General features: G+C 32.1%; 6 protein-coding genes across 8 annotated transcripts in view; all 6 read right to left on the minus strand.

The window, feature by feature from the left end:
• Positions 1–5,895: 5,895 nt before the first annotated feature.
• LOC145326172 (aldehyde dehydrogenase 1A1-like) lies at positions 5,896–37,148 on the minus strand. The gene is made up of 16 exons (XM_080169319.1): positions 37,007–37,148; positions 36,641–36,759; positions 35,871–35,998; positions 35,208–35,281; positions 21,777–21,858; positions 21,435–21,524; positions 20,971–21,086; positions 20,302–20,420; positions 19,907–19,961; positions 19,219–19,314; positions 18,910–18,963; positions 9,552–9,597; positions 8,835–8,929; positions 7,122–7,235; positions 6,439–6,522; positions 5,896–6,060 (listed from the first exon to the last, which is right to left on the minus strand). Exons 1-16 carry the CDS (start codon positions 37,121–37,123, stop codon positions 5,983–5,985), a joined length of 1,467 nt encoding a protein of 488 aa, XP_080025445.1. The 5' UTR covers positions 37,124–37,148; the 3' UTR covers positions 5,896–5,982.
• Positions 13,916–17,014, minus strand: LOC145326173 (ral GTPase-activating protein subunit alpha-1-like). Of its 2 annotated transcripts, XM_080169321.1 has the most exons (5): positions 16,748–17,014; positions 16,086–16,203; positions 15,385–15,471; positions 14,413–14,469; positions 13,916–14,075 (listed from the first exon to the last, which is right to left on the minus strand). In XM_080169321.1, the coding sequence occupies exons 1-4, from the start codon at positions 16,849–16,851 to the stop codon at positions 14,428–14,430; spliced, it is 351 nt and encodes a 116-aa protein (XP_080025447.1). In that variant the 5' UTR covers positions 16,852–17,014; the 3' UTR covers positions 13,916–14,075; positions 14,413–14,427. The 2 variants fall into 2 exon arrangements, with proteins under 2 accessions (XP_080025447.1, XP_080025446.1); XM_080169320.1 differs by lacking the exons at positions 13,916–14,075; positions 14,413–14,469 and having other exon boundaries at positions 14,943–15,471.
• Positions 37,149–40,376: 3,228 nt separating the features above from the next.
• LOC145325445 (glutamate-gated chloride channel alpha-like) lies at positions 40,377–55,588 on the minus strand. Its single transcript, XM_080168426.1, has 25 exons — positions 55,548–55,588; positions 54,300–54,366; positions 53,009–53,123; positions 51,524–51,602; positions 51,207–51,330; positions 50,807–50,913; positions 50,658–50,730; positions 50,552–50,595; positions 50,087–50,185; positions 49,889–49,994; positions 49,665–49,816; positions 49,487–49,578; positions 49,281–49,369; positions 49,046–49,096; positions 48,622–48,669; positions 48,045–48,084; positions 47,917–47,962; positions 47,324–47,417; positions 46,982–47,045; positions 43,117–43,193; positions 42,707–42,753; positions 41,920–41,989; positions 41,790–41,828; positions 41,182–41,299; positions 40,377–40,712 (listed from the first exon to the last, which is right to left on the minus strand). Exons 3-25 carry the CDS (start codon positions 53,103–53,105, stop codon positions 40,633–40,635), a joined length of 1,836 nt encoding a protein of 611 aa, XP_080024552.1. The 5' UTR covers positions 53,106–53,123; positions 54,300–54,366; positions 55,548–55,588; the 3' UTR covers positions 40,377–40,632.
• A 1,976-nt stretch (positions 55,589–57,564) lies between these two features.
• LOC145326509 (uncharacterized) lies at positions 57,565–65,430 on the minus strand. Its single transcript, XM_080169881.1, has 12 exons — positions 65,362–65,430; positions 64,205–64,270; positions 63,627–63,719; positions 63,205–63,298; positions 62,159–62,214; positions 61,907–62,012; positions 61,553–61,635; positions 59,960–60,032; positions 59,632–59,692; positions 58,805–58,899; positions 58,068–58,168; positions 57,565–57,685 (listed from the first exon to the last, which is right to left on the minus strand). The coding sequence occupies exons 1-12, from the start codon at positions 65,424–65,426 to the stop codon at positions 57,565–57,567; spliced, it is 1,014 nt and encodes a 337-aa protein (XP_080026007.1). The 5' UTR covers positions 65,427–65,430.
• Positions 65,431–67,211: 1,781 nt separating this feature from the next.
• Gad1 (glutamate decarboxylase) lies at positions 67,212–118,022 on the minus strand. 2 transcript variants are annotated; one of them, XM_080169322.1, is made up of 20 exons: positions 117,872–118,022; positions 113,632–113,752; positions 107,565–107,634; positions 103,050–103,122; positions 102,536–102,644; positions 100,326–100,471; positions 98,756–98,847; positions 98,090–98,168; positions 97,247–97,326; positions 96,894–96,982; positions 96,294–96,338; positions 94,701–94,806; positions 80,408–80,486; positions 77,677–77,766; positions 75,729–75,845; positions 74,930–75,021; positions 72,783–72,849; positions 72,369–72,468; positions 71,613–71,681; positions 67,212–69,264 (listed from the first exon to the last, which is right to left on the minus strand). In XM_080169322.1, the coding sequence occupies exons 1-19, from the start codon at positions 117,884–117,886 to the stop codon at positions 71,626–71,628; spliced, it is 1,626 nt and encodes a 541-aa protein (XP_080025448.1). In that variant the 5' UTR covers positions 117,887–118,022; the 3' UTR covers positions 67,212–69,264; positions 71,613–71,625. The 2 variants fall into 2 exon arrangements, 1 of the variants encoding a protein (XP_080025448.1); XR_013881786.1 differs by having other exon boundaries at positions 68,074–69,264; positions 72,369–72,548; positions 117,872–118,013.
• An 18,017-nt stretch (positions 118,023–136,039) lies between these two features.
• The window catches only part of LOC145326175 (uncharacterized), a 75,265-nt gene continuing 67,125 nt past the window's right edge, over positions 136,040–144,179 (minus strand). The window contains exons 4-5 of the mRNA XM_080169324.1: positions 136,909–136,989; positions 136,040–136,497 (exon numbers count right to left, since the gene is read on the minus strand). Of these exons, the coding sequence (XP_080025450.1) occupies positions 136,417–136,497; positions 136,909–136,989 (162 nt within the window). The 3' untranslated portion in view covers positions 136,040–136,416. The remainder of the gene's footprint in view (positions 136,498–136,908; positions 136,990–144,179) is intronic.

A 144,179-nucleotide genomic window follows, 5' to 3' on the forward strand; every position in this document is an offset into this window, starting at 1 on the left:
AATGAAAGAGAATTATGTAATTAGCCACCACACATTTTTAATATATTTTCTAAAACTAATATCTAAGATGATGGGTATTATCTTTTTAGGGTTTGTGCACATTTTAAGAGGGAGTTTGTACATATCATTAAGGACTTTTAGGTATTTCAGTGTTTCTTTAAAATATATTTATGTCTAATATTAAGACAAAAAAAAGTTAGAGAGAAATTCTATTTTTTTAACACATAATTCTTTCTTTTTGCTTATTATTTAGTCTATTAAAAGGATTCAAAATGCAAAGACATACATTTTTTAGCTTGTATTTTATACATCTTAATTGGAACTGATCTATTTAATAGTGAAACAACTGTATTCCATCAATAAAATGTTAAAAAAATAACCTCTGTGTTATTATAATATTTTTAAAAGATTCTGTTTCCTTGGTACTAATGGGAAGTACATACTACTATACCTAATAATAGTAACATCAGCTAGAGGCGTGCAAATGTAAGAGTTTATCTAGGGTTAACCTACACTTAGGAAAATATAATAGGTGGCGAGGGAGGAATAATTTTTTGGCATCATCATAAACCATTTTACTAGAATTGTTTATTGATTTACACAGTCCCCTCCACATATATTTTTAGGAGTTGGGTGTGAGGAAAAAGTACACTACCCCTACCCACCCAAAATCATGTGCACGCCCTTGTCAGCCACTCCAAAAACACCCTAGTACTATACACGGTTATATAAGCGTCCATAGTCCACACACACACGTTTACTAAACCGAGACTGTTACGACAAACTCTGCGTTGTATAACGTGTTCACAACTCCAGACTGTAACTGGCGCCGCTATACAAAGAGTATAAACTAAAGAGTGGCAAAATTATGATTTTGATACACAATAAAACGTGCTAGTTTTTAGTTTCGGGGGTAAAAAAGAGAAAACACTAATGTATTTCACAATGTTATACTAAATATCTGTCTATACTTTTAGACTGTGTTTACATACATTTGATTTACCTTCGGAGAGTCGAATAGAAGCCTTGGTACAGTCGTTAACGAGATCTTAACGGACAAACAGACAAAAACCTTCTCTATTTATAACTAGTAACTTTGCCCCTAGCGTCTTAAGGTGATAAATTTTTGAATTTTTTATGCGAGATTGTCCATCTTTTCAGGAAAATAGCCTAAAACCCTTATATAGTAGGTATATTAGCTGAAACATACAGAACAGCCAATCGAAATCGCGGTTACCAAGATCTTAAGCTTTAGACTGACGGATAGACAGACTTACAGTAAATAGCAAACACAACAGTTTGAAATTGTATAATTGTTATCAATTAAAAATATCCAATACTTTTTTAAATAGCCATTTTATCAATTCTTAAACCTTAAGTTTGAAACCTTGTAAGGAATTGTAGTAAATATTTACGCTCGTCCCACCGTAATAAATTTAACACTTTTTTGCCTTAGAATTTAATTGCTTTATCTTTTGCCAATTTTGCGTTTCAAGATATAAATATTTTTGGCAAGAAAGGCTGTAAAAATGTTATGGTATATAAACCCTGATAAATATATTTGATCTTAGGCCCAGGGCGGATATAAAAAGAGGTGTATAACCGAAAGTTAATTAACCAGAAATTTTTGCCTCTAGAGAAATTGTATTATTTTCCATCTTTTTTTTTGTTGTGGCTTTTCCTAAAGACAGCTTTTTATGAAAGAAAATTTACTTCTAAAAAAGAAAAGTTTTATCCATGAGTATAAAAGAACATAGGACGATAATGAAGTCGTCCAAAAATATAAAGTAGTAAGGTTTATTTTTGTTTGAAGCTAAGGATCTCGGATATTACTGGTCTAATTTTTTTTGTACTTTTTAAGTAATATTTATAGATATCTATGGTTGGTATCAAACTATTTTTTTGACCTTTCCCGACTTCCCCTAGAAGCCATGGGCGAAGCACAAAAACCTTTTTAAAAATCTTTGGGTAAATTTGGTAAATAACAAATACATTGATTTCATCCGAAATTTAGCTTTTATTGACTTTACAAATTAAATTTTTTTTAAATGTGTAAGACTCTTAATTTTTTTAATCATATGGATAAACAGATGGGAATTAGTTGTAACGTAGCTCCGATGCACTGTTAAAAGGACATCTAAATATATGAATAAATTCAAGACACTTTGACATTCTCAAAGTGGTTGATTTCAATGTAAGTTTGAATGTCAATTGTTTTCCAACAAGAGATTATGTTGTTGTACGGTTATTTTTTAAATGCGAAGCTTTTCTACTATTAAAGACTGTACGTCAGTACGGCTTAAAAAACGTAACACTACAATTTTTACCTCGAAAGTCCTTACGTCTATTTTAACCCTACTTTATATTTATGATAATTATAAAATTCATATGATTATTGGAACAATGATTCCTAGGATAACAAGCAAAGCATTTCTATAATCAAGGCTAAACATTTCAGTATGTTTTTATCAGTATCCTATAATATTTACACAATTTCACAACAAATATATAAAAATTTAGTTTAGACTTACAAAAAAAGATTCAGCTTATTAAGTTCTGAAACTCTAAAATTGTTACTATTCGTTTGTTCAACGTCTGATTTTAGAGATTCGCTTTTAAGAATGTTTCAATATTTTCTTTTAAATGATGAAATAAAATTCTAAAATATATTGTCCTTATCAGAAGCTGACTCTAAAAGAAAAGAAACAAAAAAAATACATAGCTAGCGCCTAGATTACCACTTTTTAATAACAAATTGCTTGAGGAAAATAAAGAGTATACAAATATATAAGCATCACGTTTTAGATAACATTATAATTTGTAATAGAAAACAATAATTAGATTGGTTAAAACATATAAAGTGACAAAGCCCAAATTGTGTCAAAAATCATACATGTGACGTCATAAAATTGAGGGATAATCAAGCTCTTTTTTAGGAGTTTACTTCCCACTTCTCCTCTCATCTACCTCATTTTTATGACGTCACATGGATAATTTTTGACACAATTCAGGCTTTGTCCATGAAGTATTTCTGCATAAAAATTCTAAATTCAAAGCCTTGAAATTTTCGCTATATTTCACTGTTTCTGTCAATAATTCTTTTTTGCCAATGATAAACTTCGCAATTCTTAGGGATATTGTCACTCTTTGTTAAAAAATCTGCAATAAAAATAATTTTTGAATTACACGTATTTTATCACTCTATGTACTTATTTGTGCTTCTATTATGTACCTAATGATATTTTTGGTACTGTGCTGCTAAAAGATAATTATTAATAGTAGAAAATAAACATGCAGGTTTTAAGGTGTGTTAAATTTTTTATGGGAGTTGTCAAATTTTTGATGCACTTCGCGCCGAAAAAAGTTATATATTCACGCTTGTGTTGGCACTACTTTGCAAGACAAGTTAATCCTTATAATAAAGTAAAAGGATCTCCGTGTCTGTCTGTGTGTGAGTGTGTGCCGAAGGATAACGCTAACCACTGACCCGATATGGTTCATCTATTTTTTCTTTCTATTTAAATCTACATTTAACTTGTTTGATCGACCTCTTCTCTTTACTCTTAAAGTGCCCTTACATACCCCTTGGGGCGAAGCCGCTAGTTGAAAGTCTATTAATAGAAACTCTAAATTACGTCTGTATTGAAAGCTATAAATAATTGATTATAGTTGTTCCGGCGTTAAATATTATCTCAGTATTTACAATAGATTAGCAGACTTATAGCAGGGACAAACTTTCTTGTGATTTTAATTAATATTAAAATTATGGATCCAGCTATTATTGCTCTAGGTGTAAAAGGATGCCAGTCTATTCAGAGGATAAGGAACTCAATAAATAGTTCTAGATTCAATTAAATTTGTCAATTTTACAGTCCAATATCTACCTTGTAGAGCCTTCTATATTTATGTTTTCTTAGAAGAATAAGGACTAGAAAAACAGTCATGAAATATGGTCATGTGTTTGAACTGCGTTGAAGTGCAGTGGGCATTTGTACTTTTTAAAAGTCTAATATTTTATTTTCTAATTGTATGGTTATATATTTTACACTAATTTGCTAGCAACACTAACAAATATAATAACATAAATGAAACACGTAGCGCATCCATTATGGAATGTTACTTCATTATCTAAATAGTCTTAGTTGTAAGAGTTTCGCATTCCATTATAAGCGGATGATGCTCCGGCTTCCCTAGATGATCACTTAAAATCGAAGAAAATTTAAACAAAAAGATTGCTTAATATATTGTCTAGTAATATGTAAACCAACTAAATCCATTTCTACAATTGTACTGTAATACAAAATTTAATTATTAAACCCGAAACATCTAATATATAAGTTTTCCTAATGTGTCAATTAACAAATTAAAGTTTAGGCTTAAAAAGATTATATTTGTCCATCAAATTAAATTTAAGAAGACAAAGTGAAAATTGCACAGCTAAGAATTTCTAAAATTTATTTTTTATACTTGCAAATATGTGAATTATTTTTCAGAATTCAAAGAACAACATTTCAATATTGCTTATAGGGAATTAAATCAGGAATCTAAAGTGATAAGACAACCAATAAATTGATAAAAGGGAGCAAGGGAGGGGACAATGGGCAATTAATTCAATTTAAGAGTTTTTGTTAAAAGGCCATGAAAATTTGAAGACAATTGTAAAGGGTGTAATAATAAAATAAAATGACATAACAATTATGTAATTACTAGAAAAATCTCACTGGAACTCGTTCAACCCATATTCCTAAAGTTTAAATGTCACTACAAATTTGACGGTTCTTAGATTGTTTATTATACAAATATCACAATAAAGTTTTTATCTATGAAATGATATTTTTTGAGTAAAAAAAATTTAAAACAAGCCATCTCATAACAAATATATCCGTCTGCTATATTCAAAACTAACGCAGCGAGTTAGCAGCATTTGATGCGCTAGTACCCAAAGTCAGTCAGAACATGCTAAATTCCCTTTAAGCCAGTACCCAAAGTCTGAGACTCCTAAAAATTGAATATTCGATCAATTGTCCCCTCCCTTACTCCCTAAATTGATATACATCTTCAATGATAATAATAACTACCCCTTCTGTAGATTAAAATGAGTGGTTTAAATGTTTGGACACTGAACTATATGAACCAAACAATTAAAGTTAACCCTTAACGGTCGGAGGGAGAGGGGAAGGCCGTTGAACGCCTCCACCTGCCTCTGTATTTTCTCATTTTCTGTGTGTTAAAGATAGTGAGCCATAACGGTGCGACTTTTTAAATATGGGTATGACACATAACTGAGGGTTGGAATAATTTGAATATCTCCATCCTGGCGGGCAGGGGATGCAACAAACCTGGCAGGGTCATCCAGGTAAATAGCAAAAAAAATTGTTTTTACATAGACAAAACATTTTATGTTACCAAAATACTAAACTATCCTCTAGTAATACATCCTTATATGAAATATAATGTACAAGTCAATTTCAGGTTCCAGGTATGACGTCCTGAGGTGGGTTTTTATAAACTTTTTTACGTTTCTTAACATCTATAAAGAAAACTGTTTATTGTCGAGGCTTGGCTTCTTTTATAGACGTAAAGAAACATAAAAAGTTTATAAAGACCCACCTCTGATCCTCCAAGTCTCAAGAAATCTTTAAAAGGCTTCTGTGACCGCAATTTTTGACTTGGAGACTTCAAATTTAAAACTTAAGTTTTTCTAACATGTCTATAGTCTACACAACATACTAAAAGTCCACCCCCGATTACAGTGCGATGAAGGGCCCATTATAAAAGAAGTAAATCGAAAAATTCTAATTTGCCTAAATCAACGAAAAGAGCTAGCTATCAGTTACTTACAGACGAATGGACCAATACTAATAATAGAAAAGCTTTGTTTTTAATAGAGCAAAGTAAAATCGTTTATTTATTATTATATCATCATTTTACATATCACAGATAGTTGAAACTAAAAGTATCATAATTTTCAATATCTATTTTTTAGGAATTCTTCTGAGGCACAGCAATAGTAATGGTTTTGTTCTCCACATATTCCAGTGCTCCTTCAGGGCCAAGTTCCCTAATTTCAACAATCATATGCACTTACATTTATTAAAGCATTGTAATGTCTTTCTTTCTACGTGTGTTACTCTATATCCTACTCTGTGTTTCTCTATACTCTAATACCAAGTTTTTTTTCTGAAGCTTAAGATTCTAATAACTGCTGATCGTATTGAGTTTTCCCTTTTTCGTGAAGCTTCGCTATACATCTGGCCCCTCCTTACCAATTCCCATATATTGAATATTGATATGTTTATTTACAATTTGTAGAGGGATATCAACACCCATCTTACTGATACTGAAATTTGTTAAGACTGCCTTCCACCTTTTCTTCCCCCTTCAAATGTTTACCCTGCAAAACCCTGTGCACTTTACTGATTAAGTGTATAATCCTTTCCTGCCATATCCAGATTGTTTGTAGCCCCCAAATGGAGTTTGTGGCATGTTGGCCAGGTAACAGTTCACCCACACTGAACCAGCCTACACATAAAAACAAGGATGACAACATTCATAAGCAGCGAGGCACCAAAAAATAAGGATTATAATTCGGACAAATAGATTTTAAAAGCATACTCGATGCTCAGAAAAACGGGAAATATGGATTTAATACTATTATCCACAAAAACCTATAAAATGGGACCAAAAAACAAAAGATATGAGGACAGACGGACAGACATCTTGAATTATAGAGTAGCTTCGCTTCTAAAAAGCAAAGAATAGTATATATAATATTAGCTTATCTGTTTTAAATAGTGTTAAAATATGGAATGATTTGATAAAATTAAGGAAATGGTTAAGGAAGTTGAAGAGAAGGGTATTGGAAGAGTAAGCAAAAAGAAGTGAAGGTTTTCGCGGCGGAAGAGAAAAGGAAAGTGATTTATCTGTATTTCTGAGAATAAAAATAGTTAACCACCTAACATTTCAGAAAGACAAGAACACTAGTAGAGTAGTTTCCCTACTAATAAATAGTATAACTTTTTTCAGTAAAAGTTCGCAAGATTTGTTATTAATATAATAAAGCATTTTATAGTAACTAACAATTTAGGATATTTTTTGTTTCCTGTGAAAAAAAGCTTTACCTCAACAGCAGTGGCGAACGTAAGAGCATTATCAATATTCTTAGTCAATACTCCAGCAGCTAGACCATAAGTGGTATTGTTCACTCTTTCTATCACGTCCTCCATGGTCTCAAACTAAAATGGTAAAATAGATATGTCAATTTCTTAAGAGAGGATTGAATAATTAATTAGAATGTATTGTTTGAAGATCAAATAGGAAAATATTGTCCAAAAGAAATACAGAATGAATCATAATACTAATTGAAAAGTAACAAGATATTGCTATACATTTGAGTAAGCCTGTGAGAATAAAGGTACTAAGAAAGAGAGGGAATGTCTGATTGAGCCAATAGGAGAATCGCATCGGTACATACATTTAATTTCATTTAATCAGAATTAAATGCCCAAAAATTTTGTTTAAATTTGAAAGCTTAGTAACGAGGTAGAATCTTAAAAAAAAGTTTGGCTGGCTACTCGCTGGTGAGGAAAAATTATTTTTGTGAAAAATCCTCCAAAATCGAATAAAAAAATTTACAAAAATTAAATAAAATCTTAAAAGGGTTATTAACATATGATTTTGTTTAATTTTTGTAGATTATTAATGTGCTTTTGGATGATTTTTCCCAAAAATAATTTTGCCTCACTATCGAGTAGCGAGTCTATAATTTCTTAAGAATCCACATCAGCTTGAGTTGAAAGTAAACAATACTTTTGTCTGCTAGAAATGTTCCTTCTTACGAAAAAAGGGTTCAAAATATGCTTCTATTCTTCTATTTCTATTTCTGTGAGTCTGTGTGTAACAAAAGATCTCTGGACCGATATTATTCTCCTTTACAGTAAACTTGTTCAAGGTCCAGGGAAGGTTTATAACTATTTTAAAGAGAGGGGGGGGGGATTACCTTCATCTTCCCAAGATAAATGTCTTAACCTCTTTTCGAGGAAGCTTTGTGTTTATCAAGATCGAAATTAATTCCTTATTCATTATCCCAAATTAGGCGCAAATGTCGTCTTTGTTTGACTTTCCTTTTCTAAAGAGATGCGGCATGGATTGTTTATGTTTTGATGCGTCCACGTTCTTTACTTTTGAATGATATGTGAGTGTGTGAAGATTTCGGAGAACAAAGTTGGGCCTATCATTGGTCTCATAGTGCGTGGACCTAGTATACCAGGGGCTTTAAACCATAAGAACTTCAGGTAGAATTTGTTCATTTTATTTAAATTGAATGGCGTATAGGACGATTTTATTTAGTTTAAAAGGCTTTAGCCAGCTAAACATGAAACTTTATTATGATTTAATTATTATGTTTTAGTAATTTTTTAAGTGCTTTTATTTTTGCATTTAACAAAGATTTATTAAACCAAATAATTTTCCTTTAAAGCCAAAGTACCCAAAGATTCTTTAACCAAAAGAAAAAAAAAGATTTTTTTTAGTGCTCAAAGTTTTAAGTTAACGTATAATATTTATTCTGTTTATTAATTGATCTTGTAATTTCAGGACTTTGAAATAGTTTGCCTCAATAAATCTATAATCAAACCTGCTGTTCAAACTTGATGGTTCCTGGTATTGGGGGTTTGTGTGTACGTCAAACAAGATCTCTAGAACTTCCCGCTAATTCGGAAGTCACACTCAACCAAAGTGTCATGGTTGAGACAATAAATCTCCCTTGAAAAGAAAATCTCCTCATTTTTATATTCCTATTTTTGAAACTAAAATCATATCAAGTCTATTTTTACCTTAAAAATACTCTGAACAGGACCAAATATTTCCTCCTTAGCAATTCTCATATCATCCTTGACCCCAGAGAACACAGTGGGCTGGATAAAGTATCCTATGTACAAGAATAAAGATGAGGTAAATCATTCAAAGGAGTAGTTGCACGAAATGCACTTAAACTTGAATGTAGTGAACTGAATATTTTTTCCTGTTTAATGGTTTAGACTACATCTACAGGAAAAATATTTGAAAGAATTTCATTTTTCTACCACGTAGTTCTAAAAATATCAAGACCTGAAAATCATATTCTCATGATATATGCAACCTATATTGCTGTCTTGCTTCCACAAAAAACAGCAGGACGACAATTTTAGTAGCTTATCAAAAAAAACTTTGAAATGTTGCATTTTACTTTATGATTGATCTGGTATAGATTTTTAATTTAAGAATTAAATTTTATAGGGTAATTTCCTTTAAAGTGCATTATTGAGCATAGACTTCCCCCCCACTTTTAGGATATATTGAAAAAAAGGTTCGTAATCAGTTTTTTATTTATTTTCTTCTTATTTCAGGTTAAAGTGTAAGACTTTCTTAAAAAGCATAGAAAAAAATAATCCCCCCTTATTTTCGATTTTTTTATTTAAAATAAAGGGGTTGAGGTTCAGTGGTAGATAGGCTTTTTATCGAAGTAAAGCATACTTTTTGCAAGGATTGTTTTGTAAAACTTTCATTCATACCTTTATCTCCATGTCTTGCTCCTCCACACTCCAGTTTAGCTCCTTCCTGTACATAATTAGGTAAAAGAATAGAGAGGAAGAGATTAAATAACAATGTTCTTGGGGTGGGGACCCTTTAGGGACTTTCAATTGGGAATATTAATCTATTGCGTCGGAAATATTAACACAGCCAATACGCAAAGTAAGACCAGAAATCAATTTGCTTGCAGAGAAAAAAAGGCTCCGACCACTGAAAACAGATTGTTTGTATGGGTTATACATCTATACTTTATTTTGTACATTATAACATGTTCAAAGGTGAAGTTATTCTCCATAAAACCTCAGAATAGACATACCGGTGATGATCATTATTGAGAATTTATGTATTTTTTACTTTTCACTGTTTTTTTCTGCATTAATCGGTGCCCCTAAAGTGCCTATCGTGCACTAACTCCCCCCCAGGTTCTAATTAATACCATAAAAACACCTAGTTTTTACCACTTTTATGGTAAAATTTTACCAGCCTATACGATTTAAAAGGTGGTAAAATTTTACCGTAACCGTGGTAAAAACACTTTTTGTGGTATTTTCTCACGCTTTTTACCAGCGATTTTTACCACAATTATCGGTAAAATTTTACCAGATTTCCGGTAAAATATTACCATTTTAGGACGCAAATTTATACCAGATTTTGACCAATTTTTACCACTTTTTTGGTAAAATCTTACCGCAAATTTCTGTAAGATTTTACCGAAAAAGTGGTAAAACTGTTCAACACCTGGTAATATTTTTGCCCTAAATTGGTAAAATTTTACCAGAAATAGGGTAAATATGGTAAAAATTTACCAAAAATTGTGGTAAAAACGGGTGGTAAAAATCACGAGAAAGTGGTAAAAAACGACTGACCTTAATTATAGAAAAACATCGCTTGTAGGTATAAATCGCAAAAATAAAAAAAAATTGTTTTCATTTTTATCTTTATTGATTGAAACAACACTTAAACATATTTTTCTTGATTCTACTGCTCTGGCCGCGAAAACTGTTGCGCAACCTCCTGGATTTGCTGGGCACCGGCCCCATTCGACCTCGTATCACTGATATTCAACCTGGAATAAAATTGCTCATTAGTTAATTAGATAATTACAGGGATATAAAGGGATAAGACAATGGCTGATAAATTGATGTTCATCTCTAATGATGATACACATCGTTACCCCTTCTGTAGATTACAATAAGTGATTGAAATGTTAGGACACTCAACTTAATGAACCAACCAATAAAAAATCAATAAAAGTACCCAAGGTTGTTAGGCCAAAGAATAAGAAAATGGGATCTACTGCAGTTCACGGAAAAATATTGCTGGTAACGAATATTGCCCAAAATCTATAAATTTTAAAGGCTGCTAGCTGCCAAACGGCAGAACGTACAGATCATACCCGCACACCATTTTAAGCGGTATAAGAAGGCCCTCAAATAATTTGGAATAGCCAAGATCCAATGATGCACAGGGAAAGCTTCACTGAAGAAAAAACGCGTAAATTAGGCCTTTTTCGCGCATTTCTCTGCACTGCGAGATATTTATGCATTATTGATTTATGGCTATTCCAGATTATTTGTAGGCCTTCCTATGCTGCTTAAAACAGTGTGCAAGCATGATCTGTACGTTCAGCCGTTTGGCAGCTATCAGCCTTTAAAATTCATAGATTTTGGGCAATATTCGTTACCAGCAATATTTTACCGTGAACTGCAGTAGATCCAGAAAATGTTATTTGAAAACTTTGGGGGCTAGTGTAATTTACAGCCCAATGTCCCATCCCTCCCTACTAAATATCTAATCTATAATACAAAGTAGAACGATGTCTGTCCGTCCGTCCGTCCGTCCCAAAGATAAAGCCTATACTCGCTGTTTACGCAAATGTGTCAGAACTTCCCCCCCCTTACTCTCACACCTAAATTTTTTCTTTTGAAAGCAAAAATAAAAGTGTGTAGGTTCGACTCCCCCTCTCCCCCCTCATTCATTTCCTACAGGCATCTTGACACGTGGCAAAAAAATCAGCAAACTTATCTAACTAAACATCTTTGAAAACGCAGAACGAGAAAAAATAAAGGGAAAGCTTACCTGGAAAACATAAGCAGTAACAACATCCCTGGCTAACAAGAACATGCTGTGTCCATACTACTCGGCATTACTGATTATATGCTTCACGTGGCGTATGGAGTCGTGGAACGCGGGGTCCTAAGTTATGGAGGATTAAATGAAGGAAGGAAGTGGACTGTTTATTACACTAGTCCCCAAAGCTTTATTTTCTTCTTCGTTGCTTTAACAACTCTAGGGACTTTTATTGAATTTTGAATGGTTGATTAATCAAGTTAAGTGTCTAAAGGTTTTAACAACTAATTATACTCCACAGAAGGGGTAATTTTGTGTATCATCATTGCTGATGTACATCAATTTATCCGCCATTGTCTTGTCCCTTTAGATCCCTGTCCCAAACAAGTACTAATATTAGATAAATTTAGACCTAAACCCCAGGCAGGGAGGGTAAAATATGGTGTAAATATCATAATGGTATCCAAAGTTTCAGAAACAAGTTTACTTATTCGTCAACTCAAAAACTTTGAGTACCTAATTTTTATTAGGTAAATCTTGATTTAATTTCAATACTTCGTCTTTTGTCCTATCCCATAAGAACCATGTTTCCCGTTGTGTCTACAGAAACGTAAATTATTTTAGTACAATCTTTTTTTAAACTTAAACAATATTTTACTTCGTCTTAAATCATTTAATAACCCATTCCTGAATAGCCTTGGTCCCTGGTCCACGTCTACCCGGGGAGGGTGGAGGTCCCCTGCGTCCTGGAGAATAGTCACCTGGTGGCCCTTTGGATGGGGGTGGTGACATGTACCTTGAATATTCAGATTAGTTTATAATAAGTAAATGTTATGTCGTTATCTATTAAAAATAACATATATCATCAAAATTCTAAAAAATACCTATTAAAAATCAAATTAGGTAAAAAAACTAGGTACTTTATGTCATTATTGAGAGGAGACAATGAACTGTTAATTTCATCAGTCCCAAAAGTTTTATTATAACGTTTTCTTATTCATTGGCTTAGGTAACTACTTTGGGGAGTTAATTAAATTTTGATTTATTGTTTCAATAAGTTGAGTGTTCAAACGTTTTTTAACCACTAATTTTATGTATCATCGATGTTGATGTTCATCAGTTTATCGGCCATTGACTTATCCCTTTACATCCCTGATATAAATTTGATTTTACCTTGGGGGTGGCCGACCTCTTGGTTCAGGTGAGTAATCCCTGGGTGGTGGGCCCCTACCGGGAGGTCCCCTCCTGGGTGACGGGGAATATTCTCTGTGGTGGGGGGGAGGAGGTCCGCGGGGGGGGTCCTCGTGGCGACATATCCCTCATTGGCGGTGGGGGGCCTCTGTAACGTTGTTGTGGAGGGGAGTAGTCGCCCCTGGGGTGTGCCTCCCTTGTGAAGTAATGTGAGGGGGGTCCGTAGCCATCTATCCTCTCATACCTGAAAAAATAAAAATAATTTACTTAAAAAGTTAAAATTCATTAAAAAAAAGGTTTTTAAAATTTTTTGATTGGTAGAAAAGGGAAGAACTAATAAAAAAGAGCATATCTAGGTAGGAAAGTTATTGTAATTTTAGAAAATCTTTAATAAAGCAATAAAAGAGATGGTAGGCATTTAAAGTTAGCAAATTTGGAAATTACACTAATATATTTTGTTTATATACTAAATTGTTTAAAGTAAAAAGGTTCTTTGTCTTTAGCTTAAGATTTCGATAACTACTAAACCGATTGAGTTCTCCTTTATAGGTAGGAAAGCTTCTCATATGACACGGAATGGTTTTAGACTATATTTCTGTCCCCTATCTATCCTTTTTAATACAGAGCCCCTAAATGCTAGGGCCGCAGCCGCTAGCAATATCTAAACTAATCTTAAAATTTAAAATTTTACCTTGGTGGAGGGGATCTACCACCCCCTCTGCCACCACGTCCTCTGAAACCACCCCTGTCCCCTCCACGGCCTCTGCCTCTAAAGCCACCCTTATCACCTCCCCTTCCTCTAGAGCCACCTCTGTTATTTTTAAATGTTTTCATTTTGAAAAAAAAAAATTCGATGATTTTTAGTAAGTATTTTGGAAGATTAATTTTAAATTTTTTTATCTTAGGTACTGCTGTTTTATTAGCGCAGCAACTTTATAACAAAACTGTACGTCAGTCCATGGCGAAATTACAAAAAATGCATTGCTTTTAAACGTTACATTTAATAAATAAGCCTACCTAAAGATTTTCTAACTTTTACTTTTTAAAACAAAAACTTTCCTAGAGTAATGTGGGGGGCTGCGTCTTTCATACCTATCCCCGCCCCCACCCCGGCCTCTACCTCTGTAAGAACTGCGCCCCCTATCACCTCCGCGTCCTCTATCACCGCCTCCACGTCCCCTGCCTCGTCCCCGGGATATTTCCACTCTCAGCCGTTCACCGGCATATAATGTACCGTTCATTTCCTTAAAAAATAAAGTGAAGTAAAAATAACTTCAAGACCTGAAGTTTGTTTAATAACAATAAGGTAAAAATAAATCAAAACAATTCCCTATAACTTAAAAATACCTCCTACCCTTGTGGAATATTCTAAACCCTTCTTGATCTCCCTAAACCTAACTAAAAGCAGTAGTGAAAGTTTCAAACAAAAAATTCAAGTAATGAAAAGGTGAAGGCAAGCCTTGACTTTTAAGGGGGTGGCAACACCCAGCCATTTTGTTGTAAAGAAACCAAAATATTGTTTGTATTATTATACAGATCTACAAAGATAAATATAAGCTGCGAAACTTTTCTGTAACTTACTTCTTCAACTGCCCCCTATGTTTCAAATGCTGATCTGAGGTCTTGTTTCTTTACAATCTAAATAAAAGAATTTGTTATAATCAAAAACTATAGGTATGAAACTAAAAAAATACGACAAAAGTAGAAACCTTATACTTTTTAGCTAGACCAAAATAATCAGTAGGTAACAAGTTTGAAATAGATAGGACAATTCCTACATGCTTGAATTAATGATAATAGCTATGAGTTTCGTCCATACAGACCGGCCATTTAACACTAATTATAGAAAAGCTTCGCGTTTACAAAAAACATAATTCCCTTCCACAAAATAACAATGATAACGTTTATGAGAGTAAAGCTCTCAAATAAGACAGTGGGACAAACGGAATTTTGTTGGTAAAACTTCAAGGATTTAAAGGGATAAGGCAATCCCCGATAAATTGATCCACATCATTAATGATTATTAACAAAATTACATCTTTATAATTATAATTTTTTTTTCAATTTTTTTCAATTTTGTACCACCCCCCCCCCCCCCCCCCCCCGACTACCGACGAACAACTATTTTAGGTTAGGTTAGGTTTTAGGCTAGGGAGCCGAGCGCTGCGGCTAGGCAGGCAAGTGGGCCGAGCGCTGCGGCTAGGCAGGCAAGGGGGCCGAGCGCTGCGGCTAGGCAGGCTAGGGAGCCGAGCGCTACATTTCTAAAAGGATAATACCACCTACTCTAATGAATGTAGAATATACGTGGATATTACGACAGGGGGAAAAAATTGTCGTTATTTTAGCTTGCTAACATGAAATTCGTTTATTGGTCAGTTTGTTCAACCAGTAGTAGGGTAAGGATTGGGTTTAAAGAAGGGGGGTATCTTTATTTTAGCCAGCTGTGAGCATCTCCTTATCAGAGTAAATGAAAATGTGGTACAACATCCCAGTAATAATATATCGATTATTTTTATAAACTTTAATGGAAAAAACATTAAAAAAATAATATACCTGTCTAGCTAACACTCTGGTAAGGGTTTCCATAGTCTTAAACCACTCCCGGATTAATTCTTCCCATAAAGTTAGTCCACTCAAAACCTAAAACAAACGAACTTATTTTGACAAGTAGAAAAGTTGGTGGAAAAATAATTCATCTAAATTAATGAAGCAAAAATTCGTCCCCAAACTTCATTTTTAATTCTTGATACAGATTTTAAAGGGTGGGGCTTAAAGGGTGTTAACTCCACTCAACCCGTAAAACCCCTTATTTGTTTCCCTTCAAAATTAAAAAAAATATATATTAGATTACCAACCTCAAACCTTTGAAATCCCTCATTTTATCCCTCTTAAAATTAAAAGCTTGACGTACAATCAACCATTGGTTGTCTTTAGGACGATTGGCAAATAGATCTGATTCCTGTACTGTAGAACAAATAAAACATTATGGAATGGATATAGAATATACGTGGATATTGATGACAGTGGAAAAATTGAAGTCAATTTAGGTTGCTAACATGAAACTCATTCAATGGTCAGTTTGTTTATCCAGTAGGACGGGACGGAATGGAGTAAAGGGGGCGAATTAGGGTTATCGTCATTTTAGCCCACTGGGAGTTTTACTTTATTAGGGAAAATAAAAATCTAGTGTAACATCCAAGTAATAAAATATCTATTTCTGCAGGTTATCTTAATTATAGTATAGCTAACATTACCTCTAGAAACTGATCCCAAAGTTCACAGGACACAACAACATAGAGATTAGCCTTGATCCATGTGACAATGAGGGTCTGGAAGATGGCCTGGGTCAACCTTCCTCCAAGGGTGTCCTCCCTGATAAGCATAGATAACTATTAACTAAAGATCCAAGAACAAATTAAATATAAATAGGCTATTTTTATTTAAGTGTGTAGGTAGGTATAAAGTATACTTTTTATCTAAAAATGGTATTTTTGTCTCTGATTTTATTTATCGCGTCGTATTATAGACAGCTTTCCGCGACTGGTAAAATGAGAAATTTTCAGATCAATAGCAATTTTGTTAGCCCCGAGGGGCCAAAGGACTGGCCTAACAAAGCTGGTATTGATAATATAATTTCTAGACTATTGTTCATAGAAAATTGTCTGTAATACGTAATTTTTCAGTATGGCCCAGAACCATTTTTAATCCAGGGGATATTTATCGGTTTCAAAGCCATACTGGAAACTCTTTGTTTAGGTCAAAACTACATTAATATCAATTTTTCTTTATTTTAGATTTAGTGTGCTGACTAAACAAACTAATTTCATTACTTCTTCTTTACAAGCAAAATGCTAGTGAATTTGTTCTTAAATACTTAAAGAAAATCGTAACTTCTCTATAATAATTATCTATGTGCCTGCGTCTTGGTGGTGTTTCTGTGAGGGTGAGTTGAGTTATCTGCAGCAAGATAAAGAGTAACTGCTCCCATGTTCGCCCGTCCATCTTTACATTCATTACCATAAACCTGACCAAAATAAAATTATTGTTAGATTAGGAATATCTATTTCTTAAATAAAATTAACAGGATGTCTTTCTGTACCATGTGAAAAAGTTTAATTTTAGCTATAATGGGAGAAAAAATCGGCGTTATCCTCTTAGAAATTTTTTTTTCAATTTTTTTCAATTTTGTACCCTATTCTATTTCCGGCCGGGTTCTTAAAAGATATTGCCGCGTTTTTTCGACATTTTTTACGCTATGAATAACAAGCGCGACATTCGCGAAATCTAAAAGAGTATACAATGATTTATTTAATTATTTCGCTTTTGATGGTACGGCCTTCATAGAAAAAAAAAGATTATCTTCAATCCATTTTTGCTGCATATTAATTAATGCATCTTTTTAGAGCTGTGTTAGACATTAGAAAAATTGCTAAAAAAATAATTTAAAATTCAGTATTTTTATGTTATATACTCTGTTAGAAATTCTATCGTCAACGTTCAATCAATCAATGTCTAAAAAACGCCGAAAAAATGTGGCATTCATCTTTTAAAAACCCATCTCGGTGGTATTTCCGGTTGGCAAAGACAACATAAATATAGAAATCATGAAACATTGTTGTTCCACAATTTTGCCACATTTTTAAACATCTTGCTTAAAAAAAATCTTCCTTGTAAATTCTACAAATTTAAATATTTAGAGAAAATTGAGTAGTAATTTACTTCTTGATTCAAAATATTTGATTAAATTGAATCAAAACTAATAATTATTTTTGGCACTCTATATTCAAATAATCATAAGCTTATCAATAGTGCGCATGCGCGCACAGAGGTGCCATAAATTTCAAAACTTAAAAATATAAGTTTTGTAGCGAAATTACTCTATAATTCGAAATCTCTGTCTTTCTTTTAGAAACATTCAGGGGAATATACGAAAGCTTATATTTATATTAAAGATGAAAAATCGATAAATTCAAATGCACACGGCACATCTGCGTAAACACACCCTGGATTTTTTTTCTTTTAATTTTAATTCGTATGAAGCTAGCTCAAATAAGTAAATATTAAATTTGATATATTTTTGACGATGCGGGAGGATGTTTTAAAAGAAATGATGAAATAATTTTCAAGGTTTTAAAAAAAAGTTAGCTTCTTTTATGCGAAAAAATTCAATAAAAAGTAAAAATTTTTACCAAAAAGTTGGTCAAATTTTACCAAGTTTTTTTTTTTGTTAAAGTCCAAAAATCTGGACTTAGCCTAAAAATTTACCTTGTCAATTTTTACCAAAAAGTTGGTCAAATTTTACCAAGTTTTTTTTTTTGTTAAAGTCCAAAAATCTGGACTTAGCCTAAAAATTTACCTTGTCAATTTTTACCAAAAAGTTGGTCAAATTTTACCAAGTTTTTTTTTTTGTCAAAGTCCAAAAATCTGGACTTAGCCTAAAAATTTACCTTGTCAATTTTTACCAAAAAGTTGGTCAAATTTTACCAAGTTCATTTTTTTTGTCAGAGTCCAAAAATCTGGACTTAGCCTAAAAAAATACCTTGTCAAATTTTACCAACTTTTTGGTAAAAATTGACCAAATTGCGTTTTTTGTCTAAGTCCGAAAATTCGGACTTAACCTGAAAAATAGAGTTGTAAAATTGACCACATTTTTGGTAAAACTTCCAAAAGTGGTAAAATTTAAAAAAAAAAAAAAAATTTTAAATTTAGGCTTCATTGTATAGAAGTCATTATTTTAAAGTACTACAACTGATTATGAAGAGCTGTTTTTAATTTAAAACACAAAAAACGGGGTTTTTTGTTTCGTCAAATTTTACAAAAAAAATGGTAAAAATTTACTACTTTTTTGGCTAAAATTTTTGCTGGTAAAATTTACCACGAAACTGGTAAATTTTACCAGGTTGACCAGCTTTACCACTTTTCTGGTAAAAGAATTTTTTTTTCTGGTATTTCGTAGAACCTGGGCCCCCCCCCCATATTTCAGGGATCATATATACACGTCAACTTATTTTGTTATGGGGTGCGACACATTAACACCTCTAAAACTTAAGATTGTAGTAAACTAATTTTAACATTTACCTCAATGCCACTTTGAATCATGCCAAGAACTTTCTCGTGCGATTTCTTGTCAACCTTAAGAATAATTAATAGTATTACACCTTATAGTATTACTTTATTCAATTCATGAGAAAATTTAAGTTCTAAAAAAACTATAAAATACATAATTGCTCGTAAAATTTAGTGCCGATTTTCTTTCATAACACCTATTGAATGTACATTTAAATCAACTTAAGGCCAGACTTAAAGTAGATCCTAAGGCAAAAACATTCAAATCAGTACAGACAACCAGACAAAAAGACGTACCATAGGAATATCAAAAAGTCAAACCTGAGGTCCTTGGTCGACGTCCTCCCAAGGGCTGCCAACCTTCCTCTGACGGGCCAGCTCCACTGCTTTGGATACAAACTCATCATAGATGCCAGCCTGGGATAATATATTGTTGTTAGTCTGCCATTAAGTTAACAAATAAGGTCTTCATAATCACAATAAAGATTGATAGTAGAAATTGTATACAAAAAATATGTAGACTTCTTCCTCATTTTGTTTACCAAAATAAAATCACAGAAGCTAGAAAAAGTTTGTTTTAAATATGGATTGATAAAGAATTTACACAATAATTAAAGGGGTACATTTGTTTAATCTTGACTTCTACATATTAAAACCAAATAAATACATGCTAGACAAAAAGTCTGAAAATATCTTCTTCTATATTTCCTAAATTAAAACCCTAGAAAATATAGCTATGGAAAATTAGTCTATAAAGATAAAACGCTATATTTGTTGAATCAACACCCAAGAAATATTTGCCTTTATTATATAGTCAGGAAAATTTCCCTTCTGAGCTGGATCTTTAAATCATTTCAATCGTGCGCCAAATCGGGGTGAGCCAACTTTCCGCCAATGAGAGCACAGAATTTTACGAAATGCCGCGCTGTGATTGGCTGAAATTCGACGACCCCCATTTTGGCGCACCATTGAAATGGTTTAAAGATCCAGCTCTGTATTTCCAACTAACCTGAACGAAAGTTCTAGTAGCAGCACAACAACATTGTCCCATATTCTCAAAAACACTTAACAAAAATTTGTCAATTTCTTTGGAATATATTTTCCTGTATGGCTTCAAGACTAATTAAAATCCGGTGGATTAGAACCGGTTCTTAGCCATACTAAAAATCATGTATTGCATTGTAAAACAGACACTTATCTATATAAAAAAATTTAAAATCAGTATCAGTTTTGTTAGCCTGGGCCATTGGCCCCTCGGAAATAACAAAGCTGTCTATAATCACACAATCATTTTTAAAAAAATATTTGATACAAGGATCTTAGTGTCCATTAGAAGCAAAGTAAAATGACAAAAATGACAAAACCAAGACTTGCAAAGAACTAATACTATCAGATTCAGCATACCTGTCATGACAAATCTTGACAGCGGCATCAAGGTCCCCACAATCATCAAATACAACAAGAGGACTCTTTCCTCCCAGCTCTAGGGTGCATCTCTTCAGATTGGATTTAGCACAGGCAGCCTAATCAAACCAAATTGATAGAAAAAAAGTTAATATGAAATTATGGTTACTGATTTATTTATTGTTACAGAATTAATAAATATTGTTGTGTTCTGAATGAAAATATTGTAAACCACTTTTTGCTATGTTGCTTGTTGAAATATTTCATACTAGCGGTTACGCCCCTAGAGGCCTCTAGGAGAACTTGAGAGGAGGGAAGTTGAATTCCAACGGCCAATTTTAAAAGAAAAGTTTTTAAAAATAGTGCGATTTCTATGTTGTGTCCAAGGCTCTACGAATATTTTTATTTTAAATTTCTTTTTTTTTGTGATTTCTCTTGAGAGGATGGTGGTACTCTCCCCCAAAATAGTTATAAACCTTCCCATGACCTATGAGAAGCTACCCTGTTAAGGAGAACGCAATCGATTCAGCGGTTAGCGAGATCTTTTGGTACAGACAGGCAGACAGACAAACAAACAGACAAATAGACAAGCACATCCTGGTACTTTATTATAAGGATTGCTTAGATTTTCAGCAGTTAAAAAGATGTTCTGCAATGATAAAGTTATACCTGGATAAGTTTACCAACAACAGTAGATCCAGTGAAGGCAATCTTATCAACATCCATGTGTTCAGCAAGAGCTGCTCCTGCAATACTTCCATAACCAGGAACAACATTGACAACACCTTAAATATCAGTATCATCAATTACCTCACTAAGAGTAGCTCCTGCTTTACTTGAATAACCAGAAACAAAATTTAAAACTGCTTGATTTTCACTGTCATCATTTTCCTCTATAAGAGCAGCTCTTGCAATATATTCAGGAACAGAATTGACTAAATATTAGTATTATCAAGTCAAGAGAATAGTATATAATAGTAGCATCTACAATACTGCCATAATCAGTAACAACACTGAACACTATGACTAATGTTATCTACATCAGAAATAGCATTTACCATATAATATTTCATCTCTTAACAATATCGAATAATCTTTAAACTTAAAGTCTTCTAAGTTATTTTAGTTTTTACCTGGGGGAAATCCTGCCTCCTTAGCTAGAGATGCAATGTACAAAGCAGTCAAGGAGGTGAGCTCAGAAGGTTTCAGAACTACAGTACAGCCTAAAATATGATTAGGCATTAATAGAAGAAACCTAACCTAATGGGTAGCAATAAATATAATATTTCCTATCCTTTTTATAGTTTTAGTATGAACAATCATAGTCTATTAATATACCTTAAAGGAAATGGGCAATACACTGAGGAAAACTCCTTCCTACCCCAAAATAAGAAGCTTAAAAAGACACTATTCCAAAAAATTACACAATATAGAAGGATTATTTTATCATCTTTTATCCATTAATTCCTGTGTACCTGCACAGAGGGCAGTCGCCCATTTCCAACAAAGCATAACAATAGGATAATTCCAGGGAACAATCTGTCCACATACACCAACCTATTAATAAAATTAAATATTAATCAACAAGAAGCTACGCACCTAGAGAACTCTAGTGCATTTGAAGGAAGTGGGGAAGTCGACACCCATATTCAATTGTATTTTCCAAAAGAAAGTTAAAGAAACTTTTCTTTGTAGGGGGGGGGGGGGAGGCTTTTTTTAAAATTGGCAATTTACTTGATAAATCTAAAAATTACATAATTCCACACACCAAGTTTTGCTTAAATTTTTTTTATAATTATCTATTCCCTTTTACAGCACTAAATTATTAAAATGAGGGGAGGGTTTGTTTTTCGTGTTTTTGCCGTACTTAGGTTAGGTTACGCTTTAATGGGTACAGGGTAGCCCTGTAGGATTAGGGTTCCGAAGAATTAGTCTCAGCAAGTTTTGGGCCCTCTGCAGCGGTTAGGTATCAAGAATAAAATAACCCTCCCTTATTTTTAATTTATTTCAATACTATGGGAGGGGTGGGGGTTCTGTGCTAAACACTTTGAGGGAAAACATTAAAAAAGTGGGGTATACTCCTTTTCACGACATCCCTCCATATGGAGCGATAATTTTCTATAGCTCCTTCAAGGAGCTATAGCATAGCCTCTCATCATATGGAGCGATGTGAAAGCCCCTTTTAAGGAGCGTTCATATCGCCCCTTATGATAAGAGGCTATGCTATAGCTCCTTCATGGCCTCTTAATAGCTCCTTTAAAGGGGCGTTCATATCGCCTCTTATGATAAGAGGCTATGCTTTACCCCCATGATGGCTCCTTTATAGCCTCTCCATCGCCCCTCCGTAGTCCCTTACCTTAATTTATATAACAACCCACTTGATGGCCCCTACATCGCTCCTCCATCGCCCCTTCTTCAAATTTATATTACATTGTACTTTGATGGCCCCTACATCGCTCCTACATCGCCCCTTCATCGCCCTACATCGCTCCTTCATCGCTCCTTCTCCAAATTTATACTAAATTGTACTGTGATGGCCCCTACATCGCTCCTACATCGCTCCTTCATCGCTCCTACATCGCCCCTCCATCGCTCCTACATCGCTCCTTCATCGCTCCTTCTCCAAATTTATATTAAATTGTACTGTGATGGCCCCTACATCGCTCCTACATCGCTCCTTCATCGCTCCTACATCGCCCCTTCATCGCTCCTTCTCCAAATTTATATTACATTGCAACTTGATGGCCCCTACATCGCTGCTACATCGCTCCTTCATCGCTCCTACATCGCCCCTCCATCGCTCCTACATCGCTCCTTCTCCAAATTTATATTAAATTGTAATGTGATGGCCCCTACATCGCTCCTACATCGCTCCTTCATCGCTCCTTCTCCAAATTTATATTACATTGCAACTTGATGGCCCCTACATCGCTGCTACATTGCTCCTTCATCGCTCCTACATCACCCCTCCATCGCTCCTACATCGCTCCTTCTCCAAATTTATATTAAATTGTACTGTGATGGCCCCTACATCGCTCCTACATTGCTCCTTCATCGCTCCTACATCGCCCCTTCATCGCTCCTTCTCTAAATTTATATTACATCGTACTTTGATGGCCCCTACATCGCCCCTCCATCGCTCCTACATCGCCCCTCCATCGCTCCTTCATCGCTCCTTCTCCAAATTTATATTACATTGTACTTTAATGGCCCCTACATTGCCCCTCCATCGCTCCTACATCGCCCCTCCATCGCTCCTACATCGCTCCTCCATCGCTCCTTCTCCAAATTTATATTAAATTGTACTGTGATGGCCCCTACATCGCTCCTACATCGCCCCTTCATCGCTCCTTCTCCAAATTTATATTACAGTGCAACTTGATGGCACCTACATTGCTGCTACATCGCTCCTTCATCGCTCCTACATCGCCCCTTCATTGCTCCTTCTCCAAATTTATATTAAATTGTACTGTGATGGCCCCTACATCGCTCCTACATCGCTCCTTCATTGATCCTACATCGCCCCTTCATCGCTCCTTCTCCAAATTTATATTACATTGCAACTTGATGGCCCCTACATCGCTCCTCCATCGCCCCTTAATAGCCCCTTACCTTAATTTATATAAAAAAGCTCCTATATGGCCTCTCTATCGCCCCTTAATAGCCACTTAATTTAATTATATAACATTGCCCCTACATAGCCTCTCCATCGCCCCTTAATAGCCACTTACCTAAATTTATATAACAAAGCTCCTATATAGCCTCTCCATCGCCCCTTAATAGCCCCTTACCTTAATTTATATAACATAGCCCCTACATAGCCTCTCAATCGCCCCTTAATAGCCTCTTACCTTAATTTATATAACATAGCCCCTATATAGCCTCTCCATCGCCCCTTAATAGCCCCTTACCCTAATCTATATAACATAGCCCCTACAAAGCCTCTCCATTGTCCCTTAATAGCCCCTTACCTTAATCTATATAACAAAGCTACTACATAGCCTCTCCATCGCCCCATAATAGTCTCTTACCTTAATTATGTAACATAGCCCCTACATAGCCTCTCCATCGCCCCTTAATATCCCCTTACCTTAATTATATAACATAGCTTCTACATAGCCTCCCCATCGCCCCTTAATAGCCCCTTACCCGAATTTATATAACATAGCCCCTAAATAGCCTCTCCATCGCCCCTTAATAGCCCCTTATCTTAATTTATATAAAATAGCCCCTACATAGCCTCTCCATCGCCCCTTAATAGTCCTTTACCTTAAAGGACGCCTGCAAGAAATAACACGCTTTAACTGCTGAAAGACTGCCACAAGAAGACCCAATACCCCAAATTTAAAGCCTTCAGCTTCAATAACAAAAAAGTTCTGGGCATTTCAAAATAGCATTTTATGTACAATGAAATTGTTGAAAGATTTCCAATGCTCATAAAAGAAAAAAACAATATTAAATTACGTCGCCTAGACACAAAATTATAACCTTATCTTTGTCAGAAACTTAGATTGCATGTAACTAATTATATTTTAACAATAAAAACACCACATTTCATAGTCAAAATCTATGAAAAAAATTCGATTTAAATTGCATTTTTAAACGAAAATCATAGCGGAAACAAAGGGGTAAACTAATACAAGCTTAGCTGTAATTGGTTGTTAAGCTGATTCAGCCTTCTGATTGGCTACAGTACATTCGGTACAACGCAAGTAAAACTTAATTTTTTTTTAATGATTTTGACTATAAAAATGGGTATTTTTATTGTAAAAATATAATTAGTTACTGGAAACCTAAATTTTTGACAAAAATAAGCTTATAATTTTGTTTCTAGGCCACGTAGTTTAATTTCAAAGTTTTCAACATGAGCATTGCAATTCTTTCAAAATTTTTATTGTACATAAAATGTCATTTTAAAATGCCTAGAACTTTTTTGTTATAGAAGCTGAAGGCTTCAAATTTGGGGTATTTGGTCTACTTGTGGCAGTCTTTCAGCAGTTAAAGCGTGGTATTTCTTGCAGGCTTCCTTTAATTTATATAAAATAGCCCCTATATAGCCTCTCCATCGCCCCTTAATAGCCAATTTATATAACATAGCCGCTACATAGCCTCTCCATCGCCCCTTAATAGCTCCTTACCTTAATTTATATAACATAGCCTCTCCATCGCCCCTTAATAGCCCTCCATCGCCACTTAAAAGCCCCTTACCTTAATTTATATAACATAGCCTCTACATAGCCTCTCCATCGCCCCTTAATAGCCCCTTATATCCTCCTTCAAAACAGTTATACACCTTCCCAGGATCTATTGGGAGCTACCCTATAAAGGAGAACCATATCGGTTCTGCAGTTAGCGATCTTCTTTGATACATACAGACAATGATCCTGTTACTTTTTATAAGGATTAAAAATTATAAGGATTAAAAATAAAATGGCCTAAAGCCATCTCATTACCCATAGGAAGCTTCACTGTAAAGGGGAACCATGTCGGTTTAGTGGTTAGCAAGGTACAGACAGACATACATACAGACAAAGATCCTGTTACTTTATTATAAGGATTAAAATAAAATAGTTATTAACCTCCCCAGGACCTATGAGAAGCTACCCTATTAAGGAGAACGATCTCAGGACCTATAGGAATCTTCACTGTAAAGGAGAACCATATTGGTTCAGCGGTTAGCAAGATCCTTCGGTACAGACAGACATTCATACATACAGACAAAGATTCTGTTAATTTATTTTAAGAAATACAGATAAAATTGTTATAAACCTTTCCAGGCCTAAAACCATCTCAGGACCTAATTTCTGCCGTTGACAACTCGAGTTAAGTTACTATATTATTTTTACAATGTTTAACTTATCTGTTATTATTGGCTGACGAAAAGTTTGGGCAAAAAAAAAAGATTTATTCTTCAATGAAATATCTCTCCAGTATAATTTTGGCAAGTGCTAATTTATTAAGAATAAAGTTTGCCACAAATTTACCAAAAAATCTCATTGTCATTTCGCCAGGGAGGATTGGGATAGTTCCCAAAGTGTTATAAGTTGGCTTATTCAAGAGTGCTGTCTAGTCTCCAAAGTTTTATAATACCGTTTTCTTATTCGTTAGATTAACAACCTTGGGGACTTTTTATTGTTTTGTGATTGTTTAGTTCATTAAGTTGAGTGTCTAAATGTTTCAACCACTAATTCTAAACTAAAGAAGGGGTAATTTTGTGAATCATCAATGGGAATAATTAATATATAAACATACATATATATACAGTGTTTTTTTTATGAGAACATTTTTGAAAGCAATTTTACCCTACTTATAGTTATCAGAATTTAATGAGTAATGGCTTATTCTCTTCGTTTTTTATAACCATTAACAGAAAAGCAAAAAAATATTTCAGTTTTTATTTAAAAAGTACAGTAAATTCAAAATTTCAAAACATGGGTGTCAACATCTAAAATAGTTATTTCTCGCATCGTATTATAAACGGCTTTCCGCGGATATAGAAAGTACAATTATGAGATTAAAACTAGTTTTTTTAGCCCCGAGGTGCCGAAGGCACCGGCTAAAAAAACTGGGTTTAATCTTATGATTGTACATATCTATATTCGTAGAAAGCTGGATATAATACGATGCTAGACATAGTTTTTTCGTATGGATGAGAACCGGTTCCTATCCACTGGATTCAAATGAATACGAGAAATGGTTTTAGCGCATTTTTCTTATGCTCAAATCTTCTACCCTTTCCAAGAATGGAGGGAGTACATTGGGGGGCCAGTATTCCCTCCCTGGTTGAGATATGGCCTTCAAATTTCAAAATGTTCTAGTACATGTCACAAATAGTATCTATATAAATTTTTAGCTCTATATCTCAACTTTGAAGCGTTTTGCAGCCATTCTTGCAAAGGTAGATTATAAGAAAAATGCACTAAAACCATTTTTAGATGTTGACACCTAAGTTTTAAATTTTTTAATTTACTGTACTTTTTGAATAAAAACTGAAATATTTTTTGCTTTTCTATTAAAGGTTATAAAAAAGAAGAGAATAAGCCATTAATCATTAAATTCTAATAACTATAAGTAAGGTAAAATTGCTTTAAAAAAAGTTCTCATAAAAAAACACACTGTATATATGTATATATATCATTTTATCGACAATCGTCTTATCCCTGTAGATCTCTGATTATCAGAGCATTTTTGAAATATTTGCTGCTTATTTTTTGGCTGCCTTTGGCAAAATAATTTTTTTTCATAAAAAATGTATACAAAATTATCGTATTAATTTGGTAAATATATCATTGCACTTGAATTATTTTTAAGTCACTAACGGCTAATCCCATAGATGACCCTAGGAGTACTTTAATGAATAGATGTGGTGGAGAGGGGGGGGAGGGGGAAGGTTAAGAATTTAAGGGAAGTGATACCTTCCGGGGGCTGAAAGTGTTAGTCCCCTCCCCAAAATGAAAACTTTTCCTGCGAGTAAAATAAGCTTCAATGTAAAGGAGAAGCATATCGGTTCAGTTGATACTGATAAACATCCTGTTACTTTAATGTAAATATTAGTTTAAGGATAGTCTGTATAATCTCAGGGATAAAGGAAACATTAGGCAATTTTTACAATAGTCTCCAAAGTTTTATAATGAAGTTTTCTTATTCGTTGGCTCAAAACTTTGGGGACTTTTGTCATATTTTGGTTGTAGTGTTGCAATTTTGTGTATCGTTATTAGGGATGGATAAAAATTTATCGGCCATTGTCTTATTCCTTTAGATCCTTGGTATAATCAACTGAATAACAGTTCCAACAACAAAAATTAAGATATTGCTTCGCTTTTTATGGACAAATATCCTGTTATTTTATTATAAGGAAAAAAAATAAACTATCTTAAAATCATCTCAGGACTCAGCAGTTAGCAAGATCCTACGGTATAGACAGACAGACATACATCATATCGGTTTAGCAGCAAACAAGATCCTTTGCTACAGACAAAAAAAAACTTTGTATATTGACTAGCGGCTACGCCCCCAGCATCTATTGGCTCTGTATTCAAAGGGGAATGAATAAAAGCCTAAAACCTTCCCAGGACTTAAAATAGAATAGCCTAAAACCATCCCTCGACTTAAAATAAAATAGCCTAAAGCCATTACAAGACAAATATTAAGCTTACCTAAAATAGAAAGCCCAATCTGTTTAGTAGTTATTGAGATCTTAAGTTTCAGAACAGAAAGCCTTACTAACGTGGACAAACGCAGGATATTTCGGACAAATGTCGGAGTGGACATTATATAAGTAAAACGCAGAAGTGTCTATAATATCTTAAAAATTAGGTTTCAACAACATTTGTTTAGTTATTTCTACACAGGTTAGGTTAGGTTAAGATATAAATATACAAATAAGCCCCCTGCAGGGGTTAGGCATATAAAAAAACATATTTGACAGTTGTAAACAATGTGAGAAAAGAATATGTTTTAGTTTAATGAAATGTTCTATCTGTTTCAAACCTTTGCCTTTCGATAGAACTTACCTACTTTGGAAAACTGTCAGACTGATTTTAAAATTTCATTCTGTGAGAAAAGATATTCAAGATTTATTTTTTTGTTTTGAAAGATTTTTATCTTATAAATAAAATAAAAGACACTCCTGCGTTTTACATAAGCAATGTCCACTCCGACGATTGTCCCATTCCTAGGTTTGTCCACTCCAACGTTTGTTTATGTTTTACTACTTTATATAATAGGATAATATGTATTCTTCTTTTATATTTCTCTTTTCTTATTCACTTGCAGCTGCGCCCTTTTTAATGTAAGGAGGCAGAAAAATAGCCTAAACCAATTAGGGGCTTAAATCTGAAAATGAAAAAGCAAAAAACCATCCCATGACCTATGTGAAGCTTCCCTTAAATGGAGAATTTAGTCAGTTTATGAAATTTTTAAGCTTCAGACCAAAAAAATACTTTTTTTGTTAAAAGAGAAACTTTTCTACAATTAGGGTTAGTCCTTTCGTCATTGCTCTTCTCATTAAGTTAAGCATGTGGTTTTCTCTGCTATTGTTAAAGATAGACTGTTGAGATTTTTAGTGAATATTCCCATGACATATGTATATCCAGTCTATAAATTATTTTGTCTGTCTCTCAATTATGCTTCAAAAGACTTAGGTTTCGTGATAATCTTTGAGTAATAGCATATTCTCTTAAAGTCTGCTCTATAACTTACTTTGTCTGTTTGTTCATTATATGATCCTTATTCAATATTCTATTTAACTAAAAAATTTCATTCTCTTAGTTTATTTTTTTTTCTTTATTTCATTATGTTATTATATTATTTATATTTATTTTATTAATTCATTATAATTTTCCTTTTTAAATGCGAAACTTTTCTATAGTAAGGATTGGTTTGTCCGTACGTCCAAACGGTTAGACGACATTTTCTTTAATTTAGACATGTTATAAATATCCTATCGATTTCAAACTTTGCAGAATGATTTCTATAACAGTTGGGTACAATACTATATTCATTACTAGAAAGTATGTACGTCCATTTTTTTGTATAATACCATTGTCCCATTCATCTGGGTTTTGGAGTAATGTTTCTTAGGACAACAAGGTTTAGTATTATAATCAAATACTAAAAATAAAATTATGCCCTTTTACTATATTCTATACTAGCAGATTCGCCCCTAGCCTCTAGGGGCTTTGCCCCAAGAGGTGATAAAAAATTTTTTTGGCGAAATTCGTAATAGGACCAAGAAAATCTTGAGCAAAAAAAAAATGGGGGGGGATTTTTTTGTTTTTGGGGGGGTTGGGGGTATCCCACCCCCCAAGAAAATAGCCTAAAACCACCACAGGACCAGTAGGTATATTCCCTGAATAGTAGAATATAATCGGTTCAGTGGTTACCGAGATCTTAAGGGACTGACAGACGGACAGACAGACGGACAGACAGACAGACGGATGGACAGACATCATTCTACTTTGTATTATAGATTTACGCTAATTTTAACAAAATTTATGTTTGACCTCCTGATTTTAGAGCTTTGCTTTTGTGAATGTTGTTATCCTTGTTATCTTGCTTTTTTTTCCTTTTTCATAACCTATTATATAAAGTAGTAATCTTTTTTTGTCTGTAGAAAAGCTAACTGCTGAACCTATATGGTTCTCCTTTACAGTGAAGCTTCTTTTAAGTTCATAGAGGGTTTATAATTATTTCGAGGGAGGGTATCTCCTCCCTCCCAGAAAATTCACCCCAAGAAAAATATTACCCCATCCCCTCAAAAAATCTTTTTAACTTTTTAAAAGCAAAGCTTTTCTATATTAAGGATCAGTCCGTACGTCCGTAACGGTTAGCTATTTTCGTTAATTTAGGCATGTGATTCCTGTAGTAGAAAAGTACGATTTAGAAAGTCTATAATCATTATCAGAATATCCGTACGTCCATTTTAAGCATACTAATTATTAACTTACAACAAATTTTTATGTATCAAAATTATCCGATTAATCTGATTTCTGGGATACTGATTCCTAGGACAACAAAATAGAATGTTATAAGCGAATCATATCTATAATCAAGTCCAAAAAATGTGAGTACGTCCTTAAGCATTTTCCTGCATGTAAGCAATTTCTCAATAAATTTACTTACAATTTTGTTTCGAATTTTAAATTTATGTTCTGACTATTCAGTTCTGACACTCTACATTATTAATGTTCATTAAACTTTTTTCTACCGTTTCAGAGCTTTGCTTTTATAAATGTTGTCATCCTTGTCATCCTTTTAAAACTTAAATTTAAAACTGTAGAGGGTCACATTCCTTCCTTACCTTAATGCCCTACCTTCTATAATGAAGGGGCAATACAATTACAGAGGCTGCACAGGAGCCATAAAGGGCCTATGTTATATAAATTAAGGTAAGGGGCGATGAAGAGGCTATGAAGGGGCTATGTTATATAAATTAAGGTAAGAGGCTATTAAGGGGCGATGGAGAGGCTATGTAGGGGCTATGTTATATATATTAAGGTAAGGATTATATAAATTAAGGTAAGAGGCTATTTAGGGGCGATGGAGAGGCTATGTAGGGGCTATGTTATATATATTAAGGTAAGGATTATATAAATTAAGGTAAGAGGCTATTAAGGGGCGATGGAGAGGCTATGTAGGGGCTATGCTATATAAATTAAGGTAAGGGGCTATTAAGGGGCGATGGAGAGGCTATGTAGGGCTATGTTATATAAATTAAGGTCAGGGGCTATTAAGGGGCGATGGAGAGGCTATGTAGAGGCTATGTTATATAAATCAAGGTAAGGGGCTATTAAGGGGCGATGGAGAGGCTATGTAGGGGCTATGTTATATAAATTAAGGTAATGGGCTTTTAAGGGGCGATGGAGAGGCTATGTAGGGGCTATGTTATATAAATTAAGGTAAGGGACTATTAAGGGGCGATGGAGACGCTATGTAGGAGCTTTGTTATATAAATAAAGGTAAGGGGCTATTAGGGGCGATGGAGAGGCTATGTAGGGGCTTTGTTATATAAATTAAGGTAAGGGGCTATTAAGGGGCGATGGAGAGGCTATGTAGGGGCTATGTTATATAAATTAAGGTAAGGAGCTATTAAGGGGCGATGGAGAGGCTATGTAGGGGCTTTTTTATATAAATTAAGGTAAGGGGCTATTAAGGGGCGATGGGGCGATGGAGGAGAGATGTAGGGGCCATCAAAGTACAATGTAATATAAATTTGTGGAAGGAGCGATGAAGGGGCGATGTAGGAGCGATGGAGGAGCGATGTAGCAGCGATGTAGGGGCCATCAAGTTGCAATGTAATATAAATTTGGAGAAGGAGCGATGAAGGGGCGATGGAGGAGCGATGTAGGAGCGATGTAGGAGCGATGTAGGGGCCATCAAGTTGCAATGTAATATAAATTTGGAGAAAGAGCGATGAAGGGCCGATGTAGGAGCGATGAAGGAGCGATGTAGGAGCGATGTAGGGGCCATCACAGTACAATTTAATATAAATTTGGAGAAGGAGCGATGAAGGGGCGATGTAGGAGCGATGAAGGAGCGATGTAGCAGCGATGTAGGGGCCATCAAGTTGCAATGTAATATAAATTTGGAGAAGGAGCGATGAAGGGGCGATGGAGGAGCGATGAAGGAGCGATGTAGGAGCAATGTAGGGGCCATCACAGTAAAATTTGATATAAATTTGGAGAAGGAGCGATGAAGGGGCGATGTAGGAGCGATGAAGGAGCGATGTAGCAGCGATGTAGGGGCCATCAAATTGCAATGTAATATAAATTTGGAGAAGGAGCGATGAAGGGGCGATGGAGGAGCGATGTAGGAGCGATGTAGGGGCCATCAAGTTGCAATGTAATATAAATTTGGAGAAGGAGCGATGAAGGAGCGATGTAGCAGCGATGTAGGGGCCATCAAGTTGCAATGTAATATAAATTTGTAGAAGGAGCGATGAAGGGGCGATGTAGGAGCGATGTAGGGGCGATGTAGGAGCGATGTAGGGGCCATCACAGTACAATTTAATATAAATTTGGAGAAGGAGCGATGAAGGAGCGATGTAGGAGCGATGTAGGAGCGATGTAGCAGCGATGTAGGGGCCATCAAGTTGCAATGTAATATAAATTTGGAGAAGGAGTGATGAAGGGGCGATGTAGGAGCGATGAAGGAGCGATGTAGGAGCGATGTAGGGGCCATCAAAGTACAATGTAATATAAATTTGAAGAAGGAACGATGAAGGGGCGATGTAGGAGCGATGGAGGGGCGATGTAGGAGCGATGGAGGGGCGATGTAGGGGCCATCAAAGTACAATGTAATATAAATTTGGAGAAGGAGCGATGGAGGAGCGATGAAGGGGCGATGTAGGAGCGATGTAGGGGCCATCAAGGGACTAAGATATATATAATAGTGAAGGGGCCATGAAGAGGCGATATTTAATTAAATAGCCCCTTGGGATAAGAGGACATATCATCTCCTTTTTAGAAGGGGCGATAAAGGAGCGATAAAGGATCATTTAATCGCCTCTTAGGGCAAGGGGCTATTAAATCGCTCCTTTCAAGGAGTCATAACATCGCCTCTTGTTATATGGGGTTGTTAAATCGCCCCTTTCAAGGAGCCATTACATCGCCCCATGTCATAAGAGGCGATCAATTAAAATCATCGCTCCATATGGAGGGATGTCGTGAAAAGGAGTATACCCAAAAAGTGCATATATATTATAAATTGCAGAATATCTACACTTCTAGCAAACACGTGATTGAGAGACAATCTATTATGGAAACGAATTTGCTCAGGCATATATGAATAAGAAAAGGGTTTGAAATTCAATATTTTGATTATCATGGATTTATATATATAAGGGAAAAATCAAATGCAACACGTCTTAATATAATATAATTAAGATAAAATGTGATGATAAAAATGAAATGATAATCTATCTATGCTTACAATAAAACATGAAAAAAGGTTATTATAAAATAATTTTGAAATAAAAAGCAATAAAATTTTAGCAGAGAGAAATTTAGCAAAGATTCAATTTAATCCTAACAAATTTTCCAAATGATGCTTACATAGTTCGACCAACCAAATTATATAATCCCAATACCCTATCCTTATGTCCCTGCATATTGCTAAATGAAAACAACTGTAGACAAACAAATTGATTTCTCGTTCCTGTCATGCAATTTTTATCAATGAATGCTTTACAGGACACTCATAAACACTATGATTTATTTAATTTGTAAATACGCCCCTATAGGCATCAATCGATGGAAGCAGCAGGGCTACGAAGCACCACTTTTTGTTAAGAACAAAAAAGGGGATTTTTATTCTAAGGGCAAAATAGATATAAATTTTCCCGGGACCTATAAGAAGCTTCAATGTAAAGAAGAAACATATCGGTCCAGAGCGGTCTTAAGGTACAAATACAGATACAGGCAGACATCCTGTTACTGCTATATAAAATACAAGGAGAATCTACATAGAGATTTTAAATAAATACATCCCATAAAAGTTTCATTTTCATCAGGAAACAAAAAAAATAATATACGTAGTTTAGCAAATTTACAGACAAACCTAAATTTTTTTTCTCGTGATATGAAATACTAAAATCATCTAGATTTTTGCAGTTTTTCAAATTATAAAAAAAATTAATTAAATCCAGTTAAGCTTGGATAGGCATTGATTGTATTTCAGTTGTTTTCAATTAAATTGGGTAGATTCGCACATCCATACGACGTCTTTAGAATCAATCTTTCGATAATTTTTAAAATTTCAAATAAGTTACAGATTATCACATTTTGAGTGGATTCTTTTTAGGTTGCTTTGGTTCTGGTTATTCTCTCAAGTAATAATTCATTTAAAGAGAAAGATTAAAACAAAATAGGAGGTTTCCTTAAAAGTTTCTAGTCGAACACAGTGTCACAAACCTTATTTTTTAAAGTTAAAAAAATGGGATTGTTACAAAACGTGTTTAGCTTATGGCTTATATTTGGTACGAGGTAGCACCGTATGAACAGATCTATAGAATAAATGTATGTACAGATAATTACCTCAATCCCTTTTTTAATGGCCTTTTCTGTCTGCTATAAAATTATTTTCTCCTATTTGGCTGTGTTAATATAATCGACACCATTTCAATTTCAATGAGGCAATTAAGAGACGGCACAAGGACACTGCAATACAGTTATATAACCCCATTCCCCTCTAGTGTTTTACTCTAATGGGTACGGGGTAGCCCCGTATGATTTAGGAATCGAGAAAAAAAACTATCACCAACCCCTTTATTTACATACTATCTAATTCAAAGATAAGGGGGTTAAGTCTGTGTCCGCTGAACAGTTACAGGGAAAATATCAATTAAAACTAACTATGATTCAACTAAAACAAACCTTTTATAAAGTATATGTATATTAAAAACTTACTGGTTCCTTTCTGGTTAGAGAGAAAAAGTTTCCATCAATAGGAAGAGTATTGCCGTGTATCTTATCTGCAACTCCTAAATGTACATTGTGCTTATTTAATTTATTTTTGACATTATGGACATTATGGTTCCTGCTGCTCCTATGAAAGATGCTCGGTATATATATTTAGATTTGGCGGATTTCCTTGACCTAAAAGGCAAAACACTGTTTTATACTATTAGGATTCCAAAGTAATCATAGTTGTGTGTACATTAATTTCCCGCGATTAAATGCACTTTATTAGCAAGATTTGGTTCAGATATACACCAAAAATAGGATCTATAGTATTTAATTATATACCTAATTATTCAAAATTCAAAAAATTAGATAATTATTAAAATAAAGTAAACCGTGTTGTTAAAGCTACTTTACATCACTTTTATTAGATATGGATCTAGAATATACGTGGATATTATGACAGGAGAAAAATTTTTCGTCAAATTAGTTTGCTAATATGGAACTCATTTATTATTCAGTTCGTTCATTCAGTAGGAGGGGAGGGATGGAGTAAAGAGGCTGGAAGGAAGGAATAGTTTTTTCTAGCCCGCTGCGTACTTACTTCATTATAGATATGCAAATCTGGTGTAAGATCCAATTAATAATATATCCATTATTGTAACCCACCTGCAAAGTATCTGACACACTTGATGCTGAACTCGATGTCCCCCTTGGAGTTGACAACAGGCTTGCCATTGTCCAGAGTTTCCAACTGGGACAAGTACTCTATATCTCGCTCTATCAGGTCTGCAAACCTGACAAATAAATAAGGACGATTATAGCACTTCAATAAATGTACAAGTATTGATGTATAACTACCTGGCCAAAGTGATGTGGACCTTTGTTGTCAGCTAGCGATTTGAATTCTGCTCTTTTGAAGCGACTAGTCTGTGTTAATATTCCAGACGCTATTGGCGGATATTTACCCAATTGAAAGTCAGCACAGGACACAAGGAATAGATCCCCACCCCGTTGGGAGTGTTACATATAGCAAATGCCCCCTCTATTATTTTACTTTAATGTCACATGCAATTGTACCGAAGCTATTAAAATTATGAGTATTATAGATAAATATACAGCCAACCACAGAGAATTTAGAAAGATCGCTCCATTTGATAAGAAGAGGCTATGATATAGCTCCTTGAAGGGGCTATAGAAAATCATCGCCCCTTATGGAGCGATGTCATGAAAGGGACTATACCCAGTTTGTTTACTATTAGGTATATGTATTTGTTTAAGGGTTAGTAATAAAATTCGAACAAATCTAATGTTATAGACGGACAGAAGGACAGAAATACACACTAATAAACCAGCCTACCCCTTCCTAATATAAATTCTATAAATGGTAGCTTTCAAAATGATACAAAATGACGGAAAATATAAAAAATAAATCTTACTTATTAAGAAGACGACCTCTGTGTGATGCATCCATAGTTCTCCATACAGATCCTCTCTTAAAAGCTTGCCTAGCTGCGGCAACAGCAAGGTCTATGTCAGCTTTATCTCCCTCAGATATCTAAACATTAAAAGATAGAATCAATAAAGAACATATTCTAATCTAGCGGATATACATAACTCACTTTTGATTTTTGATTTTCTATTTTTAGAATGCCTTTACAAATCTTTCTCCCTCAATTTTTTTAATGTGACCACTAAACATCTGCTCTATGACTATCTTAGTTTGTTTATCGAAAAAGTATTTATTGTGCTTCGATACTAAGGAATGATGTCATACTTGTTAATATATTAATTGAAAAGCATACCTCACAAATAACTTCTTCAGTACATGGGTTGATGGTAGGAAATGTTTTACCACTCACAGAATCAACAAATTCGTTGTTGATAAACAACTTGGTGAACTTGATCTCAGGCTGACTCATTTCTGGAAAGATTTTGTTTCTGTAATTAAAAAAATGATCATAGTTATTTCTCGTATCGTATTATAAACGGCTTTCCGCGGATATAGAATGTACAGTTATAAGATTAAAACTAGTTTTTTTAGCCGGTGCCTTCGGGGCTAATTGTACATTCTATATCCGCGGAAAGCTATTATAATACGATGCGAGAAATAACTATTAATTGCTGTGAAAGAATTAAAAACAAATACAATATTTTCACCAAGCAACAAACTAAAGTGTGTTACCTTTTTTTATGTTTTATTATTATTTGGCCACAACTTGGTCAAAAATGCTCACAAATCAGACCTTTTTCGACCAAAGATGCTGAAATGGTTCCTTTACAAGCCGAATCAATCAGTTTTAAGATATCTTTATATTTCAAGAAAAATTTATGAAAATACTAAAAAACAGCAAATTTGGGTGTTACCTTTTATATGCACAGATACCATAAAATCAACAGAAAAAATACTTATTTTTACTTTTCTGTCATTTTTAAAGTTTGATTCTGTTAAATTGGCTATTCTTGAAGGGATTTATGCATTGAAATATACTGAAACATAATATTGGACAGAAATTAATGCATTTCAAAGGAAGAAATTTTGGAAAATAAAAAAATTCGACCTCTATCACTTCAGAGGACAGCTGCCAACCTCCAGTTGACAGGATGTAGTTAAATACTTGTTAGCAATAATAATTAGCCCAAAAAGTAAAACAAAATTTTTTTTAATATGGTAAAAAAATGATAATCTAAATCTTAATTTTGGGGATGATGATCTTAAAGACGCTCTTGCTGTTGGTGATGATGACCCAGATGGTATCCAAATACATGAGCATTATGACAACGTATCTATTAAACTATGGTCTGATTTTTGTATTTGTAGCATTCTCCAATCAAGAGAAATCCCAAAGCATACAATTATGGTTTTTAAATTCTCCAATTCATAAGGTAAATATAGTAGTTTTTAAAAGATGGTTATATTTCTTGTTACAACTTTTAATTGGAGGCTGCTACAAATACTAAAATTGGACCATAGTTTAATAGATGAGTTATCATAATGCTCATGTACTTGGATACGATCTGGGTCATAATCACAACCAGTAAGAGCATCCTTCAGATCATCATCCCCAAAATTAAGATTTTTTTTAATATGGTAAAAAAATGATAATCTAAATCTTAATTTTGGGGATGATGATCTTAAAGACGCTCTTGCTGTTGGTGATGATGACCCAGATGGTATCCAAATACATGAGCATTATGACAACGTATCTATTAAACTATGGTCTGATTTTTGTATTTGTAGCATTCTCCAATCAAGAGGAATCCCAAAGCATACAATTATGGTTTTTAAATTCTCCAATTCATAAGGTAAATATAGTAGTTTTTAAAAGATGGTTATATTTCTTGTTACAACTTTTAATTGGAGGCTGCTACAAATACTAAAATTGGACCATAGTTTAATAGATGAGTTATCATAATGCTCATGTACTTGGATACGATCTGGGTCATAATCACCACCAGTAAGAGCATCCTTCAGATCATCATCCCCAAAATTAAGATTTAGATTATCATTTTTTACCATATTAAAAACTTTTTGTTTTACTTTTTGGGCTAATTATTATTGCTAACAAGTATTAAACTATATCCTGTCAACTGGAGGTTGGCAGCTATCCTCTGAAGTGATAGAGGTCGAATTTCTTATTTTTAAAATTTTCTTTCTTTGAAATACATTAATTTCTGACCAATATTATGTTTCAGTATATTTCAATGCATAAATCCCTTCAAGAATAGCCAATTTAACAGAATCAAACTTTAAAAATGACAGAAAAGTAAAAATAAGTATTTTTTCTGTTGATTTTATGGTATCTGTGCATATAAAAGGTAACACCCAAATTTGCTGTTTTTTAGTATTTTCATAAATTTTTTTTGAAATAAAAAGATATCTTAAAACTGATTGATTGGGCTTGTAAAGGAACCATTTGAGTATCTTTGGTCGAAAAAGGTCTGATTTGTGAGCATTTTTGTCCAAGTTGTGGCTAAATAATAATAAAATATAAAATAAAGTAACACACTTTACATACTACTACACAATTATATTATTTCAGGTTTGCATTAAAAAGAAAATATATTTATGTTTTGAAATTAATTAGAATTGTGATAACTCCTTCTTAACAACTAATGTTATTTTATCAATAAACCACAAAATTGAATCTTCAAATGCGACAAAACACAACAAACAAAAATAATGTTAATTCTAACATTACACATTACATGTTATAACTTGAAATTCTGATTTTTTTTTTTAAGTAAGAGAATTAAGAACATTTGGTTTGGCAATTAAATCTGAAATTAACTAAAATTTCACGAAATACATCTTGTTACTATAAAAACTTGTAATCAACTGATTCCAAATTCTTGAGAAAAAAAACAAGTTTTAATATCTGTGTACGATCTGTACAATCCAGTGCAGGGAGGAAGGGGATATTGGGCTGTTCATAACACTAATCCCAAAAGTTTTGTAATAACATTTTCTTTATCGTTGACATAACAACTTTGGGGACTTTTATTGAATTTTAATTGGTTAGTTCATTAAGTGTACAAACGTTTCAACAGCCAATTTCAATCTATAGAAGGGGTAATTGTGTGACCAACATCGGAATATACATAAATTTATCCCTTTAGATCCTTGGTAAAACCAAAACAAAATATAGCTAGAATCAGTTTTTATATTAATTTAAGACATTATTTTTTGAATAAGTTAATTATATGATTTTTCTAAGTTTCTTATTAAATCTAATTGATGGCTTCGTCTTAGCATCCAAAGGACTATATTTATGTTTTTGTGGTGTGTTTATTATTCTGGTTCCAATTAACCTTAATTTAAAACTATCCTTCACTAAAAATTATTGGTTGTTTTTTCTAGCCGTTTGCGAATTTATCTATAATACAAAGTAGAACGATGTCTGTCTGCCCGTCCGTCTGTCTGTCTGTCCGTCCGTCCCTTAAGATCTCGGTAACTACTGAACCGATCGGATTCTACTCTTCAGGGAATATACCTACTGGTCCTGTGGTGGTTTTAGGCTATTTTCTTGGTGGGTGGGACACCCCCAACCCCTCAAAAAAACAAAAAACAAAAACATTTTTTTGAGGGAATTTCCTTGGTCCTTTTATGTATTCCGTCAAATTTTTTTCATCACCTCTTGGGGCAAAGCCCCTAGAGGCTGGGGGCGAAGCCGCTAGTATTATATAACGAACATAAAATTACAGTAAGTCAATGCGCATACATCCAGATACTATAAAACTCTTGAAGTTTTTTTTTGTTGGTACTGCATTTTGACGTCACGAGAACAAATAACTTGTATTAGTCTTGTTGCTTGTTACACACTAATTTTATTGAATTCATCTCATGGTTTAATTGTTGTTATACATTATAAAAATTGAATTTAAGATAAATTTCTTTTACTGTTTTATTTATTGTTTTACATATATATTTTTATGCCAGATAATATGAAAGTCCGACACTCCAATATATTGCTGAAAATATCATTACTGCCAGGGGTATGAAGTATTTACCTAAAATAAAAATTTATATATATATAAAAAGAGAAATTCATACAGAGAAAAAGCTTAAAAAGTCTGATCTAAAATAGGTATAATACAGCATAACAAATTAATTCAGACAGTTTTATAGAGAGAAAGGATAAAACAATGTAACATATAAAAAGACTTTATGTGCAAGAATTTTAGACAATAATAATAAAAAAAGAAGTTAATTATATACAGATCTTTTTAAACATTACAATTCAAAATATATTATAGCTTTACAGAAAAACAGAGCAATTCTAAAACGGATAGAGACAGATAAAAAAAAACGAACAATTAGATTGTTTTTACACAGCTCGGCAGCCGCTTATCAACCACGACCAAGCATAAAAGTTAAACCCGTTTGGATGCTTTGAAAAAACGTTTTGATAAGAAGGATTGTCATAGGTTTAAATTTGCAGCTGATGCGCGGCTGCCGAGCCCTGGTTTTTACACTCACCAATATTTTCTCCAATGGTAACAGCATTAACATTTAGAATTTTTGCATTTTCATACCATTTTCTTCGGTTATCTACCAGTGTTTCCTCGTTTATGTGGGCTAGGCCACTGTACATTGCCTGGATAATCAAACAAAGGGATGAAAGATCTGTTTCAAGAAATTAAAAAGATATTTTCAAATTAAAACTATAGTTAAATAAATGAATTATCGTGTACATTTTAGACTTTCGAAAGACATATGAGAAGTTACACTGTAAAGGAGAACCATATCGGCTCAGTGGTTACAGAGATCCGTCGGTACAGACAGGCACAGATCCTATAACTTTTTAATAAAGATCAAAGGAACTCCAATGCATCACTTCACAGTACACTGGACAGAGTAACGGACAAAGTTAAATATAGAGTATTTGCTCATTGTACATATAAATCTATTTCGGTAATTTATCCTATAAACTAAAGTTACAGGATCATTGTCTATCTATCTGTCTCTATGTGTGTCTGCTAAAATCTCACAAACGACCGACCGATCGGTCCACAATTTTCTGGAAAGATTTAGAGACCAACCAGAGAGAAAAAACACCCTAATAAACATTTTATAAAAAAATTTACCTTTTCATTTTCCACATTAATTACGTGAACTTTGTTTTTCTAGTAAAATTTTATCATATTAAATATTATATAACTTTTGTTTCTGGAATTTATAAATTCTTCTTAATTATTTTTAACTTAATTGATATACCTTAAAATTTCCATTTGTATTTTCGATATCATCAATTTTAACACTTGTGCCATGATGGTTTACCTCGCCCCTCAAATAATTTTTTTTTAAAGCGACGCTTTTCTTTAATTAGGGTCGGTCCGTATGTCCGTCCAGAACGGATAGCTTTTATTCGTTAATTTAGGTATGTTAGAATTGTCCTATCGATTTCAAACTTTGTATGGTGATTCCTGTAGTAGTTAGGTACGATTTAGAAAGCGTAGCAACTATATAATAATTACAGATTGTCCGTACGTCCATTTTAAACATGTTGATTTAACAAAAAAAATTTATGTCATCTAATTATCCGATTGATCTGATTTTTGGTATACTGATTTGTGGGACAACAAAGTACAAGTAGGTCGTAGTAAAAATAGTACCGAATGCAGAATATTGAGTAAGGGAGGGGAAATTGGATTGTAAATTATACTGGTACCCAATGTTTTACAACCAGTTAGCTTACTCGTTAGCCCAAAACTTTGGTTACTTTTATTAAATTTTGTTTACTAGTATCAAAAGTTTTCAATCAATAATCAAAATCAATTTACGAGGATTTTGTTAAAATCAATTTATCGTCTATTGTCTTATTTCTTAACCCACCTTTTTTTAACAGAATAATGTATGAAACCTATTTTGTATTACATGGCATTCAAAATTACAGTACAGTACAAAAAAAAGCATTGAATACAGACAAAAACATAATAAAAATAGTTTGATATTTTGAAGGTTTGAATAAAAATATTATTTTCTATGAAAAATATTGTTTAACCTTTCAGCAGCAGAACGTAGAGTATCAATAACTGTATGCAGTATTACCTGAAATTAAGTTTAAATAAAATTGTATAAACAAATTTAAAGTAATTTGTTGAAAAAAGAGGCGTATAGAAGGGGGACATAAAGGGGGAGGGGGTTGAATCCACCCTCCAAACTAAATTAAAGTTGGTGGATACACCCACCAAGGTGTCTCTAAAGCCCTTGACAGGTGTCTACACCCCCTTCCCTAAATACAGGCAAGGTGGTTGTCACAAAAAAAGTCACACCCCTTAAACTTTGGAGGGGTTTTAAACAAATTTATTCGTTAAATTAACAATTCAAAGAAGCTTCTTTGACTTTTGAGTTATTCATTTACTCCCAGAATACCTTTATAAAAATCTCATTACTAAAATGTTTAATATTTACCTCACAGAATGGAATACTAATGGCAAAAATCAGCCATATATCAATCATCTTAACATATGCAGTAGCGGGAAGGGAATCTAAAAACATTTAAGCAATTTTTATTTAGGTTTATTTAGGTTAGGTTTATTAAAGGATGAAAAAAATGTTACTCAGATATATTCATTTCCCTAACCCCTAGTGTTTACAATGATCATTGATTATTATAATTGGATTAAAAATTTATTTATCGTAATGGATGTAGAATACCTAGATATTCTAAAGCTCTCTGATTTAAAGATTCCCCCCTCCCCATCCCCCCTTATGACTTTACCCAATAAACTCCACTGACAATGGAAGAACGTATTGACCAATATCTTTGGACTATATTAGCAATATAAAATATCTCTCTTTCACAATATCCAAGTATTCTCGATAATATAGTTTTTATAGTTATATTAGGGCAGGAGGTACTTCTTGAAGTACTGGGGGATATTGACGTCCCTCCCCTTACCAGTCACCCTTCCTTCCAGGGATATGGAAGGTTTGTGTAGGACTAACTATCCTACCTGTAAAAATCCCAACAGTTAGCGAAAACACCCACAGAACCTCAAACACTTATGGCTTTCACACAGCCAGAGGTGTACATGAAACAAGAACTGTTGGAACTGATGCTCAGTTTACTGAGAATATGAAAGATGATGGTCAAATCCGAAAGGAAGCTATCAACTTGATGACAGGACCAATAAGTTCTAAGCAAAGCTGTAAGATAGGAACCTGGAATGTTAGAACAATGTATGAGTCAACTAAAACAGCCCAAGTAGTTAAAGAAATGACAAGTTACAATATTGGAATACTTGGAATTGCGGAATGTAGATGGACAGGACAAGGACAAACTACAACCAAAGATGGCCACCTAATACTTTATTCTGGTCATGAAAGCCAACATATGTATGGTGTTGCTATAATTATTCAAAAACGACATGTCAATTCACTAATAGACTGGAAACCTATATCAGACAGAATAATTAAGGCTAGATTCCAATCAAGGCATTGCAAGTTGACTATTATCCAATGCTACGCCCCAACAAATGACAAAGATGGAGAAGTAAAACAAGAGTTTTATGATCAACTGCAATCAATCAGAAACTCAGTACCCAAACATGACATGTGCCTAGTTCTTGGAGATATGAATGCTAAAGTAGGAACTGACAGGACTGGAGTGGAGAACGCAATGGGACACTTTGGTATAGGTACAAGAAATGAAAATGGAGAACTTTTAATTGAATTCTGTTTAAATAATGATATGGTTGTAGGAGGTACACTATTCCAACACAAAAACATTCACAAATATACCTGGACAACGCCTGATGGACAAACAAGAAACATGATTGACCACATTATGATCAATAGAAAATGGGTCAAGTCAATGCAAGACTGTAGGAGTTACAGAGGAGCCGACATATTTAGTGACCATGAACTAGTTGTCATTAAGATTAAATTAAAGCTGAAGCGTACTGGCCATGATAAAAAGAGTGAGATTGGTAGACAATATGATTCTTCAAGATTAAAGGACCCTGTGATAAAGAATGAATTTGTCTTAAAACTCAGAAATAGATTTCAAGTCTTAGAGGACCTAAATGACGAGACTGAGATCACATGGACTTCAATTAAAGAAAACTTTCAATCTACTGCTAAGGAAATCCTAGGACACAAGAAACCAGAGAAAAAGGACTGGATCTCTGAAGAAACATGGATCAAAATAGAAGAGAGAAAGAAGCTCAAAAACAAAATCCATAATGCTCAACATTTGGCTGACATGAGCAATTTAAAAGCTGAATATACTGCTAAAGACAAAGAAGTCAAAAAGTGCACAAGGAAAGACAAGAGAGATTACATTGACAATCTGGCTGAAAAGGCCCAAAGAGCAGCTGACTTTGGTAACATGAAAACAGTATACAACATAACCAAGCAATTAAGTGGCAAATATAGCAAAAAGAGTGGTGAAACTATCAGGGCTAAAGATGGTAAATTACTCACTACAGAAAAAGAAGTTGCTGAAAGGTGGAAATCACATTTTGAAGAAGTGTTGAACAGACCTGAACCAGAAATTACTGCTGAACCAGAACCAGGACATGAAATAGACATAGACACACGACCACCAACTATTCAAGAAGTTAAAGCTGCTATACATAGTCTAAAGAATGACAAAGCACCAGGACCTGACTTGATAACTGCCGAAATGCTTAAGGCAGACATAGATCTTTCTGCTAGGACTCTAACTGATCTCTTTGGTAAAATTTGGAGGCAAGAAAAGATACCAACAGACTGGTCTAAAGGTATAATCATAAAACTACCTAAGAAGGGAGATTTGAACAATTGTGATAATTGGAGAGGAATTATGCTGCTTTCTATCCCAAGCAAGGTCCTATGTAAAGTTATTTTAAACAGAATTGATGAGAAAATTGACAATAAACTAAGAGAAGAACAAGCTGGATTCCGTGCTGGAAAGGGCTGTGTTGACCAAATTTTCACCCTTAGGACGGTTATTGAACAATGTGTTGAATTTAACAAGCCACTCCATGTAAATTTTGTTGATTTCTCTAAGGCCTTTGACTCCATACACAGACAAACACTTTGGAAAATACTAAGAAGTTATGGTATACCTGAAAAGATGATAATTATGATAACTAAATTCTATGACAACTTCCAAGCCTGTGTTTCAGTTGGAAACAATAAGACATCTGATTTCTTTAGAATAAGCACTGGAGTTAGACAGGGATGCATTTTATCACCTATTCTATTTATATTGGTCATTGACTGGGTGATGAAGAAAACCACAGAGGACAAAAAACGTGGTCTCCAGCTGGGCATACTAGGACACCTAGAGGATCTGGACTTTGCTGATGACCTGGCACTGATTTCAGAAACAATCAAACATCTACAAGCTAAAACAGATAGACTAGTCAAATATGCAGGACAAGTCGGGCTCTTTGTCAATGTCAAGAAGACCGAAATTATGAATATACCTACAAACCCTGATCAAAATATAACAATAAATGGTGAACAATTGACACAAAGCAACAAATTCACCTATCTGGGGAGTGTTATCAGCAACGAAAATGGCTCAAAAGCTGATATTAAGACCAGGATTGATAAGGCTAGGGTTGCTTTCAACAGTCTACACAACGTTTGGAATTCAAAGAAACTTGCTCTGAAAACAAAAATCAGACTTTACAACAGTAATGTGAAATCAGTTCTTCTTTATGGAGCTGAATGCTGGAGAACTGTGAAAACTGAAACAAATCAACTTAATGCATTTCACAATAGCTGCCTAAGAAGAATTTGCAAAATATTCTGGCCAAACAAAATATCAAACATTGAGCTGCATGCTAAGACGAAGTGCAATAGTATTGAAGCAGAAGTGAAATATAAAAGACTAAGGTGGCTAGGACATGTGCTCAAAATGGAACAAAATAGGTTTCCAAAAAAGTGCTTAAAATGGAACCCCACCACTGGTAAACGTAAACAGGGACAACCAAAAATGACCTGGAGGCGGAGCACTGAAAAGGACCTCTTTGATTTGGAATTAACATGGGGAGAAGCTGAAGCACTTGCCAAAAAAAAGAAATTCATGGAGGAACAAGGTGTCCGTATTCTCTGGACTCAACAGTCAAAAAGAGAGATGCGCCTGATGATGATGATAGTTTTTATTCATATGTAATATCTCATAAAACTGGTATTAATTCTATGATTTTTATTCAATATTCATGGGAGATTGTCTGTTATACAATGCTATACTTTTTTCAGCAAGACTGAGACCAGGGTTCTAATCCACTAAATCTAAATCGGTTTCGAAGCCATATTGAAAAAAAAACAATAAAATTACCAGAAACACTAATGAATAGAGTTGTAAGCACAAGCAAAGCAGTTAAATTTACTGTCACAATAGCCTAAACAAAAAATTTTGTGTCAAACCATACTTTTATATTAAAAGGAGAAAGTATTCAAAAAAATGGACAGAAAGACAATTTTTCTAGTGAGATTTTTCTTTGGAGGTTGAATGTACCTAGAACACTACCACCCAACTAGATTGTAGTCTTTCCAGGACAAACATGGGAAGCCATATAGATCTAACTCGCGACTATTGAGATCCAAACATCCAAACAAGTAAACTTAAACGTCCGATTGATAAATATGATCATTAAATTTGAAGTTAGATAAATTTTACCTCAAAGAAGAAAGGTTTGAAGAAATTAGTGGCATACACAGTAAACAATATCAGGGAAGTTGGAAGGTAAGTTTTCAATAAGGTACTCATTATTCTTCATAGAAAAATCATTAAAATTAATATTAATCTTAGCAGTGCTAGGCAACCGTTCATAAACCTCAAATTCAAACCCCAAAGTGTATACGTTTTTTCGGATATAGTCCTTTTCGTGGCAACGTCGTATTTTAAAAATGGCTTTTTATAGGTTATTTTAGGTTAGGTTAGGTTATGTCGGGCTAGGTGATTGCCCCGCATGGTTAGAGCCCCCCGCAGGGGCTAAAAATAAGAGAAAAGCTAATGTGAAAATGCGAAGAAACGCTCCTTAAGAGGCGTTGCCACGAAAGGGACTATACCCTTTTTTTCTCTCGAAAATATGGATTGTCTGTTATGAAACTGTTGAGTCCTGAATCTATGTCCACATCGTATCGGTTGATTTAACAAAACAAAATGTAATATGCTAGCTATATCAACTTTTATAGATTTTATATAAAAATTTATATTGTATGTAAATGAATTTGTATTTTTTAAAAGTAAAAAGTTTAGATTCAATTAACCTTCGTTTCATAACAATTTCCATGTAGATTCCAAGCTCATGTTTACCTTGATTATAATTAATTTATTTACGAGTTTCAACTGTTATCAAAAAAATATACTTATTTACAAAAAAAAATTAATTTCTTACTTTCATTGGAATATGTTAAGCTCCAATCAGTTATTATATACTAAAATAAAAAGTTTTAACAAATTTTCATTTTAAAAGGGAAGCTTTTCTATAATTAGGGTCGGTTCGGGACAGTTTGTTCTTTTCGTTAATTTAAGCAAGTTAGAAATATCCTATCAATTGATTACTGTAATATTTAGGTACGATATAGGAAGCGTAGCAATTTTATAATTGTTATCAAATAGTTCATAAGAACATTTAAAACATGCTGATTTTTTACAACTAATTTCTTTATGTTATAATTATCCTATTTGTCTAATTTTTACAATAGTGATTCCTAGGACATTAAAGTACGATATTATAAGCTAAAAATCTCTATAATCAATCAATCTCTAAAAGTGTAAGTATGTTCTTGTAAATTATCTTGCAGTTTTTCAACAAATTTACTTACATAATTTACCTTTGTTTCGACTTTTATACATTTATTCAGTTCTGATACTCTAAAAGTGTTAATGTTCATTTGTCGTACATTTACAGAGCTTTGCTTTTATGGATAATGCCATCTTTAATATTTGTCTTATCTTTGTTATTTAGCCACCTGTGTGAGTATAGTATCCATTTCCATGATAATATTCTTAGGAATCAACTAATATCAAAACACAATTCATACAATAAATAAATCCCATTATGCAAAGTAGTAAGATTTTAGTCTGTAGCTTAAGATTTCGATAAGTACAAACCGATTCAGTTATCCATTATGGTTGGTTTTAGGCTATTTGATTTTGCTTAATTATCATAAGTTTGGTTTTAGTTTATTTTTCTACTGTCCTAACTCATTTGAATAAAGAACTATTAGATTAGATCTGTTAGTGGATAATAAACCAGAAGGATTTACCAGAGGGGTATACACATTTGAACCCTATATCTGCAAAAAAGTTTAAAATCAATGTGTTTTCTCCTCCTAATAGACTTACAGACAACCGTACTTTATGTAATGATATGAATGCTCAAATTGTGTTTTCCTCAATTAAAGATCTTTCAAACTGCCTTGCTTCGAGCTCCACCCTACAAATCTAATTGCAAATAAATATTATCCACTGAAATGAATAAAAAAATATTTGATTTTTGAATCAGATTTATATTTCATTTTCCTCTTTGTCATATATGAGTTCAAAGCTGGCTGTAACTTCATTTAGTAACTTGCATTTTACATTAAATCATAGATAAAAATTGAAATACATGGGGAAACTTTAAAACCTGAGTATCAAAAGGAAACATAGCCAGCTGATATTCACATTTAAACTTCTTTGTATAAACTTCTTCAAATGTTATAGGATTATCAGAACCTGAATTTTATTTGGTGTTTAAGGTTTCAGATGTTTAAAAATCTTTGCTTCAACATTAAATTTTTATAAAATTGTAATTTTCTCAGTTCATTAAAAAATGCTATGCTAATACAATACCTTCAAAAATGTAAATTTCATCAACCTCACTTTTGCTGCTGATGGTATAATTTCCTTCCCTTGAAATTTTTACTTCTGACTTTGGACCTGATCTAAATGATAAAATCATTTACTTGCTTTGAACAATAAAGATAATATTTGTATCTTTTAACAATTAGAGTTATAAAGAAAAACTTACACTGTAGCTTCATTACTTTCAGTATTTCTAAAAATGAGAAAAGGTATCCAAATTTTATCAACATCTGATGAAGAAAGAAAATTTGAAGAGGTGACTCTTTTCAAATCATAAAATTTCAATCTATGGTCATACCACCTCATCACAATGGCAAACTAAAATATATAATTATTGTAAGATAAAGAATCTCTTAGATTTAGAAACAGTTCAAAACAATCTGAAGATACCTTTAAAATGTAGGAATGTTTGATCTCATCAATGCTTATCATACTTTTGGTAATAATTGAGAGATCAACATAAACAGGAAGAACTGTTGAATTCGTCTTTTCATATCTAAATTAGATATTGTATACTTTAAATAATGGTTCAGTGTGTAAATTGTTTAGAAATAATTTGTTATTAAAGACTTCTCTAGAGCTTAAAACCTGAATGGTGCCACAGTTTTCTTATAGTTTTCTTTTTGAAATATCATTCTACAGCCATCCTCATCTGATTGGTCAGAACAATGAGCTATCTGGTCACATCTAATTATGATTGGTGAGAACAATGAGCTATCTGGTCTCACTGAGTTGTGATTGGTCAAAACAATTGGCAATCCGGACACACATAATTATGATTGGTCAGAACAATAACCTATCTGGTCACATCTTATTATGATTGGTCCTAAAAATGTACAATCTGGTCACCCCTAATTATGATTGGTCAAATCAATGAGCAATCTGATCAAGCCTAATTATGATTGGTAAAAATATTAAGCTATCTTGCCACATCTAATTATGATTGGTCAGAACAATTGGCTCTCTGATCACATTCTTAAATATAATTGGTCTAATAATCAGCTGCCTATATGTCATTTGTCTATTTATCAACATAAAACATATAATTATTACCTATTTTCCATGCTTATGCATTGTCCATCATTGCAAGTAAACTCCTAAATTATTATAAAAGGTAAAATTTTATTTAATGATTTTGTTAAAATTTCCTACTTCTTACCTGTGATGTACAAGTTGTAAATTTCAATTTGATCCTATCTCCACCATTTTTGCATAATCCTTTGTTTACCTTACTAAATACAAAATTGAATATCATGAAAAGTGTATCTAAAGTTTCTAAAAGATCAATGTTTTATTTGTATATGTTACCTAAAATCAAAGAAATGAGCTCCTAGTAGCAAGGATGTTTGTGTAGCTTTGGATGTTGCTATACTTGTATTATCTCTGTCAGAATACCAAAACCAGCTGTTGGCCTCCTTGATTATATAATCATAGTCAATATCTGGAGCTAAAGATATGTGAAGAATTTTTTAAGGATTGCTTCGAAACCACTTAATATCCACTGAATTTTAACCATTTCTAAGCTATACTGAAAAATCATGTATAGCATCATATTATAGATATTTTCCAATAATGTTAAAATAAAAATCTTAATATCAATACCGGTTTTGTTAGCTAACAAAACTGGTTTTAATCTTGTAATTTTTCAATTTAATATCCGCGGAAAGCTATCAATAAATATTTGAATATACTAAATATTTTATCCAACCTCATTATAAACAATGAAAGAAGTCATAATGCCCATATAGAATTGATCCCCATCATCATTCATGTTGTAAATATATTCACTGTCATAGATAGATTCTCCACAAAGGCCTCGGACAAATACTTTTCTAAAATAAAAGGAAAACTATCTTATCTTATTTTTATAGGAAAAGATCTAAGTAAAAAAAGAATACAGTTTTTATGATTAGGTGATGGAAAGATTAGAATTTAAAGGAATGAAACAGAAAAGCTCCAAGATTAGAAAAATAACTTTATGTAACACCATCTGCTCAGTACATGACAAAATTTAAATAGATTCACCTAATTTTAGTATCAATTTCACAAAGTCCACAAAATAACTGATCACAAATTTGATCTCCAATTGTTCTATCAATTATATCTAGAAAGATCATATTTAACAGCAAAGATTTAAAAACAAAGGGATAGTTCTATGAAGTGTATTTAAAGAGTTAAGGTACTTAGAGTAGTGAACTTTTATATGTCTTAGTAGAATATATTAGGCATTGGATAGATATGATTATATGTTAAAGAATTTTTAACATTGACCAGACCAAACTTTTTTTATTTGACAATATCGAAAAAAGTTAAAGAGATTTGCCACATAAATTACATGAGAATAGTCTATTTTTTTCCAAATATGTATAGCCAAAACACCAATTTTAGATTATCATTTTCCACATATTTCACAAGAGTTATAAAAAAATTGAACAGGGGTTCCCCTTGGGACAAGTTACTTAAAAAACATAAAAAATAACGTCCGGTTCACTATAGGACAGGTTTTCTATAGATTCTTTTTAAAAAAACAAAGAAAACCATCCGGTTTACTTACAATATACACATTATCTCACGCGGAAATACCAACTAACCATACAACATATATATATATATATAAAGACCATTCTCATGTAATTTATGTTGCAAATCACTATCTCTTTTAGATATTGTCAAATAAAAAAAGTTTGGACAGGTCAATGTTAAAATTCTTTATCACAATCATATCTATCAAATGCTTAATATATTCTACTAAGACATATAAAAAGATCACTACTCTAAGTACCATACTGAATATATTTTATTGGTCATTCTTTGTTGTTATGTGTATTTTGTTGTATAAAAAGTTTAAAGTTCTATTAACTAGTAAAAGCTATCTAAAGTTGTATTTATGACAAAAAAGTTTTTGCCATATATAACACGCAACAAAGTTGAAAATAAAAATGAAAAACTCATTTTTTAAGGAAAATCCCTGGTAAAATCTCTTAATTTTAATCAATAACTTTATATTATGCACTACTACGTTATTTAAAATAGAAAAAACTTAAAGTTCACTATTTTTTTTTAAATGCACTTCGTGAAACTATCCCTTTAACTTTATTTATAAATAATCAAAAAACTAAATTTTTGGAGGGTAAGTGATTTGACAAGGAGATATTTGTTAGTGATCAAATTCTGAATGGCAAAATTTAGCGGTTTATTCTTAAGATAAAGCAATAAAAGTGCATTTCATAAAGAAAGTTAATTTGAGATGGATTGACGACCAAGAAAGTTGCTCAAAGATCAGAAAGAATCAGCTGTCCATCTCCATGTATATTACATTTTATTTTATAATTTCAATGTGTCTTAGCGTTTAACCAATAGACTGAGTGAGCTTTTGTAAGGGGAATCTTCACTAAAACAAAATTCAGGAGCCTAGTAAATCACATTAACTCACACAGCGTTCAAAACTGACGGACAAAGAAACAAAGTGAGTAATAGAGTAGCTACAATACTGATAAACTAAACAAATACCTCCAGTAATGGATGTTGAGTCATTAGTAAAGATTACGTCTGTCTGAGCAGTCAAACAATTATACTCAGTTCCTCCAGGGAATGGTCTTCCCTCCATCCAGGGCAGATAATCTACCTGAAAATAGAAATTATTTAAATATTTTACTATAGATAATATCCAAAACCTTTTATGGTACAAAATAATAGAATGTTTGCCTGTCCTTCTTAAGGTAAGGCATAAGTTACAGCTGTATTTAGGAGGTTCTGTGCTTTCAGGGAAGTTTCTTTTACTGATTTTTTGTAGCTATGAGATCTTTTACAAAGGGGTGGGAAAGTACAAGACAATATCACTTAAATAATTACCTTTATTCCCTCAATAATCATCCTTAAATCCTCATAATAAAGAAACAGGATCTGTGTGTTGTTGTCTATGTATGTACTGAAGGATCTTACTAACCACTGAACCAATATGGTTCTTCTTTACAATGTAGCTTCTTATAGGTTCTTGGCAGGATCATAACTATTTTAGGAGAGGGAACCACTGCCCTCCTAAGATAAATCGCACTAAGAAAAATAACCCCCCCCCCAAAAAAATAAAAATATTTTCATTTTTAAAATAAAATAAAAAAATTGGGTTGTCAACCCATTCCCCCCTTTCATAGGCGTCCAAGGGGAGGGGTAATGGGGCGATTCCCCCCCCCCCCAACGGTTTTGGGGGTGCCGTAGGCACCCCCAAAATTTTTTTCATTTTACCCCCCCCATTTAAAATTTACCCTTACCCTGGGGGTGCGGTAGGCACCCCCAACCATTTAGGAGGGGGTATTTACCCCCCCAAATAATTTTGGGGGGGTAAATACACCCCCCAAAATAAAAAATCTCTAATAAAAAAAAAAATTTTGCGCGCTTCGAGCGCATTTTTAATACTATATATTTAATAAAATTTAAATTACCCCCCCCCAAAAATTTTACCCCGGGGGTAAATTTTGGGGGGGTAAACTAATTTTACCCCTGCCAACAGGTTTCAGGGGGGGTAATTACCCCCCCCCCCCCCCCCAAGCAAATTTTACCCCGGGGGTAAAATTTTTGGGGGGAGTAAAAAAAATTTGCGAAGCGCTTCGCGCGCCATTTTACCCCCCCCCCCCCCCCCCAAAATAAAAAGCTTGGACGCCCCTGCCCCCTTTAGAAGTTTAGCCGCAAGAAAAATTATTTAAAAAGAAGTTCAAAACATTCTGATTTTAGAAAGATTACCGTATCATATATTGCCTTATCCCTGTATTCCATAATTATAAGAATACAATAAAATGTAACTTACTTTGATATCATTATGATTATGTCTCCAAATTCCTTCAACGTCATCATCATTTAAAGCTACCCACGCACTAAATAATAATAACAAGGACAATGAATTCCACAAGTAGCTCAACAACAAGAAGTTACAATACATGATGAAAAAACAAAGGTAAAAAAGTAAAATAAAAGTAATGCTTTATAGATATACTAGCGGCTTCGCCCCTAGCCTCTAGGGGCTTTGACCCAAGAGGTGATCAAAAATTTTTTAGCGAAATTCGTAAAAGGATCAAGGAAATCTTCAAAAAAAAAAAAAAAAAAATGGGGGGGGGATTTTTTGTTTTTTGGGGGGTTGGGAGTGTCCCACCCCCCAAGAAAATAGCCTAAAACCACCACAGGACCAGTAGGTATATTCCCTCAAGAGTAGAATCCAATCGGTTCAGTGGTTACCGAGATCTTAAGGGACGGACAGACAGACAGACAGACAGACAGACGGACGGACAGACATCATTCTACTTTGTATTATAGATTAGCGGATACGCCCCTAGATGCCTCTAGTAGCACTTTAAATGTTGTTTTTTTTATGAAATTAATACGCTACCTTTTATGTTGCTTTCAAGTTTCTACGTTACCTTGCAAAGTTGCGTAGGAGTCTCTATAAAGTTTCTACGATACCTTGCAATGTTATGTAGGAGTCTCTATTCGAGAAAAAAAATCAACTTATTTTGATTTCTCTTGGGAGGGTGGTGGTACCCTTCCCCAAATAGTTATAAACCTTCCCGGGACCTATGAGAAGCTAGAGATCAGTTCAGCGGTTAGCGAGATCCTTTGGTACAAACAAACAGACATACAGACAAACTCACATCCTGTTACTTTATCATAAGGATAAATTCACAATTTCTAGATTACGAAATTTAAAAATTCAGAATGTGTGTAAATGTTTTCATGTTAGAAAATGTTAGTCTTTGTTGGTCTTTCTTTTCAGGGAAGCTTTTAAATGTCATTGAGAAGTTTTAGCCTATTATTCTGACCTCCTTCACATTCCATAAAAGCTATGGGCGAAGGAACTAGTCTTTTTACTATATTAGAGTCTGTATGTTTTTCTGTCTAATATATACCTAAATAAATCGCTAACTGATATGGGTTCCCTTAAAATGTTAGATCTCATATGTTTTTGAAGCCTTTTTAAAATTATTTTTGGTATTGGTACCTTTGGAGAAAACTGAATTTATGTTAAGGATTTGTATTTTGCTTTTTAATTGAAAACGATTACCTAACTCTAATTTCACTGCCCAACTTGACCCCACATTTTGTGTTCCTGTTTTGAAAGTCTTGTGTGTTTATTTTGTTGGTTAATATTGAATTGATGGTACTCAGATAACAACAACAATAATGAAAAAAATACAGAGCTGGATCTTTATATCATTTTAGTGGTGAGCCAGATCGGGGTGCGCCAAAGGTGATCCGGAGGTGGGCCGAAGGTGAGCCATAGCCACTGCTAAAAAACATTGATCTTTAATAGATTTTTGGCTTGGTGTTGCCAGATTGCTAGCGACACTCAATAAAATATCGATCTTTAAATACTTTTTATTGGCCCACCCCCAAAAAACCAAAAACCTAATCATATTTCAATCTTGTTAACCCCTTACAGTCGGGCCCCTTACCGCACCTTAATCAGTCGGGGGGGGGGGGGCGTTCAAAGCCCCCCCCCCCCTATTATCTCAGTTCCTATTAGAGCTAGAGGGCTAAAAAGTCCCCTGTGTTATGATGAATTTCCGACCTCAAGTAAGTCAAGGTCAATTTTCGCTTCCTTCACCCTTTTATTTAACAACCTTTGTTTTTAGGTTCTTTTTTACTTATAAATTTCAAACGGCTGTAATTTTTTTTATTTTTGAAGCTAGAATAAAAATTTTTTTGCAGAAAATGTTTATCTTTATGTAAATTTTATATTTGAAATATCAAAATATAATTTCAGCGGTCGCAGCTGTACTTGGCAGCGGATCTTTATGAAATTTTAATACATTATGTAGACATGTAAGATAAGCTTAAGTTTGAAATTTGAAGTCTCTAAGTCAAAAATTGCGGCCCCAGGAGCCTTTTAAAGATTTCTGGAGACCTGGAGGATCAGGACATGCAGGATCATACCTGGAAATTAAAATTGACTTGAACACCTGTATTTAATATGAGGATGTACTACCAGAGGATATTTTAGTATTTTGGTAAGATAAAATGCTTTGTTTAAGTCAAAAAAAATATTTTTGCTCTTCACCTGGATGACCCTGCCAGGTTTGCTGGCATCCTGAGCCTGCCAGGATGGAGATATTCAAAAAATTTCAACTCTCAGTTATGTCTCATACCCACACTTAAAAAGTCAAGCAGTTTGGGCTCTTTATCTTTCACACACAGAAAATGAGATAGAAAAAAACGGATGGGGGGGCGTTGAACCGTTAAGGGTTAATAATATTGCTGTCATAAATCCCCAAAATAATACATCTTAATGATATTTATCGCTCAAATGTTTAAATTTCCTTAAATTGTCACCTATATGTTTTGCAGGCAACATATCCATACTTGCCGGTACAATTTTATAGCTTTTGGCCGTGTCAGTACGGTGCATTTCATATAAAACAATATATAATTCATTTAAAAAATAATTATAAAAATGTTTTCACAATAGTTTTGCAATAAAATATTAAAACTAATTGAAAAAAATATTAATCTATTTAATACTGCTCACCCCGATCCGGCTCGGTGGCTATACCAAACGAGTGTAGCCGGTGCGCCAAAGGTGATCCACTTGGTGAGTTGGATCGCCAATGCCATTTTGATTTAAAGATCGATATGAAGGTGCGCCAATCTGGATCACCTCTGGCGCACCCCGATCCGGCTCACCACTAAATGATTTAAAGATCCAGCTCAGGACTAAAAGACAGATTAGATGATCAATAGCCTAAATAATTATTACTTACATTGTTACAATTATAAACGGTCAGACTGACTGACAAAGTTAGTTGACCAATCATCTATGAATTCAGCTGTTATCTGAATAAATTATCACGCACCTACTCCTGAATATACTAATACTTATTACGGTGTAAAGCGTCTATTCGCCCTACAGACAACCAACCAATTGATTGCACGACCTTTGTCTTAGAAGTCCTTACTGTTCACTAATGAGTTGTGCCTATTTTCTTGGAAACATTTTTAACATCTTTAGTTATGACACTGTGTTAGGCCGAGATTCGAACCTATCACCTACCCAACAACAAGCGGATGCGCTGCGTGTTGAGTCACGGTCGCAGGTTGAATAAATATACAAGATTTTTCCTCAGATTATTGCTGGAGAGAAAGTTGGTGATTTCAGTAAACTCTTGTTCATTGGAATATGCCGCGGTCTTACCAGACAATTTACTAAAATATAAACATATTTTTAATTAATTATGTAAAGTAATCTTATTTATCCCCATGTCGAGCCATGACCTTTACTTATTAGTATTAACCAAGTTTTAATACAAGTAACAAACATTTGCTTGTTTGATATGTTTCTCCATGTTTTTTTGACTACTACTTTTTATAACATAGATTCAGTTGTTTTAATCAATTCTTTTGACAAAACTTTTTTGTTTAAAACTTTCTGAACACAACTCCTTTATCTTTATGTAATTTTATCTATATGATATTATAGAATTTTTTTTAAAACTAGCGTATATAAAATAGTGTACTGTACAAATCCAATGAAATATGAAGTATGTTTGAAGTTCTATGAAAAATATCAAATATAGAGAAATGTTACTTGCAAGAATCCACAGTATTTGGTAGAAATGGCATTTGATGAGGTACCAATAACAAGGTTTTATCTCTTTTATAACATATCTCCTCTTCCATATTTAAATTCTAAAATTTATAAATTTAAGTATCATTTGATGTTATATGAAGCGAAGCTTTTCTATAGTTAGGGTCGATTAATTTAAACAGGTTAGAATTGTCCTATCGATTCCAAACTTTGCATGATGATTCCTGTAGTATAGTTAGGTACAATTTAGGAAGTGCAGCAACTCTATAATTAATACAAGAATGTTCGTACGTTCATTTTAAACATGTCGATTTTTAACTTTTTTGACAACAAATTTTTGTATGTTAAAATTATCCAATTTTTCAGATTTTTGAAAACTGATTCCTATTATAACAAGGTACAATATTATAAGCGAAGCATCTCTATGAACAAGTCCCAAAAATGTAAGTATAATCTATTAATGCAGTTTTGCAACAAATTTACTTACAATATTGTTTGTACTGATGCATTAATATTCTTCTAATTTAGTTCTGACAATCTACAAGTGTTAATGTTCGTTTGTCCTTCCAATTCAAAACTTCGCTTTTATGGATGTTGTCATCCTTGTTTATACAAACTTATGTCATATATACAAAACCTTTAAAGAAATTTTTTCGATTTAGCTCAGTTGTTGGTTGCAGCTGATAACATTTTACTTTTATGGATATAGATGTCCCTGTAATTGTTTTTTTTTATACCTGAATTGTAGTTGTATTAGAGGCTCCATAGATATCCCAGGTAGTCCTGGACCAACTCAACAAATCTCCCTCTCTCATTCGTAGGTCATTGCAACCTTGATTCAATGATTATATTTATACAGTATGGCCTCGAAACCGATTAATATACGCTGGATTGGAACCGTTTCCCAGTCATATTAATCTTGTATTGACCAAAAACAAATTCATTTCAATATCCACAAAAAGCTGTCTATAATATAATGCGATAAATAACTATTATTCCAACAATCTGTACCATTCAAGCAACTAACCGTCTCTGGTTTTTAACCTAACTTGGAGACTAAACGTTGCAGAAGTGAAATTAACTAGCAAATTACATTTTAACCTAAATCTAACCCAATGGATGATTGCAATACATGGATCTTTAGGGATAGCACAATGGATAATACATTGATATTTACCATTACCTCATAAGGCCGGGATTCTTCTTTGATTTAAATGATCATCTAGAGAATGCAGAGCATCATCCTTGTGTAATGGGATGCGATACTCTAACACCAAAGGATATTAGGTTAAGTAACATCCATCAGACAACCAACCCCTACTCTTACTATTTATGTCGCGCACCTGACATAGCAGCAGTAGGAACCATTTTTAACGTCTAAGTTATGACGCAGTTTCGTCTCGAGATTCGAACCTATCAACTCCCCGGCGCAAGCGGATGCGCTATGTGTTACATTGATATACGTCTCCAATTATAATAAACAAAATTATTCCTTCATAAATCTGTTCCATATACAGTGTAAACAACAAAGAAAATACTATATTATTTTAGAATAGTTGTTTACCAGTAAAATCTTTCATTTCTTGGTCAGTGAGAGCTCCAGAATAAATATTAAAGTCCACTATCTGAACACCATATGAAAAAAATCAAATATTTTAATGAATTCTTATTCTAGCAAAGAATATAATATTCTTAAACGATTAGGGAAGGATTGCAGTAAATGGAGATACGGAAAGTGTCATGTGTGACGTCATAAAAATACGTCTAAAAACAAAGGATGAGAGGAAAAGTAGGAAAAAAACCCGAACAAGAGATGGATAGACGTATTTTTACATGACTTTCCTTATCTCCCAGCAAATTTTTTTTTTAGTTTAAATCTTAATTTGTTTTACCTTTCCAAACATAGACATAACATTATATTGGTATGTATATATGTTGCCCCAAGCACAACCTGGTGCTACAATTCTGAAAATTAGATAAAGTATAATTTGTAAAGAACAAATAATTAAAATGGTGTTAGAACTAGGGTTGGGCCGGATATCCGGCCATTTTCAATATCCGGCCGGATACCGGATATTGAAACTATCCGGCCGGATATCCGGCAATATAATCTTTTATATTTTACAACAAAAATCTCTGTTTTTTTAATCTTAAATGGCTGTAATTTTCTTATTATTGAAGCTAGAAGAACAATTTTTTCTGAATATGTTTATCTTTATGTAAATTTTATATTAGAAATCTCAAAACATAAATTTGGGCGGTGGCAGCAGTACTTGGCAGCTGACCGCAAACCGATGGTTGGCAGGTAACCGGCAACGAATTTTATGAAATTGTAATATGTCATGAAGATATATAAAAACGCATAAGTTTATTTGAAATCTTCAAGTAAAAATTTTCGGTCACAGGAACCGTTTAAAGATTTCTGGAGACCTGGAGGTTCAGGACTTGCAGGATTATACCTGAAACTGAAATCAACTTGAACACATATATTACATATAAGGATGTACGACTATAGGATATTTTAGTATTAGATAACATGAAATGCTTTGTTTAAGTAAAAAAATATTTTTACTTTTACCTGAATGACCTTACCAGATTTGCTGGCATCCTGTGCCTGCCAGGAAGGAGGTATTAAAAAAATTTCAACTTTCAGTTATGTGTCATACCCATATTTCGAAAGCCACTCAGTTATAGCCCTCTATCTTTTATACACAGAAAATAGGATAGGAAAAAAACAATGGGGGGGGGGGGGCAGGCATTCAACGCCACCTCCCCGCCCATCCTTCAACTATTAGGGGTTGGTATTACAGATTGAGGGTATTAATAGTTAATTAGATTTATTTGCTAGGAAGAAAGCTCATTTAAAAGTTACTTAATTTTTAAGTTTTAACCTTAATTTTATCCTATTATATAAAGTAGTAAGCTAGTATAATATAAAACACCAGTTTATGAAGAAATTTTTTTTGCTGGTATAGTCCCTTTCGTGGTAATGCCCCTTAAGGAGCGAATATTCGTATTCGTAGCTTTCCTCCTATTTTAAGACCCTCGCGGGGTACTCTAACTATAAGGGGCCAATTGCCTAACCCTGCGGGGCAATCACCTAACCAAATATAATCTAACCTAACCAAAAATAACCTATAAAAAGCAATTTTAAAAAGTCAACGAATCGCCCCTTAAGGTGCGTTGCCACGAAAGGGACTATATCCTTTTTTGTTACTTTAATATGTAGTAATTTGGCCGGTTATCCGGCCGGATATCCGGTAATTTGGCCGGATAACCGGATATTTGCCAGATATCCGGCGTTGGCCGGATATCTGGCCGGATACCGGATATCCGGTATTTGAAATCAGCCGGATATCCGGTATCCGGTATCCAGCCAAAAAAATATCCGGCCCAACCCTAGTTAGAACATGACATAATAGATGTAAACTAAATTCAATACTTTAACATTCCAAAAGACATTTTAAAAATGATTTTGAAAGTACCTTATATTTCCAGTCATATTTCTACCAAAAGCAGCCAAGTTAATTGAAGTCACTTCCCCTGTCTTTTCTCCGTTTTCATAGAGCTAAAATGTATTATAAATTAGAATAAAAATTTATAAATCAATATATTTAAGATAATTCTCTTTCCTTAGAAGCAGCTCATAAAGCCTAACAAAAATTGACGTCATATAATACAATTGACCAATGATAGGTTAGGATATTTTTTACCATTGTAAATATAATGTATAGTATATTTGCCTATCATAGGTCATTTGTATTGTATGACGTAATTTTTTGGGTACTATAGCTTCTTCTTTTCTTAACTCATTCTTATCAGTGTTCATTTTATTTTACCTTTGCAGTACCGCTGCTCAGATCAACTGCCAGGCAGGTATGGTGCCAGGTCTGCAGGTCAAGCTGCTGTGTGCCAAGACCTTCCCAATTGTATACTGTATCGTTCCTGAGAAAATTTCTTGATTTATTTTTTTAATTTTTGAGGAAGGTTTATCATAAAAGGCTATTTTTGCACTAATCTAATTGAAAGAAGTGTTTTTTTCTGTTTTTCTTCTACAAAATGCTGACAATATAACCATAATTAAAACTTACCATGCTTTAAAGGCAATCCAAGGACCAGTATACCAACGTCCATACAGAAAAGCTTCCTAAAGTTTTAGTTTTGATATTTCTTAAAAGAACTAGACAATGGGCTGAAATGGTGTATGATCAAACTATGATAAAAGTTTAATCCTTTGCATTATATTTTTTTTATTTATATTTAACCTAGCTCGTTTTGTAGAACCCAATAAAGATTTTTTTTAATCCAAGTTTTAAAGCCAACAAATAAAAGAACATGTTCTAAAAAAATTAGGACCTATATAATATACACTTCAATATACACTGAACACAGAACACATGTTTAAAATCGAGGCTTTTCTATAATTAGGGTCGGTCCGTCCGTAACGGATAGCTTTTTTCGTTAATTTAGGCATATTAGAATTGTCCTATCGATTTCAAACTTTGCATGGTGATTCCTTTAGTAGTTATGCACGATTTAGAAAGCGTAGCAACTCTATAATCATTACCAGAATGTCCGTACGTCCATGTTGATTTATTTACTTTTTTAACAACGAATTTTTATGTGATCTAATTATCCGATTGATCTGATTTTTGATATATTGATTCTTGGGACAACAAAGTATAATGTTACAAGCGAAGCAACTCCATAATAAAGTCCTAAAAATGTAAGTATGTCCATAAACATTATCCTGTATCAAGCAGTTTTTCAACAAATTTACTTACAACTTTGCTTCGACTCTTATACATCTATATTCTGATTATTCAGTTCTGACACTATACAAATGGTAATGTCCGTTTGCCCTACCGTTTCAGTGCTTCGCTTATATGGATGATGCCATCCTTGTTTATTAGTTTTTTACATACATTTAAATCCAGCCAAACACAATAAAGTAATAAAATAGTTGTTAAACACGATAGGACGTCAATTTGGGTTGGTTAAGGTTAGGTTAGGTAAGGTTAGGTTTGATTCAGGTAGTGATTTAGGGCTAAGTCTTGTGATGTGGCCGCCTAGAAAATTAGTTTTATTTGTAAATGTGAATAACTTTCATATTCAGCAGTTTTCTAATGTATTTAACCTGATATTCAGAAAAGTCGTCTTTAATTGTCCCCATAGTAACAACAGTTGCCCATGGATCATATTCAGGGTTCTGGATTCTCATTGGGAAAAATCTACAAAAAAGGTTTAGTTTACAAATTATAGCTTACAAATTAAATTTATATTAATTAAATAAAGCACACAAGACCCCAAAAACACAGAAAAAAGGTTTAGATGTCCTTGTCTGAACCACTAGAAAATCAGGGAAAGGCCACTATATTTATTGACCTATTGCTTTGCCCCTGTACTATACAGGTGGACGGGTAGGTCATAAAAATACACAACAAATTCGGACAAGCATTTTCCGAGATCTTCAGCTTCAGGCAAAAAAGAACTTACTCTTTTATATGAGAGGATAACAATAAGATTTTTTTTCTTGAACAAAAAAGTTGAGAAAAATACCTTGAACAGATGGTGAACTGATCAGAAAGTTGAATATTCTGATCTTGTTGTATGATACATTCATATTCCTTACAGTCGGAACAATAGGTCGTCCTAAAAAGAATAGTTTTACGAACATTAATCTGAAACAATAAAGTAAAAGTTGTGAATTTCAAAATGGCTCAATTTCTTTTCATAAAGCAGAGTACGGTAACTCCAATGAAATTATTTGAATAAGAAAATTATATCAAAAGTGAAATCAAATGCGATGTTAAAGTCTAATTGCACAAAATTGTACATAGCATTCGTTAGGGAAGAGGGGACATTTGGCTGTTTATTACACTAGTACCCAAAGTTGTACAATAACGTTTTCTTATTCGTTTGCTTAACTTTTTTGGGACTCCTATTGAACTTTTATTGATTAGAACATTCAGTGAAGTGTTAAAAAGTTTCAAGCACTAATTGTAATCTACTTGAAATTTTGTGTATCATCATTGGGGATTTACAAATAAGAAATAACTCAAATTAAAGTTTATTGGGGGTTTTTACTTTCCTAAAATATATTTCACATATGTAAAAAAAATTCGCATGCTTTATACCTGAGATCAAAATCTTTGTTAAGAAAATATGTTTTCGTTGCTGCTTGTCCGTTTACAACTACAATCCTAAAATAAATAAAATTCAAAATACTCCGGGGTCTGCCATTCTGTCATATGTCATTGACGACGGATCAAAATTTACAACAACAAAAAATCCTATAATATAAAATAGTAGGTTTTTTTCTCTGTAGAGAAGGATCTCACTAACCGCTGAACCGATATGGTTCTTCTTTTTATTGAAGCTTCTTATAGGTGCAGGATAGGTTTTTAAAAACTATTTTATGATAGAGTTTCTTCACTCTCTCCAAATAAAAGATTACCCCCTTCCCCTTAAAAAAAATAATGTTTTTTTCACTTTATCTTCCTCCACACCCGAAGTGCACCTAGAGGCTTTTTGGGATGTAGACTCTTATTTTATTATAATTGGGTATAAACTAATTGATATTAAAATGAAGCTTTTTAAAGTCCATATAAAAAGTGACGTCTTACTGGCCTATTATTGGTCAATTAAAATCATGTATTCTTACCTACCATGCAGGGGCGTCCAAGCTTTTTATTTTTTGGGGGGGGGTAAATTTTTTTAAGGGGGGGGTAATTCGGTTTTGGGGGGGGTAAAAGTGCGCGCGAAGCGCGCCGCAAATTTTTTTTACCCCCCCCAAAATTTTTACCCCGGGGGTAAAATTTGCTTGGGGGGGGGTAATTACCCCCCCTGAAATCTGTTGGCAGGGGTAAAATTTGTTTACCCCCCCCAAAATTTACCCCCGGGGTAAAATTTTTGGAGGTAATTTAAATTTTATCAAAAATTTAGTATTAGAAATGCAAAAATTTTTTTTGTTAGAGATTTTCTATTTTGGGGGGAGTATTTACACCCCCCCCAAATTGTTTGGGGGGGTAAATACCCCCTCCTAAATGGTTGGGGGTGCCTACGGCACCCCCAGGGTAACGGTAAATTTTAAATTGGGGGGGGGGGGGGGGGGGGGGTAAAATGAAAAAAATTCGTTGGGGGGGGGGGGGGTAATCGCCTCATTACCCCCCCCCCTTGGACGTCTATGCTACCATGGGTAATTAAGTCTGTGTATTGGCCTATGATTGGTCTTTTGCATTGTATTTTTATAGGCACTATACTTAACTTCTATTAAAATGTGTAAGATACATACCAGTCTGTAAAACATATAAAGCACATGAGTAAAACCTTCCAATCTGTTACTCTAGCCATCCTCATATCAAATATGAAGAATAAACTAAATAAAATTCACAATATGTCAATTCTTTTATACAAAACGTATTACATACAAAACTACCCTTTCATAAATTTTATATCATGATTTATGCATAGTTTCAATTTTAAAATATTATTTGCTTAACTTTTTATGTCAGATTATGCATATTTTAGAAGATTCGAATAACTATCAACCACTAAATAAGAAATAACCACTGAACCGATTGGGTTCTCTATTTAATGTAGGCATCACCTAGGTCCTATGATGGTTTTAGACCATTTTACTCTCAGATTTAAGTTGTAAGATTGTTTAAGCTACATGTATACCCTCTATGCCCCTTTAATACAGAGTCCATAGATGCTAGGCGTGAAGCCGCAAGTTATCAAAATTATAAAGTAATAGCTCTTTTGATACTTAATAAACTAAATATTATTTAAAAGTATAAAAAATCTCTAAAAATGTCAAAAAGTTGCTGTAGTACATTATAAAATAAACCTTACTATTAAAAAAATGATTTATGAAAAGTTTGAAATTCATATAAAGTATTCAAATTGCATGATTAGAGGACTGCCCGTAGGTGAAGAAAAGCTCCGCTATTAAAATGCTTATAACTTATGGCTGTAATGCTAACATTCTTGCAATGTGTAAATATCAATTACTACAGCAAATAGAAAACATTCATTATTGAAATTCCAAAACTCGATGCCTTTTTGAAAAATTTGTACTTTATTCTTGAATATGTTGGTTTAATGACAAATTACACAATTGCGTATATTTCAATATAGGAAATAAAGTGTTTGTTGGTCTGTAACTTCGTATTATTAATTTAAGTTAGTGTAAAGTTAATCCTTGTTTACAAATACAATAAAGGTAACCTAATATATTATTTTACTGTTGTATTTAGGTTATTATAGATCTTTTTCTTTAATTTAGACATGTTAGAATATTCTTAACAATAAAACTGCATGATGATTCCTGAAACTTTTAGGTACAATCTAGAAAACGTACAAGATTGGACAAAGTAATAAGTAAACTCAATAATAAAAAAAATAAAAAAATAAGTTTCGTTTCTCTACAGTAAAAATTAGAGAGAAAAAAATATCTATCAAAATAATCAAATGCCACTGTAAAGTCAAACTGTTTATTAATAGGAAATAAGTTAAATAATCACCAAACCTCTATCTCAAATTCAGTTACATTAGTGTAAACGGCAACTTGGTTGCTTACCAAGAAGGTGAGGTGAAAGTTCGATTATTTCATAAGATATCTCAGAAATGGTCCCTACTGATGCTATGTCTAATAAGTGAAATTAATGGTATGGGAAATGCCTTTGATCAAAATATCTGAACAACTCGTTACCATGCAAGGACCACCACACAAGGAACGAAAAATGAAAATGTTGGTTGGCTGCTAGGTCTTTGATAACCTTTTACCTACAGTGTTAGAGTGCTTTGTTTATCCTTCCTTAAGTCCATTAAATAGTCAGAACAGGGACAATAAAATTTTAATCCAAAGGAATGATTAATTTAATTTTACGCCATTTATCCCACTCAAAATTACAAATTCTTAACTAATACTAAATTTATTGTTTGTTGGCATATTGTAGTACAATAATTATTGTGTAATTTCTATAAAGAAAATAATGCAATATTTACAAGAAAACTATATAATTTGACGTGTGCAAATGGATGTATTATAGTTGTGATTTGAATTAACTATCCTTTTTCCCTGAGTTGAAGACGAAAGAACAACCTGAATATCATTTACCTAGATTATAAAAACAGAAAATTTATTATGACATTTATTTTTAATGCAAATTAAAACATTTTATTTTTTCAAATTAAAATAAACATCTACATGGTTTCACAATTTTTAAAACTACTTTTCAATGTCAATTAGAATAAGAATTATGTATTTTTTTTAATTGATTTTTCTTATAAAAAAAGACAAGTTATATGGGTTTATTTAAAAGGGTGAAAACTATTGCAAAAATATTAATTCAGTTTTTTACTTTCTTTCTTCTCATGTAATTTAAATTGAGATTTTTTATACATTACTTTGATTTACACTTGTTTTTATTTCTACAAATAAAGGAGGAAAATTTTATTAATTTCGAAAATATTAATTATTGCTATTATTAGTTTTTTTTAAATTATCCTACTCCTTTAAATTAAAATAAAATTAACAACACATTTCATGTAATTTTTTTTATCAAAGATTACTTATTAATTCTACTTTTTTGTATTTTCTATGAAAACAATAAACATATTTGACAATTTAATAAATATATATATATATAAGTTCACATTGACTACAAGCATAGATAGATAGATATGCATAGATATGGTGTGAGGTTGTGGCAGGAAGAAGGATCAATATTCAACTTCGTGCGCACAATTTTGGAAGACTTGCGTGACTTGCAGTGTCGCTGCCGTGATTTTGTTCATCTCTACGTGAAAGCAAAAATCACAACCGTATTATTTTCTTGTAATTACAAAACAACCTTTAAAGGCATTACATTTGGATACAATTACACAACTACAGACGTTATTCACAAAACATGCGTAAAATTAATTTTGGCTTCTTTGGTAAATGCATTTTAATACTAAAAGGGTATTATTTTCATGTTGGTTTTTTTTTGCCGAGAATTGTAACAAAAAGTGATTGATTTTAAAATTATATAAATGATATTTGAATGTTGTGAACAAAAAGTTATTTAAACCAAATACCTTTGCAAATATCAAATTTCTAGATTTATGAATTTTATATTGAAAGCCAAATTGAATAAATATTTGAAAGCTTGAGAAGTACAGGTTGAAAAGATTGAAAGCTTTTTTACTTTTTTGAAAGCAAACAAAGTACAAGGATCACAAGACCAAAATTCTGCCTTTTGCAATTTAAAACCATAAAGTATCATAGAAATGGTGTTGATAGTTTAGTGCATTATTAAACAAAACTTTGGCTTTATAGCAAAAGACATTTATATTTAAAATAATTTTTTGAAAGCCAAGAAAGGACTTGTCCTTTGATTTTTACATATGATTAAATTTCATTGCATCTTTTGGGATACAGATATATATAACTCTTTTATAACATATACATTATACATCTTTTTTTATATATTATATATATTTTAAAACTCTATAATATCTTTATATATATCAATAACATAGAAGATAAAACAATATAATTTTCAATTTTTCATCCCTGAATCACCAGACTGTTAAAATCTAATAATGATCAATAATAATTAATAATAATATCTAATATGTATAACATATAATTATGATTTATTTCAACAGAAACCGGTCTCAATTTAAACCATTATTCAACAAAGATAAATAAATTTTCTATATTGAAACTCCATTGGTTACATATATTTCTTATTATAACATTTTCCATTTTCAAATACCCTATTCGGGAAATTTGTGTTTCAGTTTCATAATGATTTTTAATTTGACAATAAAATTTCTACTATAAAGACAATAGCCTAAAATCTTTAATATCTTCAAAGATTAGAAGCCTGCCTTTCTATCACTACAGTCTAGTTCATTCAAATTATCTTCCATGCATAGTTTGGTGCCTTTTCTGTATTTAATCTCAACATCTAACATTGAAAGCTATTTGATATCTAATTGGATAGCTTTTGGACCCGCTAGTAATTATGCATAAGTAGACAACACTTCATTAAATGGTATAATATTTGTCCACAAAAGCATAATTAAACTTATGTGTACATACATAGTTACATATATGTTATATTTACATTGAATAAATTTCTAGATCTTTACATAAGAGATCGACTAACACTTGATTGACTGTCTTGAGACCACAGGATACCTGAAAAAAAGATTGATTTATAAATCAAAATTCAATAAATATCAAGGGGAATGATCAAGGTCTTATTGTGATCTACTTATTCATGATTTAGTGTAAAGCATTGAAATCCTTTTGTCTCAGAAACCTAACTGCGAAATGTGAATGGTGTCAAATTGCACCTGTTTTGCATCTAGGCATTTTCTGGATACATTAAAGTGATTGATTATGCTTAATGAATTTAGAAAAAATATTGACAAATTAGATCAATCAAACACCATTGTTTGAGAGCAATTAAAGAATAATTATGAGGAAAGGGGAATGAAAACTAAAGTTTGTAATTAGCTGTATTATACAATTAAGTGATTAATTCCAGCCCACTGAATTTAAATATGCTGGCTGCTAAAATCTCTTGCCAAGGGGAAATCTGGTATTGGTAGATTTGAAAGATCAACTTTTAATTTTCTACTTCAAAGTCTTTTAAACTTGTCTAACATTTCTAATTTTTTCTTCAGATTTTCAGACTTTTATTTTTTCAATAAAGCATTCTGTAATTGTAAATTTAATGAGTTTAAATTAAATTTTCTCAATTTCTGTAATTGTAAAACTTGAATGTTTTTAAGAGAAAGGTTATATCATTAAAAAGTATCTTTAATAAGCATATATATTTTTTTAAAATCTTTTATAATTATAATTCAATTTAATTTCTTTCTTCATTGTATAAATTTTGCAACAAAACATTGATCCTTTATGATGCACCATAAATGTGGCTAGGGGCTGGCTGATGGGATTTGAAATATGTTCCAAAGTAAATAATATTGCTGGAGTTCTATTTATCCAGGAGATAAGTTGCACAAACCCTTTGTAACACTTACAACATAAACAAAACAAATTCAATTCTAAAGGAGGAACATAAGCAAATAAGAGAAATAAAGGAAGAGATACATAATAATCTTAGAATCAAAACAATAACTAATTTTCAATAAAAGTAGAAAGTTTGCAGAAAACTAACACTGTGATAAAATTTTAAGAATTCTTTTATTTTTAGAAATATTTCACAACTAATTCTTACCTAGAAAAAAAAATCTTTTTATTTTAAAAAGATATGATGAATAGATACTGGTGAGTTGAAGAAAATTTTATGTGGGGAAAATTAGCCATAAAATTCATCCTCATTCCTTCAAGTTTTACTCTGATGTAACTCGGAAATCCTAGCCACTGCAGGAAACTTTAGCCTATTTGGGCTCCCCTGAAACTTTCTTAACCTATATTTCTCAAAATAATCGTAACATACAAGCTTTTTTGAAGATGTAAAAGAATATGGATAGAGGGTATTCGAAAGATTCCACTGAAAATTTAGAGGATTTTGCTGAAAAGTTTGTAGAAAATTTTGTGTGAGAAATCTGGTGGTGATAGATAAGAAATGGAATTATTATATAGGTAAACAAAAATACTTAGACAACTTTTGAATATAACAGTGTTTAATAAAAACAAGAATGGCAACATTCATAAAAGTGAAGCTTAACAAATTAGACAGATAGACAAATAACATCAACACCTCTTGCAAATGCAATATGAATGCAATATAAAAGAATGTACAGACAACAGTAATACGGACGGACGAGTCTACACTAAACGTAAAAAAGTTTCTCTGTGTTAAAATCAGTCGTAGAACTTTTTTATAATTCGAGAAGTTTTATTTGCATTAATATATTTGAGATATTTTTTCTCAATAGAGAAAAAAAAGTTTAAAAACTGTCATCTTTTGGCAGAGTATAATATATGAAGTTGAGCAAAGCAAACATATAAAATTGGAATATGATTTACATTTTTGCGCCATAAAATAAATATTTGCATACAAAATATTCTACTACTGGCTACACCCCTAGATGCCTCTAGGTGCCCTTAAGGAAAGTAGAGAGTATTCGCCCCTGCACTTTTTATTTTAGTTTATTAAGAAATAGAAGAATTTTCTGGGAGGTTTGAATTTTTTTCTCTTAGGAAAGTTGTGGTATCCTCCCCAAAACAGGTATTAATACTTCCCTTGAACTATTTAAATCTTAAGAAAAATCACTTAGATTCATCGATTAGCAAGATCCTTCTGTACAAACCAATAGTGAGTCAGACAGACAATCATCCTTTTACTTTTATTTGTTCTAAAACGACATTGGACGGCAAATTATATTAGTACCCAGTGTTGTTTTACTAAAATGTCTGCTTTATTAACCCAAAAACTTAATAATTAAAATAATTTTTTATTGGTTTCTTCAAAATAACGGTATCCAATAATTTTATTCATTAAGGGGGTTCTTTATTCATCAAGAATTTATCCTCCATTGTCGACCTTATCTCTTAAAATCCCTGGTGTTTACCTGAGTTTCTTGTTTAGAGATCATTTCCCAGTTCATGGAGCTCAGATAACATGAAGTCAACATCTTCCTCTGGAAAAAGTAAACACAAATTATTTTTTTTAAAGCGAAGCTTTGCTATAATTTTGGTCCATCCGTCTGTCCGTTCGTAATTGTTAGCTCATTTCGTTACTTTAAACATGTTGGAATTGTCTTATCGATTTCAAACTTTGCTTTACTTTTAACCTTTTGGACAATAACTTTTTGTATCATATAATTATCCTATTCATTTTATTTTAAAAAATTATTTTTAGAACAAGAAGGTTCAATATTTTAGCGAATCAACCCTTTAATTATATCGTAAAAAATAAAGTATGTCTATTGTACAGTATTGTGTATCCAGTATTTTGGAATAAATCTATGTACAATTTTGTTTAAAATTACAAATTAACATTCTGCTTATTAGGTTTTGACACTCTTTACAAGAGTACTATTCGTTTGTCATTCCTTCTGATTTTAATGCTTCCCTTTTGTGACTGCCATCCTTGTTATTCAGGATTTACTTAAAGACACCCATTTTTTATGTTCTTTTCGTCTGTTTGTCTTTCATTCAACCTTTCTCTCATTTTAAGCTTTTTCTAGTTTTATATTATTTTTCTTCTCTTATAATCAAACAAAACTTAAATTAAAAATGTATATTTTATATAGAAGCTTTTCTACTATTGTTTTTAAATAAACTAATCTTTCACAAATAAACTAATCTTTTTACAAATATTTCACCTGTCTGTGCCTGGTTGGAAATAATAGATCTGAAGAAGTTGGGGAGTTCTCCCAGAGGTTGATAACTTATCATCATTGTTCCTTTCTTCATCATCAGTCCCTGCAAATATTATACAAATTAAAGATATCTCCCAGAGGTTGATAACTTATCATCATTGTTCCTTTCTTCATCATCAGTCCCTGCAAATATTATGAAAATTAAAGATAACTCCCAGAAATTAGATCCAGTCGTGTGCATATCAATTCAACATGAGGGTGTGAAAAAAAGGTGAAGCCGTCCTTTCAAATTTAAGGGGGGTGTTGACTCCCCTCTACACCCTCCTACCGCCCGCTACTGGTTGGATTCTAACTTGGATTCAACCGTAGTTTTGACATAGAACTATCTTTGTTCGATGGTCACAAGACAACTGTTACCTTAATCTTAGCTGTGACAATACCCAGTTCACTCTGCCACCACTTGTCACGCTTCTCGTTTCTCAGCCTAAATAATATTGAAATTAAATTTTCCATCGATAACATTTTTAGAAGCACAGCTAAACCTTTTCAGACACAGTTTTGCCTATCCGTACAGAATCGGTAGACATAGAGATTTTCAGAAAGTATAATTTATTTAAAGCTATTTGTAAAATTAAGTAATTGAAACCAAAAATTGTCCGTTCGAATTGTTTAAAAGCGAATAAATGATCGTAACGTTTTATAAAAATAACGTTTTATTTTTCGTTGGCTTAACAACTTTGGGGACTTTTACTGAATTTTTGTTGATTGTTTTATTAAGTTAAGTGTTCAAACGTTTCAACCACATAAGGGTTAGTTTTTTGTGTCATAATTAGGGATGTACATCAATTTATCGGCCATTGTCTTATCCCGTTAAATCCCTGATTGTCGTCTGTTAATTCATTTAGTGATAAAACAAAACAAAAATAAACAAATCTTTTAAAATTAAATTCTTTTTATTATAAACTCCCCCTTTTGTTTGAAATCTCTAGGAATAAAAGTATTTTTAAGATAAAAATTGGTTTGAATAAATATTTGACAATCTAGAAAAAATATTTGTAGATTAAACTTATTGCAGAAATATTTTAACATTTTTTTAAAACATGTTTTGAGGGCTATTAAAGCAGTTTTATATTACCTACTTAATCAAAAGATAAAAGAAGCCAAGCCTAAATAATAAGGGATAAAACTTCTTATTTTGACAAAAACTTTCTTTGAAGCAACTAAAAAGAAGCCGTTTAAAAAAATTCTTCTTCCCTTTGTCCCCGTAACTGGTAGGTTGCATAAATAAAGCCAAACATTAAAAAAATCATACAAAAAATTATAATCAAGTGCAACTACTTTATAACTAAATCATGCTAGAACAGCCAGAAGGCTTGTCAGGGGTGGAGCATATAGGGGGTAAAATTGATTAAAGGAAGCCTCCAAAATTCATTTGCGTAGAGGAAGGTGTAAGAACCACCTCCCGCATGCCCCTAAAGTAAAGAAATCCTTTGATACAAAGAAATAGGGTTTTTTGTCTGTCCATAAAGATCTTGCACTGAACAAATTGAGATATTTTAATGATGAAAGTCCCACAAGGACGTACAAATTTTTTATTGGTCAGGTAGGGTATTTTTAGGGTTAACAAAGGTTTGAGAGGTGGGGGATAATATTATTTCCAAAAACTTTAAGTCGGTATCCAATAATTTGTTTGGGGGTAGGGGGCACTCCTTTTTTATGTTTAGAGGTGAATTATTCTTGATAAAGCTTGTTCCTAGTTGAAGTTGGTGGTTTTGGTTCTAACAGTAAGTACCTCTTAGGGGATTATTTAAAGCTCCCATTATCGGTTTACTATCAGATTAAAACACTCTGGTGAGGGAATTATGGGTTAGGGGGGTGTTTCAATTTTAGGACGTTTTAACAAAACAAAATTTGAATAGCAAATTATCTTAGAAATTATTGTGTCTTGCAGTGAATCTTTAGGTTTTTTTTCATGGGCTTGTTTATACCATATTTAAGGATGGGTTTGTCAATATGAACACCCCCAACCCCCCTCGCCAAATCTTATTTAAAATTCTTTATAGATTTTTTTTTTTTTTTTTCGTTAATGAATAAACTCTGTTGAAGTCTGTTTATGATCGATTGGCACTTTTTCTTGTCATTACAACCAAGTAAGTGGATGTGTGTAATGTGTATGTGTGTGTGTGTGTGTGTGTGTGTGTGTGTGTGTGTGTTTGTTTTTGAAGTATATTGCAGTAAATTTACCGTTGATAATTGTAGCAGAATATGCAAAAAAAACACTTTATACAATATATGAAAACCTTTTGAAGCCTCTTAAATTTTTATCAAAACCATTTCTAAAAGGTATATAAATACAACTTTCCATGGATATTAAAAAAAAAATTATGAGATTAAAAAAGTTTTGTTAGCCCCGAGGGCCCGAAATCCCGTGCAAACAAAACTTTAATTTTTTTTTTAATTTTCGTGGGAAATTGTCTATATTACGAGATGCTATACATGATTTTTCATTATGGCTGAGAACCGGCTGTAATCCAGTTTGGAAGCCATGCTGGAAATTTGTTTACCTCTCTGGGATGTACCAGAAGCAGACATTGGTACACTCTGGTTCATCCACAATTATGTAGTATCTGTCTGGGGTCTCTTTCATACGCTTCACCTGAACAATATATGCATTTATTATTACATGGATCTTACACCAGATTAGCATGTACAATAATGGTGTTAAACTTGTACCCCCTCTCCTCCTGCTGGATAAACGAACTGATCAATCAATGAAGTCCATGTTAGCAACCTAAATTGACAACAGTTTTTTCCTGTAAAAATATCCATACATCCATTTCTAAAAAAATAAAGAAATATCTCTTTATAATCACGAAACCTTGTTTTAAGGAAAACATTTTATATGAAATTATGCTTTTTTATGTGTTTTAGAGCATATGCAAACATGTCAAGGTATGGATGTGTCCTTCCCAAAATAATCAATTAGGGGGGGGATTGGATCTAATGGGTCACTACATTCCTCTCTAACCTCACTGCAAAATTATTCGGGGGGGGGGGGGGGTTGCATGCCTTTTTATCGTGGATTAGGGGGGGGGGGGGAAGGTTGAGTTTGGGGTTAGAAATTACCAAAAAGAACTTTTTGTGGGGGGTTCAATTTTGCTGTGAACAATCTAATTCGATTAAAATTGTTGATTTCTCTCCTATCACATGTTTAAAGAGTAAATTTTCTAATAGTTTTTTTTTGTTTAATTATAACATATGATATAATGTTGATTGATTTCTAAAATGCATGACAACCCAAGAATAATCTAATGTTATAAAAAAAAACTTAAACCCTAAACAGTACAAAAAAAATGCGCAAACCTGATAAGCAGTGAGATCCATAAGCCTGTTGATCTGTTTCTCAAATCCCAGCATTCCCTTAGACCTCCATTGCAGCCAGAACTTGAAAATATCGTTGTGACGTCCACATTGGATTACCTGGAAAAAAAGTGGAACGGTTAGCTTGAATAAAATTAAAAGATCATAATAGAATATCAAAAATTTAACTTTACAACAGGTCCCAAAAATCAGCCAAGTGACGTCATAAAAATGAGGGATTATCCATCTCTTTTTTTAAGTGTTTTTTCCTGTTCTTCTCTCCTCTCCCTCATTTTTATGACGTTACATGGCTGATTTTGACAAATAAATTGTAGAAGCTTTTATAGATCCCTTAAAAAATGACGTCATACTGGCCTACCATTGTTCAATTAAAATGTATACTTTCCTGCCATTGGTAATTTAGTCTGTATATTTGCCTGTCATTGGTCATTTGTATTGTATGGTGTAATTTTTATTGGCACTATAATGAGCTTCATTATAGTTCATGTGCAGAAAAGTAGAATTATGCTTTGTTGATTTTTGTTGTTTTTGAACTTATCTTATGTTAGTAAGAAAAAATAAAGTCATGTTTTCTTTTAAAATAAAATCAGATAAATATGAAAAATTTAAAAATATTACGACTTCAAATGAGGAAACTATAAAAATGATAAAATAAGTTGAAAGATATATTTGGAAGTTATGATAAGTCATAACCGAGGGGAATTTATGGGTAAAAGGGGAAGAAAAAGAACGAAAGGTAAAGGGAAGAAATCCAAGGCCAAAATGGCGGCAAATATCGACCAATCAGAGGCTGGTCTAATAAACCTCCGACCAATCACAACCTTTGAAATGAACCTCCGACCAATGAGAGGCTGGGCTAATAAACCTCCGACCATAAACCTCGACTGGTCAGGTGCTCTATATTCCCCTTTCTTTTGCTCTCCCTCCCCTTTCACTGAATCTCTTTCTTTCTACTCTCTCCTTTTTGCCAAAACTTTAAAAATCTGGTCAGGTGATGTTCTAAAGCATATGGCTTTGAATGGGTTTAAATCCAGGGAGGGAGGGGACATTAGGCTGTTTATTACACTAATCTCCAAAGTTTTATAATAAAGTTTTCTTATTCGTTGACTCAAAAGCTTTGGGGACTTTTAACTAATTTTAATTGGTTGGCTCAATAAGTCCAAACGTTTCAACCACTCATTGTAATCTACAACTTTTTGTGCATTCATTCCTCATTATAGTTGTACATGAATATATTGGCTATTGTCTTATCCCTTTAGATCCCTAGGCTTAAATCTGCCATAGATAGAGATCTAGATATGTAAACGCTTTTCATTAAATGCATTTTAGACTTTATCATCGCAGTTAACTTAGAACAAAGACAAAACTATAGCTTTAAATAGGGCAGCAAGGATAAGCAAACTACAGATTAGATGAAGAATAGAACAGTAGGAGTTTACAATGTGTTTTTAGGATTTTTTTATATTTTTAAAACTAATTCGCAGAATAAGACATATGTATTTGTTATATACTACCTTTTTCTTAGGGGCGGGATACTACTTCGATTTTTAAGTGATTATCTAGATAATCCAGAGCATCATCCGCTTTGAAAGGGATGAAATACTAATTAACATCCAACAGACAACCAACCCTTTAATTGCATGACCTTTGTCTGAGAAGTCCTATGTGTGCATGGTAGTGAGTTGCGCCTGTTTATGGGCCAAGACACTCCCTTTACTGTAACAATTTATATCGCGCACCTAACATAGCAACAGTAGGAACCATTTAAAACGTCTTTAGTTTTATATTTGTTACATAGTTTATTACATTTTTAACAATCTTTTTTTTAACAAAATACGTACTGTCATTTATACGAAAATTAAATTGATGCGACGTAAGGATTGACAAATCCTTTTTGTAGAATAGCTAAGCTACTGTAGAGTGTTTTTACCTTATCTCCAGTATCAAAAGTGACGTCATAGCACTTATCCGTCTGGAACAGATAATCAGCTGACATCTGATTACAGCTGATCAACAGACCCTAAATATAAATAAATTATACATATATTTAGAAATATGCCTATAAAGTGGATATACCTTTGTAATCTTACTTTCATCATTTATGACTGTATTTTGTGGTTTATAAAAAATAAGATTTTAACACATTCCACAAACAAAATTGTATTTTTATGCATAATATAGGTTAGGTTAAGTACCCCACAGAGAAATGATGCCACAGGGTTAGAGACCTACACCCCCGGAGGGGTTAGACAGTCTTTTTTAGGGATGCGGGTTGATTGGTCGAATCAACGATTTATTGGGACTATTTCATAATTATTATTTTATTGCCAAATAGACTAGTTTTCCTCGTTTTAGGCAACTAAGATGAGGTTAGCATCCAGAAATGAAGTTATTACTGCCTGGCAACCAGAAATGAAGTTATTACTGCCTGGCAACCAGAAATGAAGTTATTACTGCCTGGCGACCAGAAATGAAGTTATTAATGCCTGGCAACCAGAAATGAAGTTATTACTGCCTGGCAACCAGAAATTTAGATGACTGGCTGGCAACAAACCTGTCCAGACAATGCACAACTGGATTTAACATAAATCAAACTTGTCTCTTATTTTTGTAGGTAATAAATCTACTTCCATTTGCATTTAGAGTCTTAGACTGCTATAACATTTTCCCTGTGGCTACATACGTACTATTGCTATCCTCATATTTGAGGTTAGATATTTATTTTTAAATTTTTCGCTTTTGTTTTATAATAAATTGTTTTTTTGTCCCTTTTGAACAAAATTTCATTCGATCTTAATAAACTTATTACTTTAGTAATACTGTAGATTTGACATTAGAATAAAACACTAGAGGGGGAAGGGGTTAAATAACTGGATCTCCCCATCGCACTTCCCTTGTGCCGACTCTCAATTGGGTCATTGAAAATCAACCAATGGTATCAGTTATATTAACACAGCCAAGTAGAAGAAACAATTTGGTAGCAGACGAAAAAGATCAGTGAAAAAGGGTGGGTGGTAGTTTGTAAAACATTAATACTATAGATCTGTTGATTTGGCAATATGATACTTGCGCGGACTTGATTGCACACCAAATCTTAAAGAAAGAATTTACTGTGCATACCTACAGAATATATTCCATATCAGGAATATCAAGGGATAAGACAAATGACAAATTAATGTACATACACAATGTTATTGAATAGAATTACTCCTTCTGCATGGTTAGTTTGAAAACGTTGGACACTGCTAGTTTAAAAGAACCAATCAAGATTTAGTAAAAGAGCCTAAAGTTTTAGTAAGCGAATGAAACTTTTTGTCCCAGTATAATTTACTGTCACTTATCCCCTCCATCCCTGAGAGAATGTGTTTCCTATGCAAAACAAATTCTTTCTACTCTATCTTCAGTTTAATAAAAAAAAACTCTGCAGTCTAAAACTGATATTTGTAAGGGTATACTATACAGTATTCACGCACAATAACAAATAATGTTAATTAACATAATAATCATAGATTTTTTTTAAAATATTGGTATTATTGATGATTTTCTTTTTTTCAATACTTTTATTATTGGAAAGAAGAACAGAATGTAGCTAAAATATGAACAAAGATTGAAGGTTTGTCAGCTTAGGGGAAAAATTAAAGGTATTCATACAATATTTATAAAAATAAACATTAGATCATTTATAAGTGTTTAAGTAATATAAGAAATATTGCTAATTTTTGGGGGGGGAAAATATTGACTTAAATTACAACAAGTCGTTGATATGTCAGTTATGAACGTTCAGTGCCTTATTGTCGATGTAAACAATTCAAATTGTAAATCAACATATCGCTTTTGTATTTACTCTAATTTGGTTACTTAACATAGCTTATTTAATAAATATTTGATCTTTTTACATGAACACTAAAATTTTGGACTGGAATTTCAATTATAAAGTTTTTCCAAGTTAATATTGGTTATTTCAAAGGAGTATTTATTGTATCCCGTAGGCTAGAATATAAATTCACTACATTTTAGTGGATTTTATAAACATTTTAATTGCATTACAGCTATGCAAGCTGCAAATTCCAAGTAATTTTCAATTTTTATTTCTAGCAAAAGAACTACATAATTAGGTTCTGTCTGTTTGTCATTCTTTATAATAAATTAAAAAGACTAAATACCAATAAAATGATCTAATATAAATGATACTCAAACATATCTTGGACAAGAAAGGTATACTTACTTTAGAATGTTAAGAGTTTATTATAGTGTTTGCGTCTATAAGCAGCCAGGGAGGAAGGGGACATTAGACAGCAAAGTTTAATAGTACCCAAATTTCCAAACCCATTTTACATTCTTCGTTGGAAGAAAAACTTTTGATATCTTTATTAAATTCTTATTGGCTGGTTTCAAACAAGTAGTGTTCAAACTTTTCAACTAATAATTTTAATCTAAAAAAAGGATAATTTTGTTTATCAATATTAGGATATAATATACCATTTTATCGTCCATTGTCTTATCCCTATAAAGATCCCATCTATTAAGAATATTAAATTTCACATCTTCAGTTGTATTAAAATCCGAATAATTACTATTTCTATAAACTTTGATGTATTAAGCGAAGGACTTACAAACAACCCTTGATAAAGAGTAGCTGTTCTTCTAAATGGGATACTTACGGATTCTTTGACATGTAGAGTAGAACACTGGAGCAGGGTTCCCATCAGCTTGTGAGGGTTCCAGGTCACGGAATCAGCTCTAAATATAAGATAAGATTAAAAATCCATTTTCAAGTGGATTATAACTGCCGTGTTACCTTTAATCCAGCTCATACCAATAACGAAATTAATTCGGAAGAAAATCACGAAACCTATACATGTTTTTCCGCTGTCGTTGGGGGGCAACACATCGTAAAATTGACGACCTCTCCATTTGCCCCCCAAATATTTTTTTAGATTTATTTTGCTTGTTGGTTATATCTTATTTCTGCCTTTAATCCAGGGATCTTATAATGTAAGGACTAGGACAATGGAGGATAAATTGATATACATCATCAATGACGATGAATTGATTTCTGTAGACTACCATTATTTGCTGAAAATTGGATCATTTCTAATTTGAAACTAGTAACCAATCAAAATATAATAAAAGCACCCAAACTTTTTGAGCCAACGACTATATTGCTTTTGCCATTAGGTATTAATTAAACATGGCAATATGTTAGACCTGTTTAAAGGCTTATGTAAAATTCATATTTGAATAAATTATAAAGGAATTCTAATTTTGCTCTTGCTACGTTTTAAAACAGTTTTTCTTCTGATTAATCATCCCCTAACTAAAATGAACTAAAATGTTTATGTTTGATTATGCAGTTTTACCAGGGAGGGAGGGGACATTAGGCTGTTTATTACAAAAGTCCTTAAAGTTTCATAATATCGTTTTCTCAACAACAACTGTTGAGACTTTAATGAAATTTTTATTTGTTGGTTCAGTAAGTTGAGTTTTTAAACATTTCAACTACTAATTGTAACCTACAGAAAAGATAATTTAAAGTGTATAATCATTGGGGACGTACAGTACATCAATTTATCGGCCATTGTCATATACCTTTAGATCCCTGTGTTTACTTTTAAATGTTTTTAGATATTCCCTACCCCCATTGTTTGGAACCTTTTATCAGATTAACAGTTTTTCAATTCATCTCAAATTAAACATTTGAATTCATTTTTTTTTAAATTCTGCTATAAGGTAAGGTGTTTGTTTGTCTTTTAAGATCTTGCAAACCACTAACCAGATTGAGTAGTATAAATTATATAATGGAAAACTTTAGATCGTTTAAATTGTTATGTTTCAATTAAGGTTGATATCAATTATATAAGGTACTGATACCCAATATTTTTTAATACGATCCCCCATTTATTACAGGGATCTAAAAAGATAAGACAATGGCCGATAAATTGATGTACATCCGCAATAATGATACACAATATTACTCTTTGTGAAATTACATTTAGTGGTTGAAATGTTTGGACACTCAATAATACACCAACCAATCAAAATTCAGTAAAAGTCCCCAAAGTTGTTAAGCCGACGAATAAGAAAACGCTATTATAAAACTTTGGGGGCTAGTGTAATAAACAGCCCATTGTCCCCTCTCTCTCTCTCTGAAGCAATATAATGAAAATTATTTCACAACCTGTTAAAAATAGATCTTGTTTACAGATCTGTGATGTGAATCCAATTAAAGGAATGATTGGTGAACATTAAATAGAGGCATTACAACAGAGTACTATCATATGGTTAACCTTCAAATGACCCTTTAAATATGAAGAATTGAAGAATTATATCCATGTAACAATATTGTGTAATTATTTTATCAACATTAGTTTGTAGTCACTAACTATAACACTTTTATTTAATATCATACAATCGTCATTAAAATAAGTGTTACAGGTTTTGATAGGGTTCTTAAAGGAAGTTCATAGTACCTTTGATTGTAGGACATTGAACGCTAAAACCCTTTATAATTTAAAAGTTCTACGTATACGATATGTCTATTTTAGTGCCATGGAATTCCCCCTAAAGCAAAAATAAATGTTGGTTTGCCGTGTAATATCCTGTATATTGTTTGTCCAATTAATAATCTTTATATCAATAAAACCTTCCCTCCACATTCGTTACACACCTGCGCTGTAATAATAATTTCCCTGATTTTCAGACAGGGAGGGGACAATGGACTTTAAATTAGACTGGTATACGTTTCTTCTTCGTTTGCTTAAAACTTTGGTAACTACTCTTAAGTTTTGATTTGTTGCTTCAAACTAGTAGTGTCTAAATTATAATTTTTAGGGATAATTTTGTTTATCATCACAGGGAATGTATATCAATTCATCTACCATTGTCTTATCCCTAAATATCCCTGCTGATTTTCTTTTCTTATTCCCCGCAGGATGTTACCACCCCTTCTTTTATTATGTATATTCCCCAATTATAAACCTTAATTCCCCCCCCCCCCTTCCCCGGCTCCCATTCATACCCATTTTTATTTTAATCATTTTCTTCCATATACAGCTTTTTTGTGAAGTTTTTATAAGAAAATCATATGAAGTTTCCAAAATGACTAAAAAAATTGCTGTTAAAATATTAATATAAGACTTGAATTATGTAAGATTTAGATATACTTATCTTCAAAGAAAAGTTAAAATGAATAATGAATTTGCATATCAATTTGGGTATTTGTCAACACAAAACACAAGGTTAAAATTGAATTATTAGCCTTTTTAAAAATTGTGAATCCTTTTACCCTTAGTATCGCAATATTTGCAGGGATTTTGAGGGATATAACAATAGATGATAGATTGTTATCCGATTTCCCCACCTGTGATTAGATAGTTGTTGAAAATTTAGACATTGTTTGCTAGTTTACACCACTCAATGAAGATTTACGAAGATCAAGCTAACGAATGAACGTATAGCTAGCTTAATTTAAAATTTTAGGGAGCTATTATAATTTCCAGTGCACTGTCCCTTCCCTCCCTGAGTATCTGTCAGAGGAGTGCACTGTCCCTTCCCTCCCTGAGTATCTGTCAGAGGAGTGCACTGTCCCTTCCCTCCCTGAGTATCTGTCAGAGGAGTGCACTGTCCCTTCCCTCCCTGAGTATCTGTCAGAGGAGTGCACTGTCCCTTCCCTCCCTGAGTATCTGTCAGAGGAGTGCACTGTCCCTTCCCTCCCTGAGTATCTGTCAAAGGTGTGCACTGTCCCTTCCCTCCCTGAGTATCTGACAGAGGAGTGCACTGTTCCATCCCTCCCTGAGTATCTGTCAGAGGAGTGCACTGTCCCTTCCCTTCCTGAGTATCTGTCAAAGGTGTGCACTTTCCCTTCCCTCCCTGAGTATCTGACAGAGGAGTGTACTGTTCCTTCCCTCCCTGAGTATCTGTCAGAGGAGTGCACTGTCCCTTCCCTCCCTGAGTATCTGTCAGAGGAGTGCACTGTCCCTTCCCTCCCTGAGTATCTGTCAGAGGCACAAGTGTTCCCAAATATGGACATGATATATGGATTCTCAGCCATACCAAGCACAGGAACAATTATTTAGAAAAACAAAAAAGTCTAACAGTTTAATATAAAAGAGTTATAGAATAATTCGCCCTACCTTCTTTGGGAGGGAGGTTAAGGTTAGGAAAATAGCCTAAACCCAACCCCCAGGATATTAATAAAATTTCCTAATTTTATAATCTATTTAGACAAGCAAAAACATTACTACTGTATATTATAGAATAGTATAGTGCGAGATTAAGTAAGATATTTGTAGTTTTACTGTTCTTTTCAATTTAAAATACTGTTAATTTAAGATTCACCGTTTCTTTCTTTTCATATACTTTTTATGTTTTACAATTTTTTTATTAACTATCCTTAACTCTGGGCCAGCCAATTTTTAATATAAATATTCTTGGAAAAAAACAATTATTTTTGGATGAAATAGAGAATAGAAAACTTTTAATTGTTTTGTATAAATAGTATACATTTATTTAAACATTTTAGAAAAACTTTTGGCAAAAAAAGCAAGTTTAGTTTTTATCTTGAATTGCAGTTTTTTGCGCTAAAATTCTATGTTGTTCTTGAAAAGAAATATTTATAAATTTTAATACATTTGTGTTTTGATCAAGGTCGTGCGTGTATTCCCTCCAGAGTGCCAGTCTTTGAAACAGATATACATCCTAATGCTTTAGTATATGTAAAGTGGCTACGCCCCTAGAGGTTTCCAGATGCACATAAAATGTTCAATCTATGTTAAAATCAGCTGTTTACCGAGAATATTTTTTTCGTCGCTTGATGGGATTAATTATGGTTTTAGCTAATAACCAAAATATCCACTAGGCGGCGTTTTGTTTGGCGATTTCTCTTGGGGTGGTAGTTGTTCTCTCCCCAAAAGAAGTTATAAACCTTCCCAGGACATATGAGAAGCTATACTGTAAAGGAGAACCATATCGTTAGCGAGAGATCCTTCGGTAAAGACAGATAATCCTGTTACTTTATTATAAGGATACAGTTGTAAAAGCAAAATATGTTATATTTATTGAGCCATAAAGATTTTGATATTTTTAGAATTGTATTTCTTGATGGAAAAGATTATCCTATCATATGGTTTTGATGCGCCATTTTTTCTGCATTGTTTATTTTTCATTCATGTTTGTTTATCCTTTGTAACTAAGACAATTTTGTCCCAGATGAATATAGACTGCAATAAATGAATACTGAAGAAAATGCTATACAAAACCAAAAAAAGTAAAATAAAACTATATGAAAAATTTTTTATTTGAGCGTTTTTGCAATTGCATCAGGGTAGGTTAGACAAATAAAAAATAGACTGATTAAAGACTTATTCATTGTTTAATTAAAACTAAAATTCAAGGGTTTCAACGTAAAAATTAGGGGAAAATGTGTTTCTTGTTAATATTAACTATTCCTGTGCAGGTTTTCGACTATTTTCCGTTTTTCTTTCAGAAGGGAATAATTTCACACAAGCAAAATTGTTGAACCATATTGTTTTCTCTTTCCTTTTGTATACAATTCACCTTTAACGTCAAACCTAGTTAAACCTCTTCAACGGAGCAGTTATTTATGAAAAAATATCTTAATGCAATTTTGATGTTAAAGGAAACATAACTATCAATAAACATTTAACACCAAAACAAACAATAATAGATAATTCAAAAAACAATATTTTATTTTATTTTGTTTTCATTTTTATTTCTCCCCTCGTGCTATATTTATGTGTTTAGCTAGACCATTAATTTTGTTGGGATTTATTTTAAATCTGTGTATATACTGTCTATATTTCCACTGGGAATTATAACTGAGTTTTTTTGAGAACTTCAAAAAAATTGTCTTGAAAATACTCCTTTAGAAACTCTATTAGTTTTTATAACAAAAATTGAAATTCCAAAAATTGTTTTTATAGTCTAAATAATTCAATCCTTCAAGAGACCCTTAGAAATTTAGTACCGTTGGTTCAGTCATTTGCGAGGTCATATAAACAAGACAACTTACTATTATACTTACTTATTATATGATAACTTAGATATATCTTTTTAATCTACATAACATAAAAATTGAAAATATTATATAAAATATTTTTTTATTATACTACTAGATACTTTTTCAAACTGATAATTTGCAAACAAAAGACAGACTTTGCAAAAAAATTTATAGACAAGAACAATTTTTAAGCGCATTGTAGCGCAGTTTCCATCAAAGAAATTTAGAAAATAATAGTGTTTTATCTCAAAAATAAGTTCTTCTGTATATTTATGGAGTGACAATTTGCACATATATAAAGCCATGTATCAATTAGATGGGTTTTCGGAACCCAAGTGGAACCCTACTTTTGTCCTCCTTGTGAAAGGCCACCCTATAAAAAGAAGGGGCCACCCTCCTAACAAGAAGGTGCCAACCCCTAAAAAGGGAAGCCACCACAAATTTTTTTGCAACACTTAAATGCAGAAATATAAGAGGATATAAGGATAGTCCTGAACAGTTAAAAGATTATTTTAATGTATCATCCTTCTATCACAGAAAACTAAATATAAATATCATATGAAATATTAAAAGACACGTATGAATTAGAGTAGGTGCGCTCAGAGATCTAAAGGGATATGACAATGACCGAAATCTTATGTACATCTCCAATTATGATACACAAAATAACCCCTCCTGTAGAATAAAATTAGTGGTTGAAACGTTTGGATACTCAACTTAATGAACCAAACAAAAGCAATAAAAGTCTCCAAAGTTGATGAGCCAACGAATAACAAAGCGTTATTACAAAACTTTGGGGACTAGTGTAATAATGTATCCTCCCTTCCTGAGGTGCGCTACTAAAAAGGCTTAAAATAGCAAAGATCCTTAATATAAAGATAATTCCTACGTATTGTATATCCATTATATAATAATAATATGTGTAATGTTTATTATTTTTACAAAGTCAGGAATACAGAGGGATAGTTATTTCTTTTAGATTAATATTTTACAATTCTTCAATGTTTGTGACGTCATAAAAATGAAGGAGATGAGAGGAGAAGTGGGAAAGAAAAGCCCTTAAAAAAGAGATGGACAATCACTCATTTTTATGACGTCACATGGCTGATTTTTGAGGCACTTTGTGAAGTTACTCTTTAGATATTTTTAATCAAACATGTCCGTCCGTCAGTCCGTAAGTTTATGGGGTAAATTAGATTTTTTCGGCTGATATTTACGATAGACTGCTGATTTTTTTTATAAAGTATCCCTTATCAAAGAGCATCCAGAATACAACTTACTTGATCCGTCGGTATGACGGTCATGCTACAAAAGAAATAAATATTTATTCTTTTTGTGATCATTATTTATATTTGCTTCGCTACATGTGAATGTTGTTATACTTGTTGCTATGTATGTATGGTACAATCCTTGATATATTAATGACAAGTATTCTTTCCAAATATCCCTTGTATTCTAGAAAGTGAATGTAACTAGAATCCCCCCTCCTTAATATGTTGATGTTCAGGCATGCGAGTAATAGCGAGAATAAACATCTACACACACACAAAGAGGAAAGGGTGCAACAATGGACAAAATAGATGATGTTTATATTGCCTATAAAATATGACGTCATACTGCATACAATAAAAATTACCAATGATAGGCCAATATACAGACTAAATTACCAATGGAAGGCCAGTATACATAATAATTGACCAATGGTAGGTTGGTATGATGTCATTTTTTATAGGCACTATAAAAGCTTTTTAATTTGCTTAATGCTTACGTCATAATGACTAACAATTAGTATGTCTTATAAATATCGTACATATCATAAACAAACTAAACAAAGAAGGTACTTTTTAAATTACCAGTCAAATGCGTTGCTAAAATCAAGGTGCTTAATAATAGCATTATTTTTTCGTGTATGAATATATTACCCTACTATATAATTTTTTTGTAAACCTCGATAACTATTAGACCAATTAAGTTCTTTACTTGATAAAAGCTTCATATAAGTCCCAGGATGGTTTCAGGCTATTTTTTCCTATCCCCTCGAAAGTCCCTAGATGCTCGAGACGGAGCCACTAGTACTAAATAAAGTTAAACCGCTCTTTACATAAATAAGTGATTTAAAAATTCATTTCAAATTAAATAAATCCCTATTTATACACTTTTCCAACTAATTATATTAAACAGAGAGAAAGAGGAATTTAGCTTTATGTTTTTCTTATGCTAATTTTTCGTAGCGTAGCAACTCTACAATTTTATGATGTTGTTATTTATACTTCTTCCATATTTTCTTTGTTAATTGCAGCTAATATAAACTTTAATGAAACAGCGTATAGTGTCCAATAAAAAATTACGTCATACATTACAAATGATCAATGATAGGCCAGTATACATTGTAATTGACCAATGCTAAATTGTATACTGGCCTATCATTGGTAATTTGTATTGTATGACACTATACGCTGTTTCAACTTTAATTCGTCGCGTTTTCTGAAATTTTCACGTGTGTATATAAATAAGATCTCGAAAACGGCTGAACCAATACAATCAAATTTATTCCAACAAAGCTAAATTGTTACAATTGATGGAAGGGAAATTCTTTCTCAATTATTAAATAACATCATTCTTGTTGAAACCTCAAGAAGCCCCCTCTCCATATAAATATAAAGAATAGAATTATAGAGGAATAAAAGGATTTCTGCAGATATCCTAAACCAATTAGGGGGAATAAAACATTCCAGAGGGGTGGAAAGTTGGACAAAGTTTTGCTTACATCTCTTATTTACTAAGTATATTTGCGATTACTTTTACTTAATGAAATCTTCCAATTTTTAACATGTACAAAACGGCCTGCTTAATTGCTTCAAGATCCATGACAGATCTATATAGGAAATAAATGTCTATAAACGAGCTCAAGTTTTCCAAGGAATATATGATTAAAACTCATAGTGCTCCAATAATCCATAATAAACTCTCATTGCCCAGAACGATAAGACCCATTATTTTACTTTATTAAAAATAAATTCATTTTTTCATTTCATGTTGCTATTTACCTTATATTGATGTATTTAATTTCTAATCTTAAAAAATAAAATTTAAATTTATAATATGATAAATTTAAGAAAACTCCGTTTTAAAAGAATTCGATTGTGGCGACATTTTGTGTGTTCAAATATTAAACTAAAATTGTAATCATCATCATTAACCCTTTGGTGATGGTAATGTAAAGAAAAAATATAATTTAAAAAAATCATTTAAATTATTAAATATTTACTTTCTTTTAGATAGTAATGCCGGGTGAGGAAATAGATTTATTGAGAAATAGATATGCATATAGAAAACTAGCCAATAGGGAGATAATTATATCGAGCCAACTCTAGTAATACACATATACAAGGGAATAGGATTCAAGAAATTGGTTTTACTACAAAGAGAGGGGTAAGTTTCTGGTAAAATCCGTAAAGGTTATGTGTTATAAGTTAAAAACAGTAGTAGAACGACAAAAATTTATGTTAACTTTTTATAAAAAAAAATTTGTCTGTAGTTCTTTTCAATAAGAAATACACATATTTAGTGAATATTATCATTCTACTACTATTTTTAGGCCTTAAAACACACACCTTTATGGATTATACAAGAAACCTACCTCTCTCTTTAGGTAAGATTTCTAATAAGAAATATTATAAGTTTTTTAGTGAATATAAAAAATGACGTCTTACTAATCCTACTAATGGTCAATTAAAATGTATACTGGCCTGCTATTGGTAATTTAGTCTGTGTATTGGCCTATCATAGGTTAATTGTATTGTAAGACGACATTATTTATTAGTTTATATAGAGAGCTCCGAAATGTTACAAAGCTTTATGCTTGTAACTCCTAGGACGACTAGACACTTCTATTCTTAACCTCTAAAAAGGTAGGTATGTCCATTCTTTTAGTTTATAAGTGAAACCACTCTATAAGTGTTAATGTTTGCTTGGTTGTTTTAAGTTCAATTTACACTTATTATATTTTTTAATCCGTTAGTATTTACTAAAAACTTAAAACGAAAACCTTAAAGACCTGACAACATTTTTATATTCATAATTTACTTTTATTTTTAGAAATATAAAAACGTAAGAAATGCTTATCCTTATAATCCCTGTGTACAAATTATTAGGTTTATCTTTATTCAATATTGTATTTCAGATATTTCTTGCCCTCTAACCCAATACACTTTTTCTAAAGTTTTTTCCTTCTAATTTAATCTTTGATATTATATAAGATGGATATTATTTATAGCAATGATAAAAAGAATGCTTAAAAAGATGTTAATTGCTGTAAAACTGAAAGAAAAAGAGTATAGTTGTATACAATATCTAAATCTCATAATCTAACTGCTTAATCAAACTGAAGACACTAAAAACGTAATAAGAAAATAAATGTGTAAGATATTAAATACAGCTATTCATGTGAAAGATTGATCTAATATTTGATTAAACATATATTACAGTTACACAGTTACATTGCAGAATTAGGGTTGGGATACATTTTCAGACAAATTTTCAACAAAACAGGGGTTGATTTTATATTTTTATCTTATTTTACGTGGAAAATTGTCAAAAACGCGATTTTATACAAGATTTTTTTAGTAAGGCCTAGAACCGGTCCTAATAGTGGGATGCATCGGATTTGAAACCATACTGGAAAAATTTTACTAAAATTTTATTTCAAAATTCCAAAGAACTATAAGCATCTTTTGTCCGTCCGTCTGTCTGCCTATAACAATATGAGAATAACGAATAATGTATCAACTCTGCGCTGGAAATAACCCTAAACTGTGTATCAAATGAGTAACTACTCTGGATTTCTAAAGATTGGTTTAACAAGGATGACAAATTTCAAAAGAAATGTTAGAAAAATCATTTGTTTGGACTTCTAATTTTCGAGCTAAAAGAAAAGACTTTTTTAAATGAAACGCAAAGTTTTTGAAGATTTGAATAAAATCTTGTTAAAAACAGACAAATTTGTAAATTGTAGAGTTGCTACGATGGTAAAAATAGTTCAATATCTGTTAAAGCCCCCATCATAAAAGCGTAATTATTTCCAGGCCATCAATTTTCTATACCAGAAAGGATTCCAAAGGATAAGGTTCAGTTTAATACACAGAAAAGGGAACAAAGACTGTCTTAGTTTTAGCAATAGAACATGTTCTTGTTTTTTATAATGTATATGTGTCCAGAAAGATCTCTTAAACGGCATGATACCTTTATTTTTGCTTCAAAGAGCGCCTTCAAGTAATGTAACAAATTAGTTTTATTTAGTTATAATTAACTTTTTCAAAACATTTGAAAGGACACTTAAGCACCATTTAATGAATAATTTAAAGAAATTAGGTTTTAAAATGTAAATTACTCAAGTATAAAAATTTATTTTACTATATACATTATACGTGTAAATGTTCTTTTGTTCGGGGATGTTGTAATCCTTATTAAAAGTGAAGCTTTCTATAATTAGGTTACGTCCGTAACGGTTAGCTCTTTTAGAATTGTTCTATCGGGTTTAGCTTTGCAGAAGGAGTCCTTAAAACAATTAGGTAAGATTTAGGAAACACATCAATACCAGAAAGTTTAGACTTACAATTATTATTCTCCAACATTATTGTTCGTTTGTCCTTCCTTCTGATCGAAGAGCATCGCTTTTATGGATGTTGTCATCCTTGCTCTTATAAATTTCAAAGGGAAAACAAAACATTTGGTCAGAAAACTTGGGTTTGTTAGTGTTAGGATTTTCTTATTCTGATAATTACGGAAGGGGATTGTAATTAGGTTTCTAAATAAAGGATTATCTAGGAAGATTAGTTTGTACCATCTGAAGACTTGTTGTTCCATTATTTGGCTAATGACCATCTTACTTTGTATAGATTGTACATTTTATTCTTAGGATAAATTTACAATTACAATATAGAAAAGAGCAAAATCTTTCTATAAAAGAGTCTCTACGTCAGTAATTTATAAATCGTCAATCTAAAAGTGTGTTACCATGTAACAAAATATAAAACTTTGTAAGGTTATGCAAAAGGTTCATTATTTTTTATTAAAAAAAATATATATTCTTTTTTTGTTGAATATACAATAATATTCATTTTTTTACTTATCTTTTTTTCTTTAAACTTGAAGAAATAAGCAAGTTGTGTTTTCTTACATCAAGAATTTGTACTTTTAACAGACCATGCTGTAATATTTACTACGTTGTAAGAAAGAAGCTTTACAAAGTGTCTCAAAAAACAGCCTTGTGACGTCATAAAAATGAGGGATTATCCAACTCTTTTTTAGGGGTTTTCTTTCCCACTTCTCCTATTATTCCTAATTTTTATGACGTCACATGGCTGATTTTTGAGAAACTTTGTCCAGCTACATTAATTTTGCAGATGAATAAAAGTTGATGAAGCCTAATTAATAGGATTCAGAACAACACAGAGAAGTGGGAGGTAACATATTTACAAATGAATACTACTAGTGGGGAGCCAGGGATCTAAAGGGATAAGACAATGGCCGATAAATTAATGTAAATCCCCAATGCTGATACACATATTTACCCCTTCTCTAGATTACAATTAGTGGTTGAAACGGATGAACACTCAACTTAATAAACCAAAAAATCAAAATCCATTAAAAGTCCCAAAAGTTGTTAAGCCAACAAATAAGAAAACGTTATTATAAAACTAGTGTAATAAACAGACCATTGTCCCCTCTCTCTGTGGGAGGGGGGGGGGGAGGGTGCAACAGATGTCTTACTTTCAATACATCATTCATATCAGTTCATATACATATAATAAATATACAAAAACAAATGAAGAAAAGCATCCGTTTTGAGTCATATGTGGAGGGAAAAAAACATTTGTTTCAAGAAAAGATCTAATTTGTTTACAGCACCTATATTTTTTTTGATCTAACATAAATTTTTCAGTTAAATTTTAGGAAATTTTGAATATCTTTTAGAGTAAAAGATATGTTAACTTGCGGATTTGAATTAATTTTAAATGACAAAATTTTAAAAATATAAAATATTGAATTTTATATTAGAATAGTTATTTCTCGCATCGTATTATAAACGGCTTTCCGCGGATATAGAATGTACAATTATGAGATTAAAACTAGTTTTTTTTAGCCCCGAGGTGACGAAGTCACCGGCTAAAAAAACTAGTTTTAATCTTATGATTGTACATTTCTATATTCGTAGAAAGCTGGATATAATACGATGCTAGACATAGTTTTTTCGTATGGATGAGAACCGGTTCCTATCCACCGGATTCGAATGAATACGAGAAAATATTTTTTTATATAATGCCCATGAACTATTTAAACTTTTAAACATTTTTTTTTAAATCGTCATTTAAATTCTATTTTAAAATTCTTTTTTTAAGAGTTTAACATTAAATCTAAAGTATATATCCTTTAAGATACAAAACTCCCTTGGGACAAAAAGGTACTAGCAACCACACACATATACAGAGTGGCTGCAAAAAATCTGCATCATAAAATATTTCATATACTAAATACGTTGTTATTATGAAGAAATAGACTGAAAGAAATTAATTAGTTTTGTAATATTGGAGGGGCATATTTAGAGGAAATTAGTTTCTCTTAAGTTTATTTAAAACAAAATAATCAAATAAAGTAAAGTAAAATCCTATCAAAACATTTAAGAGTTCTAGAATGTTAGTCCATTTCTTTGTTGCAAATCTTGTTTCATTTATTTTAAACTAAAATTAGACGCAAAATATATCTTTAGACCATCTCTATTTAATGGTTTGATAAATAAGGGAACAAAAATTTGTATTTAAATAAAATTTATTGGACACCCTGTAAAAACTACATTGAACTACATTGAAGATTGAATGAACCAGATTTATGAAGCTTCAAAATATTGATAAAAACATCTATTTTGGCTATTTTCACCACCTTATCCCCCTGGGGAGCAAAGAGACCCAGCCATAATAAATAGATTGGATTAAAACTAGGATAACTTACTGCAGATTGGTACTCGGATCAATTTATGCTATAAAATTGTTATTAATATAATTGTTTGATTTTTATAAAAGCGCATTACTAAGTGTTAACATAAGTAATAGTATAAAAATTTCTGTCCAATACTTGACAAAGACCAAAGTGTGTTCAAAAGCACCCATGTTGCGTCATAAAAATGAGGTATTATCCATCTCTTTTTTAGGGGTTTTCTTTCCCACTTCTCCTCTCATCTCCCTCATTTTTATGACGTCGCATGGGTGAATTTTAACACACTTTGGTCTTTGTCCAATACTTAACTGTTCTTTTTAATAATACTTTTTTTAAATGCTGCTCCTTTTCTTATGGATAAAATAAGTGCTTTCCTTCTTAATAGAAAAATCCACCATTATAACAAGTTTATTTTTCAACCTTTACGGAAACAATCCTTGTATTAGATCTATCAGAAAAGAGGAGCTTAGTTAATTTATCACAAAATAATACCTCATATCTTTTAAATAAATATATAAAATCATATCTTATTTATAAAATTTCAGAAAAAAATAAAAGGGCTAGTTTTCAAAAATATTTTTTTAAGTTTTCATAATTTGTATGATTATATTTCTATCTGTACTAATAGTTGAACCTGAAATTTAAATAGTTCTCTAAGCCAATTGGCTTAAATAGCAGTAGTATTTTCATGTAAAAATCTAACCATCAACCACCCCCCCCCTACCCCAAGAATAGTTTAATGGGACAGTATCTCTTACAAAGCAGGTTACAGTGCCAAATAAAAAATGACTTATCATACAACACAATTGACCAATGATAGGCAAGTACACATTGTAATTGACCAATGGTAAAATGCATACTGGCCTAGCATTGGTCATTTGCCATTTTATGACGTCATTTTTATTAGTCACTATAAACTGCTTCCAAATGACAGCATATCTTACCTTTGAATTCCCTCAAAGACAGTGTGCCTGTATCTGCTGGACATGAGGAGTCCACCACCCCAAGCAGCGTCAATGTGCAGCCAGATGCCATGCTTCTCACAGATATCTAAATAGTAAATCATGCATTAAAATTTGTTTATTTTTTTTTAGCATTGTTTGACCCTTCTTGTTTTTCATAATCTAAAGTATATATAAAAACATGCATCCATAAAAATTAGTTTTTTTTTGTACAGTTATGCCCTAAGCCCTAATCTTTTTTCATTTTTTACTTACCCATCTCAAAAAATTCTTATTTTCAACATAATTGTCCTTTATTCAGATAATAAAAAAGGTATTCTATAATTTTGTATTATTTTTAAGTTAATATGGAAAGGCTTATAACTAAAATTAAATTATATAGTCTATTTATGATAGCACAAAAGCATTTGATAGTGTCTTTCATTTGCATATTATACAATAGATACTTTTTGCGATATCAATATTAATACTTTTACTGTGATTGCCTTTTGTGCTCTCATTTATTCTAATCAATATTCTTTAGAATATAGGTAATATAGAATTATTCTATAATTTATATAGATAATATATGATTTTATATTATATAGATTATTTACTATGAATATATCCAATAATATTGAAGTTAATATTATTGAATATTGAACAAATATCTGGCAAAAGACGTAGTTTCATCTTTAGTATGAAAATAGGGATTTATCAGGTAGAAAAAAGGTATGCTAAAATGGAGAACTCAGTCAGTTTAGTGGTTAGCGAGATAATAACGGACAAACAAAAAAAGCTTTACTACTTTTTATAGCAGGAGTTTGTTTAAATAAATTTGTAAAACTCACATGTACAATGTTTTGCTGTATAAAATTCGAAACTGAAATAACCCAGCATCAGATTATGTGTATAGATTTAGTCTGTGTACGTATGTGTGCTTTATAGTCCTACATGCTTTTTACAAATTACACCAAAAAGTTTCCTTAGCAAAAACAAAAGATCTTATTAGATTGTAAATATATTTTTTTTAATTATCAAAATTCGTTAATAAAAGAAAATTAGACATAGTTAGGATTTTTAGACAAAAGTCCTAATATTAATTTTGGGGACAATAAATAATCCCCCAAAGAGAGACTATTTAGCTTCATTATTTGCTGCTTTATTGTGTATCCTGTAACACATTTGCTGGCTAAATGGTAACATATTGACAGAATTATTCAATTACAAAGAACTAAAACAACTATTTACTTACACAAAATAATATAATATTTTATTTTTCATAGCTATAATGCACAAATATATTTGGGAATCTAAGTCATCAGTATTTCATTTTGTATTTTTTTATGTCATTCTTATTTGAGTAGCTACTCTATAATTATGGTCTGTCCGTATGTCGCTTGAGGCAACTGATTTATATAAACTTTACTACAGCCCAATTTTTTTTTACTCGAACTGTATAAATTATGCTGTCGTAAATTTTTTTACTTTACTCTTTTCATCTGCAATGTTGTTAGCTTATTATTACTGAGCTACTATTGGACATGAATGTCCTAGTTTTAGATTTTCAAAAAAAAAAAGTAAAAATGTTCCAACCTGCAATTCTCTCAATTGGGTCGAAAGCTCCATAAACAGTGGTTCCTGAAGAAAGAAAAAATGCGTCAAATTCGAAATTTAATTCTTAAAAAAAACATTGTTAGATAATAGTTTTGTAAAGTTGATATAGTTTTCGCTTTTGATGTACTTTGAATTATATTTTTATGAATTAAAAACATTGTATGCAAAATCAGGTAAATGAATAAACAAACATTAAAAATATGTTTTTATTATTATTTGTTTAGGTTACAATTTTGAAAGAAAAAGTTACCACATTGTAAAAATACGTTGTCAGCAAATTTTTTTGTGATATATTTTTTTTGATCATTTCTATATTTAAGGACGCCTTTCAAAAACAATAATTGAATTATGGAAAGAAATGAAGTAGCGGATTTCATCGTATTTTCACAGTTGCTTTTCTCCTATTTCTAGTTTCTGAGTTAAACTCTATCCCTGCGGGGCAATCATTAACATTTACCAAACCTATCAAAAGCTACAGTGAAAATACGACTAAACCTGCTACTTCGTTTTCTTTCCATGATGCCACTAATTTAATGATATGCTCTAAATTTTGGGAAATAATCTGTATAAAAAGAATACCTGTAGTACAATTGACAAAGAATGGCAGATGTCCCTCTTTCTTGTGTTTGATAACAAGTTCTTCCAGTCTCTCAGGGATCATACGGCCCCTAAACATTTTTAATTATAATTTAGTTCTGTATTTCTTTGTACAAAATAGGAAGATTGACACATAGTCAGCGAAGTTATAAATATCATTTTCTATTTTTTCTTCTTTTAAGTATCTCTAATTTAACTATCACCCCTTAGCTTAAAATCAAAATGTGTAGTTTTGCAGTATTGTAGTATATCGTATGATTACACCATTAGATACATTTACAGACGTACGGACAAAGCCTAAATGATTCCGAGCACAGATGTTAAAAAAATCTTACTTTTCGTCGCAGGCGACCTGCACACAGTTCTCAGTTCCAAGTCCAATAGCGGAGGCTCCTCCTTTGATTGAGTAGTGATGCTAAACAAAAAAATAAATTATGTTATTTTATTTTACCTTTTAGTTTTAAGTACTTTGGAAAATTAATTATCTTTTTTAGATATTAAGTTAAAAATATAGGGTTTTATATCTCAAGAAAAAAAAACTATTTTGCCACCACCATTTTCACCAACAGTTACTTTCACATCTTTACATATTTTTTTAGTGATTTAAATGGCTGATTCCAAAGATTTTTTATAAAGTTTTGTACAGGGTTTAATGTAAAGAGTTAATTTCAGAATTCATGGCTTTCAGGGCATATATTTATATCAGGTTTTTTTAATAGGAGGGTAAATCAACACTAATAAAATTATAAATAAAAATTATATGAGGTGTACATGATGAGTTGACCCTTGATTATATACTTACATGTTGCGAGGTGTACATGATGAGTTGACCCTGGATTATATACTTACATGTTGCGAGGTGTACATGATGAGTTGACCCTTGATTATATACTTACATGTTGCGAGGTGTACATGATGAGTTGACCCTTGATTATATACTTACATGTTGCGAGGTGTACATGATGAGTTGACCCTTGATTATATACTTACATGTTGCGAGGTGTACATGTTGAGTTGACCCTTAATTATATACTTACGTGTTGCAAGGTGTACATGATAAGTTAAACCTTCATTATGTACTTACATGTTGAGAGGTGTACATGATGTGTTGACCCTTGATTATATACTTATATGTTGCGAGATGTACATGATGAGTTGACCCTGGATTATATACTTACATGTTGCGAGGTGTACATGATGAGTTGACCCTTGATTGCTCTCATACCATACTTCTTATGCTGTGGGAATAGCTTATGCCTAAAAGTTAACATTTAATATTAAATACTTTGAAAAAACCACATATATATTACATTGAAAAAATCTAATAATAAAGAATTGATATAAAGCTATTAAAATTGTATTTTTCTTGATTGTAATTTAAAACAATTGGATGTTTTTTTTTATTTTTGGAGTTTTGCAGAGATCTTAAGGGACAAGAATGATACACAAAAATATCTCTTGTGTAGATTGAAATTAATGGTTGAAAATTTGAAAGCTGCTAGTTTGTAACAACCAATAGTTTTAAAAGAATTAATGACAGGGTTTGTAATTCATTTGTTCCCTTCCTCCCTGAGACCAAGGTTATAAAGAAAATAACATAGAAAAAAGTTATTTTTATGCACTAAGAAATACTAGCGTAGAGTCTAAGGGCTCTATTTTCAAAGAGGTGGGGATGCACAGAAAAATAGCTTAAAACCCAACCTAAGACTTAATCTGATAATAAGGTAGCCTAAAACCATATGAAGCTTTCTTTTCTGTTTAATTCTCAAACGGTTCAGTGGTTACGGAAATCTTCAGCTACATATAAAAAAAGCTTTCTACTTTATATAATAGGATATGCATACCTTGCAATCATAAGAGCATACATATTGCTGATAGATCCTCCAGGGGCTAGAATACTGTCTCCGCCTTCCCAACCAATAATCTCGCGCATTTTCTAAAATAAAGAATAAATAAAGTACGGAAACATTAATAATTTTGGCCTATAATATCTATGTGTTGTAGCTTTGCTATGTGAAAATTCAAAAAACAAAAGTGTAAGCTGAATAGTAGGTGTTTTCTCATAAAGTACATGGTTGAGCATTCATAACCCCCTCTCCTTATTTTTCTATAAAATTAAATGTTGGGAGTGAAAATAATTTTTCCTTTGATCGTTTTAAAAATCTATGGTCAGGGGGTTAGGTTATATTGGGTACTGCTGGTAAAGGCCTTGCAGGGATAGGGTCCCATTGCACAAGGGTAAGGCATAAGAAGCCCCCCTCCCTCCTTATTTTATAATATTTTTAAAATGAGGGTTCAACATTGCTTATTAGTCACTTTGTGTGAAGGCACCGCATAGTCCTACATCTTTATGTTATTCATGGTATATTATTTATAAACCAAATAAAAGACTCTAATCCATGGACATTCTAAATTAACTCTATAACCAATATAGTCTCGTAACATAAGTGAAACACTTTTCCACATACCAATCCATACCATTCCAGTCACGAACTAACTTTTAGAGGTGCTCCAAAATAACACTCTTTAAAAAGTCAGAAAAATTGTAAATATCATTACTGGAACGACAATCAAATTGGCATTGTACCGACAATTTTAGGGGTATTTATCTACTTCAATATGGTAAATTAATCTATATTTATTAATCTATTATATCCTTGTTTGTTGATAAAATATCAGCACAAAATTTTATTTACATAATGTTCCAACACTGTGTAATTTATTCCTGTGAAATTGGTATTGTTTTCACACATACACACACACACACATTAATACACACACACTCAAACACCATTCCTTCACTAATTAAATTTGTTTTAGAAAAATCTAGCAAACTTTTTCAGAACAAATTTGGGAGAGAAAAGTTGGGTATTTCTGAGAAGCTGCAAACTTTATTTTATGAGCAAAAATTCTTTACAAGTACGCCATATCAGTCTCTCTTTACATCCCTTAATGCCTTCCTTCTACTGGATATACTTGTTCTTTTTACAGATTTTGGTAAGAAATAAAAATTTTAACTATATTGTAATCAGTCAGCTTATATAAAATTTTCTGTTATTTTAAACATTTTTGGCAGAGAAAAGCGAGAAGAATTAAATTTTAAATTGAATTCTAATACTTTTTTAATTTGGCAACATCAAACATAAATCAAATCGCCAACCTTACATTAAATAACGTTTTCCCTCAAAATGCCTGGTCGAGCAACGAACTCCAACATCCTTTACGCATCTTATTTTTAAATAATTGAAAAATAAGAAAAGTTGTTGTTTTTCGTTTGTTTGTTTATTACTTTTATTTAGGTTAGGTTAGGTTACATTGTGTATTAGGGCACTATATATACAATTAATTAAAAAAATAGTTCATTATAGAAATAAAGGGGGTTGCCATTGAGGGAAAGCACCAAAAACAACCTACCTTCAAGCACTCATGCTCCATAAGGATGAAGACTGGGGCAATTTCATAGGTGAACATGTTCGTATTGGCTGTTGCAGTCAGGAATTCTCCGGCCAGAGATACAATGTCCAGTCCGCAGGACAGCTGGTTGAAAAATCTGGGGTGTCCTAAAAAATAGCAGGTTATTTTTTTTTGTTGTTTTTTTAAACAGAATCTTAAATAGCAAGTTGTGTTTATTTTCTTTCAAAACAGAAACTGAATGTTAAAAATATTAATAATGTTAAAGGGTCAGGTCACCCTGTAACATAATAAAGCTCCTAGAGGTTAAAGGCGAAGCATTGCAGTATTTATTCGGAAAAAAATATTACTGACTGATTTAGAAAAAATTAGGGTTTATTGTCGATCTAACATTCTGCCATGCTCAGATTATATTTGGTAATTTGATTAATTTAAGATGTCTTTATCAAAGGTAAGTTTTATAATTTTTTTTCTTAAATTCGTTGAATCAACCATATGTTGATTTTCTTGTTTGATTCTGTTGATGCGAACTGTTTTGGTAGACATTGTCTCTATCGGCCTGATTTATATTTACAGGTCCCATAGAAGCAATGGACACAAACACAGCTCAAATAGCGTTGAACAATTCCATCAACCAGTTTCTTGTTTGGTGTTCTTCATCACTGAATGGGTTAGACTTTTCTTTTGAAATTAGTTTAAACAATAAAATATTCTAAACGACATCAAGAAGTTATTCATCGCATCATATTATAGCCAGCTTTCCGCGGATATTAAAGTGAAAAATTATGAGACCAGTTTTTTAAGCTCTGAGAGGCCAATGCCCTGGCTAACAATTCTGGTGAATTATTTTTCATTTTAGTATTCGTAGAAAATTATTTGTAATACGATGCTATACAGGATTTTTCAGTATGGCCACAAACCAGTTGTAATCCAGCAGATATAAAACGGTTTCGAAGCCATACTGGAAAAATGAATGAATAAATCTAAATAAAATACATACATTTGATTTTTAAAGTTTAATTTTTCACATGAAAAGAATGAAAAGCAAACTTTAGCAGGATAAGATTTATCAAAATATTTCAGCTCTAGAATATTTGAATTTAAAGTTGATAGATTGATTTTATTTAGCACAGTGTAGTCTTCATACATCACACAAAAAAAGAACAGCAAAATGATTTTATCAATATGGATAATGATTTACTAAAAAATTAAAGAATATAACCAGTTTTGTTAGACCCAAGGGGCCGAAAGCAAAGGCTAGCAAAAGTTATTAGTTTTAAGATTTTTATTTTAATATTCGTGTAAAAAATTGTCTATAATGCGATGCTATACATGACTTTTCATTATGGCTAAGAACTGGTTCTAATCTTGCGGATATTAATCGGTTTTGAAGCCATTCTAGAAGAATTTAAATACATATATTTACTTTAACTAACTCAAAATGTGAGGTAATATGATTTGTTGAATCTAGATTAAATATTAACTTTTTACTATTTTAAAGGGGTTTAGCACATTAAAATGTTTAAAGCTTAAGGGAAAGAAAGAAAGAATAATTATTTTTGTTGGGCGTTTATACATTTATGAAAGATAAGAAATAGCCAAAAAAGAAATAATTTAAAACTTACTACTTATAAATATATTTACTCTTAAACAAGAGCTTTGGAAAAGAAAAAAAAAATAATCCTTATTTTACTTTAAAAGTGCTTTACAAACTAATAAATCGTAAAATACGATATTATTGTAACACTTTACAACATTAATATATCAAAAGGGAACAATAGTCGAAAGTCATTTATTAAAAAGCATGTCTAATAGGTTTTAAGTGTTAAAGATTAAACTTTTTAAAACAGAATTTCATTCATTTTGAAGAATTTCGATATCAATAAAGAGAAACCTATTAACCTATTAAACACAAGAAGTAGTACAAAGATGTACAGAAAAAATTTGTTTAATTATAAAAGTATAATTGGAATAGTTATTTATTGCATAGTATTATAGACAACTTTTCACGAACGTTGAATTGAAAAATCAAAAGTATAAAACCTATGGCCCACAAGGGATAACAAAACTGAAATTTATTACATCATTTTATTTTATTATTCGTGGAAAATTGTCTGTAATACGATGCTATACTTGATTATACAGAATGGCTGAGAACCGGTTCTAAGCCAGCGGATATTAATCCATACAGGAAAGACAAAATGCCCCCTTACCTGTTTTGACCTGGTACTTGAGAGCATCCTTGCAGTCCACCAGAAGTTGGTCCAGGTTCAGAGGCTCGTCGGGGATACCAAAATCAATAACTCCCTTCAGCTGTTCAGGCTATAATTAAACAGAATAATAAGTAAATAAATTCTTTGTTAATTTCTCTCTCTTTTCCTTCTTCACTAACTTCTATTCTCTAAAACTTCCTTTTTATCTTTCTTTCTCCCTCTTTCTCTTTTTGCTTTTTATCTATTTTTCTCTCTCTTTCTTTACCCTTCATCTCTCTTTTAGGTTAAAATGCCTTTTGGATCATGGAAAGAAAACAAAGTAGCGAGTGTCGTCGTATTTTCACAGTAGCTTTTGATGGGTTATTTTAGGTTATGTTAGATTAAGTTAGGTAAATGTCAATGACTGCAGGGGCTAGAAATAGGAAAAAAGCTACTAAGAAAATACGACGAAACTCGCTACTTCGTTTTCTTTCCATGATCCTGCCTTTATTTAATTTTGTAAAAAAAAACTTACACTATGAAAGTCAAGAATCTTGTTACCGCGGTCATTCTGGAAAGAGATGTGATCCAACAGGATTTGGAAAACCCTAAAACAATAAACATCTATAGGTTGGAAAACCCTAAACACAAATAAATATCAGATACACTTGATTATCCCACCCAAAACCATACTGTTTTTTTAAGTTATAGCTCCCCCCCACCCCCCTTTAGAACAAATTTTCTTGTTTTATTAAAAATTTATCAGTTTTTAATAGAACATTTAAGAAAAATTCTAAATAAAAGAAGGAGTATTGCTATCTTATTCATATTTATTGAATAATAATATTGCTGGTGAGAATATTGAATTAAATATTCTGCACTCATAGTCAGAATAATCAGGTACCTAAAGGGATAAGATAATGACTGATAAATTATTTACTTACATCCCCAATGATGATACACAAAATTATCCCTTCTGTAGGTTACAATTAGTGGTTGAAATTCATGTACACTCAACTTAATGAACCAACCAATCAAATTCAATAGAAGTCCCCAAAGTTATCAAATAAAAAAGGTTATTATTAAACTTTGGGGACTAGCGTAATTAACAGCCAATATCCCCTCCCTCCCTGAAGCAGAATGCTTTGTGTGAAAATGAAGGATTCATATTTGGTGTGCATAGGAAACAGGAAAATTTCCTTAGTAATTTTTTAATGCTTTTTGGTTATTTTGTAACTTAACATAGGACAAAAAAAATATCATGACAGGTAGGCTTTTTTTCTAAATAAAGTTAAAACCTCTCCATCCTCTCTACATATTAAAATAAGGGAACAATAAGCTGTTTATTGCACTAGTCCCCAAAGTTTTCTTATTGGATGGCTTAACAACTTTAAGGGAGAATTATAGTTTAAAGATTAACGTTGTTATGGGATATCAAAATAATTGAATTAACATCTACAACTTTTATATAAGAATCTAATAAATTGTTTGATAATTCATAATAATTTTGGTTTTTGAACGGGAATACCATAACAATCATATCTCAAAACCTTCTCACATACAGTAATAAGTATGTTCAAACAATACAGTCGCGACATCAAATCTAAAATAATTTCAAAATGGTATAGTGTAGTCTGAAGCTAAATATCTATAAAATGGCTGGTTCAATTAAAGTATCTTTTCAGGAAAGTTATAATTGTCTCTAAGTTTTTTCCCTTACTTAGATACTAGAGTTTCTAGCAGCTTGTAATTAGTTCAAACTTGTTTAATGTGTTTAATCAAGGTATATAACAAAAGGTAACAAATACTTCTGCTAATATCACATTAGACATAACTTGTTGTTTTGTTGGGGCTATGCTAGAAATAATTCTTCTTTTCATAACTCAAACCAACACATATCACTTATGAAATAAAGATATTGCAAAGTGTGTCACAAAAAAACATTTTTTTGTCATTTTTACATTTATCAATAAATCATTTTCATTGCTCTTTGAATTTGGCAATGTTTCTTTTTGAAAGCTAAAATTTTAAAATCAATCAATCATTTTACACAAATTTCTATTAAATATATATATATAGTATTAAATGAATTGTTGCGTTAAAAATAATTAGCAGCTACGCCCCTAGAGGCCTCTAGGGACATCTGAAGGGTTGAAGATGTTCCCTTTTTCCTACAAGTTATCGAATACAAAAGAATATTAAATTCTATTATTACAAGATTGCCTCTATACACACCCACACACACACACACACACACACACACACACATACACACACACACAAACTCACTTATACTTTGTTTTCTTTGTTAATGACAACTACAACATATTTTGGAACTACTTAAAATAAAAATATATTAAAAGACAATAATGATTTTTTAAGTTTTTTGATATTTATCAATGCTTAAAACCAAAAAGTTTTATTTTAATTAATTTGGACACTTTGAAAAGTTGGAAAATGTTGGTTACGTACGTTTTAGAGATAAAAATGTTTCATCAAAAAAGTAGAAAAAAAATCAACAATAAACAGATTGAATTTTTATTTTAGCAGATGAAAAAGGTCTCGACCACTTTGACCAGGTAGTTGTCTAAGTTATATATCTACACTTTAAATTTATTTGCTAAACCTCTATATGTCTTTTAATAAAAAGAATTATTTGCTGTATGATATGAAATCTAAAGGGATGAGAGACCTGTATGTTTATATAAGTTTAAAGTAAAGGTTGGGATAATCAGATTATGCCAGGAATAAAAGGAAAAGTAATAACATAAACATTTCAGTTGTAAATATTTATTTAGGTATACCAATGCAATTATATCTTGGATGTTGCACCAGATTTTTATGTACTCTGATTTGATAATACTCGTAGCTGACTAAAATAACTATGCCTCCCATCCATCTCCTTTACCCTTTCCCCTCGCCTCCTACTGGATGAACGAATCCAAGTTTAGATTTTAGTATTAACAAAATGTATAAAAATAGAACAGAAAAAAAGCATGTCTTTTTTACAATATTAAATTCTTTAGTCTATCAATTTAGCTATCTGTTATCCCCAAGATTATATAAATCTGGCGCAGGCTAAGCTCTATGGACCAGATACCAACTTTTGGTGTTCATACAATGGATGTAGAATATACATGGATATTATGACAGTGGAAAAATTATCGTCAATTTAGGTTGCTATTTACCCTGTCATTTATAGTTCATCCAGTGTGAGTGGAGGGAATGGGGTAAAGTAGGTGGATATCAGGTTTGTTATTTTAGTCAGCTACAAATTTCACTTTATTAAAACACATGATAATCTGATGTAAGATCCAAGTAATAATATATCCATTATCCTGTAAAATATGTCATAGCTAAAGTAAAAATTTCTTGAAATGCAAACTTTATTTTTTTGTAATCCTTGCTACCTTTTTGAAGAAAATAAAATGGCAAAATGATTTTTGCTTGTTTGTCGGACAACCAGTAACCTTATGTTTTGAATGGGAGCTGTAAGGGATTTTGTTAAGAGTACGGGGATAGATTCTAGATAATCTTTATAGTAAAATTTATGATATACTTCTATTTTTATAGGGTTAGGCTCTCTCTCTCAATATATCTATCTTTCTATCTCTCTTTCTCTTTCTCTCTCTCTCTCTCTAAAATATCCTAAAACCATCCTGGGCTCTTACTGAAGCTTTTTTAAAAAGGAGAACTCAGTCAGTCAGCAGTTGTGAAAATCTTAATCTTCAGAAAAAACCTATTAATAAAACATTTACTATAGCAATTTGACTTGTTTCGAGAAAAAAATATTTTGACTCCAAATCAAATAACATACAAACTGTAAAGAAAATTTTATTGTACAATTCTAAAAATAAAATTTTACAAGAATAATCCCCCATCAGAAATATGAAGAATGTCAAAATTGGAAATTGAATTTTGGTTTTCAGCTCAATATACATAGGGAAAAATCTTTAGTTTTTTGGACAAACCAGTTTTTAACTAACTTAAATTGTCTTGTGAAATGGAATTCGAAGACGAAAAGGAATTGCACCCCTTTTTTCATATAATAAGTGGTGTAGTTAATGTTTTCATGCTTTAATTATAATACTCATCGCAGTGGCTGGAACTTGTAATCAATTTAAAGATTTTTTTCTCGAAAATTTTAAATAAAATTTACAACTAATTCTTCGTCTAGTGTTCTGTTTGAAGAACTGGAAAGTTTTATGTGTGACGTCATAAAGATACGTCGGAAAATGAGGTAAGAGTGAAGAAATGAGAAAGGAAACCCTTAAAAAAGTAATATAGTATTTTTAAAACATCACACATGACACTTTACAGCGCTTCTTCTTCTTTTTTAAAAATCTATGAATTACTTTTTTTAAACTTGCACATGACAGGACTACTGTGGGTGGAATACAGAGCATACAAATGATGGGGAAAATTGTGAAGGATGGTTTTTAATTCATTCAGAATGTCACCACACATGTTTACACAAATAATGGGATTTTTATTTTCCAGTATGGCTTCCAAACCGATTAATATCCGCTGGATTGGAACCGGTTATCAGTCATACTTTAAAACCATGTAAAGCATCGTATCACAGACAATTTTCCACGAATATTAAAATAAAAATCATAAAAATTATACCAGTTTTGTTCAACCTGGCCTTCGGCCACTCGGGGCTAACAAAACTAGTTTAATCTTATATTTTCTCATCTTAATATCCTCGGAAAGCTGTCTATGATACAATACTATAAATAACTATTCTGCATATAGGTTTTGTCCGTACATCAGTCTGTACTTGGGACAGATGGTTCTGATCATTAATTCTGACATTGTCCTATAGCTTTCAAGCTCAGAATCTATACCCTCCCATTGCAATTATAAGTACGTCTATTACAAATGTGCTGATTTATTACAACTTATTGTTAAAAATTTTTAAATTCAATTCAAGCAAAATAAGTCAAAATGAGTGAGTTATATTTCTATAACTATTCATAATTATTTTGTTTAGATTTTTTCATCCTTGTTAATCTAAGTAGCTACTTAATAGTCTGGTTTTACTTACCTTTTAAGAAATTCTCTTGTTTTAGCATCGGTTTCGTTGAAATCCCCATCTTGACACACAGGCCACAATTCTAAATTAAAGAAAAATTCAAATTAATTTTTATTGTTTTTATTTCTTTTATCTTATTTCATATGTTTACGATGATTTTGAATTTTAGTATTATTAATTAGCTTATGAAACGGCAATACTATGTTTGGATACCCTAAAAAAAAGGGTATTTTATAATGTGATAACCTGGATAACCTCTAGAGGTAATGAGTTGCGCCTGTTTTGGGCCAAGGCAATCACCTCTACTCTAACTTTTTATGTCGCGCACATGACATAGCAGCAGTAGGAACCATTTTTGACTCTTTTATTATGACGCGGTGTCGGGTCGAGATTCGAACCTATCACCTTCCCGACAACGATCGGATGCGTTACGTGTTACGCCACAGTCTTGGGTTATTTTATTATGTGATACTAGAACGGAAACAGTCCTCCCAGAGACCGGAAGTCGGCCGTGTGTACACCGGAAGTGAGTTGGTGTCCGTTGCCGGAACCAAATCTTGTTGCTTTCAAATATATGTGTCAAGATAGAGGGCTGATTATTATTTTAGATTTTAAAGTTTTTTTAAAGTAGTACACTGAATATTTTTAAAAATCTAATTTAATTACTGATTTGTATTTAGACGAATACGACAATGGAAGATAAATTGATACACATCCTTAATAATGATAAACAATATTACCCTTTCTGTTGTTTAAAATTGATGGTTGAAAACTTGGACATTACTTTGGAACCAACCAATAAAATTTCAATAAAAGTACCCAAAGTTTTTAAAACATCAAATAAGATTATTACAAATCTTTTGATATTTATGTAATTTACAGCCCAATTTCCATTCCCTCTCTGTGATTATTGCTCTAGGACTTTGTTTAGAAATTATCTTTCCATCAAATGCGTTGTTAAAGTCTAATTGACATTTTTTCACGTTAGGGTCTAAAAACATCTTAAATCAACCCGATTTCCTTTTTTTCTGTGAATTGTATGTTTAGGATTGACACCAAGGAAACTGTCCCAATTTTGTATAACTTTTGCGGAACATGTTCCAGTTACGTCATATTTTTCTTTCCCGAATAAGAGAAGGGGGGAAGAAAATCTCTTCAAAAGAGATGGGGAAAACCCCCTTTTCTCCCATCTCTTTTTTCTTCCCCCCTTCCCTTTTTTTTCTTTCCCTCTTCCCTTTTTCGGGAAAGAAAAATATGACGTAACTGGAACATGTTCCGCAAAAGTTATACAAAATTGGGACAGTTTCCATGGTGTCTTTAAGATTGTATATAAAAAAATAAATTAGCTGAAAATAAGAATAATTTATTATAGGATAAAATGGTCCCTGTATCAAATTGGCTGAGACATAGCAAAGGAATTTCTAAAATAATGTTCATTGGATGTTTTCTCTGCAATATCCCATCTAATTAAAATTTTTAACTTTCTCCCATTTTTATTTTTAATAATATTTTTTAGGTCATCCTATTTTCAATCATATTGATAAGTAACAATCAATTGAAGTAATGATTTTAAATAATTTAAAGTGATTATATTAAAGTTTTTCTTGGTCTGAAATTTAAGGTTTCAACATCTACTGAACTAGTAAGGTACTTTTAGGGAAGCTTCATATACTTCCCAGGATGGATTTACACAGTTTATTTTTATATTTAAGCCTTGGGTCGTTTTTACGCTGTTTTTCTGCCTCTTACTAACCCTTTCGAATACAGGGGGGCTTTTATGAGCTTATGTAGCCACTAGTAAACAAAAAACCCTGCATACCAGATTATTTAAAGTAAAACTAAACTGGTGAATACCCAACCCTTGCCCTCTGGGGTAAATATGTTGGTTAGGACACATCTGATAAATGTTGAGCAGACTCATTCAATTGGAATCTTCCAACAATTAGACAATCAATTAAACTCAGATATTTCAGTCCAACATACACATACACATATAGGGGAATATTTCCCTCTTATTCCTTGCTTATTTTTGTCCCTATCTATCTATCTTTTGTCTCTATCTATCTATTTTTTAGTCTATGTTCTCTACAGAAGCACAGCTGCTCTATAACAAAGTAAAGAAGGCAATGTATAAGTTTCTTCTTTTTTAGCTGTATCAAAAAGTAAACCTATCCTATTTTCTAAAAATGAACACTTAGCCTAAAATATGAGGAAACATTTTAGTTTTTTTTCTTTTTTATGCCCCTATCTATCTACTTTATAGATGGATATATAATTAGTAACATATATTTTAGTCTAATACAATATAAATAGGAAAATGACCGTTTTGGGTAAGATATCTATCTTTGTATTCCTTTATCTGTTATTACTCATATTGTTTATCTATTTTTATCTGTCTGTCTATTTAATTCATACAATAGTTTCAGCATTTCTTATGAATAATTTCATCTACATGCAATTTCCTTTTTTTATTTTGATCATTGTTTTCTTTCCTACTTTGAACATGGTTATCATTGTTTAATTACGCGAAGGAATTTGTGTACATTATACGGGTATTTATCTTCAGACTATTTTACAGATTTTATGTAGATAAATGTTCTATAAAGGAATCTCATTAAAGAAAAAACACAAAATATAAAGAATTTTTTATCAAATTCCCTAGCGAGCACTTATAATCATTAAGGAAGGACCCAATCATTAGGAGCCTGCAACGTCCTAACCCTGCAGATCTACTTGTAATTTAAATAACCTAACCTAAAGTAACAAACTAATACATGTAAAACTACTTCCTATCCACTTTATTTTCAAAATAAAGAGGGGGTATGTCCGTGCTCGACTAGGGACTAAGAAAGAAACCACTGAATTTTCAAAAACAGATGATTTTTATTTAGACTGTTCAAAAAATAAACACCCACACACACACACAAACACACACACACACGCACACATAGTTAAAAACACACGTGTGTCTGATTGTTATATCCTATATTTTACAATAAAATAATCTTTCCCTCAAATTTGTTTGTCAAATTTCAAATTATCTAATCAAAATTTCAATCTTATTTTTGCCAAAAAATAAAATTAGGAAATTAAATCGGAACACACTAAAAACTAGCATCATAACATGAAAAAAAGTAAATATTTTTATTTTCATCTTAAAGATAACTTAATATAAAAAATAAATAAAAGCTTTATATTATTCCCAGGCATATTTTAGGCTATTTTGTGGATGCTTTTTCAAAAGGTAAAAGTGGGATATATCAACCTTTTTACATAAAAAGATAAGTATGTCAATGCAGTTCACGTCAAGTTTTAAGTAGAAAATCAGACCTAACATTATTAGAACAATCTTAAAATAGTAACTTTATTTTATAAATCTTAATAAAAGTAATATTTGAAAATCATCTATTTTCTGGGGAAAAACTAAGAAGAGTAAAAAAATAAATCCAGGTTAATTTTGTATTATTTCTGATTATAGCAAAGAATTTGTTTGGATTGCTCTAAAACTAAAAATTTCTGATATAATTTTAATACATTTTGTATAAAGCATGTATATCATATAATTTTGGGTGTTATTTCTTTCATCAACTGGTGAACCAATTATACCCGCCCCCCACTATTTTTTTCTTAATATTTTGTTTCTACCTTATGTAGAGGGCTCTAAAACTGAAAGTCTTTAAGTCTTTACTCTACCTAATTTAACCTAACCTTTATAGAAACATTACAATGATTAAAGTTGTTTGGGGAGGGTTTGTTGATGTCCCAACTGCGTTCTCAGGGAAATTGCCGCATTTTTGTATAGCATTGTATGTTTGTTGTATGTACACTGTACTATAGACACCTTGGCAGCTACAGGAAATTGAAAGTTTGTCATATCAGGATGAAATATCTGCCTACAGCTAAATAAACAACATTCTATATACACGTTACAACCAGGGAGGGAGGGCATATTGGGCTGTTTATTACACTAGTCCCCAAAGTTTTATAATAACGGTTTCTTATTCGTTTGCCTAACAACTTTGGGGACTTTTATTTGATTAGTTGATACATTTAGTTAAGTGGCCAAACGTTTCAACCACTAACTGTAATCTAAAAATGGGGTAATTTTGTGTATCATCATTGAGAATGTACATCAATTTATCTGCCATTGTCTTATCCTTTTAGGTCCCTGCGTTACAACACTTCTTTGTAACGTTTATCAAAATGGTTGAAAATTGTTTACCTACAAGGCTACAGCAATATAAGAAATTTTCTATAAAAATAAGGAAACCTATGGTAGGTAAGGATGCATTAAACCACACGGGACTCCTTCAACTAAATGCATCTATTACATGTCTTTATATCAAAATATATTAAACTTCTATGATCACCAATATATACATATTACATTTTAATATCGTTATGAAGCAGCAGTAGTTACTATTTGAAATGTAATGGTTGAGACAGATTTATAACTGTTAAAAGTGTCGGTCTTTTTAGCTACTTACATTATAAAATAAACTTTATATATGTTATACTTGAAACCTTATTTTATATTTTTACGTCATTCCTGTCTATTTTAATCTTATATTCTATTAACATGTAGGGTAACAACATTTTTATATCGTCATAGTTAAGAATTACTATTTTCAACATGGGTGTCTGCGTCTTTAGCCTTTAGTTTAAAGGCACAATAAAGGAAATATTATTTTTTTAAAGAAAACATCATACATAATTGGACCCAAGTATCTGAGTGTATGTTTATGTGTGTGTTTTATAAAAATCCCTCAAACGGCTAAAAAAATATTTGCAAAGAAGGTGTATCAACTTTTTTTTATAGCTAGCCGGTTCTTTTAGTAAGTAGTAGATGTAAAATTTTTCATAGAATTCAGATATGCAATCGGTTTTTTTGTAGACCTCTTATTTTCTAAGTAATTTAAGTTTTTAAAAAAAAAGATTAAGTCGATTTTAAGGTACTAAAACACAACAAAAAAAAGGAAGAAAATGTCCATTATGTACAAAAATAGTAAGATCTTTAATTTGACACCTTACTTTTTGAATTTTGTCAGGTAATTATTAAAAAAATTGATTTTTTTAAACCCACGAGGATAAAAACTTTGAACTTAATTTTATCATTTCACAGGTAAAAAAAATTATGGGTTAATATATACCTTTAGAATCAGAAAAATATTACGAATCCATTGTAAGCAAAATTGAAAAAAAGTAAAAAAATAAAAAAATAAACAAATGGCCAATTATATTTTTTGTTCAGGCAACACTTTTGTCTTCCCTTTTTTACCCCCTCTTTACCCCCTTCCCATTTTTATACTCAATTCAAGAATTAAGACGTTGCCTGTATAATATAATATGATATTTTCATATAATTCCTTTTATTGTAGTTTATATAATATATATATTAACTTTTTATTTCAATTTTGCTTACAATGGATTCGTAATATTTTTCTTATTCTAAAGGTATATATTAACCCATATTTTTTTACCTGTGAAATGATAAAATTAAGTTCAAAGTTTTTATTCTCGTGGGTTTAAAAAAATCGATTTTTTTCAATAATTACCTGACAGAATTAAAAAAGTAAGGTGTCAAATTAAAGATCTTACTATTTTTGTTCATAATGGCCATTTTCTTTCTTTTTTTTGTTGCATTTTAGTACCTTAAAATCGACTTAATTTTTTTTTTAAAACTTAAATTACTTAAAAAATAAGAGGTCTACAAAAAAAACGATTGCATATCTGAATTCTATGAAAAATTTTACATCTACTACTTACTAAAAGAACCGGCTAGCTATAAAAAAAAAAAGTTGATACAGCTTCTTTAGAGATGCTTGATTTAGTGTTTTTTTGGACATTTGCGGGAGTAGAATACAACTATTGAAATAATGTTTAATCCTTTTACATTTTAAAAATCAATTTGTGTGCCAATAAAAAATGACTTGATACTTGCCTAACATTGTTCAATTAAAATTTATTCTGACCTGCCATTGGTAATTTTGGTAATTTAGTCTGTGTATTGGCCTATCATTGGTCATTTGTATTGTTTGACTATATTTTTTCATATGCACTATAAAGAGCTACAACTTACCATCATAATGTAGAGTGCCAACATCCTTGGTGAGAAGGGTGGTGTTGCTGTCATCCCCCATGATCCTGTTCTTCTTGTAGTTGTACTCGGGCTCCGCGGAGTTATCTACCTGTCCATCAACCTAGACATACATGCATTTTAAACCCTCGACTGTGGCGTACCACCTAGCGCATCCGTTCGTTGTTAAAAATGTGAGAGGTTCGACACCGAGTCATAACTAAAGACGTTAAGATTGGTTCGTACTGCTGCTATATCAGGTGCGAGACATATATAGTTAGAGTAGGGGGAATACCTAGGCCCAAAACAAGCGCAACTCATTAACATGCAAAGGTCGTGCAATCAAAGGGTTGGTTGTCTTTAGGACGTTTGGCCGCGTAATCATGCACTTCAGTAGCAAGATTTGGTTCAGAGATACACCAAAATAACACCTAATGGTGTATCCCGTCCTCTAGAGGTTAAAAAGGTTACATTTTTTTCTAATATATAAAGTAGGAAGTTTTTATTGTCTTGAACTTAAGATATCAATGACTGCTTATTGAAAGATGAAAGACCACAAAAGACGACAAAAAAATTCCTCACATTTTTTGATTTTATGAAGAAAAAAATATTTTTTTAGCCTCTGCAATGAAAATGCTAACTTTACTTTACATAAGATAGAAAATGTTAAATAAAAAGTGATAATAAAGGAGGGGGAAGGGGGATGTTTGATTTAAAAATTGCGAGTACTTTAAATATAGAAGACAATTAGAAAAAAAAATATGATGTTTGGGGACAAGAATTTCTAGGCGTAATTGGTTCATCAAGTTTCAAGTGATTTCAGGCTTTAATTCTATAGGTTAAATATTTTTAACTTCATTAAACATTTTTCTGTTTAAAAATATCCTGGCATCTTTATTTCATGTGTGCAGTTTTTAAAAATAAAGTAAAAATGGTCTAAATGCGTAAATTTTCCTATTTACGCATTAAATTGTGAGAATATGTATGTGAGAATGAAAAATTATCATTTTATTGGTATGGAAATATTATCTAGGAATAGGAATAAGTTTTCTAAATAGAAAAGGAAAAATGAGGAATAAATAAACTCTTATATTTGCGATTAAAACGCTTATTTGTGAAAATATTATATTCTAAAAAAGCTAATAAATAAAGACTCTAAAAGCTTTTGCTGCTATGTCAGATTCATGAAAATAAAAGTAAAAGTAAAAAACTCAACTCAATGCCACGAGGTCATAGGACAACCGTTTTTAAGAAAGCTTTTAATAGTGCCTATAAAAAATTACGTCGTACTGGCCTACCATTGGTCAATTAAAATGTATACTGGCCTGTGTTATTATCCTATGATTGGTCCTTGTATTGTATGACGTCATTTTCTTAGGCGCTATAAAGAGCTTCTTAGTTAGGATGAGTGATGCCATGAAACCAACTACGAAAGTCTAGCTCACCAAAACTTGGGGTTGAGCTGTTCTGTTTTTCGTATACTTACCCCTGCCCCATCTAATATCATACATAGCCATATCAATTTAATATGTCAACACCAGAAGGAGTTGTAAGGCATACACACACACACACACACATACACACACACGTTTATACGCTTCAATAGATGGGAATGGGGCGGGCCAGTTCCCTCCAACCCCGCCCAATTTTTCTTTGAGGGGGGAGTAGGGGAAATATACTTTAAAGCTTTTCCGATAGCAGTTAAAAGACAATCATAAGCGCAACTATATTAAAAAAAACACTAAGGACTATTATTTCCAGTATGGCTTCGAAACCGATTAATATAACCTTGATTAAAACCAGTTCCTAGCCATGCTGAAAAGTCATGTATAGCATCCTATTACAGACAATTTTCTAAAAAAATTAAATTAAAATCATAAAATTAATACCATTTTTGTCAGCCTAACAAAACTTGTTTTAATCTTATATTTTTTTCATTTTAATATCCGTGGAAAGCTGTCTATAATACGATGCGATTAATAACTGTTCTATTGTCTATACGTAGCAATAAAATAAACATTTTTCATAAAAAGTATTGAAATTTTTTTAGCTAATTTCATAAAAAAAATGTACTTCATATTCTCGTCATGTTTACGGAAGGTACAAGCACAAGTGTAAAAAATGCAAACAATAAAGTAAGCAAAATAATAAACATAAAAAGTACATACTATATAATATTTCATAAAAATAAACAAAATATGAATGAAATTATAGTAATGACGTAGTAATTATAGTTGTTACAGGCAAAAAAAAAGAGAGAAATAGCCTAAAACCTGCTAACCAATGCTTAACCAATGGGGACCATATCCAGCGATACACCTACCCTGTAGGGCTACCCTGTGCACAGTTTATCCTAATCCAACCTGATCTAAAGTAAACTCAAACACAAGAAAAGCTAAACGTCTTCCCTTTGTTTTCAATTTATTTCATAATAAAAAGAGAGATCCTATGCTCGACAAGGCACTCAGAGTGAAACCACCAAATCATCTCCAATCTTATGAAACTGATTATTCATATATTTATTAGAAGATAATTTATCATCCCCCCATTAAAAGTGCAATGGTGTGTTATTGACACTTACTGAAGGTGAAGAGCGTGTAATATTAAGTGATTGGGACAGGGGGGAATGCATTGTCAGGGGTTATCCACTCCCAGGTTGAAAACTATTTGTAATAATGATATTCTTATTCAAATACTATTCTTCATTTCAAATTGTAATTTGTATTGATTACTATAAAAATAGTTATAAAAATGACGCCATACTGGCCTTCTAGTTTAATTTAGTCTGTGTATTGGTCTATAATTGGTCATTTGTATTTTATAATGTCATTTTTTATAGGCACTAAAAAGGGCTTCATAATAATTTAAAATATATGCTGAAATGGAGAAAAAAATTTCGGTTTTCTTTTATTTTTCTGTTTATTTTTATCCAATTTTGATGAAATTCCTGTAATAGGGAAGCAATAAAGTGTGTGTTTGTTTGTTTATTTTTCTTGTATGTGAATCTATCTATGGGTTATTATACTCTATCGGCTACTCCCCTAGAATCCTCTATAGGATAGGATATGTATATGGAAGGTAGAAACTCTTTATTTTACCTGTAAGAGTAAATAAATTAATTCAACTTATACAAATTACACCACACTTAATTGGCTACTGAGTGTTCTATAACATCAAGCTTAAATTATTAAACAAAGTCTTAACTGTAGGTTTGAACTTAACAATGCATTTAATTATAATACTTTTAATAATCTTTCTAGTATGAATTATAAATCGATAAATATCTGCCATACTGAAAAATCATGTAGAGTATCGTATTACGGGCAATTTTCCACGAAGATTAAAATAAAAACCATAAAATTAATATCAGTTTTGTTAGCCCGGGCCTTCGATACCTCTTGGCCATTGTATCATTACCAGTTTAGTTGGTCGCTAGGGGAATTAATCTTGTAAATTTTTTTAATGTCCTGGGATGGTTTTAGGCCATTTCATCTTAGTTTCAAGTCATGGTGGTATGATTTTAGTGTATTTTTCTATCCATTCATTCCCTTTCGAATGCTAGGGGCACAGTAATTAATAATATTTACATAGTGTCTCCTGTATTATTTGTTTAATGGCACAGTATTAAGTGTTTGTTTTAGCATTAAAGATAGTATAACCAGATAATGATACTTAAATGTCACTTTCACTTATACACAATAGTATGATAGCGAAGATGTCAAATAAGGTATGTCCGTACGTCCTTAACAAACCAGAAATGAGTTGTCTCTATAGGTTAGTAAAAACCATAAATTAAAATATGTACTTGGCAGAAATCTTATCTTATTTTATAAATAGTACGGTATTTTTGTCTGTAGCTTAAGATCTCACTAACCATTGAACCAAATGGGTTTTCTGGGTTTAAGCTATTTTTGTCTAGATGCTTGAGGAGCAGCCGCTAGTTTTGTTAAAGAGGAAAAGTGTATACTATTATTTTGAGAATAAATATTAGAGAACAAAGAACAGTTTAATTCTAAGCGGGTTTATAATCAAAACCAAAAAAGATGTTTATTTTTTTTGATAAAACTAGACTTTAAATTGACTTAAGCAAAACTCTTGATAAAATTAAAATCACATGACATTCCTTTAAGATTAAAACAATTGATAATCAACACAAATTAATATCAATTAGTCTAAACAAACTTTAAATATCTAAATTCACATAAGAAAATCTTTTCTACAAGAAATTATCAAATATTCCTACCTGAAGTGTTGTCATATTGTGTAGTATGAAGCGTGTCAATCAAGTGTGTGTCAAGAGTTTTAGTCTGGGCCCTCTTGCTGGAAGAGGTTAGAATGAACTGCTATGATACCTTGCCCACTAGCCCACAACCTCAACATCAAAATGAAGCCCATCTGTGTATCTATCTATGTATCCATATAATGTACCCCCCTCTAGTATTACCCTGGCCTCCCTCTATGCTGGTCTGTTCTAGCCTCAAACACACTCACACACACACGCACACCCACACATACAACACACACACACAAACAAATACACACCTATACAATCACATACACAAAGGTATCCTCAATTTTAACCCCCCCCCCCTTCCTCCTGGTAGGGGGGATGGATGGGGGTATATTTAGAGTGGTACACTTACATATATCTTTGGCCCAAATCATATGATAGGATATATTGGTGAAAAACTGAATGTTTGTCTGTGTATTATTTGTGTATGTGTGATTATATGTCAGGAGTTAACTCGAGATGAAATTGACGTCACATGGTGTTAGGATAGGTAAGGCTAAGGCCCTGTATAATAAATGCCTTACATATCATGACTTAATCCAAAATTAAGGTTGCTCAAAATTAATTTTGTATGTGAAAATGTACACAAATATGTAAAGCAAAAAGAGTTAATCTATAGCAGTTTTTTCTCTTTCTCTCTTATATCTATTATATATTTTTATAATTAAAATTGTATAAAAACATATTTTTTTTACTTTACATCATTACTTGAAGTTAATTTCTGTTTTTCAGTTTATATTTTTCTTTTTTTAATTTTAAATTTTAGTAATACAATTTAATTGGCTTTTAAAATTTCTATTCTTTTTTTTTCATTTTTACTTATAGCGTAAAATATAAAAAGTAAGAGTTCTTCCTACCAGCTTCACATAAGTCCTGGAATGGTTGTAGGCTATTTTATTGTTCCCTACCCTTGCCCTATTGTAGACATATACCCTGGCCTACATTCTAGGGGCGCATTCGCTTTTAAAGTAAAACCCTTAGTTAATATACGTCACTAGATACACATCCTAGGTTTTGCATCATAATGCATGATAACATGTTCTTCTGTTTTATACTTTGTCTGTCTGTCTGTTTGTAAAAGGGGGGCACTCGCAACAACCCACCCCCCCTCTCCTTCATAAATAGGACTTCATAAATTTGGAGGGTCTGTGCTAAAAATAGCTGAGCCACGCAGTTTATGTCAGCAACCCTAACATCGCAAATACATTTCTCATTCTTTCATAAATTTATATTTCATATAAATAAACACATTTTTGTAACAAATATTCATTTCAAAATTGTTCAATTTGTGTTTCATTCATTCATAAAAGAAATTGATTCAAAAAAATACCGTTAATCTTAATTAGGTTTTTTTATAATATAAAAGAAAAACTTATATGTTTCTATAATAAATATAAGATGTACTTTTATATAAAAGGAATACTTAAGGCCAATTTTTGGTTGTGAGAGAGGCATGATATATGTAATTTATTAAGGCATATGACATAATGGCACAAAGTCTGAACCAATAGGAGGAGAAGAGGGGTTGAAAAACCAGTTGAAACAAGAACAATCAGCTTCCACTGTAATAAAACCAGAACGGCCCCAACCCTTATGCTTTAACCTTGAAGAATCATCATATGATGAAAAAGCTTAGGAAGGAATTTATTTACGTTGTTGCTTGAGAGATATTTTGCCAAAATTATTTCTCAATGCCTTGATTTTTAATCTTTTCTCTAAAATTAAAAAAGTTTTTATAAAACAAAAGGTGGAAAATAGATAGAACTTTTCCTTTATATAATTTAGAGCTAGAATTTCTCTTTTACATTTTATAGAAATCAAATAATATTAATAAGCATATATCATTAATTTAGCCCCTTTGCCGCTGATTAATATGATTGGGCAGCCTCTTAATTATTTTCCTCCCATTGGTCAGCTGATGGCGCTGATTGACATCATTGGCGGATTTTCCCCCGCGGGCTTTTCCCATATTATTCCCCCTTCCCCTCGCCCTGCCACACACACACGCACGTGCCCCAATTAATTGGGGGTTCCCCAAATCTTAACTTCATTGAGGTTAACCTCTCCACACGTCCCTATTATCGAGGCTTTTTGGGGGAAATAAAAGAAGGGGAGGGAATTGGTTAAAATGCCCAGAGATTTTTTAGAGCAAATTTGAGATTTAGAGATAGAGAAGTTTTTTTGTACATATATTTCAGTTAGAGAGAAAGAAAGTGGCAGAAATGGAGATAGAAAGAGGGAGAGAGAGAAAGAAAGAGAGAGAGAGAGAAGGAGAGAGGGAAAGAAATAAAAAGAGAAAGAGAGATAGTCGGAATCAACGAAACATAGAAGAAATAAAAGCATAAAAAACAAGGATGACAACATTTATGAAAGCTCTGAAACGGTAGGACAAACGAACTTTAACACTTGTGGAGCAGAATATAAATGTGTAAGTCTAAACAAAATTTAAGTAAATTTGTTGCACAACTGCTTAAATACAGGACATACTTTCATTTTATGCCTTGATTATAGAGATGCTTCGCTTACGACATAGTTGTATTAGGAATCAGTGATAAAAAAATCAGAAGAAGAATAGGACGGACGGACTGACCGTAATTATACAAAATGTTTCGCTTTTAAATATAGGAAAATATCGTATTATGAAGAAATATTAACAACACGGATAGAAAAAAAACTTTATAAGAGGAGCTCACAAAATAATAGTAAACTGTAAAAATAATGCATATTTTCTTTTTGAGACGTTCTTTTAGAGATACGAAGCTACATCAACCTCATGCCAAAACATCATTTTTGACAGGTCTATATTTTGTGTCAAAATATCTACAAAATTACTTTTTCAAATGAAAGTACTGACCCCCTTATTCAGTTAAAGAGCTGTACCTCATACATTGTAATATATCTAAAAAACAAGGATGACTACATCCATAAGTAGCGAAGCTCTAAAATTATGGATAAACATCTGGAAAAAAATTAACTATAGAGCAGTGTCATAAAAAAAATAAACTTTCAAATAAAATAAATCACGAAACCTTTTTAAATTTCTAATGTGAAAATATTGGAATCGATCTAGCACCCCAATGAATAAGCAAATCTTAATGAAACTTTGTGGGAATATGTAAAATGTGAACTTATTTAATCCCTAAATTTATTTCAGTCGTATATCTTGATTAGGCGTCTAGAAAATTATGAAAACTTAAAAATCTAGGAATCGAAGTAACTCCCCAACCAATAGGCAAATCTCGATGAAACTTGATAGAAGTATGCAGAATTTAATTATTCTATCCCTGAAAATTTCAGCCGTCTATCTTGAATAGAAATAGAGACAATCACGAAAACCTAATAATCTAGGAATCGATCTAGCACCCCAATTTATAAACAAATCTTAATAAAACTTGGTATATATATGTAGAATATAAAGTTAAATAATCCTGAAAGTTTTAGCCCTCTATCTTGAAAAGGAATTGAGAAAATCACGAAAAACTACTAAACTAGGAATCGATCTAGCACCCCAAATAACAGACAGATAGACAAAACAATGTATATATTAGATGGTCATATATAATGGAAAAACAAATCTTAAAACTTGGTGAATATATGTAGAATATAAAGTTGAATAATCCCTCAAAGTTTCAGCCCTCTATCTTGAAAAGGAATTGAGAAAATCACGAAAACGTAAAAATCTAGGAATCGATCTAGCACCCCAAATAACAGACAGATAGACAAAACAATGTATATATTAGATGGGCATATATAATGGAAAAATTTCAGCTGTCTATTTTGGATAGGAGCCGAGAAAATCACGTTTCCCCCATAGCGTTACGGACTAACGGACAGACAAAGTAAATTATAGCTCTTTTGGTCAATTTAGACATGTTACAATTGCCCTATCGATTTCCAACTTTGCATTGCGATTCCTGTTGTAGTTAGGTACGATTTAGAAAGCGACGCATCTCTATAAACAAGTCAGAAAAATGTAAGTGTGTCCTTAAACAGTATCCTGTATGTAAGCAGTTTTTTATTTTGTTTCGACTTTTATTGATTTATATTCTGATTATTCATTTCTGACACTCCAAGTGTTAATGTTAGTTTGTCATACCTTTACAGAGCTTCGCTTTTATAGTTGTTGTCATCCTTGTTGCTTCTAGAAACTAGCAACGTAGTTATGAATACTTCTTAATATAAAATGATACCCATACATAAGGACCTTCTATTACATAAATGTAGTGTATTTATCTGGCTTATAAAATAATCTTTCTCAATTAAGAGGCTAACAAATGCAATAGAGGCCATTCAACCCTATTATACTGCAGGGAGGAAGGAGACATTGGGCTGTTTATTACACTAGTCCCCAAAGTAATATAGTTTTTTTATTATTTGTCGACTCAACAACCTTGGGGACTTTCCTTGAATTTTGATTGTTTGGTTCATTAAGTTGAGTGTCTAAACGTTTCAATTTTAATCTACAGAAGGCGTAATTTTGTGTATCATCATTGGGGATGTACGTTGTACATCAGTTTAATGGCCTTTGTCCTCCAACTTTAGATCCCTGGTCATATTAATTAGATTATATTTTTTGTCAGATCCTCCGACTATTTTATATCCTTAAATAACAAGATATAATTACTATTTTCTTAATAAATTAGATTATGATAACAGTTTATAAATAATAATATTTTTATGCTGACTCATTTAAAATAATTTTCGTTTATTATAACTGAATTGTATTTTCTATTTTCAAGACGACATTTGAGAACTTGTTGAAGCTACTCTTCCTTTTACTAAAGTAACACAATCCATGCCTTAGATTCCATAGATTGTGCTTTTCAATAAAAAATATTTTTATATATCTTTGGTTGATTAGGCTTGTTACAAATGGAAAAAGCCAATATTAAAATCTAACAATTGATGTAGAACATACGTGGATAATATGACAAGGGGAAAATTGTCGTAAATTTGGGTTGCTAATTCCCCTTGTCATTTATTGGTCAGTTAGTTCATCCATGTGGAGGGTAGGGGATGGGGTAAAGGGGTATAAGGGAGGAAATCGTAATTTCTGCCAAGTACAATTTTACTTATAAATCTGGTGTTAAATCCAAGTAATAATAAATTCATTAATCAAACACATTTTCCAAATATAAAAAAAATAGACACATGAATTTTAATGTTTGTTTTCCTCCAAATAAAATAAGTATTTTTAATCATTGTGGTTGCTTTAATACCCATGAAAGTAATAACATATAATTAAATTTTTAACCTTCATGAAAACAACTACAAGGTTATGTATTAAGGTAGCTAGATTTGTGAAGGGTAATGTAAAACTTAATAGTTATACCTAGCGGTTGCACGAGAGTTGGTCTGACATACATGCTTAAGGTAAAATTAGCCACTGATGAATTAATACCTCTTATCTCAAAATTTCTCATGAATTTTTCAATGTTCTTCTTTAATACACAGCCGTTGCAGGTAACCTACATTGCAAAAATGTCAACAACAGTATAATGTTATTAGAATATCAACACTTTTATTCAATACCATATAGACGATATAGATCATAAGATTTCCTTTCGTCTAAATATTTACTGGGAAGCTGTCGGCCTGATGATGCAATTTCTATTAACAAAGTGTTTATTCATTTTTAATTTTTTGCCAACTTAATCCCTTACTTTGTAATTGAGGCTAGGACCCTAGAACCTTGGAGCTCTGTATTTAGAGGGTCAGAGAAGTGCTAGAAAAATAAGAATTGATTCTTAAAATAGTTTAGCCTAAAAGGACTTATTTGTAGCTTACCCAAATTAGAGAATTTAATCAGTTTATAAATTATTGAAGTCTTAAGCTTCAGGCAAAAAAATATTAATAGGATAATTTTCGAAAAAAAATATATAAAAGTAATTATTTATTCATAACTTTGTTAAATGTAATTGCACCCCACCCACAAAAGAGTATTGCAATTGTTATAAAGAAACAATGAACAATTAAAATAAATCATTTTGCAATGACCTATCCTTATTTTAATTTTTGGGTCGGGGACAGGAATAATTTTAAAGAAAAATATGATATGCTGTCCTACAAAAAGAATAATCCTTTAACGTAAAATAAAAGACATACTATATCTAGATTACGCTTCTGACCCGATTTTTCGTCAAATGTTAAAAGAAACATTATTAGCAGATAGAACACAGTAAAAGTGTCGGACTGATTATGACGTAACAAAAAAATTAGCCAATGAGAGGCCATTATTGACCAATGGTAAAATTTATAGTGGCCTCTCATTGGCTAATTTTTTTTTTACGTCATAATCAGTCCGACACTTTTACTGTGTTCAGCAGATAGTATTGTTTACTGTCGACTCAAGCTGAGGTGGATTCTAAGACTCGCTACTTGATGGTGAGGCAAAATTATTTTTGTGAAAAATCATCCAAAAGCTTATTAAAAATCTACAAAAATTAAACAAAATCATATGTCAATAACCATTTTATGATTTTATTTAATTTTTGTAGATTTTTTAGGATTTTTAACAAAAAAATTTTGCCTTACCAGCGAGTAGCAATTTTTTTTTAAGAATCTACCTCTGTTTGAAGCTCTCTCATTTATGGCGAAATTTTTTAGCAAGTAAGTTTGATTCAGTAAAGCTTTGTACTATGAAATGAAAAAAAACATGCGTTCGTAATAAAATGTGTACACAATTTCAACCAATGAGATTTAATGTAGGTTCTGATGGGATTCTCCTATTGGCTCAATCAGACATTACCTCTCTTGTCTTACTACATTTATTCATAAAATAGTTATATTTTTGTCTAGTTAGCCACTGGATTGATCTGGATCAACTTTAAATTGAAGCTTTATGTAGGTCCCGGTAGGGTTATATTGTTTTGGGGACTCCCCTTGTTTTACATGACGTCATAAAAACGAGGGATGAGCAGAGGACGAGTAGGAAAGAAAACCCATAAAAAAGTGATGCATAATTCCTCGTTTTTATGACGTGACATGCTGATTTTTTTAGGGACTTTCTTCGTCTTCCTTTTTATAATATCCACGTATATTCTATATCCATTTTTTCAACAATATATCAAAATATTTCATGTATAGGTTGCGTGATTTTATCAACAAAATTAATATTTTAAATGCCAATAATCAAAAAGAGTTATTATATTACAAATGCCATAAATAATATTACAGTACAAGCTGAAGAAGAAAACAATAATTTTGTAGTCGTCAATAACAATAACCATTTTAGTATTTTAGTGTGGGTTCATCAGCGTAAATATTTCACAACAAATTTAGTTTTACTATATTTTGCAGGGATCTAAAGGGCTAGGACAAAGGTCGATAAATTAATGTACATCACCATTAATGATACACAAAATTTCCTCTTCTGTAGATTACAATAAGTGGCTGAAACGTTTGGACACTCAACATTATGAACCAACCGTTAAAAATTAAATGCGGTCTCTAAATTTATTAGGCCAACGCATAAGAAAACGTTATTACAAAACTTTGGGGACTAGTGTAATAAGCAGCCTAATGTTCCCTCTAGGGTTGGGCCGGAAATTTTTTTGGCCGGATACCGGATACCGGATATCCGGCTGATTTTAAATGCCGGATATCCGGTAACCGGCCGGATATCCGGCAAATATCCGGTTATCCGGCCAAATTACCGGATATCCCGCCGGATAACCGGCCAAATTACCAGATATTAAAGTAGTAAAAAAAAATTTCTTTAGAAATTTTATATAAATTTATATAAAGTTAAACTTATTCAGAAAAAATGTTCTTCTAGCATCAATAATAAGAAAATTATAGCCATTTAAGATTTTAAAAAGCAGATTTTTTGGTGTAAAGTATAAAAAATTATAGAGCCGGATATCCGGCCGGATAGTTTCAATATCCGGTATCCGGCCGGATATTAAAAATGGCCGGATATCCGGCCGGATATCCGGCCCAACCCTAGTTCCCTCCCTCCCTGTTCTTTTGAAAGAAGAAGAATTAGCTTTAAGAAATCTACTATTCTATTATTATGTAACCCATAACGCATCCGCTTGAATCCATTTCCCATTGAAAAAGATAAAGGACACAACATAAATAGTTTAAGAATGAGAATGCTTGACGGTCTATACTCAGTGATAATCTAAAGTTAAGACTTCCGGACAAAGATCGTTCAATTAAAGGATTTAATACATGAAAGATTAGACCTAGTGGTAAAAATCCCGCCCTCAAGAGGTTATCCGCGGCTTTTAAATTTTGTTAGTGGAATAAAACACGATATTACGATTAATAGTCATTTCTCGCATCGTATTATAAACGGCTTTCCGCGGATATAAAAATGTACAATTATAAGATTAAAACCAGAGCTGGATCTGATTTTAGTGGTGAGCCAGATCAGGGTGAGCCGAATTTTAGCCAATCACAGAGCGGCATTTCATAAAATGCTGTGCTCTCATTGGTGGAAAGTTGGCTCACCCCGATCTGGCTCACCACTAAAATGATTTAAAGATCCAGCTCAGTTTTTTTTCAGCCACTGGGTGGGCTAGACATAGTTTTTTCGTATGGATGAGAACCGGTCTAATCCATCCACTGGATTAGAATCAGTTTCGAATGAATACGATAAATTATATTCTTCTAATTTTCTAAAATGTAAATGTATATATTTTTTTCCATGTAATATATATTAAAAATTTTGACATATTTATTTCCCTTGTATTTGTAAGTTTAATCATGTATCATTAATTATAAGAAAGTTTTTTTTATGAGAAAAAAATAATGTTGAAAAAAATGCACACTGATTTAATAATACAAGTAAAAAAAGGTGTTCTCAACCTCCTGGTGTGTTTTTGGGTGCGGTTATATTGTGGTTAAAAGAGGTTGGGATACAAAAATGCAAACAGCTAAAAAAGTACACTTGTGAAATAGAAAGTTGTACCGCCTTTCACGCGAAGTAACTTTTGAGCACTGGTAACCTGATACCTGAATTTTATTGTTAAATTGAAAATAAGGTGGGTAGGTTATTTTCTTCTCTCTGCCTTGCCCATGCTAAATAATTTGAGGCTTTTTGAGAAATTATTTTTTTTAGAAATCGTAGCAACACTTTTTAGTCGTCGCTTTCTCTATTTATATAATACGTTCAGTTTTAGTATTACATTAGATCAAAGACATTTAGAATAATCAGAAATGCTTTATTCTATATACTATGGTAACAGGATGTCTCACTATCTCTCTGTCTAAATTTGTATCCGCTAAGATTTCGTAAACAGATGGACCAATCGTTATACAATTATCAGGGAAGTTTCAAATTTGTCTATGGAAGGTTTAAGGTTATTTGTATGATCGGATACGATACTTTTCAAGAAGATATAGCCCTCTTCCTCCTTAAAGGAGCAACAATTATGTTTTATGGCAAAAATTGAAAATGAGCAGGAGGTGGGTTCGATGTTCCATTTTGGTGTATGAGTAAAAGGACCGAAAAATGAAAAAAACTGACTCTAAGAAACTCTAGTAAAATCATACAGAGTTTGTACTTTAAAAGGGTGATCTGCAGGCATAAAGAAATATGCACTCCAAGTTAGGAAAATACATAAAACTGTTTAAATTAATCAATTACTTATGCTTGTCGGTTCGACCACACATCACAATGGTTAAAAGATAAATGAAAAATCATTTAGATGTATAAAGGTGTAACTGTTAAATTTACATTAATGCAATATATTGTTTTTGGGGGATTTTACTATTTAACAGAAAAGGTTGAAAATAAGTGTATTAATGAAAATTGTTTCGTCACTAGTCTTTTAGAGAGAGGCTATGGTGTACGAAAATAGCCCAAACAGATCTTAAACATAAGCCTCTCTGAAAATCTTAATCAAATCGGCTATGTCATTTAGGAGATTCCTTCCTTAAACCAAAAAATACTTGCTTCTTATATTGTATGACTTGCCACTGTGCCGCTAGCCTCCAGGAGCTTTGCTAAGGGACTAGAAAATAGCCCAAACCCACCTTAAGAGATGCCTCTATAGACTTCCTAAAAAACACAACTTAATCGAATAAGTATTATGTTTCAACCAAAAAATAGCTTTAGTTTTATCTACTAATCTTAAAAATTTTCTTATTCCTATTGATTTGTAAAATATGTGTAAGCTTTGAACAAAGAACTACGTAATTCAACAGTTATGGGCTTTAGATGCACAGTATTTCAACAACAGGCATTTTCCTCGTAAATATTTATAATACATATATACTTTATTCAAAGTGATAATGTCCCATAAACTCCTTCATTATTGGAATGTTTATAACATTTTAAAAAGTTAATTTTGTGTATTTTATTATCAACATAAATTTCATAACTTTGTGAATTATTCAAAGTTCAAACTTCTGAAAAAATTTAATCATAGATTTATAACTATAATAAAAAAAAAGATTTATTTTTTAAAACTTTAAACTAACTCCAAGAAAAAAAGTAAAACCTGACAATTTAAGTAATAAAAAACGTACACTTATCGGTCTTATAGTTTCAAAGGTCTTACTGGATACTTATGTATATCCAATAAAGGTACTAAGAAAGAGAGGGAATGTCTGATTGAGCCAATAGGAGAATCGCATCGGAATTTACATTGGATCTCATTGGTTGAAATTGTGTACACATTTTGCTACGAAGGCATGTTTTTTTTCATTTCATACATACATAAAAGTCAGCTGTTAACAGTATATTTTCTTAGTAGAAAGCTTTGCGGAATCAGAATTAATTGCCCAAAAATTTCGTTTACAATTTGAAAGCTTGAAACAAAGTTGGATTCTTAAAAAAAAAGTTAGGCTGGCAACTCGCTGGTGAGGCAAAATTATTTTTGTGAAAAATCCTCCAAAATCGAATAAAAAAATTTACAAAAATGAAATAAAATCTTAAGAGGGTTATTAACATATGATTTTGTTTAATTTTTGTAGATTTTTAATGTGCTTTTGGGTGATTTTTCACAAAAATAATTTTGCCTCACTATCGAATAGCGAGTCTATCATTTTTTAAGAATCCACATCAGCTTGAGTCGAAAGTAAACAATACTTTTGTCTGCTAGAAATGTTCTCTCTTAGATTTGACGAAAAAAGGGTTCAGAATATTCTTCTACTCTTCTATTTCTATTGTATATCCAGATATTTTTATTTTAAAAAGATTTTAACTTTTTTAAATTTTCCAATCTTTTCCGAATACCTATTTACAAATCTTTAAATTGATTTTTTATCCTTGTTTTTTACTCAAAGAGCACAGAAAAAGATATATGTATTTACAATACTCTCCACTGGGAATGTACCAGTTAAAACCAGGTTATGTGTGCAAACAGAGACATTAGGACCAGTAGGTATATTCCCTGAATAGTAGAGCCCAATTAGACCAACAGTTACCGAGATCTTAGGCTTCAGACGGACAGACAGACAGACGAATATAATGACAGACATCATTCTACTGTGAGTTATATATTATAGATGGACTTTTTTCACCTTTTTTTTGAGTCAAAAAGACTCAATAGCAACAAAAAAAAATATACTTACAATTGAATACAACTATCCTTTTGCTTGCATTCTACCAGTTAAAACCAGGTTATAAGAACAAACAAAGACAATAGGCAAATTATTCAAAGGCAAAGTAAATATCAAGTTACATCACATTGGATTGGGGGGAAGTGGTTAAACTTTCTAAGGATCTAAAGGTATAAGACAATGGCCGATATATTGATGTACAACACCAATGATTAAACACAAAATTTCCCTTTCTGTAGATTACAGTGATCAGTGGTTAAAACTTCTGTACTCTTAACCGTATGAACCAATCAAATCAATAAAAGCCCCCAAATTTATTAGGCAAACGAATAAGAAAACGTTATTATAAAACTTGGGGCCCAATATCCCCTAATTCCCTGTTACACCTTTCTTTATTGTACAAGAACAAATACAAATACAATCGTTTGAAATTAGACATAACTGAAAAGTTCTAGTTATATGAGCTTTAGTAATGGGAAAATGGCTAATACATTTCAAGATGCATAAATTTTCAAAAGCGAAGCTTTTCTATAATTAGGGTAGGTCCGTCCGTCCGTCCGTCCGTAACGGATAGCTTTTTTCGCTAATTTAGGCATGTTAGAATTGTCCTATTGATTTCAAACTTTGCATGGTGATTCCTGTAGTAGTTAGGTACGATTTAGAAAGCGTAGCAATTCTATAATCATTACCAGAGTGTCCGTACGTCCATTTTAAACATGATGATTTTTTTACTTTTTTAACTACAAATTTTTATGTGATCTAATAATCCGATTGATCTGATTTTTGGTATACTGATTCCTGGGACAACAAGGACAACAAAGTACAATATTATAAGCGAAGCAACTCTTTAATCAAGTCCTAAAAATGTAAGTATGTCCATAAACATTATTCTGTAACAAGCAGTTTTTCAACAATTTTACTTACAATTTTGCTTCGACATTTATACATTTATATTCTGATTATTCAATTCTGACACTATACAAGTGTTAATGTCCGTTTGTCCTACCGTTTCAGTGCTTCGCTTTTATGGATGTTGTCATACTTGTTTCCTTGAAAAGATATGTGTGACCATCTACCAATCATTGTTAAATAAACTTATTTTATTTGCTTAAAAAGCAAATTAAATTAGAAAATTAAAAATAAAAGTTCCTGTCAATGCTTTTTCCTAAGACCGATTAGTTTTCTCTGGGAAAATTCGTTTTGGAACCATGTTGAAAACACACGTATCGTGAATGTAAATTAAAACATTGCAAGGTTTCGTGATTATTATATGGCATACTAATAGTGGCGCTTTTAGACCAAGCAGGTACTAGGGAATGTGATTCAGACAAACAATTGTAAAAGAAAATTTCCCCACAACCCTCTTCCTTTATTCCCCCCCCCCCTTCTTACCCACTTCCCTTTAGCTACATCAAAACACAAGTTTTACGCCAACTCAACACCAACAAAATATTTAATTTTCGGCAATTTCAAATGGAATTAATTGGCTGAATCACAACAACCCCTGAGACCAAGCATCTTGATCAAGCCATGATACCCTAATATTATTTTTAAAATAATTTTAAAAAGAGGGAGTATAGATTCTCGTTTGATTGTACTTATTAATTTAGTTCAGGTTAGTTTAGTCAAGTTTAGGGGTACTTGGTAGCCCTGCTGGGTTAGTCCACTGCAAACAGCTGGTTTAGAGCGTTGTAATTTACATTGTGGGTTATTGACTAGCTGCACCCTTGTTTTCCAGACGATTACAAAAGTATGTTTAAGTTCAGGGATCTAAAGGGATAATGCAGTGGCTGATAAACTAATGTATATATCCAATGATGATACACAAAATTACCCCTTCTGTAGATTACAGTTAGCGGTTGAAACGTTTGGACACTCAACTTCATGAACCAACCAAACAAAATTCAATGAAAGTCCCCAAAGTTGTTAAGCCAACGATAAAAAAAAACGTTATTATAAGACTTTGGGGACTAGTGCAATAATAAACCCACTGTCCCCTCCCTCCCTGGTGTTTAAGTCATTTCAAGTCGTTACATTTGAAACAAAGATTATTATGTTCATATGATGCGCAGCGAAATTAAAATTTATGTTATTTATCAAAATCTAGATTATTGTCTTTGGTGACAAAATAAATCCTTATACTAAAGTAACAGGATGTTTGTCTGTCTGTGTGTCTGTACCGAAGGATCTCGCTAACCGCTGAACCGATCGGGTTCTCCTTAACAGGGGGTAGCTTCTCATAAGTATTTCTCATAAGTATAAAAATTTTGGGGGAGGGTACCACCACCCTCCCAAGAGAAATGACAAAAAATCCAAATTTTTTAAAATTTAGGGGAGACTTCAACGTCAAATAAGGTGGTATCGTACATAAAAAATTAACTTTAACAAACAAAAACATTTAAAGTGCCACTAGAGGCCTCTAGGGGCGTAGCCGCTAGTGTATAAATATAGATGTATAATTCACACAACTACCTTGAATTATCTAGCATTTGGCTGAGATGATAATAGACCAAATTCTGGCTTCCCTGAAAAGTACTGGTTATTGGCCTAACATATATTCCAAGATAGCAGAGAATTTTAAAGAAAACAATCCATTCCCAAGGATTTAAACAGACAATTAAGGATTTAAGGGAACAGACAATTGACGAAAAATTGATATACATCCCTAAAGTTAAAGGTAGACTAACATTATTGGTTGAAGAGTTTGAACACTACTAGTTTAAAACCAATCTATCACAATTCAATAAAAAATTTTCTCGTATTTATTCGAATCCGGTGGATAAGAACCGGTTCTCATCCATACGAAAAAACTATGTCTAGCATCGTATTATATCCAGCTTTCTACGAATATAAAAATGTATGTACACTCATAAGATTAAGTTTTTTTAGCCGGTGCCTTCGGCACCCCGGGGCTAAAAAAACTGGTTTTAATCTCATAATTGTACATTCTATATCCGCGGAAAGCAGTTTATAATACGATGAAAGAAATAACTATTAACAAACGAATGAAATAACGTTTCTATTAAACTTTGGTTACCAAAGTATATGTATGGGAAAAGCTTTTAAACTTATTTTAGAGTCTATAGATAATCAAAATGTTATCCAATACCAATATGAATTATAAAGTTGCTAGGCTTGTTTAATTGTCTATGAATGGTATCATAATCTAAATCTTTCGTGTCATCCTAGCGCTTTATGTGACTTACATAGAGATTTATAAAATAGATCACTTATTTAAGCAAAAATTGGTTAATTTCAACCATATGGTCCCATTTAATATTATCTCTAATACAAAGAAGAACAATGTATGTCTGTCTGTCCGTCTGTCTGAAGCTTAAGATCTCGATAACCGCTGAACCGATTTGGTTCTGCTATTCAGGGAATATACTTACTGGTCCTATAATGGTTTTATGCTATTTTCTTGGGGGGTTGGATAAGAAAATCTTGGGACTGTAACCCTTGGTTAAAGGTTCTAGGTAGATATTCTCCTTTCTCCCACTAACTATCTTTTATAATAAAAAATCATGTAGTCTGTCTATATGCCAAGGTGAAGGTAGGTTATGTGTGGGCTTTAATTGTGTTAAAGGAAGTTGGTTTTAGGCAGGGCTCGGCACCCACAGCCGCAAATTAATAGCTTTCGCAATCTCATTCAATAACCCTTCTGATAAACTATAGCAGATTCAACCGCGACCGTTCCTTAAAACGTATCGCATCCGCTCGTCGTCAGAGAGGTGATAATGATCGAATCTCGGCTTAACACAGCGTCGTAATTAATTATGTTTAAAACGGTTCCTACTGATGATATGTCAGTGGCGCGACATTAGTTGTCGAGTATGGGGAATATCTTGGCCAAAACTGTCGCAACTCATTACTATGCACTGTTTGGACTTCCAGACAAATGTCTTACCATCAAAGAGTTGGTTGTCTTTTGGGTGTTACTAAACCAAATACCCCGGGTGTTTAGTTTTATATCATAGATTAATCATGATTGGCTTAAGTGCAAGTCGGACGGATATGCTCTACTTACAGATAGAATTACATTGCTATTAAAAATAAGGAGGATTTCGTCCAATAGTTGTAAAAAAAAATACAACATAGAGTTATACCTAATAAAAATCGGCAACCCACTAACATTACAGACAGACAGACAGACAGACACAAAACGCGTACACAGTAGCATCACTATACTAAAAAGCTGTTGCAGAGCTCCCCTATGACAGACACAAACACAGTAGCATCACTTTACTAAAAAGCTGTTGCAGAGCTCCCCTATGACAGACACAAACACAGTAGCATCACTATACTAAAAAGCTGTTGAAGAGCTCCCCTATGACAGACACAAACACAGTAGCATCACTATACTAAAAAGCTTTTGCAGAGCTCCCCTATGACAGACACAAACACAGTAGCATCACTATACTAAAAAGCTGTTGCAGAGCTCCCGTAGGACAGACACCAACACCTACACAGTAGCTTTACTATATATATATATATAGCGGCTTCGCCCCTAGCCTCTAGGGGCTTTGCCCCAAGAGGTTTGAGCAACCTAATTTTTCGTATTTTAGATTTGAAAAGAAAAAGTAAAAAAAAATTTTTTGGGGGGGGGGTATTTTTCATTTTTTGGGGGGGTTGGGGGTGTCCCACCCCCCAAGAAAATAGCTTAAAACCATCACAGGACCAGTAGGTATAATCCCTGAAGAGTAGAGCCCAATCGGTTCAGTGGTTACTGAGATCTTAAGCTTCAGACGGACAGACAGACAGACAGACGGACAGACGGACAGACAGAAAGACAGACAGACATCGTTCTACTTTGTATTATAGATTAAGTATTAAGTATTTATGTATGTAGCAGACAACCTGGATCCAGTGTTGAGGACCTTTTACGTCTGCTAGCAAATTGCTTTCTACTCTTTTGTTGTGTATTAGCTATGTTAATGTTTCCGACACTATTGGCTGATATTCAAAGACTTAAATGAAAGTTGGCCAGGGTTCACGGGGTAGGGATATAAAGTTATATAACTCATTCCCCCTCTATTGTTTTACAATAATGCTTTAGTTCTAAAAAGCTGTTTAAGAATATTCTACATTTCTTGTGTTAAGTGTCAATATACGGCGCACGCTGTTTTGATTAATCACTTCTTTTAATGCAACTTTGCGTTTAGTTTGGTCAAGGTTATAAATGACAGATAGAAAAGATATTTTTTGGCTGCATTCCGCGGATATTAAAATGAAAAATTATAAGATTAAAAGCAATTTTGTAAGCCCTGAGATGCCAAAGGCCCGGGCTTACAAAACAAGTATTAATTTTATATTTTTTTATTTTAATATTTGTGGAAAATTGTCTTTAATACAATGCAATAGATGATTTTTTAGTACTGCTGAGAACCGGTTATATTCCAGCGGATATTAATCGGTTTTCAAGCCATACTGTAAAAATATATTAAAGCACTATTATGAATAATATATAAGCATAGAATTATTATCATTCATCCTGTATATATAACCCTGGTGGCTCCAATTTAAATGGTAATTCAGTGGTTTATATCTAATGTAATAATATGCTAGGAATAATTACACTAGACGTAATAAATGTAGAACACTCAAATATTATTTTTTTATGTATATTATATTTTCTGGTTCTTTCTGTTAAAAAAATAGGGGATATTTTCTATGTATATGTATTTAATTAATGCATAAGGAATTGAAGGAGGTGTTAAAAGCACCATTTCTCTACAACTCAAGATGTTTTGGCTGCGCTACTTATTAAAAGCGAAGCTTTTCCATAATTAGGGTCGGTCCGTCCGTACGTCCGTACGTCCGTCCGTCCGTCCGTCCGTAACGGATAGCTTTTTTCGTGAATTTAAGCATGTTAGAATTGTCCTATCGATTTCAAATTTTGCATGGTACGGTAGCAGTTAGGTACGATTTAGAAAGCGTAGCAACTCTATAATCATTACTAAAATGTCCGTACGTCCATTTTAAACATGATGATTTTTTTGCTTTTTCAACATCAAATTTTTATGTGATCTAATTATCCGATTGATCTTATTTTTGGTATATTGATTCCTGGGACAACAAAGTATAATGTAATAAACGAAGCAACTCTATAATCAAGTCCTAAAAATGTAAGTATGTCCATAAACATTATCCTGTATCAAGCATTTTTTTCACAAATTTACTCACAATTTTGCTTTGACTCTTATACATTTATATTAGGATTATTCAGTACTGAAACTATACAAGTGTTAACGTCCGTTTGTCCTACCGTTTCAGTGCTTCGCTTTTATGGATGTTGTCATCCTTGTTAACATAAGTTTTAGTTTACATTTATGCTATTTAAATAGGAATAACCAGATATATGTAGTGCAAGGTCTAATCAAACTTGATTATTTTATATATTTGATATAGAAATAAACAAAAACGCACACTTAATTGAATTATGAAAGAATACTTTTTGATAAAGCAAGCCAAAGTTTATCTTGTAAACTTAATTTAATACCTACTATAGTATGCAATTTAATATTTTGCGGTAAAGACAAAGTACGAATAAACCATAATTATAGAGTAGCATTGCTACTCCCAAGAAAAGTGCATTTTAAATAAAGATTGACTAATTAAAGCTTTATTTGTTTATTGTACATACACATTACAAAATGAACTCTATCATATAGTAATATTTATACAAAATACATACTTAATATCGCTGGCAGTTATTTTTGGTTCACAACAGAGCAGTTTCCTTTGAAAATTCTTCTCACCCATCCTGCACATAGTTGTTCTTGTTTTTCTTCAATTTTCAATTGCATTTTCCCCTATTTTTACATATAAATGGCACAGCATATGTGACCGTACTTGATAATCAGCTAAATATTAACTTTATACATTATGTAGTCTTCTATTTACAATGCATAGTGGCCGCCATTTTGATTTTTCACAATATGGCGGGAAAACTAATGATTGATTGATTGATTGTAATCAGCTGTTCAAGGTACGGCCATGAATCTGTTGAAAACTGTGGGTTTGGATGACTTGGATTCCATAACCAGGGGGGCAAGCTCCATGCTCTGAAAGAAGTATTAAATCATTACTATTTGACTTGTTAACAAATATGTAGAATGTGGAGACAGGTTTCAGGGATTTGACAATTGACGATGAGTTGATTTTCTAACTATGATTATTGTGTGTGAAATTTATTGTTAATTTAGCATAAAAGTGATTTGCTGTATTCCCTTTTTACAATTATAAACTACTAGCGGTTATGCCCCTAGCATCTAAGGGCTGTGTATTCAAGGGACAGATAGGGGCATAAAAAGCTTAAGATGACCCCAAAATCTAAATCTGAGAGTTAAATTTGCCTAAATCCATAAAAGGCCCTATGAGAAGCTTACCGAAAATGGAGAATCTAATCAGTTTAGTAGTTATTGAGATATTGAGCTTCAGACAAAAACACTTACTACTTTATATAATAGGATTACCTTGGGTGCAATAGGTTGGGGCTGGTATACAGGCTTCAAGTAGGCGTATGTGGGGAACTTGTACATCTTATTTGTACTCTCCTAAAATAAAAGATGGAGTTAGTATACAGGTTTCAAGTAGGCGTAGGTAGGGAACTTGTACATCTTATTAGTACTCTTCTAAAATAATAGATAGAGTTAGTATACAGGTTTTAAGTAGGCGTATGTAGAGAACTTGTACATCTTATTAGTACTCTCCTAAAATAATAGATGGAGTTAGTGTACAGGTTTTAAGTAGGCGTAGGTAGGGAACTTGTACATCTTATTAGTACTCTCCAAAGATAATAGATGGAGTTAGTATGCAGGTTTCAAGAAATTTTAATAGACCTAAAATGTAGATTCTTTCCTATTTTACAAGTTCTTTTTAATAGACTTATTTATATTAGATACTTATTTATCAAATCTTTCCCAAAATGATAGATATGGTTTATGTCTTTCTTTTTTATTGGAAGCTATTGAAAATTCAAAGCTATAAAATGTATGAGCTGTCGAGTGAGCTATTATTTATTTATTTATTGTGATAATATCAGCATGACTTTTCTGTCATTTTATCAATATGTAACATATTACTTTTTTCTTCGCTTTTTTGGATAACATAATTTATTATATATCAAGTAAAATTGCACAAAAATTAAATTTTATAAGCATTGAAAAGAAAACGTAATATAAATTATTTGTAAACGAAATGTGAACGCGCAATAATATTGTTTACGGACCATTGCAATGCAAAAAATAAAACAGGAAAAAATTTGTTTTAGTAGCGTAGCAAGGAACTATGTAATTTTACGAGCATTTATTTAAAGCTCTGAAAAAAAGAATAATAGAGAGCTACAGAGAGAGAAAGAAAGCGAGAGAGAGAGAAAGAGAGAGAGAGAGAGAGAGAGAGAGAGAGAGAGAGAGAGAGAGAGAGAGAGAGAGAGAGAGAGTGACAAACAGCCAGACAGACAGAGGTAGGGAAAAAGACTATATCAAATCTGAACATTTTTTTGAGATAAAAGTAAATTGTAATTATTTTCAACCTTATTACATATTTAAATGCATTTCTAAATCTTTTCTCTATCCTAAACCATTGTCAAAATTAAGTTTTCCAATTTAAATTATATTCAACTTTTCTTACTGCTTGTTAATGATGTTTTCATACATTCTAGCTCACCCGTTTCGAACCAATTTCATTCCATTGTGAATGAGTGAGCTTTATTAAAATCTATAATTAATCTTTTCTTTGAAGGTCGTGATAAAGATGGTAAGATAACCCCCTTTCAATATAGATCTGAATACGCCTCTGATTGCATGAGACTATTATTAGATTATTTTCATCGTACAGTGGTCTTACAAAATTGAAAGTTTTTTTAACAATACGATATCTATCGATGTTGCTTTCAAGTCTCTACGATACCTTGCAATGTTGAGTTCAAGTCTCTTTAGGTAAAAAAAATTCGATTTTTTGTGATTTATCTTGGGAGGGTGGTGGTATCCTCCCCCCCCAAAAGTCATAAACCTTCCCGGGATCTATGAGAAGCTACTCTGTAAAGGAGAATCATATCGGTTCAGCGGTTAGCGAGATCCTTCGGTAAAAACACACAGACAAACAGACATCCTGTTACTTTAGTATAAGGATAACAAGTACAGAATAGTTTTTTAAGTAACATATATGAAATACAATTTTAATTGGTGTGGTGTACATTTGGCTTCCAGTAATGTACAGTGTACACACCATTCCTATAAACATTTTTAATACTTAGAAACATAACATTGATTTTTGAGAACATTTGTGTTGAATTCAAAAAATCTATTTTTTTGTCACCTCCCTATTTGGCGCGCGTAACAAACCTGAGGCTTGCAAAAAACTGAGCTGATTGATTTGCTGATTATGCAAATCTAGAATTTAATTTGGGCAGGGTTGTCAACATTCTTTTAATTTCTAAAGTCTGTATTATTTTTATGCCAATTTGTAGCAGTGTAGACAAATAGGGCATAAACTAAAATAACTAAATTTACTCGGCGTAGGTTAATGAAAGATAAAGATAAAAACATATGCCCTTCTATTTTTTGGTTTTTTTTCCAATATAATGGATAAAAGTTTTTGTTGCAGTGATTTAACTAAATTTCTAAAATAAATGTATTAAGATTATTTCTAACTTTACACCAATAGGTTTGTGCTACCCAAATCAGAATGTTACATTATTTTTTTTTTTTTTTCGGGGGGGGTGGGTTTTAGACACCTTTTTGATAGAGAAAATATTGATCAAGAAATTCAAAGAATTTGAATTAATAGTGTTTTCTAACTTGATATCGCTTGTTGAAATAAATGTGCATTAATATCAATGTTTATTACGACATCTAGAACGTTAATGAGTTGCACTAGGGATTAATAATCATTCGAAACAAGAACTATTTTATCAACTGCGTCATAAAAGCAATTTTTTTTCATAAAAATTAAATGTATACCTTGTTTAAAATTAAACACTAGGAAGGACATGTCTTATTTCTTTATTAGATTAACTAGCAGCTGCGCCCCTAGAATCTAGGGGTTCTGTATTCGTAGGAATAAAAAGAGACAGAAAAGTAGCTTTAGCCATTCTAATGTTTAAATCTAAAAATAAAATAGCCTTAAAACGTCCTGGTACCTATGTGAAGCCTCCCTAAAAATGAAAACTCAATCAGTTCAGTAGTTATTGAAATCTTAAGCTTCAGTAAAAAACCCCTACTACTTTATTTGATAGAATAATCCTTTTTACTTACTCTTATAATGAGTAAAATGAAATTCAAAACCATAAAACAATAAACTTTATTTTTTACTGGCGAGAATGACTTTCAAATTATGCTATTATTTTTCATATTTACTTTCAAAAGGAGAAAAAAATAATAAATTTTAATAGCTTTTAATTGGTTTAAAAACGTCTGAATTGATATAAAAATTTAATAGATTGCCCCTCATGTGGTTAAACTATTTCATAGCAGGGAGTCAAATCAGGGAAGGAGGGGACATTGGTCTGTTTATTACACAAGTCCCCAAAGTTTTATAATAACGTTTCTTATTCTTTGGCTGGATAACTTAGGGGACTTATACTAAATTTTGATTGGTTAAATAATTGATTTGAGTGTCCAAAGGTTTCAACAAATAATTGTAATCTACAAAAAAGGTATTTTGTGTATCATCATTGGGGATATACCTCAATTTATCGGATATTTTCTTATCCCTTTAAATCCCTAGAGTTAAATACAACAAGAACAAATAGCTCTCATATAAATAGAAATCATCTTCTAATCGTCGATTTTATATCATTGAAATTTCTTAAATAATTATTGCGAAAAATTTTAATTATTGTTTAAATTCGCAGTATAGCAGTAATAAAGTGGACATAGAACGAAGCTCTTTATAGTGCCTTTAAAAAATAGACGTCATACAATACCAATGATACACCAAACACTTAATTACTAATTGCAGGCCAATATACATTTTAATTGACCAATGGTAGGCCACTATGGAGTATAATTTCTTATAGGCACTATAAAAAGTGTCACATACTGGTGCCAAAAGTTTGAAAAACCCGTTCTAATTGGATTTAATACGTAGGGGATTTTTTATTAAATCTAAATTTATTGGTAAAATTTTTCAGTTTCCAAATAATTTCGCTCTACATTTTTTTATCGCAATAGGGGATGCACAATACATCAAGTTACCACCTATTGTCTTATCCCCTAAGATCCCTGCTGAATTTATGAATTGTTAAAAAAATGAGCGCAACATAAAGTTTTGATTAGCTACACTCATAGTTAAAAGAAATAAATGATTGAAAAAATTGTAAGCTCAGCTTCAAAAATATATGTACTGTTTTAAAGTCTTCACAGCGGGGGATTTTTGGTACAAAGAAAGATTTCAACTTGAATGGCCAACAAAATATCTTTATATTCAAATAAAAAGCAGTAAGCTAAAGCAAGAGGTTTCTTGTCTTCAAAAGAAATAATCATAAAAAAAAACTTCTTAGGATTTAAACTTTTTACAACATAGAGAAGTATAGAGAAGTATAGAGAAGTAAGCCTTTACATTTCACATATCGCAAATATTATATAACTTTTAGATAGTAGTAAGATTCAAGTTATAGAGTAGCTTCACTGCTAAAAATAAGTATGCCTTTTATTGATATACAATTCTTCTATTGCCTATTATTACTTTTGGTATTTTTAGTCATACATTTTCCAGTATGGCTTCGACCCGATTAATTCCGTTGGATTAGAACCGGTTCTCAGCCATGCCGAAAAACTATGTATAGCATAGTATTGCAGACAATTTTCCACGAGTATAAAATAAAAATCATAAAATTAATACCAGTTTTGTTATCCCGGGCCTTCGGCCCCTCGGAGGTAACAAAACTAATTTAAATCTTATAATTTTCATTTTGATATCCGCGGAAAGCTGTCTATAATGCGATGCGATAAATAACTATTATTCTTTAAATATTCAGTACTTTTTGTTGCCCAAATTTTAACTTTTGTCTTAAAAATTATTTTCTAAGATACATGAAGACTTCCTTCACAAAAGTTGAAAAATAAAATTTAAAAAATGGATTTTTATACGAAGCTTAATTTGATTTTTACTATCTTTAAATGTATTAAACATTAAGTATTTTTAAAAAATTTAAATTAAAACACCAAAAAACCTTATTTAGTAATAACCATTGTTATGAGACTTATGTAAGTACCATGACAAAATGATTTTACAAAAATAATCTAGTTTGTTGTGTTAAAATTAGGACTTCAGATTATATATTTGATATTTTTCTTACAATTTTCCTCCTCTAAGAAATACTAAATCCTATAATATAAAGTAGTAAGGTTTTTTGTTTGTTAAAGATCACACTAAACACTGAATCGATCAAGTTTTCAAATCGAGAAAGACTAAACTACATAACTTTTGTGTCACTTTTGAGGAAGACGATTCCTGTGACGTCATATACATTTCGGAAAAGAAAAAGGGAAGGGGCCGGGGAAAAAAATCTCTTCAAAAGAGATGGGAGAAAAAAGAATCGTCGTCTTCCTCAAAAGTGAAACAAAAGTTATGTAGTTTAGTCTTTCTCTTCAAATCAAGAGAAGCTTCATATGGGTCCCGAGATAGTTTTAGATAGGATTCTTCATCTTTAGATTTAAGTTTTAGACAGATTTAGGTTTTTTTAATCTTCCCCTAGATGCTAGGGGCGCAGTCACTAGATTAAGATGTTTTAATATTTTAAAGGATTCATTATAGAAGTAAAACTATTTTTTAATTACTTTACTTTTAAAAATGCAACAAAAAACACTGTTATTTAACTAATTACCTCTAGATATTTGCAAAAATTGTTTTGATCAACTAATAAGATAAAAAGTTAATTATGATGATATAAAGAACTGGTAGGGTAAAACTGCTCAAAAGATTGAAAGGAACTTTTGTGTGAAAATTCACCTACCCCCCCCCCCCCCCCCCTCCACACGGTGTGAAATTTATGAAATCGTATTTTACCATATATTTGATTCATATCTCTCTAAAATTGTATAGAGAATAGTTTATTTATTGCATCGTATCAAACAGCTTTCCGTGGATATAAGAATGTACAATTTTTAGAATAAAACCATTTTTTTTAGCCACGAAGGCCTCCGTCCCCTAAAATGAATTTGTATTGAAGCTATTCAGAGTGCCTATAAAAATAATTACGTCATACAATATAAATGACCAATCATAGGCCAATAAACAGACTAAATTAGCTATGGCAGGCCAGTATACATTTTCATTGACAAATGGAAGGCAGGTATGACGTCATTTTTATAGGCACTATAAAAAGCTTCATTTGTAATCGAACAATGTAAGTAAAAATTCCTTTGGGGGGAGGGGGGGGGATTGGTGTTGACGTATCAAAATAATGATGTGGATATTGAGCAATTTTTTGTTTGTACCCAATTAAAAACTCATGATATTGTAATTAGTTTGTAACAATTCTTTAGGTTTGATTAAATGATTAATAACTTTATGTTTCTTGGGCTTGGTTTTATTTGTATGTTTTTCTTCGTGTCAGCTGAAAATAACAAGGATGACAATACAAATTTCATCCATAAATGCGAAGCTGAACAAATCAAAACAAATGCATAAATATTAAATATATTCCAAAATTGCGTAAATTCTAAAAAGACATACAGACAGACGGACGAACGGACTCACAGACAGACAGATAAACAGATAAAATTTATAAGGATATATTTGCTTTTAAAGACTTGAGTAAAGAGATGCTTCGCTTATAATATTGTGTCTTTTCGTCGATTGAATTACTATTAAAAAATGACCCACTATGTGATAAACATACGGACTTTGATTATATTGAATATAGAGTTGCTACGGTTACTAAAAAATATATAACTATTATAGGAATGTTAAATTCTAAGATGAATTAATGAACTATAAAAGCCATCAGTTAAAAGGCCGACCCTAAATGTTGAAGAGATTCGCTTTTAACATCAGTAATCCTCACTGTACTTTTTTATAAGTAATGTATGAGAGTTACATAATAGCTCTGCTCCAAATACGCAGATAGATTTATGTTTTCTAGGGCACCGCCACACCGACGTTATTATTTGTAAATCTCCTTTTAAACATAACATTTTGAAGCGAGTCAAATCTAAAATTAAATCCTAATCTAAAGCAGCAACAAAGTAAAGTAAAACATTGGATTTAAATGATTTAGTTCGTTTCTAATCTATTAGGCTAGCTAGACCACTTTTTTTCAACTTTTAACTAGTTTTTTCGGACAATGTAAAAGAAGGCAGACAATTATTTTAGTACCGAAGATACATTATTATTCAAAATATCTGTCAGCCTGTCTGTCTGTCTAACTGTCCGTTTGTCTGTATGTATGTCTGTCAGTTTGTCTGTCCGTCTGTCTGTCCGTCTGCCTGTCCATCCGTATGTTATTGTCCATACGTCTGTTTTAAAATAAATCTTATAAGATAAAAAGTAGAAAAATCAATGCCAATCTGGTTTGTCCTAAAACATTAAATGATTTTTTCATGGTGCTAATCTGTTTAAAGTATCTGTGATAATAAGGACTAAATTGATCAAATCATGACATTTCTACACTTCAAGAAAGTATACAGCAGACGAAGACGCAATTCTATCAAAACAAATTTATTCAAAATTACAGTATTTTCGATATCAGGAATATGGTATAGCTAACAAGCGAAATAAATCTAAGTAATATTTGGGGGGG

The sequence above is a fragment of the Acartia tonsa genome, chromosome 8 (assembly GCF_053477335.1).
Source record: "Acartia tonsa isolate MP-2025a chromosome 8, ASM5347733v1, whole genome shotgun sequence".
In the NCBI taxonomy this organism is placed as follows: domain Eukaryota; kingdom Metazoa; phylum Arthropoda; class Copepoda; order Calanoida; family Acartiidae; genus Acartia; species Acartia tonsa.

Excerpts from the sequence above, each read along its gene's own strand:
- Gad1 (XM_080169322.1), bottom strand. Across the intron at positions 100,472-102,535 it reads CAAGTACCAGGTCAAAACAG|GACACCCCAGATTTTTCAAC; the intron begins GTAAGGGGGCAT and ends GCTATTTTTTAG. Across the intron at positions 98,848-100,325 it reads TGGAGCATGAGTGCTTGAAG|AAAATGCGCGAGATTATTGG; the intron begins GTAGGTTGTTTT and ends TCTTTATTTTAG.
- LOC145325445 (XM_080168426.1), bottom strand. The coding sequence starts at position 53,105 with ATGGAGGGAAGACCATTCCCTGGAGGAACTGAGTATAATTGTTTGACT. Across the intron at positions 49,370-49,486 it reads TGAAATTTACATTTTTGAAG|GTTCTGATAATCCTATAACA; the intron begins GTATTGTATTAG and ends AATAAAATTCAG. Across the intron at positions 43,194-46,981 it reads TCTATTCATTAGTGTTTCTG|ATTCCCTTCCCGCTACTGCA; the intron begins GTAATTTTATTG and ends AAATGTTTTTAG.
- LOC145326172 (XM_080169319.1), bottom strand. The coding sequence starts at position 37,123 with ATGAGTCAGCCTGAGATCAAGTTCACCAAGTTGTTTATCAACAACGAA. Across the intron at positions 35,282-35,870 it reads GTGTGTCAGATACTTTGCAG|GAGTTGCAGATAAGATACAC; the intron begins GTGGGTTACAAT and ends ATGTACATTTAG. Across the intron at positions 9,598-18,909 it reads TGATTCAAAGTGGCATTGAG|GAAGGAGCTAAACTGGAGTG; the intron begins GTAAATGTTAAA and ends AATTATGTACAG.
- LOC145326509 (XM_080169881.1), bottom strand. The coding sequence starts at position 65,426 with ATGAGGATGGCTAGAGTAACAGATTGGAAGGTTTTACTCATGTGCTTT. Across the intron at positions 62,215-63,204 it reads ACGACTTTTCTGAATATCAG|GAAGCTTTTCTGTATGGACG; the intron begins GTTAAATACATT and ends CTAAAACTTTAG. Across the intron at positions 61,636-61,906 it reads TGAGCAGCGGTACTGCAAAG|CTCTATGAAAACGGAGAAAA; the intron begins GTAAAATAAAAT and ends AATACATTTTAG.
- LOC145326173 (XM_080169320.1), bottom strand. The coding sequence starts at position 16,851 with ATGGTAATGAATGTAAAGATGGACGGGCGAACATGGGAGCAGTTACTC. Across the intron at positions 16,204-16,747 it reads GAAACACCACCAAGACGCAG|GGAGGACACCCTTGGAGGAA; the intron begins GCACATAGATAA and ends TATGCTTATCAG. Across the intron at positions 15,472-16,085 it reads TTTGGGATCAGTTTCTAGAG|GTTTTGAGTGGACTAACTTT; the intron begins GTAATGTTAGCT and ends CGTTTGTTTTAG.